Genomic DNA, 144,179 nt, shown 5'->3' with positions numbered 1-144,179 from the left:
CAGTTTGTATTAGGTTACTTTATGTCTTCTTTAATTATAATAATTGTATTATTATTGTATTATTGGGCACAGGGAGTTAATCCTAAAGTCATTAGATTTTATTCCAACATTTATGCACAAGGAATTAATATCAGTGTCATTAAACGTTATTCCTATATTTGATCACAAAGAGTTAATCCCGGTGACGTTCGATATTACTCCTGTATTTACGTACTAAGAGCCAGTCCCAGTGTTTTTGGATTTTAGTCCAGTATTTCTGCACAAGGAGTCAGTCCCAGTGTCCTTTTTTTATTCCTGTATTTATATACAAGCAGTCAATTCCAGTGTCATTAGATTTTATTCCAGTATTTGCGCACAGGGAGTTAATGCCAATGTCAGTAGATTGTACTGCATTAATTGCGCACAAGAATTTAACAAAAGACGCTGCTGGCCAGTCATTGCCATTGCTCTTATCGGCCGTTATTTCTCATTTATTTCTTAATAGTTTCTCGTTCTCGTTTTTTCTCAATGTTCTTGTTTTTCTCTCTTTTTTAGCAGCTATTAACGTGTAAGTATTGTGTTATATATTACATTTATTTAGCTCAGGTTGTGACCGGTAAAAATAAATGTAAGTCTGTGTGTTTATCTTTGTGTATTTAAACTTATGTATTTGTGTATAAATGTAAGGGGAATATCTGTGTGTGTGTGAATATATACATGTATTTGTGTGTGTGCATTTCGGACCGGGTGTGTTTATGCATTTGGGTCTCGGTGTGTTTATGTGTGTATTCGTTTATTTATGTTTGTGTGCATGTAATTGTATGTACAGATATATTTGCAAGTGTGTAAAATGTGTTTCCTTTGAGTGTATCCAGCTACAAGTGTATGTATATTTGCCTAATTCCGTGTGGGAATAATTGCGTGTGTGCGTACATTGCTATAATTCCTTGTGTGTTTGTGTATGTTACACTGAAGGCCACTAAATACATACAGTAACAGAACGATAAAATAATAAAAACACTAACAGAAGAAGGAAAAGGAATATAAATTGTGTAGGAGACATCGCTGGCGCTACACACTCTGACCTGCACAGGCGGTATTCCAAACTGACGCAAACATAGAAGCAAATATAAGATTAGTTGGGAAAAGCGCAAAGGAATAATAAGTTAGCAGAATGGCGGTATGGCAGCTCCTGACTTGTGACCAGGATAGATTTGTCTGTACTATGCCTTGTCTTCTTCCTATTGGTTTGTGGGTTGCACAGACAGAGCTACAAGCAGGAGTGGCCCCTCTAAGTCTCACAGTTACACAGTAACACAGTAACACACACACAAAGCCAGGGCAGCCTGCACCGGAGGACGGGGAACGCTCTCCTTATTATGGATACTGTATATACAAACTAAAGAAAAGTGATTGGGCAAATTTAGCCTCCTTTACTCTAGCACCACCTGCTGAACGTTCCCTGATAATGCAGGCTAGCCCCCCATCGGAACTGGAGGGGTGCTTGTACACTAACGAACTCTCACCCCACTTGTATACATTGGCCCTAATGTTAATTAACTGTAATAAAATGGGCTTGATATTAAAAAGCTATTGTGAGTGTGGGGGGGCTTGCTTGCCCAGCGCTGATTAACTGAAATAAGTGGGGCCCTGTATCAGTGGGTCTGCTTGCCCCAGTGCTGACTGGCTGTAACAGTGGGGGTCTGTTATCCCTAGCAGGCCTGGACTGGCAAACTATGGATTCTGGCAAATGCCAGAGGGGCTGTTGTAAGATGCTATAGACCTGTGCTGCCCAATGAATTACATATAGTGGCCCAATTATTTCTCTTATAGTATGTTTAAGGGTCTATGGAGCATTTGAGCAAACGAGGGGCAGTATAAATACTTTGGAGGGCCACATTAGGCTCACTGGCCTCCAGTTGGGCAGTCCTGCCATAGGCAGTCACTATTTAGCGGGCTGGCGGGGGGGCTGTTTGGACCTCTGAGTATTGAAATGCCAGGGCCTATTTTTATCCCATTCTGGACCTGATCCATGGGCAAATTGCCTCCATTAAGTGATCCAGAGACCATATTCAGACAAAGCAAGTTGCTGTGTTCCTTGCTAGGTGGAATTTACACATTCATGTAAACCTCCCAATAAATATTTGAAGTTCAAAGAGGAGCAAAGCTTCAGAGCCCCCTGTTATGTGTGCAGAAGCCAATGCAGAGGAGCCTGGGCCAGGACTGCAGCCAATCTTGCATGAAAGCTCAGGCTGCGCTACATACAAAGGCTCTGTTTGCTTTGGATTCCCTTTGCGCATCAACTACACTGAGTGAGAGGCAGAGAGGCAGCTCCATCTTTAAGAAAACAAGGAGTGAATCCTGACTAAGCAAGTTAAGGCAGATGCGGGGAGACAGAGGGGAAACAAAGCTGCTCCCTGATCGGTGCCTTTCCCTGTCTCCCAGCTGGGGCTCAGTGCTGGCCAGTGTGGGGTTAAACTGAGGGAGATCACTGGGAGAAGCAGCACAAGCTTTGCAACATGGGTGACTGGGACTTTGGCCCCCAGCTGTGCTCCATTGGCTACTAGGTGCAGTCTCCAAGCTGTCAGGTTGGATGTCTGTGAATTAAAGGTGAACCCTTCCCTCCCCAGGCTGTCTCTTGGCTAGAGGGGGAGCTGCTGACGGAAGCGGAACTTTGCTGAGTTCTAATACAATGAGAGGAGAGGAAGGATCCTCACAGGTCTCAGCCTCCTGCAGAGAGAGGGACAGCAGAGGGGAGTCTACACCCAACTCACTGTGCGGAGCCTACAGGAACCCAGGCTGCCCAGCTGTGCTCTGAGCTCAGGCGCCCCCAACTCAGCTCCAGGCACCCCCAAACCTGGCAACACAACTCCAGCTGGAATCTGAACTGCCCGGTTACCAGGGAAACTGCCCCAGTCTGGCAGATCTAACCTCAGGAGAACCTCAACGGCAGATGGAGCCATAGTGAGCCCAATTCCAGCAGGAACCGGTCCGACACCCACAGGGCAGCAGCTAGTGAATTTCACTCCCAGTATCCCCAGCTCCGGAGCCCAGCTGGCAGGGGCACCTCATGGACCATCCTCTGTCTATATGAGATCTAGCTGTGCCCCAACTCACTACTGCTCTCCCGGCTGTTACTGCTTGAACCAGGGCAGTGACAGAATGGCCTCCTTCCAGTCCCCTGAGCAGGGCACCGTGGCTTTAATGACTCACAACTCGAATGGAAATAAAGAAGCAGAGAGAAGCAAGGAGGACCTGCTGCCAGAGAAAGGGCAGGAGAAGCCGGACCCATCGCAGAAGCCGCCCTATTCCTATGTGGCATTAATAGCCATGGCCATCAGGGAGAGTGCGGAGAAGCGGCTGACCCTCTCGGCCATTTACCAGTACATTATCAGCAAATTCCCCTTTTACGAGAAGAACAAGAAGGGCTGGCAGAACAGTATCCGCCACAACCTCAGCCTCAACGAGTGTTTCATTAAAGTGCCCCGGGAGGGCGGCGGGGAGAGAAAGGGCAATTACTGGACCCTGGACCCGGCCTGCGAGGATATGTTCGAGAAGGGCAACTACAGGCGAAGAAGGAGAATGAAGCGACCCTTCCGACCGCCCCCGACCCACTTCCAAGCAGGAAAGAGCCTGTTTAGCAGCGACACCTACGGCTACCTGTCCCCACCCAAGTACCTGCAATCCACCTTTATGAACAACTCCTGGCCCCTGGCCCAGCCGCCTGCCCCCATGTCCTACACCTCCTGCCAGATGGCCGGGGGCAACGTCAGTCCGGTCAATGTCAAGGGCCTCTCCGCATCGTCCTCCTACAGCCCCTATTCCAGAGTGCAAAGCATGTCCCTGCCCAGCATGGTGAACTCCTACAACGGAATGAGCCACCATCACCACCCTCATGCCCACCATGCCCAGCAGCTGAGCCCAGCCAGCCCTGCCCCAGCGCCCCCAGCTCCCCCTAATGGGGTGCAATTCACCTGTGCCAGGCAGCCCTCTGACCTCTCCATGATGCACTGCTCCTATTGGGACCACGATGCCAAGCACAGCGCCCTGCACCCTAGGATAGACCTCTGAGGAGCCCCCCAAGGCCCTGGCAGGAACTACTGAGCGTTCCCAAGGAGAGGCCTCTGCTCCTACACATGGACCCCCAAAGCAAGGGCCAGAACTGCAGCTCCCAGCCCTTAGTAGCGCTCAGGATCTCTTGTAGACTCGGTGCCATTTATTCTTTGGGGATACTTTGTTGCAATGATCTGCTCCCCGTTTGATTGAAGGCAGTGTAAGTGTAACTGTGTGTATCAGTGTTACTGTGTATCGATCATTTCCTCTTCATGTTCCCACAGCTTGGCGGGCTCTGGGGGAATGGTACTTCTGTTGCACCAAAAACATTCACAGACATTGGCTATAGGCAAAACTCTTCGGAAAATATCCCAAAATCGAATTCTTAGCTGCAATATTTTGGGAAGAATTTGCAGAATTTTATATATATACTTGGTAAATGTTGCCCCATATAGTTCTGCTGAGATGACCCCATGTAGCACACAGCATAGACACACATACACAAGCACATGTACACAAGCACAGACACTGATGTACAGACACACACATAGATGTACAGACAAACACACACACATTCACGCACTTTCCCACAACCCCAGACTCTGTATAGGTTCCAGATTGTGAATGGAGTAATGAAATGGTTAATAAAATCTGATTGGTTCCTAAGTCCCTGTCAGTTGATCAGTGCTATTTCACCGGCTCAGGGGCAATAGTAGTGGGTTCCTACCCAATTCCCACATCTAACAGGCCCGCAGCAGAGTATTTCAGTGTTTAGAGTCACAGCCACATCCATTCTCTCAGACAGAATTTTCAGCCACATTAATCTTCTTTTTTAGTTCTCATGCCTGGGACAAACATATATTTGGGGCCCCATTGCTTGTACTGTATAAACCTGGGGACCGCCAGCTGCTGTTGATTTAGAACTCCCAGCCTTTGGCTAGTGACAGTTGTACCTAAACACCTGTAGGAACACAGGTTGGGCAGCCCTGCCATGAAAGTGACACTGGCCCTGTCAAGCTGCTTAATCTGCCAACCCACAGGCCCAATCCCGGGCTCCACAGTCGCCTCTAGTTGATTTAGCGACTCCAGTCAGTTTCTCCCTACAGGCCCCACTCCAACCAATGAGCCATGTACCGTTATGGACCCGAATGTGCTGATTTGTGTCCTCTCTGTCTGGTGTAAATGTTTTTATTTTTTATTTTTCGTTCTATTCCCCCCTTCATTCAATTTCCATGAACCCTGTCAGTTGCAGTTCAGAATCGCACAGCAATCAGTTCCTGGGCTCACTGGCAGCTAAACAGTTAATATTTGGGACCAATTTTCTTAGAAAAAAGTCCATTAGCACTTTCCGTTGTATTTTTGCAATTCTAGTCCTGTTAATTGCTAAATAAAATAACCTTGTTTCTTTTAATCCTGGGTCCTACATTTTGTAACAGTCACCAGTTTTGTGATGATGGTGTGTGTATACAGATACTTCTTCTGAGTGTAAGATAGATAGATAAATAGATAGATAGATAGATAGATAGATAGATAGATAGATAGATAGATAGATAGATAGATAGATGATAGATGATAGATAGATAGATAGATAGATAGATAGATGATACATAGATAGATAGATAGATAGATAGATAGATAGATAGATAGATTGATTGATTCTAATTTATATGTACGGGCATGATCCTGCAGGTTTGTAGAAAAGGTTATTTCCTTTTTATATGAATTATTGGATACAAAATATACTGATAGCGTCTAAAATTAGTGGGTTTATTTCTAGAAAAACCCGTGATTTGAGATTATTGTGTCTATAATTTAGGAATTAATTCCCTCAGATCATTAGGGGCACAAATCCCCTTGGACAGACCAAAAATAACTGCGTAATGAAGGAAATTGTCATTTTAAGCAGCTTTCCTATTTACATTTAATATACATTTTTAATTAGTCTGTTAATGTGGTGGTAGTCTGGTGGTTCTGACTTTTGAAACATGTTGTTTCAAGAGTTATAACCAGCAATGTAGAAAGGGGCAGAAACCCCCGATTTCACTTGCAATTACAAATGCAAATAACTTTAAATATTTTTAAGAATTTATTTGGGAATGTTGTTTAGAATTATCTGATCTTTCATAAGGTGAAAATTTAAAACAGGATCCGTAGATTATCAGATAGAATTTATTTGTACAATATCATAATAAACCGGTTTTGCCACCCTCCTAGGGAATATTTCGGTGATATTGTTTGGACCCAGGCAGTTTGGCAAATACAGAAATAATTCTGAGATTTCCTGGCAGAGTTGTGAATCCCAAGCCGCCTGGGTCATATACAGGAAATTTCCTAGGAGAATAGATTTTGAAAACTAGAAACGAAAATGTATTTCATATATATAGGATCATTTTTAATAATGATTTCCCTTTCTCTGTAATAATAAACCGGTACCATAATTAAGATGCATGATATTGGTGGCTTAACATCCCTATTGGATTTATGTTTTGTTTAAATGATTATTAGTAGATTTAAGGTATAGAGATTTAATGAAAGATCCCTTATCCGGAGGATATGTATAAGACATATATTTGGAATACAAATAAGTGCAAGTTCTAATGGAAGTACTGTAACATGGGCTATAACGGTGGCACCCAAACACACACACACACACACACACACATATATTTGTGTATCAGGAAAAATAGAGAAATAAGAAGGGACAGCAGCACCCACTCTGCCACCCTCCCTCCTTCTGCACTCTAAACCTGAGAAATTACACAAATAAGTGTCATAAATATCCATATTATTCTATTAATCAGTTATACATACAAATGCACAATGAAAATATACTGATGTATTTACAACTAAGTCCGAGACTGTCAGGCTTTGGTTTATGGACTATATATAATATATGTATGGATTAGTCTATAACATATACACACACCACTACAGGCAGATACAGTATCAGTTGATCAGATATAACATAATTTTCAGTGTATTTCGGTCCCTAATGCTGCGGCACATTTATTAAAGCTGGTGCAAATATGAAAGTGAAACGTGTCTTGTACACTGAGTCCTGTCCGTACTGTAGTCTGTACCGCTGTGTAGTTGGTTCCCAGCGTGTGAGTGGTTCCCCCAGGTCGGGGCTATGGGTCGGGGCTATGGGTCGGGGCTGTGAGCCCGATGGTTACTGATACAGGCCGGGCAGGGTATTACATGCACTACAACAGCCTGCCCGGGTGGTTAAGTAGGACATTCACCTAACGTTTAGTAGGTAGGATTTATTAAATTGATCTTCTAATGAATCTTTTTCTTTCTGTTCTGCCTGAGGTTTGAATATTCTATCTGGCTGCCTCTTTGTGATTGTCAGTCCAGATGTCATTTCTGTTTAATTATCTTTCTATTCACCCCTCTAATATTCATTTTTCCATTCAAGCCCCTGCCTAGTTGCCAGGGTAAGTGCGACCCTAGCAACCAAGAAATCTGTTTCAATGTCACAATATAAAATACAACATTAAATAGTCGTAGAATACTACACTCTGCATCATACTTATTAAGTGCCCAGCTTCCCAGCTGTGTAGTCCTAAAGGTGGGTAACTGGGTCTATTAATGTCATTTATGAAATACTACAGTAAGTTCCCCGGGTAATACTGTCTCTAATCCTGCCTCTTTGGTTCTGTTCCATCCTTTGTGTGTGTAACCCTGAGTGAGGTTAGAACTTCTACTTTTATTACTTTCTTTAATATGTATTTCATTGTTCCAGCTGTTGTGCACTATACAATTCACAGACCCTTGGAACTGCCAACATACAGTTTCACCCATGCAGTACAGCGACCATATGCCTAGTCGGACATTGCTACGCTATGTGTGTGTGGGTCAGGTTGCCCTGGGTGCCAGTCGGTGCCAGACTTACAGGACTGCCATCCACCGGGCTAAAGACAGATCCTTCCCAGCTTAACTGTGCCCATTATGAGTAGCTGTCAGGTTGGGGCAGTGCCAGGGGTTCCTCACCCACCCACAACATATACTGGAGCGAAACTTGCGCCCTGATAACCTCCGCTTAGCTGTTTGTATCTCTACTGATACATGTGGTGCAACATCTACAAAATTCCTATAATCAGGCGGAACAGACTGACTGGGAATTGGGATTTCGCAAATGTATAAAGCTTCAGTTAAATGTAAAGCAGCAGTTTATCTTTAGAGAAGGACTGGAGTACTATTCACAGAGAAACCTATACGAATATACTGTGCTTGTGTGTGTGTCACTGTGTGCAGTTTGTGTTTATTGCGGGGTTCAGTGCATCAGCTGTTCACTTAGTAAATCAGTAGCACGGTCAGTGCGCTATTAGCGCTACTATTCCTAATTCATGTTTATGCAGCACAAAACAAGACACATAAAAAAGGATAATGTATATAATATTTTAAAGCCAAGTAGAGGCTTTCAAGGTGGGAGCTGTCATGCTGCTGTATTGGTACAGATGCACAGTCAGGTCCCTCAGTAGTACATTCCTTACCTGTGTATGAGAAATAAAGCTCCCATGGAAGTGACTGTGATGGGGTGAGAGAATGTAACATTATATAACAGAATGTTCCGCTGGAATTAGAGGAGAGAGGAAAGAGAGCAGCTGCTAATAAGGCCATAATAATGCCAGTTATACCCACACCCGGGGCAGACTGAACCAAGGGTAAAAAGACAGTTTTCCAAATGTTTCTATAAAATTCTCATGAACCCAGGTGTCTTCTCAGCGTTTATAATGTTTTGAACGAAATTCTTTACGCCATTTCATAAATACCAATAAGATGCTAAGCAAAAGTTTGGTGAAAATAATGGTTGTTAATATATGAATAATAACAACAGAGTCAAAAATATTTACCGGTAGTGACAAAGGGGAGCAAAATACTTGTGATACAGACAGCAACAAATAGCCTGCTCCGAACATTAACTCGATCGCACAGGGCTGTATTTATTAAGGTTATACACACGCAATGTACATAGACCTAAACAGAAAGATAATGGAAGCAGAGGTTGATATAGATAGATAGATATAGACATACGACATTGCCTCACATAAATCCTGTGTAGGGTAACTGCACATTGTTGCCTGTGCGCAAACTTCATATACACATTTTGTAAATATATATTATACTATGGGGTGTGTATAGTATACCATGGGGCTGAATATATGGTAGGTATGCTATGGGGTGTATATGGTATAGTATGTGATTGAATGTAACGTATAGTATGGGATGTATGTATTATACATCTGGGTGTTGGGCCGAAAGAGAGGAAGACCAATGAGCACTCGTTAGCTCTGGTTTCTGATTCTTCATGGGACCTGAGGCAAAGTATCAGTGCAAGAAATTTGCGTGCAATTTTAATTTCCACTTAACTCACACTCAAATCAAATCAATTACATTTATTTGTCGGTCTATCTATCTATCATCTATCTATCTATCTATCTATCTATCTATCTATCTATCTATCTATCTATCATCTATCTATCTATCTATCTATCATCTATCTATCATCTATCTATCTATCTATCTATCTATCGATTTATCTATCTATCTATCATCTATCTATCTATCGATTTATCTATCTATCTATCTATCTATCTATCTATCTATCATCTATCTATCTATCTATCGATTTATCTATCTATCTATCTATATCTATTTATCTATCTATCTATCTATCTATCTATCTATCTATCTATCTATCATCTATCTATCTATCTATCTATCTATCTATCATCTATCTATCTATCTATCTATCTCCCTCTATCTATCATCTATCCCTCTATCTATCATATCTCTCTCTCTCTCTCTCTCTCTCTCTCTCTCTCTCTCTCTCTATCTATCTCTCTCCCTCTATCTATCATCTATCTCTCTCTCTCTCTCTCTCTCTCTCTCTATCATCTATCTAATCATTTCTCTGTATAGTGAATCCATTGCGTTGAGGTTGTCAAGGTTCCATTCGAGTTATTCCCTGCACCCCGCACAATATAAAGGGCAGATATAAAGGTATAAGGGAAGGCTCAATACAATGTCAGGGTTGCAGGCAGGGATGGGCGTAGGCAAAGATATGATATAAGTACAGTAGGTGTCATTAATATGAATAAAGGGTTCTTTTAGCAGCGTGCAGATTGGGCATCTTGTAGCCTACAGAACTAACATTTGAGGTGCACTTTTGATTTGCTAGTAAGTAGGGTGCTATAATAACTGGGGTGCTATAATAACTGGCCGCTGTGACTCCCCCAGTCACTGAGTGCAAACACTAGGACTGCAGGATGCGCTAAGAGGCACAAATCATCTTAATGTGACACGGAATAGAGAGGGAGCAGCAATCAGGAAACCGGCCATCCATCAGCGCCATAATTACTACTCGCTAATGCGCTGCTACTGCTTCTCTGGCTCAGCCCCGCCCCCACCTTTTTCTGTCGCTCAGTGAGCAAACGAGTGGGGTGTCTGGGGACTGGCAGTGCGGCCGCTGGAACCTACCTCTTTTAATTACATTGAAATTAACAGTACCTTGTTCTCTCTCCAATGGGGACATGCAGGAACACCCCCAAATATGGTATCTGTTTTCAGCATTAATAATATAATAAGCTTAACATTCCAGTAATGATGATAAAGTATATGGGCTGCTAATGAGTGTGTATACATGGGAGTGTAAGTGCGGGTATGAGACACAGGGTTCTCCCACCTAGAACCAAGCGCAACCCCCCCCCCCCCCCCAAAAAAAAAAATCTGCTTTACTTTCGACTCTACTTTTCCTTTTGGCCTGTGCCCAGTGCCAGTGTTTCTGCCCTGATGCCAGCTTTCATGCCCCTATATCCCTCTCTGTACTCCCCATTCTCCCCTCTCTTTGCGCATTTCTGTTTCTCAGTTCTTCGCTCTCCTCCTCACTTGGCATATTTATACGCAACCCAAGTGCCCATCTTTGCCCATTTGTCAGCCGCTTCTTAGCCTGGGCTTTCTATCATGCCAACCTTCTATAGAAGGGCATGCCAGGGACTCTGTACTATATACAAGGAAGACTTGGCAATGGTAAAGCGCACAATATTGCGTTCTAATTTACTTTTACATGTGATGAATCGCCAATTCTAAATTCCCAGGATCTTTGAAAATAGTTTGTTCGTTTAGGGCCAAATACTGACTAGTATTAATTATCTATAGACAAGCCGCAAAAGAGATGCGGGGATTTAAGCGAGAATAATTGATACACAAACAAAACATGGATGCGGTGAATTCGTATTTAGTATATAACAAGAAATATTAATAACTCAAGTGCGTCAAGACTTATAGCAACATATCTGTTATTTATACAATTTGATTTATTTATGTGTATAATATAGCTCTCTGGTGTCTCTATATGTTCAATACCTATCAATTAACTATCACTTAGCTAACTAGCTCTCATCTGTTTGTCTACCTGTAATTATTACATTTGTCCCTTTACTCTGCTTCTCCCTCCCCATATATTTTCTCATCCAGCAATTCAGATTTTAAGATTCTGGGATCCTTAAAGGTTATGGCCACCCCAAAACAGTTTTCTATGCGTATTGAAATAAAATCTAAACAACATTTCAGTATACATTAATTATAACATGGCAGTGATTGGCAATGTGTGAGGAGCGACTGTAGAGGACAGAAAGGAATAGAAACATTTTGTTTTCAGTTGTAATTACCTTTACAAATAAGTTTCACACCTCAGAGCACTAATTTATATTTTATTTTATGATCCATAAACGGTTTCGGGGTGTATATCACCTTTAATCAAAGAAACAAGCTTTGAAACAAGAAACACCACAACTGGCAGGCTGCCACCAAAGGGTTAACTAAAACCCAAACAAATACCTTGCTTTTTACGGATTTCCTCGGGAAAAGAGCAGGAGAAGAAATGTGCAGAGCCCTGTTTGTCTATCACATGTAAAACCTCATCTGCTTTGCTCCCCCAGCCCTAGGCAGGAAGCCAGCACTCATTGTCAGCCCTATGGAACTGCCTCTCAGCAACAGAACCAGTATGTCTAAACCAGGCCAGGGAAACAGAACCAACATATCTGAGCCATAACAGAGTACTGCACAGCTGCCTCAGCACCACCATGATGGTGAAATTGCTTCTCATCAACAGAACCAGCATGTAGGTTCTCCCACCCATCAGCAGCACAACTATGGTGGAACTGCAGCCCAGCAACATGCATGTCTCTCTCCAACAGAAACACTATGGAGGTTTGTTACAGCAGTGACACAATAAGGCTGAACTGCATCCAAAGAACAGCACTAGCACAAGGAGAACAGACCCATACCAATAGAACCAACATGGAAGATGTACCTTCCAGCACCAGAACCATTACTGTGGAACTGCTTTTTAAGAGAAGAACTTGCATGGAGCAATAGTCTTATTCCAACAGAAACAGCAAGCAGGATGTGCTTTTAGCAAAAAAAACCATTACAGCAGAACTGTATCCCAAGAAGAGCACTTTCATAGAGGAACAGCCCTACTCCATCAGAGCCAATGCTGGCAGTGTCGGACTGGCCCACCAGGATACCAGGAAAACTCCCAGTGGGCCCAGGTGTCAGTGGGCCCTCTTGCTTCTTACTATTTGCTGGAGTTGGACTGGTCCATTGGGATACCAGGAAAACTCCCGGTACTGTCATTCCCTATTCTTGTATGAGAACAAAGAGACTAGGGTAATAAAGAGATTAAATGAGCAAAGGGGAAATAATAGTTTAGAAAGTGGGCCCCTGGTCCATGGTTTTCTGGTGGGCCCCTGGCATCTCAGTCCGACAGTGAATGCTGGCATGGAGGGAAAGCACCACACCGACAAAATTGATATAGAGAATGAGAATGTGCCTCCGAGCTAATCTAGAGGAACAGCCTCATAAACACTACTACTGGGGAGTAATTAAAAAGCCTCACAGCAACAGACACCCCCCAGCATAACCATCATATAGCCATAGAACCAATGATGTGGGACTGTCATAAAACTAGCATGTCATAACTGGATGGCCTAGACTGGCAGTCCCTGGATATTGGCAACTACCAGAGGGGCTGCTGTAAGATGCCATGGACAGTCACTATTTATTGGGCTGGTGGGTGTTGATTGGGCCCCTGTATATTTGAAATACCAGGGCCTATTTTGAATTCCAGTCTAAGCCTGCATCTGTGGCAGATCCCTAGCAGAATAATAGAACCAGTAGGGCATATTATGAGCATAAGGAAACTGTCCCCAATACAGCTAGATGTGCCGTGCAGCCCCAGCATCAGAGTAGGACTGGGACCACAGGGGCCCACCAGAAAACCATAGGCCCACTCTCAGAATTATTTTCCTCCTTTCCAAACCCAACCTCTTTATTCTCTTAGTCTCTTTTATTTACATGCTAGCACCTATTCTTCCATCTATTTCTCCTCTTTGTTCCCATTCAGAAATAGGGAATGACCATGAAGAGGGCCCACTGACACGGGGGCCCAGCGGGAGTTTTCCTGGTATCCTGGTAGGCCAGTCCGACACTGCCCAGCATTGTGTGTTTGGGTGCAGGGTGTAACTGCCAACTGAACAAGCAAGTTCTCTGTAGGGGTGAAGTGAGAGTGTGACCAAATATTACAAGGCAACAGGCACATATCTTTCTCCCTATTGAGAATATTTTAAACAGCCAATGCAATAAAATACTAGCCAGTTGGCAATCCCACTGTGTGTGCCTGTATTTTCACAGACTCAGGCTGAAAGGATAGTTAGTTCACTGTTTCAATAAAACATGATGACTGGAAATGCGTCAGTCATTCTTAACATGAATCCCATAAACCTTTGAGACTGTGTAAGGACTGCACCAGGATCCCTATATGAGCTTTTAATGTCTGTGTGTGTTTGTATTCTTTAAATATACCTATATATATATATATATATCAGGAATCTCCAGCCCTGGGCCAGCTACTAACATGGAAGCATTTTCTCTGTCCAACACTGGCTGGGGATTAGTTAGGCTGGATCAACTTTATACCAGTGGCATCTGGTGGGGAGGAGGAGAGGCAGGGCTGCTGCTAAAACCTGTAACTGTATCTCCCCAGTTTACCTATAAACAGACCCTGTGTTGTTCCTGATTAATTGGCTGCTGTTTGACACAGCAGAGGAGACACGGGCAATGTTTTCACACCTTCCCAAGGAAGATTTGGGCAGCAGGTTTTGTTGTCATTGTCATTTACCCCCCACTAACTGCTCCTGAGTACCTTAAGCAAGGGTCCAGTGAATAGCTTTAAGATGGTATAATATTGCATTCTTCTACTACCAGACTGGCCCTGAAGGCAATGGGCTCACTAATGCTGGCCACACACAATACCTTTGGGACAAATGGGCCACACATGTGGATGGGATAATTGACCGATGCTGAATGGGTGGATTCTTGCAGCTGAAGACATGGAAATCTGGGTTAGCCAATGGTACCAGAGACAGAGGAAAATTTCACTCTCCAGTATTTGTGGATCTGCTACCATTATGCGCCTTAATATAGCTCTGTATGTTATTATTCTAATTTGATATACAGAGCCAACACGTTACATTCACATTAGTCTCTGCCTCAGAGAGCTTACAGTCTGCTTTGCCTACCCCACACACTAGTTAGTATTTTAAGACACCAGTTGACTTCCTGGACTTAGGGTAACACATGGAAATACAGTGAGAACATATAAACCCACATAGACAGTGCCATGTTCTGAACTGGTTTAAATTGAATACCAAAGGGTGCCTAAGCCAGTGTATTGGCCATTAGAAGCCATTAGAAGCCATGCCATGAGACACTGCCTCTAGAAAGTGTTCTACAGTTTTTGCCATACCTAGCCTGCCATAGAAAGCTTTATTATCTCAGCTTTTTTTGTCACATAACCCCTTTACTAGAAGCTAAAAGGCGGCATTGCCTAATGGCCTAGTGGCACAGAAGCACAGCATGGCATCACTGGAGATGTAAGCAGACAAAGCATAAATGGAGCTCTCTGACTTTATTGGTATTTTACCAGTATTTGCTGCTATTTGTCCTTAGGGCTATGGCACAAATGGAGGTTTCCCTGCCTGTCAGATCTATTTATATGATATCATTTAGAAGCAAGAAGACGTCATGTAATTCCTGCTTTCTAGGAGTTGCTGTCCCACGGTATCACGGTAACAAGGCAGACAGTTACCAAAGGAGACTGTTTACTATAAGCTGATGAACATCACAAAGCAACATAATAGAGAAAATAAGAAAAAATAAGCCCAGGTGCAGGACCCGACTGTCAGTCTGGAAGCTTGGCACGTGCCAGAACTGTCCAGATATTCAGTAACTGTGAGGTAGCCACCAACTAATGGATATTCCACAAACCATCTACAAGTTTTACAAAACATTACATGTATGGAATCCATTATCTGGAATTCTGTTATCCAGAAAACTCCAAAAGGTCATCTCTCACAGACTTCATTTTAAGAAAATCATTAAAAATTTGAAAAGATATTTCCTTTTTTCTCTGTAATAATAAAACAGTACCTTGTACTTGATCCCAACTAAGATATAATTACCCCTTATTGGGGGCAGAACAGCCCTATTGGGTTTATTTAATGGTTAAATGATTCCCTTTTCTCTGTAATAATAAAACAGTACCTGTACTTGATCCCAACTAAGATTAAATTAATCTCTAATCTAATTAATTAAAGTATAGAGATCCAAATTATGGAATGACCACTTATCTGGAAAACCTCAGGTCCCAAGCATTTGAAAACAGGTCCCATATATGTACCTGCCAGCAGGGATCATTTTTCCATATTCCAATCGCTGAATTGTTCATACATTTGCTATCCCAGCTTGGTCAACTGCCCATTAAACGCTGAATACATCCGAAACTGCAGCAATACAACTTTAAATCAAAACAAATTTATTTAAACGATGGTGAAACTCTGCTTCCACCTTTGTCATTACAATGTTTACCAGCAGCAAACCCTAAATGTTTACTTTGTAAATGTTGTCATTAGATGTTTAATTTCCCTTAATTCCATAATAACTAAAGGAAAAAAAAACACTAATTTGCTTATTTATTCAATGCAGCTTTTCCTGTTGGCTATAATTACCCTCCTAATATATCAGACTATAAACCAACACATCTTCAGCAATTCAGCTCAATGGAGTCTTCCCAATGCTATTTTTTAGTTTTCTGAAGAATGTAAATATGTAATATGTGTAATACAACTCTATATATATGAACAGAATAAATATTGTCTAGCTATGAATATAAACCTGCCCCTGTTTAACACAGAACAATTTACACACAGTCCCACATTATTCTTGGCTAGATCAATGGTGCTGTTTAGTGGCTTGAAAAAAAAACTTTATTTCCCAAAGATATTATTATTAGGTGTTACAGGTATGGGACCTGCTATCTAGAATGCTTGGGACCTGGGGTTGTTCAGATAGGTGGTCTTTCTGTAATTTGGATCTCCATACCTTAAATTTGCTAAAAATAATTTAAACGCTAAATAAACACAGGTTTTTTTTGCTTCTAATAAGGATTTATTATATTTTAGTTAAGATAAAATACAAGGTACTGTTTTATTATTACAGATAAAAAGTAAATCATATTGAAACATTTTAATTATTATAACATTATTATTAATTTTGGAGCTTTCTGGATAACAGATCCTATACCTGTACTTGTATCAAGAATGTGGAACACTCAGTTTGTCTGGGTTCCGGTAACTTATAAAAAGAAACGCTGAACCTATTTAGCCACCTACTACTGTAGACCTATACATTATGCTTATAGGAATACTATTCATTTATTTTTAACTGATAATTTGTCGTCATACATTTCATTACTGTTTTTTATTGTTTATATTTTTTAAGACATCTAACTGTCAAATATGAAGATTTTTTTTTATAAGACTCTGCAAGTACAAGAAGCAGGCGATGAACACTAATAGGACCTATTAAGACCCTTTCCAGCTTTTACATTTTCCCAGAATTTACGCTATTTTTGCCATCCCTGGGCAAACGTAAAATCATGGTTCTACTGTTTGTGAAATCTTTAGTGTCAGCCATTCAACAATAGATGCAAAATCTCACTAATCTCAACATACCTTAAAGCTAGGCTTCCAGGGATTTCTAGGTGAGCAAATAGGAATTCTCCCTGAATCTTAAGGTGGCCATACACAGGCCAATAAAAGCTGCTGACTCAATCCTTCCTGCTCTGGGCCCTTCTAGTGGGGGACTGTGCCACACTGGAGTTTTTAAGGTCAGAATCAGACCTTAAGGGGTCTTTGGTGGACAAATGCAGAAAGAGACCCCAATGCTCTGTCTAAGGACATATGTCTTCCCCCAAGAAATACAAATTTTAATTAGAATTGAAAAATGTAAAAAAAAAAAATGACACACAAACATATATATGTATATATACACATTTTGCTTGCGGTAAATTAAGGATAAAACTTTGAACTTTTTAATAGTTAGAGTCTATGAAATAATTCAAATCGTTTCATTACATTTAAAGCGCAAAGGCAATCACCCAGCCGAGTATTTACAGCAGATGATAACCATTAAATAAAATCGGTTCTTAATCTACAATAATTCTTTTAACAAGATAATGTAAAATAAATTCTCATTTTGGTGTAAAAAAAACACAGACAGGAACCACATACTAAGATGTGTATTTTACAAGGAATTAGATACAGGACTGATTTAGATCCCTCTTGATGTGCAAGAATTCCACTTTTCCTTTGATTCTGGAGAATTGTAGTTTCGAGTTAAATGGTGTGTGAATGCGGACAATGCGTCCTTAGAGATGTCCTTGCTTGCTTTGTGAGTCTGCTCATAGGGAATGGCTTTTACCTGCTCAGATATAAACACACACAGATGAACATTCAGAAAACACTTTGTACAGCATTGCTTTATGGTAATATCATCATTATTTTAATCAATATTAACAATGATAATCATTTTCATATAATTCATATTAATAATGATGATTTTTTAATAGGTATGGGATCCCTTATCCGGAAACCCATTATCCAGAAAGTTCCAAATTACAGAAAAGCCATCTCCCATAGACTCCATTATAAGCAAATAATTATAATTTTTATAAATGATTCCCTTTTCTCTGTAATAATAAAACAGTACCTTGTACTTGATCCCAACTAAGATATAATTACCCCTTATTGGGGCAGAACAGCCCTATTGGGTTTATTTCATGGTTAAATGATTCCCTTTTCTCTGTAATAATAAAACAGTACCTGTACTTGATCCAAACTAAGATAAAAATACTCCTTATTGGGGGCAAAACAAACCTATTGGGTTTATTCAATATTTGAATGTTTTTTATCAGACTTAAGTTATGGAGACCCAAATTACAGAAAGATCCCTTATCCGGAAAACCCCAGGTCCCGAGCATTCTGGATAACAGGTCCTATACCAGTATAACTAATATCAATATTGCTACTTATTTCCATATACTATGTGCTTTACAATGACATATGCCATCATGTATGCTTTTTATTTAGACCGGCATTGATTATAGCTAATTAACCCAATTAATATTGCCTTTAATTTTAGAATAAACATATATACAATTAAGCCAACGTCAAAGGCAATGTAAAATAATTTATTATAATTATGTTAAACATATAAAATGAAAATATATTTAGATATATATTTTATATTCCATTGTTGTCCAATTTGACTTAGGTTAGAAACTTGCCTTGGATTCAGTCATCCCCTCAAATTTGCTTAAAAAAATCTCAGTACAGGTATGGGATCCGTTATCTGGAAACCCAATATCCAGGAAGCTCCAAATTAGGAAGAGCCTGTCTCCCATAGACTCCATTTTAATCAAATAATTCAGATTTTTAAAATTGATTTTTCTCTGTAAAAATAAAACAGTGCTTTTATAAGGCAAATAAACTGCTTAAAGATATTTCCAGGGTTAATTTTTTCCCTGCGTTTAGGGAACTGAGGCTGCCGTTTCATTGCTTTCTGATTATTTGCACTGGCTGCTATAAACTTTGCCTTCTGTAAGGAAAATCAAAACATTATTTAGTTTATTCCGTACTAATACTTGCTTAATTTGAGCATATTTTATTGTTTTATTAGACAGAGTTATCGTGACTATATTATATTAACCACAGTACTGTGCCGTACATCGATACTGCTTCTGTAAATAGAATTCAGGAGCTACTCCACTAAACAGGATTTAACGTTACAAACGAGTGGATTCAACTTCCTTATAAAAAAGAAAATAAATATTTTGTGCACTGAGATCTATGAAAATATATTTGTGGGAAATTATTCACATAACTGAAAAAAAACTGAAAGTGTATCTTTTGGGAACTTTATGGAGAATATTCATGTCTACCTTTGATAAATATTCTGCCTGGTGGTAAGTTTTATAGTTTTTCCACTTCTGTGTACATAGAGATCATTATATAAATAAGTCACTCATCTACTCTGTTCTCTACTACAATCGGCAGCACAACTGTATGTTCAGGTGAAGCATTCTATTTTCTCTTTTCAGCTTACAGCTAGTACAGGCATAGGATCTATTATCCAGAATTCTTTTGACCAAGGTTTATTGCATAAGGGATCTTTCTGGAATTCGGATCTCCATACCTTACATCTTCTAAAAATCATTTCAACATGATATAAAGCCAATAGGACTGTTTTACCACCAATATGGATTCATGCCGCTTTGTTACCATCAAGTACAAGGTACTGTTTTATTATTACAGAGAAAAAGGGAAATCATTATTAAAATTAGACTTATTTATAAAGCAGTTTATGGGAGATGGCTTTCCTGTGACTCAGATATTTGTGCATAATGGGTTTCTGGTTAATGGATCCCATACCTGTAATTCTGGCAGCTACAGAGTCATTTCTAGGCTAATGTAAGACATTTCATAATCTCGGCAGTGTGAGCAACATATTGACATTTGAAGAGAATGTGTCCTTAGCTAAAGTTCAATACGCTATAGATCAGAACTAATTATAGATGTTACACGCACAGCCCCGTCACACTGAGAAATAGATGTACATACTGTCAGATAACACACTGTATTTTTCATACATTTAATAAAAATGTGTTTATTGTTACGAGTGACCAAAAGAATAATAAACCATTTTTCTGTTTATTAATAAAACGTGGGCACACTGAACAAATATATATGATTAAAAAAAATCCAGTTCTAATTTGTAAATATTAATTAAAAAAAAAAATACTCACTGATTTGCCATTTTTGAAAGAAACAGACAATTGCTAGCTGAATATTTTCCTTATTTGCAGCCAAAGAAGCAGAGTTTGAGGTCCCTACGTTGTGTTGCGTAGATATCAGCTCTTTTATCTGCTGATCTCCTGCCTCCAAGAGGAACATTTTTTTTTCAGTGTATTCCTCAAATTGGGAAATCATGTATTTGTTTATTGCTATATATTTACTTGGGAAAAAATAGGTTGAAAAACATGAATGAGTTAGAAGTGATGTTGAAATGACCCTCTCCCCTGCTGTTTCTGCCATACAGACATGGTCGTTGTGGGAGTCAGGGGTTAACAGAGACTGAATATTTTAGATGACAGGGAATGAAAAGCAGCTTTTTACCCAAATCCTGTTAATGGTTTGGCAGCAAGCGTGTGTGTTTGGATTAGGTGTTTACCTCCCTCTCTAACTGAACTTGTCAGAAACTCCCAGTCCCTTACCCCCTACGGAGCATGATGTGGACATTCAGTTCCCTCAGATTGCTGGGTTGTTGCTCGTACCCTTAATGGGGTGTCACAAAAATAGCCAAATTAAGATATCAATTTTTTGTATGTATTTTTCCGTGACATTAAATTAATGTAATTTACAGAAGATTTATTTTATATCATGTTTAAATTGATTTTTAAACACCGCTGTTTCTACTTGCATATTCCCTGGGTCCTACTGCCTGTTTCCATTCATTTAATTGCAGCTCAATTGCTTCTGCAGAAGAGTCTAAGGCCTAGGGCACACTTGGCAAAGGGACTGTCTTGGTGCTTTCAGGGAGAAGTGGTTTCTTGCATGTCACTGCTTTCCGTTCAGAAGAATGGGACATGCACTGCCTGAGGCAGTCACTGTCAGTTACCCTTCCCGTCGCCACCAGTGTCAGGCAAATATTTCCCCATGTTTATCAATAATAATGGTGATGGGCAGGGGAAGGGTGTTTTGACTGCTGCGGTTCTGCCTGACAGTACCGTGATAGTGAAATCACCAGATGTGCCATAGACCTAATAGTCAACGGTCCTCCTTACTTCTTTAACCCTTTACATGCTGTCAATTATAGAAACTAAGGTGCTGACACTCTAGTGAGCAAGTTCGAGTGCTGCGGATTTTATGCTTCCAGGATCCAGTTTATGCAAAAGTGCAATCACAAAGTTGGTATGGAAACGATTAATACCCCAGAAGAGCAGCCTGATGATTTGTTTACACAATATCCAAGGGGGTGATAAGAAAATAAACAAAAGCATATAATTATAGCATCCATTTACCTCTTCTTATCTTCCCTTTAAAGCAGTAATTTAGATAGCACCACTGATCATGCCTAATATGCTGCTGTACAGAGAGAGACTCATTTAACCAGAATTAAATACATTCCCTCCAGCTACAACAAAAAGAGGCTAATTGCATTTTTTAAATATAAATATTTTTTCCAGTGCTAAAACTGATTTCAGATGTAATTGTCTTTTTCTTAATTGATATTATACCTTTAAAGTAGAGTTTCCTGGAATTTTCAAGTTCAAGGCCCATCTTCCCATTGAGGTCCAACATTTAGACAGGACCCCGCTCATAATAAGATTCCAGAAATAGGCAGCAAGTTACGTTTCACCTGCGTTTGGGGATTCCATGCGGCGCAGTGGGTACAGCCACTATTGGAGCTGTGTTACACTACAGGAGCACGCATGATAAAACACTGCAGTCTCTTGTTCAAATGCCCTGAGGAGGCACAAACGTTGACCCTACAACTATTGTTGAGAAGAAGCTACCAACCTTCCATAATAGCCCTTGGCTACTGGAGACTGCTGGGATTTGTGCATAAGTTGGATATGGATGACATAGGTGCAATCCCACCCTCACAGCACCCTGTAGATCTATTGATTCTGATGGTCCTTGCAGTTATTTCTTGCAAGTATTCTGGCCAGGGCTGCAGTGTGCACACATGCAATTGTTTTGTTGCTGCAACTAAGGAGGGAACTCCATACCAGGACCAAAACACAACCTCTGAGATGGTGTAAAAGCATACCCTACATGTCCAGACTAGGATTTAAAATAGGCCCTGGCATTTCAAATACAAAGAGGCCCAACCAGCAGCCCCCGCACCAGCCCACTAAAGAGTGAGTGTCTATGGCATCTTACAGCAGCCCCTCTGGCATTTACCAGAAGCCACAGATTGCCAGTCTGGGCCTGCTACACTAGCTCTATGCAAAGAGCAAATTACATAAGCAACATAATGATCTGCGTTCCACTTGCCATTTAAAATGCATCCATTTGTTTACAATTCTAATTGTAGTATTTTGAAGGATAAGCTGGCCCAGTTCAACATATTACTAATAAGAAGATGTACCCATGCTTTTGTATGCAGCTGCTAAATTTATTTACTTGACCTTGGGAATTAATTCCCTGTTAGGGTTGCTGCCTTTTCTGGAAAAAAATACCTGCCTTCTATATATTTATCTTTTTTCCTTATTTCTAAAAATGTAAAATCAGGCATCATTTTTACTGTCCAAGGCTGGTAAAATACTGGCCAGGTATCAACCCTATTCCCTATGCCTTAGGTACTAAATAACAGAGTCACATGACACATGCCTTATGTACTTGATGTTGGGCATAAGGAGGCAAGTACAGCGCTGCTGATAGCCAGAAGCAATACAAATGCAGCAGGAATTGCACAATTTTTGAACAGAGAGTCATTCGGAGAAAGTCAAGAGGATCCAAGCAAAACCATGAACCAGTGCACATGAAAGCATTATGGCACTTATGTCAGGCACCCCAGCATTAGGGCAACTCCCAGACTCCTGTAGCAATTTAGATACTCTTTAGAGCACGGAGCAAAGGAAGGTTACACACTGAGCATTCCCTGATGTCCTGGCACAGCCCCCCAATTGCCCCCAGTGCTGACATTAGATGCAAAATTGCAAATGGGAACAGAACTTAAATGCTAGGATGCAGGGAATGTGATTGGGAGCATCAGCCTGCTGTATGTGGGCTGTGTACAGCTGTCCTGCGCAATAACCTTGGGAGTAAAGCTTTCATTAAAGATCAAATACTGATTTTTTAAATATTTCATTACAACTAAAATCCATAGACCTAGAAATAACAAGTCCACGTTCTTTGTATGTGATTATTTGCTTTATTTTGGGTCCATCTGAGGGACCTGTTTGTCCTTATTATGATTCTGCATAGCAGAGAAGTGACTATTTGGGCACTAAAAATAACTCCATTGCCTATTCTCTAATCCCCCCTTAACTCCCTCCTTGCTCTCTCCTGTGTTGCCTTTTGGGCCGTCCATCTCTGTGCCGTCTTTATTTCATTTCTGCCAGTGTCACTGTGTCAGGGGTTGAAGGTCAGACGGCAGTGTTTTCCTTGCACTGGGACCCTCTCTCTTATTTCTCCCCTAATTAGATCAGAGGTACAGTGTATAATAACAGGGCCGGCTCAAGATCTCATCTGATAACCTATTCCCTTATGATATGAATATCTCCCTACCAGGGGGCCAGGAAAACAATTCTCGGCATACTGTAGGTTCCCTGTGACTCATTCCTGGCTCCATGAACTCTCATCAGGGGGCACTTTCACTTTCAAACACACACATATACTGTATATATCTATATATATAGCTAAACTTGTCTGCAAAGGATACTGGGAGATGTAAGTTATCTCTGGGACAAACTGTATATGTGCTCTGGAAAAAGATCAGTTGTGTTAGTGTGTAAGTAATTCATACATTATTTAAGGGCAAGTTACTCCTTAAGGGAAATAAAAAGAATGAGATCAAGTCACAATATATAATATATATATTCAATATATATAATCAAATACAACTCTAAATCATTGCTTGACTGTTAAACTTCTCCATGATGTATCCCTACTAACTAGGGATAATTTTTTCTGCATTTATTTATTTCTCAGAATGTTTTACGGATAAGGGTTTTTTTTTCCATCATTTGGAGCACAAAGCCTCAAGCCTGATAAAGAATATTAAACACACACACATAGAGATAAAGCTAAGCATTCAATAATAAAGAATTGTTTGGGTAAATAAGACTCTACAGAAAGTGGCATTCCCATATACAGAATTCTCTGGATAATGGATTTCACATCTGTACAAATTTGACATTTACACAGTCCTTCAAATAACATTACATAAGAGAGGGGCTTACAGTATTAGGGATGCAAGGAATCCAGTATTCGGTTCAGGATTCAGCCAAGATTTGGGCATTTTCAGCAGGATTCAGATTCGGCCAAATCCATGGAATTCCGAGGTCATGGAATTCCGAGGTGACTTCTAATATCCTCATATTTTATAACAGGGGATTTATTTATTATAATACACAAGTATCAGTGAGTCATGTGACAGAAGTTACATCAATGAGCACCAATTATAACTGATGACATCACTAAGCACTGTTTTAGAATATAATTAACAGGATATGTATTGCTCTTGTGTATTATATATGTATATATTTGTAACTGTACATATCACATGTAAACTCACGCTTGGGTTCCTGAGGAGTTTCTGTCAAGGTGGCAGAACCCTCCCACGCATGGTGACTAAGGTACCTATTATATAACACTGTAATGCTGTTACTTAACAGGGGAATTCACTCCATGCAGTCACAAGTGAGCAGTTACATACTTACCAAATACTTTGTGTGCCCAGGGACATGTTTGGCCTGTTCAGACTCAGTAGTTTCCTGAATCAGCTCGGCCCAACTGACAGCAGGAGATCACTTGTGCATGTGGCTTTATTTTCCATGTGGCCAGGCATCATATGTATGTACCCATAATGTATAATGAATTAACCAGACTGTCCTGGCTGAATTGGCTTTATTCCACTGTTTCATTATGTACACATTGCTTTTTAATTTACAGTAAGACTCATAATTGATGCTGAGCACAACTCTCTGGGCAGATTCCAGCTTTGCTCACTTGTACCTGAACTTGCAGAAATACGGTGACCCGGCCATTCAAAAATTGGGTGCACTCAGATTTATCATAGCAGTGTGCACCCAGTTATTTTTGAGAAGGAATGCAGTGCGCACCCAGTTATTTTTTGAGAAGGAATGCAGTGCGCACCCAGTTATTTTTGAGAAGGAATGCAGTGCGCACCCAGTTATTTTTGAGAAGGAATGCAGTGTGCACCCAGTTATTTTTGAGAAGGAATGCAGTGTGCACCCCGTTATTTTTGAAAAAGGAATGCAGTGTGCACCCCGTTATTTTTGAGAAGGAATGCAGTGTGCACCCCGTTATTTTTGAGAAGGAATGCAGTGTGCACCCCATTATTTTTGAGAAGGAATGCAGTGTGCGCCCCGTTATTTTTGAGAAGGAATGCAGTGTGCACCCCGTTATTTTTTAGAAGGAATGCAGTGTGCACCCCGTTATTTTTTAGAAGGAATGCAGTGTGCACCCCGTTATTTTTTAGAAGGAATGCAGTGTGCACCCCGTTATTTTTGAGAAGGAATGCAGTGTGCACCCCGTTATTTTTGAGAAGGAATGCAGTGTGCACCCCACTATTTTTGAGAAGGAATGCAGTGTGCGCCCCTTTATTTTTGAGAAGGAATGCAGTGTGCACCCCGTTATTTTTGAGAAGGAATGCAGTGTGCACCCCGTTATTTTTGAGAAGGAATGCAGTGTGCACCCCGTTATTTTTTAGAAGGAATGCAGTGTGCACCCCGTTATTTTTTTCGAAGGAATGCAGTGTGCACCCCGTTATTTTTTAGAAGGAATGCAGTGTGCACCCTGTTATTTTTGAGAAGGAATGTAGTGTGTACCCAGTTATTTTTGAGAAGGAATGCAGTGTGCACCCAGTTATTTTTTTTAGAAGGAATGCAGTGTGCACCCCGTTATTTTTGAGAAGGAATGCAGTGTGCACCCCGTTATTTTTTAGAAGGAATGCAGTGTGTACCCAGTTATTTTTGAGAAGGAATGCAGTGTGTACCCAGTTATTTTTGAGAAGGAATGCAGTGTGCACCCCGTTATTTTTGAGAAGGAATGCAGTGTGCACCCAGTTATTTTTGAGAAGGAATGCAGTGTGCACCCAGTTATTTTTGAGAAGGGAATCAATGTGCAGTTATTTTTGAGAAAGAAAGCAACGTGCACCCAGATCTACTGCACAATAATATGTAGTCAATCTAATAATCACAACCGATATCGGAGAGAAGTTTATCAGAATTGCACATTACACTGGTGAATTTGTCCGGAGACCCAGATGGTCTGAGTTATGATAATAGGCACATTCCTAGGTTATTGCTGAATTCTGACGTTATCTTTCTGCACAACCAAATCAATAGCAGGAAAATAAACAGCAAACCCCCCCTTAATTTCCTAATGCTAAGTATGCAAATATTATGGCATATCAATAAACATATTTTGTGAAGAATGAAATTCATTTTAGGCATTTGAATAATTTTCGCAGTATCACAAATACGCTTAGCAGCCAATATACTCCAACATAATAGTCAATATACTCCAACATTATAGTCAATATACTCCAACATAATAGTCAATATACTCCAACATTATAGTCAATATACTCCAACATTATAGCTGGTGCTTCTGGCATTCATAGTTTAAAAATAGCTGGGGTTCTGCAGGTTGGACATCCCTGACTTACATTGATTTTTCCTATATTGGGGCTCCAGTCCTCAGCAATTCATGGGGAGCCCATTCTCTAACATTGGCCTTGTAAATACTATTCAGTATGTCCTGCACTACAACTCCCATCAGCCCTGCAAAGAGTGCTGAGAGCTGGAAGGCCACAGGTTATACATTCAAATTAACAGTGAATTGTAATGATCTTATTAACTTTATGTGGCCCCCCTGGCCCTTCTGGGGGTGTGTTGATTAGTGAGAATGGAGCTGACAGCTGGACGGCGTACTTTCCTAGTTTGCCCCAGGCAGCCCCAGAACTGGGATCATCTATGTCAGAAGTGTAACTAAAAATGATGGGCCTAAATCACTTAAAATAACATATGATTTCATTTGGTCTTTTCTTTTTGCAGGACTAAAATATTCCAAATTTTCGGAGTTAAGTAACCATCTTAGGGGAACGACGGAGAGGTATAAAATTAACCGCAGGCGAGCGGTCATCATAGAGACGTTAGTGCAGTGTAATGCATGCCAGCAGAAAGGTTTCATGCGGGGTTAAACGTACAGCCATACGATACCTGGTAATGTACACAAGTGGGAATAGGTGCTGATAAGTCATATTAGTGCAGTTAATAAATCACCTAAGGAGAGTGGACAGCCTGCCCCATGCTTGCCTCTTTATATAACTACTACTGAACTCGGGGTCTTTCTCATCTCACACCCTTACTGTCTTTTCACATATATATAGCACAGACAGAAGTATAAAGCAGCCAGACACACTGAGCACAAGGGATTCATTTATTGGGATGTTTTCTTTTAAATGACCACTAAATCCTTTCTTTGTATATTTGTATAAAGGGGTGCATTTCAGACTGCCTTCTTCCAGTCAAAGGATTCTTGCTTTCTGTATAGGCATGATCACTGAGGACTGGAACTAGGGGTAGGAAGATCGGGGACATTACTAGGGTGCAATTTGTGAGGGTGTGTGGGGGGGGGGAGTGGTGGGGGAGTGAGTAGCAGGGGGCCTATGTAGACTAAGTGGTGGGGGAGTGAGTAGCGGGGGGCCTATGTAGACTAAGTGGTGGGGGAGTGAGTAGCGGGGGCCTATGTGGAGTATGTGGTTGGGGAGTGAGTGGCAGGGGGCCTATGTAGACTAAGTGGTGGGGGAGTGAGTAGCAGGGGGCCTATGTAGACTAAGTGGTGGGGGAGTGAGTAGCGGGGGCCTATGTGGAGTATGTGGTTGGGGAGTGAGTGGCAGGGGGCCTATGTAGACTTAGTGGTGGGGGAGTGAGTAGCAGGGGCCTATGTGGACTAAGTGGTGGGGGAGTGAGTAGTGGGGGGGGGGTCTATGTGGACTAAATGGTGTGGTAGTGAGTAGCGGGGGGCCTATGTAGACTAAATGGTGGGGTAGTGAGTAGCGGGGTGCCTATGTAGACTAAGTGGCAGGGGAGTGAGTAGTGGGGGGGGTCTATGTGGACTAAATGGTGTGGTAGTGAGTAGCGGGGGGCCTATGTAGACTAAATGGTGTGGTAGTGAGTAGTGGGGGGCCTATGTAGACTTATTGGTGGGGGAGTGAGTAGCGGGGGCCTATGTAGACTAAGTGGCAGGGGAGTGAGTAGTAGGGGCCTATGTGGACTAAGCAGTGGGTGGGGGCATAAAACAGGTATGGCGTCGAACAGTGTTGGACTGGCCCACTAGGATACCAGGAAAACGTGCCTTTATCCTAGGAGAACAAAGGGGATTCAGACTGTGAGACTGAGCTGAGTAGCACAGCATTGGGGAATGGCAGGCAATTGTTAATGTATGAGGAAATATGCAAGAAAAAATATTAATAAACTGGGCCAAATTAACTAAAAATGATTCCAACAATGCTCTCATTTGCTAAACCATGTAGATTGTTTTTTTGTCACAAACTCTTTGGTAAGGTTGTCCAGTGCTATTAAAGGGGTTGTTTACAGAGTGATATTCTGAAATAATTTGCAGTTGGTCTTCATTTTATCTGTCATTTTTGAATTATTAAGCTTTTTATTCTGCAACTAAATAAAATTTTATTCAGAATTTTAGCAGCTATATGGTTGCTAGGGCCCAAATGACCATAGAAACCAAGCAGTGGTTTGAAAGAGAAACTGGAATATGAATATGGAATATGAACAACTCCTGTCCTAAGGTAATAAAGAGTAACAACAGCAATAAGATTGTAGCCTCACAGAGCAATAAAAATTGAAGACCAATTAAAAAGGTGCTAACTGGCCATTCTATAACATACTAAATGTTAACTTAAAGGTGAACCACGTCTTTAAATGAATCAGAGCAATGATGTCTGGAAACTGCAGCAAGCCCAGCCAATAACAACTGACCCCTACATCACTAAGGCAACATGGTGTTAGAGTGCTGCGTTAGAACTCCAGCACTTGGGTCCTGGGTTCACTTCCAGCCCTGGCACTAAATGCAAAGGGTTCGTATATTCCCCTTGCTTATATGGGTTTCCTCCCACACTTCAAAAACATTCAGACAGTTTAACTTGCTCCTTATAAAACTGACCATAGTATGTGTGTGTGAGATAGGGACCTTGGAGTTTAAGTTCTATTCATAATTCTCCCTTGATTGAGTGACGCAATATGGCGTATGGGTGGTCACTGGGGAGCAGCTTCAGTTTGTTCAAGGTCACCCCTTTGTTAGGGTTAGTTTTCCTTTATGTTAGGGAGTTGAACCAATGGAAGGCAGAATGAATGATAGGAAGTGGCATTGCAGAGCCGGCTGCCTTTGTCTCATTCTCCTACTCACATATATGAGCAGAGCAGGCTCGGCACATCCCCAGAGAGGGTGGCTAAGTGAGGCACTGAGTGACACAGGCACATACGCTGGTGCGGGGCCGGGGGGATAGCGCTGGGAGCACTCTTGCCTCTTTGGGTTCCTATGTTTGACGTACAGTCGCTGAGTGAAATCCCAGCTCCATCTGATGAACTTTCCAACTATCCTTTGTTCTTGGAGCTTTTTAAAGGTTCTTCAAAAGTGGCTTCCTGCTTCCTGGAGAATGGATTGAGAATGAGCAACGTGGAGAGGGAGGGAGGGAGGAAAAGGGCAGAAGATATAAAAGAACTTAAATAACAAACCAACAATTGTTTCTTAACTTCATTTTTATTCTCTCTACATGGCCACCCCTGTTCCACACATCTTAAAAATGTCAATTTCAAAAACTAAATTCTACACAACTTTTCAAAATTCACTTAATTCAGTAATTAACACTTCTTTGTGCGGCTGTTTTTGACTCCTGTAATTCAGCAGAAGCCATTATATTAGCAGACCTGGAAGTGAATTGATTTCTGCCATGTCATCTTCTGCCTATGGCCCTGCCATCAACAGAAAAATGTCCTTTCTGCTCTAACCCAAGACTATGCATGATCAAAAGTCTTTTTAGGACTAAGGTAACAGTAAATGTGTGCAAATAGATTACATTTAATTTGTGAAAAAAGGAGAACCCATTCTGTAGACTAATCTATAAATATAACTGTTCCCTAACTATGTGTATTCAATAAACTATAGACTGCTGTCAATAACACTGCCTTGAACTAAAATACATGACAGGACACTCTCAATGGCAACTTCATAATATCAGAAGGAAGCTTCACCTTTGCTTACATTCTGACTGGGGAATATTATAGAAAGGAGATGTAGGTTATATGTTATTCAATGCTTTACTACATGCCTTATAGCCTGAATAGACTACATAATAACTACTATGCACAAAGCATTGAATACCTTCTCATTAGTTATATGTCACATCCCAACTGAGTTAGCTGTTTATTGATAAATCTGCCTGACAGGCCTGGACTGGGATGCCACGGCATTTCAAGCACACAGAGGCCCTAACAGCCCCCAGCAGCCCAATAAATAGTGACTGGCTATGGCATCTTACAGCAGCCCCTCTGGCATTTGCCAGAATTCACAGGTTGCCAGTCTGGGCCTGATCTGGGGTTAGTTTTAGTAAATACATAAAATGGACTTAGTGGTTCGGTACAAATGTGCCAGTCCCATGTTATATACAGAAGTGCCACTGGAGGGCAGCAGATCCCATAGACATGAAAAATGGGTGAGGAAAGCTGGTTTAACATTCCATGAGACTTCCCCTGTGTGTTATTTGGGGGACACATCTACCAAATAATAAGATGACAGGAGGCGGCCTTTGGTCAACCAGTGGACAAAGCCAGCGCTGCTTTCAGAAACAGGGTCTGCTTAGTCTATAATTACTCCTCTTGTTCTTCTGCGGTAATTTATGTAGAACTCCCAGAAATCCAAATGTTTGCAGTTGTAGTTTAGCTGTAGGTTTGGCTGTAGGTGGTTGGACACTCCTATTATATACTGTTACTGGAATCATCTTGCCTTACTATGCACAGTATCTAAAAGCTGTTCTTCTGTCCCAATCAGAAGAAAGACAGTGGTGGGGATGCATTAGGCACATTTACCTTAGGCAGACTTTTTTTAGCATTTCTTAAATCATAGAGAAATTAATATACATTAGTTACTTCCAATACTTGTCCATTCAGCTTTAAGCTACAATTCCCTAAAGCTACTGGCACCCATTATGGAGAAGGTGGACCTAAAATGCATAGTTGATGTTGGTCATGGTGACCACAACATACAACACTCCAAATGCAGCCCCACACCACCAGCTGGCTCTTCTTTACTCTGAAGCAGACCAGCAACATTTTTATACCCCAAAACAGTATTTCTTTAACTGACAATATATATTATTTTATCCTATTAATGCAAAAATATTTGTTTTTGAGGAAAAAGAGACTAGTGTAAAAAAAAAGGCCAGAAATCCCTGCAGTCCCACATTAAGTACATGATATGGCTGAAGGGGGTTGTTAGATGGGTTAAGTGTAAATGTGAAGTTGTGTATGGTAGTGTAACTACTGTTGGGAATGAGACGTTGCTATGTCAACCAAGGTGGAATGCAAGAAGTTAATATAGTATATTAGTTGTTATTAATACTTCCAGTCACTAGATGGCGCTGGGCCCTAACCTCAACCCAACTAAATAAACTGGGGATGGAAGTGAACACTGTCTACGAACCAGCACATATTGCCCCCACACCCAACCTCACTAATGCCCTAATCCCCCACACTAGGGGGGTGCCGAACTAATTGGTCCCCTAGTGAATTTAACTTTCCTTGTCCTTTAGAAATATATATATTTGTAAAAAGTCTGAAAATTAGAACAACATGTAACACCGCACCCACAGGTCTTTAGTAAAAAATAAAATGAAAAAAAAAAAAATACATTTATTGAAGCAAAGTTTCGGTCTCAAGAGAGACCTCTATCAAAGTTCTCTGTTGAGACAGAAGCGTCAGCTCAATAAATTTTTTTTTTTTTTGCTTTTCACTAACAACCTGTGAGTGTGGTGTTACATGTTGTTCTATAGATTCCACACTCCTGCACCAAGGCACGTAACCTTATCCCATATATATGGGACCTGTTATCCAAAATGCTCGGGACCTGGGGCATTCCGGATAAGGGATCTTTCCGTAATTTGGATCTCCAAACGTCATTTAAACCCAATAGGATTGTTTTGCCTCCAATAAGGATGAATTATATCTTAGTTGGGATCAAGTACAAGGTACTGTTTTATTATTACAGAGAAAAAAATCAGAATTATTTGCTTATAATGGAGTCTATGGGAAATGGCCTTTCCGTAATTCGGAAACTTTCTGGATAATGGGTTTCCAGATAAGGGATCCTATACCTGTATATATCCAACAGGATTTTAAGCTCTATGTTATCAGTTCTGATCTGGTGTTGAATGGTTTTCTGGGCTTGCATAAACTGAACATCAGAATTTCCTGGTCATAGGGCAGCATGTGTGACCAGACGTATGGGTACAAGAGAGCTAAAAGGTGAATGAGACAATTCCTGGTCTGCTTTTTATGTGTCTTGGGTTTTGCTCTACATATAAAGGCCCCACTGCTCTGCTGTTCTGCAAAATGTGGCACAATCGGCCCTTGGGTGACACTGCTGTACAATGGGTGGCCCTATGTTGAATGGCTGATTGGTTAATGACTAATATATTGTGCATGAGAAAAAGGGGAAGGAGGAAGAAAGAAGCTCATACTTTAGTATGTAGTGTTATTCTTAAATTAGCTTTAGCTGCAGAATCTGCACACATTGCCCTCACACTTGTGCTGTGCCCAAACTGGCCTCACTATTAATTTACAGAGCTGCCGAATATGTCAGCACAATATAAATAAAAGGATAACGATAATCAGGGTTGGCTGGGGGGGAGGTAGTTTGATGTTGCAACTGGGGTAGGAGGGGGGGCCCCAGGCAGCAGCCCCAGTCCAACCCTGGCGATAATAACAATTGTTATAATTGCTTTTATTCTCCTTGTTTTATGCCTACGCTGCTAATTTGCTTTAATCAATAAATGCAGCAAACTGACTCATCTTGCTCCCTTATGAACAGATGTGGAGTTAAATGGGATTCCGTCACATAAAAATTGAGCATGTCTTTTACCCAGAATTCAGTGCTTTTCCCCATAATTCCAGCAGAGTTTTTGCATTAATATTGCATCATTACTGGCTGGAGCTGGAGTAGCTCTAAAGCTGGCCATACACGCACCGATAATATCGTACGAAACCTTGTTTCGTACGATATTCGGTGCGCGTATGGCAAGTCGGCGAGTCAACCGATATCGCAGGAAGCTGCTGATATCAGTCGACTCGCCGATCAGGCCAGTTAAAAGATTTTGATCGGGCGCCATAGAAGGCGCCTGAGCAAAATCTGCCTTCAGCGCTGAATCGGCAGAAGGAGGTAGAAATCCTATTGTTTCTACCTCCTTATTTGCCTGTTTCAGCCCTGACGGTTAGTGGCGGATCTGATGGTCGCACGAAAGATCGTCAGATCGCCACGTGTGTGGCCACCTTAAGATTCCCCAGTGTCAATATGAAATATGCACACTTGAGAACAATTCACAACAGGAGCACAACAGCGGCACTATGTGCAACTATGTGTATGTTCAAGGAGCAGATTTCGGAGCAAGTACCTGGTGAATGTGTTTGAGTTGCATGCACATCAACGTCCATATTTGTGCAACCACAACTATAGCTAGTAATAGCTAATACTAGCTACTAATGACTAATAGCTAATAGTAACTACTAATGACTAATAGCTAATAGTAACTACTAATGACTAATAGCTAATACTAGCTACTAATGACTAATAACTAATACTAACTACTAACGACTAATAGCTAATACTAACTACTAACGACTCATAGCTAATACTAACTACTAATGACTCATAGCTAATACAACCCAAGCTCTGTTTTTCAAGCATCAATTAAGTTGTGACAATATGAATATATTATAGAAAAAAACAGTAATATGACATTGAATTGTTTGTAAAACAAAGTAATTACACCAGGGGTCCCCAACCTATCAGCTTACAGGGGGCTTTATTTGGTAGGAAATCTTGTTTTTTTTCAGCCAAAACTTTCCACCAACTCAGGAATTCAAAAATAACTACCTGGTTTGGGGGCACCGAGAGCAACATCCAAGGGGTTGGTGAGTAACATGTTGCCCCGAGCCACTGGTTGGGGATCACTGAATTACACTAATCCCTGTTAATAACAGCCCAGTGTTTTCTATCTATAGTAAAGGGAAATAGGAGAGAGCAATAATTTTTTTTGGATGCAGGGGTTTATTAATAGCATTGGCTTTGACCAGCAACCCACCAACCACATCACTATGCAGGAGTGTTGGACATCAGCAGATTACATGTAGGCTTGTAATGCTTCCCAATGGGCCCATGGGTTGCATAGACTCTGTTGTATGGTGTCATCATTTTAATATAATCCAGGCCATGAACATTAGGTATATTATTACAGGAGATGCCCAGTTATGGCCAGATATACCCTAGATCCACTGACAACCACACCTATTTTTAGTGGGCCCCAACTCATTTCAGGAAAATGGGCATAATTAGGGGTTGTGTTGTAGCAATAGCAATACCACCCTAATAAAGTACATCATTTAATTTATCTCATCTGTAATTATTTCACTGCACATGGAATTGAAGTATGCAGCCAAGAACCAAAAGCCAACACAGCTGGTACCAGGGCTGGGCCACCCCCTAAATCTGCCATACTAAGCAAGGGCCCACAGGTTTCTATGTATAAATACTGCCTAAGAGCATGCATTACAGGTCATCTTCCTTTGCTTGGGTGTGTTGCTCACTTACAACAAACATTTGTACAAGTATATCTCATCACCAATCTACTTCTCTTTTTACAGATCAGCGGTACAGAAATTTCCCTGTGAGGAAGTCATTGCAAGCAATACTCTTATAACAGGACTTTGTCTGGTTGATTTGTGTTGTGATACAGTATAAAAGTTTTAAATACCAGCAACAAGGAAGCATAGCTATACCTGATTGGAGCAATTTGTGTACTGTATACTGATATTGGCATTTATATGTCTTGTATTTAATAGACACAATTGCCTACATATGTGGCTGGTATATTATAAGTCTTCATGTAGATAGCACTAAAGGTGGCCTTACATGTTCAGATTTTAATCATCTTCCGACAAATGTTCGGATATCAGTTGTACATTAAAATGCAACAATCTAAAACTAACATTAGACTGATATCGTAGGAAAAAGCCCTAAGAATAAAAAAAGTGAGGATGTTCTGAATATGAAATAGATTGCAGACAGGAATTTTACAAAAGTGACTTCCATTGTAGGTCCCCCAAGGATATCATCCGAGGGATCCCCAAACTTTCTTACTCGTGAGCCACAGTTAAATGTAAAAAGACTTGGAGAGCAACACAAGCACCATAAAAGTTCATGGAGGGCTAAGATTGCCTATTAGGCAGCCTCTATGCACACTATCAGCTTATAGGAGGCTTTATTTGGTAGGAAATCTTGTTTTTATTTAACCATAACTTGCCACCAAACCAGGAATTCAAAAATAACTCCCTGGTTTGGGGGCACTGAGAGCAACATCCGAAAGGTTGTGTAAGGAGTACCGGGAGACCGGCGCGCGTTCCTACCTTCAGGCGCGCCGGTCCCTGGCCTCCTACTGTACAGCGCGCTCCTGCGCGCACCTCTCTTTGGCGCGTCCCGATGCGTAATGGCAAGGGGCGCGCGCGCGCATGCGCAATAGCTTTACAATCTCCTGGCGCTGCGCGATGACGTCAGTGGACGCGCTGACGTCACTATGGCGCCAAATTCAAACCTTAAAAGCGTCCCCTTGCTTGTTTTCCTTGCCCAAGCTGGTCCTGATTTCCTGGTGCCTTGCTAAGCTGTATTATATCTGATTCTCTGGTTTTTGACTTCCTGCCTGACTTTTGACTACGATCCTTGCCGCCTGCCACCGACCTTTGCCTGACTTTCTACTACGATCCTTGCCGCCTGCCACTGACCCTTGCCTGACCACGACTCCGATTTCATCTTAACCCTTGGTACCGCGTTGAATAACCTTGGCCGTAAGTAGGATCCCTGCCTCTCCCGCCGCAGAAAGTCCGGGGCCCCAAAAGGGCGTCGGTGAACACCGGGGTCGGCAGGGCTCTCCTGCCTACCTAAGGGGTTATTCCGGGCAGTTACCGGGCTCCTAAGCATACAGACTGTAACAGGTTGGTGAGTAACATGTTGCCCCGGAGCCACTGTTTGGGGATCACTGTGATACACAATACATGCACAGATTTTTTCATTATCCAACAAAAATGATCTAACCTGGATGATCAACTAAACAAATAAAGTGAAAGGTACGTAGTGTGTGCGGAGGGGAAGGGGTGGCATCAGGTGTACACTGGCAAAGAGGGGCTTGCCATGGCAGTGGGGAGCCCCTGAGGAGGGAGTCCCGTTTGGTCCTGGACACCCCAGTCCGACACTGTACTAATAAGCTGTTATTATTAACAGGATCGGACTGGGACACCGCCTTCCTAGGCCCCGACAACCCAGACATGATCCCCACCGGTGCTCCTCTGCTGATCTCCCTTCCCCCGATCATGCTGAAACTATATTATAATGTATGTGCACTCAGGGGGGCTGGGAGGGTGGTGGGGACCCCTGGGGTGTTTGGAGGCTGCAGCGGATCCCCGGGGGGGTATGGGGGCCCCTCGGGAGGCAGCGCCAGTGGGCCATACACACCCCAGTTTGGCCCTGATTATTAAGTAACAACAATACAGCAATTATGAAATTTTCTAAATGCATTTGTGCAAAGTTTGCCCAGGGCTAGGGTAACCCGTGGCAAGCAAACAGATTTTTGATATTAAACGGCTGTCCAGTAATTTGTTTGGCATGTTTTTTGGGGCCAGGTTATGGATTTGTATTCATAAAGGCTAAACAGAACACAATGAACCAGGTTGGGATTGTTTAGCCCACAGACTATAGCAATTAAACCAGGAGTTCTTCAGGCAAAATGTGATTCTGTCGCACCTAGTTATTAAAAATATTATACATAGTTAATTGCCACCATACACGTTGAGATCTGCTCGCTTGGAGAGGTCGCCAAGCGAGCGGATCTTCACCCGATATCCCCACCTATGGGTGGGCGATATCGGGGAGCGTGTAGGTGAAAAAAAAAATAATTATATTGGCGTCAATAGGGCAGTCAGTTTGGGGACCACATCAACGAGCCGATGCGGTCCCCGATCCGAATTCGAATTTTCTAACCTGCCCGATCAATATCTGGGCAATTTCAGGCCAGATATCGGTCGGGCAGGCCCCTCGTTTCTGCCCCTACACGGGCCGATAAGCTGCTGAATCGGTCCAAGGGACCCATATCGGCAGCTACTATCGGCCCGTGTATGGGGGCCTTAAACCATTGTAATTTAGAGCAAATAGAACTAAACAAAACAACACCTTTTGTAGATTCTGTAGATACACAAAATGAGTATTTAGAGGATACAGGGACCCATTTAACTCTGCCTTAGGGCAAATGAAGGTATTAAAATCTGTTATGAGCAGAAATATAAGATGAGCTAGGAGGATGGAACTAGGGAAGGAGATTATAGAGCAACAGGGAAGTTTGAGTGTGTTTCTTATTCTTATTATATTCCAATTTCATCATGCAAATATAATTTATCCTTTAATCCCTAGACAGAGATATTATCCATTATTAGTGTTATATCATATTTTAAATTCTTGTTTTTTCACCTGGAAATGTATTTAAATGCACATTAACTGAGCAAATTTCCCCCTCTCATAGGACTTTATTGCTTCCGCTTCCCCTCCTGTCTGCCTGTAGCCGCTTCCTTGCCAAAGTTTGCTGTCAGTAGCAGCAGGTCTGGCACAAGCTGGGGCATGATCTCACATTCTTTCTGAGTCCCATGTCTTCTCCATGACATCAACCTGTGCTCACACAAGCACCATGATTCCCCCAAATGCTTACTGAAACTTTTTATGCAGATAGATATGCAAGGCATGCAAAGTATTTTATGAATGCTACATATCCCTTTGAATAATGGGGCAGCCACAGAATTAGCAGAGATCCTTGCAGGCGAACAGAGACGAGGCTGTTATCTCAGAATACCAGGCAACTTCAATTTAAATGACTTTTGAAAATGTGGCACATTTTTTAGGTGTGTGATGTTTTTATTTAAAATTACCTTAAGTTTCACTTTGTAGCCCCAAGTCAACCTACATTATCTGACCCTGCTTTGAAAATAACTGACCTAAATCTGAAGGTTGAGCGTTCACTTATACAACATACAAGTAATTGCTGCAGGCACAAATATACCTAACGTAAAGCACAATTCCACATGTACTGGGTAAAAAATAACATGCCAAATCAAATATTTTACAAATACTTCATAAACATGCAAAAAGAAGAAAAAGTGGCAGGCCAAGTTGTTTGTAGACAATGAACTATTCAAAGTTCATTGATCACCAGCAGAAGATCTAGCTTCTGGGAACCCTTGCTTACCCCACTGGAAGTGCCGATTAATAGAGCCCACACTCTGGATAGGGGAAACAATACAATTTTGTTCAAAAAATGCTCCTAATGGGCACTATGCCACCAGCAACAGGACGTAACTCCCAGGGAGGGCAGCCATGTTGTGACACTAACATGCAAATGATACTTAGTGCCCCAGTTTGCTCATTATGTGCATGCGTATGAGAAAGACACAGCTCTCCAGGGTTAGCACCTGCGATAATATGCAAAATTATCCTCCAATGAGAATAAAGCACAGTTTCAAGGACTAAACAAGTCTGTCCTATATCGCCATGTCTGATTCCAGTGTCATTTAATGAAGCCAAAATAGCACAGTAAGATAACAGCAAGATAGCTGTCAAAGTACTGGCAAATCAGCATTCACATTGGTCAGTTTTCTTGCATATGTAATTAAGATTTTGGTCAGTAGAATTCTCATTGCTGAATTGTGTAATTCAGTTTTTCAGCTGGCATTTTCATTGGAAGATTTTTTTGCATATTAATTGGCCCTGGAGGGCTGGGACTCTCTCACATGCATGTGCATAATGAGCAAACTGGGGCACTTAGTATCATCTGTATGTTAGTGTCACAACATGGCTGCCCGCACTGGGAGCTCCCTCTTGTTGCTTGTGGCATAGCACCCATTGGAGGCATTTTTTGCACAAAATGCCATTGTTTCCCCCAACCAGAGAGTGGGCTCTATTAACGCTTACTTCCAGTGGGGTAAACAATTTTCCACTGATAGGCAAAAATAATCTATATCAGTGGTTGTTAGATCTTTCTGGTTTATGCCCCACTATAAAGTAGAAGAAAAGTCTAAATCACTGGGAGGTGCAAAACATTAGGCACCTTCCAATAATTACTTACTTGATACCCCAGGCTGGTGCTCCTGTTAAGGGAAGAGAGCACAGTGCAAATCTACCTTTAATGAATAAATACTAAAGCTGGCCATACATGCACCGATAAAGGAGGTAGAAATCCTATTGTTTCTACCTCCTTATCTGCCGTTTCAGCCCTGAAGGCTAGTGGTGGATTTAACGATCTTTCGTGCGACCATCGGTCGCCACAAAATCGCCACGTGTGTCACCACCTTAATCGAAGAAGCATGAATATAACCCTGTTTACATCATCTGGTTTTCTTCATACTAATTCAGGAATGGAGCAACCCAAAGAATACATGAGCCGGTCACAAGTGGGAATAGTAACCCTTAGTGGCCTCTGCAAAAAGACAGGTTTTTCCTCATATCTAGGTATGGGTGACAAGAAAGTCTTCCAGGCAGGTTATGCTCTAGTATATTTAATTCCAGTGACATCCTGTGCATATTCATGTACTAAAACTGGACTTTCAAATGCCGCGCTGTGTGTACAGGATCTGTTCATTGCTGCTAGAAATTACTTATTGCCTTAGACAGTTATAAAGGACATTGTTCAGAGAAAGGAAATCAATGGCGGAAATCCAAAATGTTATCTTACCACACCTGGGTTGGAAATAAAGATTTTTAGGGAGTAAGTAGTAGTAGATCTATTAATACAGGATTTTCCCTCCTAGTCTTAGCATTATACCCACACAAACCAACCATGGCAAGAACCTTTACTTTGAAATGGAGAAAAACATTTCTCTTTCACTGAAGAACCATAGTGCTATCAAATTCATATGTTTAAATTTGTACTTATTTAAATAAACATATGTGCTAGTTTACATTGATAATGTAAATTAATGATTCCCTGTGCATATTACAGGTATGGGATCCCTTATTCAGAAACCCATTATCCAGAAAGTTGCGAATTATGAAAAGGCCATTTCCCATAGACTCCATTATAATTCTAATTTTTAAAAGTGATTTCCTTTTTCTTTGTAATAATAAAACAGTACCTTGTACCTGATTCCAACTAAGATATAATGAATCCTTATTGGAAGCAAAACAAGCCTATTGGGTTTATTCAATATTTAATTAATTTTTAGCAGACTTAAGTTATGGAGATCCAGATTACAGATCCCTTATCTGGAAAACCCCAGGTCCCAAGCATTCTGGACAACAGGTCCCCTACCTGTATTAGGATCATCATCAATAAATCAAATCAATTTATTCTTAATAAATGTGTGATTGGATAGCCTTTAAAATGGCTGAATGTGAATCACACTAGGGAATTATAGTACTTTTCCTCAACAATTCTAACTGGTTTTGAACACATTTGATTTATAATTAGCGTTATTAGTGGAAATGTGCAGAAAAGGTGTCTTCTTTCCTGTGGTGACTAATAAAAACCTCTGCTTCATCTAGTCTTTTCTGAATTACAGTCTTTATTATGCTGTCAAGCACAAATAAAATTAAGACTGAAAGCTTGAGCAAAGGCAAATATATCTGGTTTTAATTCTCTCCACATTTTCCTCTTTCTTGAGGAAAGACCTTATTGGTGCCACCACATATTAATGCTAGATACATTGTACATTATATGGACATTGCTCGCTCTAACACATGATTTGCTTTGAGACCCTCTGCAAAACGCACATTAAAACTCTGATTTATTTGAGGTCAGGCCATAGAAATAGGAATCTACACTGTCTTTATTGCCACCAGAATGCTTTAAATTGTTAAATATTTGTCAGAAAGGTGAATTTTGTAAACTGGAATAGTCACCAGTAGAAAATAACAGGCAGTACTCCAAAGGCCAGTCAAAGCTGACTATTGGTTTTATGCAGTATGGGCCATAGGATACCATCAGCAGCAAAGTTCAATGCTTGGTTTCTGCCATTCACACCATAGAACTTGCTTGCTGAAAACCTTGGGATACAGAAATGTGGTATCCAATTTGGTAGACCTACAGATTATGTGAACAGGACAAGGCAAGAGAAAAAGTGTATAAGTTAGGCAGTGCTACTATTAAACTACTAAGTAAAACCCCAGTTTAATGTTAGGATTGTACATAGTGAGCACAGGTGGCCCAATCTGACAGAAGGTGTGGGACAATAAAATGAGTGAACAAAGACATGCTAACCTTTTAATGTGATTTAATAATAAGGGGCCACTTGCAAAAAAAAAAAATAGCTTTATTACAGCATAAGCAGATAATAAGGCAGTTAGCTAGGCAGAGTAAATAAAGCAAACAAGGCAAAGGTAGAGTGTGCAATAAAGCACACAAGGAGTTAAGAAGTTCAGACTACAAAGTCCAGGCATGGTTAACCAGCAATGTATAGGGGATATTGTTGCACTTACTCTGAACTTGCAGGCCCACTAAAAGCCAGGGGGAGCAATGAGCAGAGCTAAAGGCAGGCACGGGACTCCAACTCCATAGGTAGAGAAAGCCCAATGCATGTACCCTGCTTCAATAGCATAAAGGAAATGTTAGGGAAACCCAAAGGATAAGGCCCTGGATTCAAAACCAACAGCTGCACATTAAAGTGCAGCACTGCCCTAAGTAAGCATGGTCCTAATGCTATTGACTTAGCAGGTGTCACTAATCATTAGCGCCCCCCCCCCCCCCAGGCACTACCAACAAGTAATTTAGGGCCCAAATGGAAAAAATATGCATATTACATGCTTGGTATACCTATTATCTGCCTCAGCCACCCCACATTTTTACCAAACTCTGCCCATAAATCACCCCGTTTATAACCCACAAATCCGACCTTTCCGTCTCTGGGCTCATGACCCAGCACCCTCCTAATAGGGCTTTTACCTATCCAGTAAAAGTACCCACCAATACTTTTTTTTTTTTAAGGCTACTGGTGCTCAACAAACCCCCTGATTAAACATTGGCACCATCCCAATGAACACTACGGGTTTAGATTTTCTAAAAATCTGATACATTTATTCTTGCAAGACTTTTAAGTCATTTGCATTTCTAATGTATTATATGTATAATTCAGGACAAAATATCTTTGATTATTTTTACTCATTTTACAAATTTTTAAAAATATTCCTCAGGTGGTGGTAACCATTTCATCCTCAAAGGGGATGTTCACCTTCCAAGACTTTTTTCTCAGTTCACTTGCTATCACAAACAATAACCAGAAACACTTTTTCCACTATTTTCTATTTTTAATTTTTGAAAAACGTTGCTGTTCCTTCTGGCATCTCAGTAATCCAGGGGAAGACACTGAACCGTTACTATTTGCTACATGAGCTGGTATATTTCCCACAAGCATCTGCTTGATGTTAGTAACCAGATTTGGCAGATTCCACGGTCCTGGTGGAACCGAATCCTAAAATTCTTGTGACTTTTTGTCACGTAAACTTGGAAGTTGAAAATGTAACCCTTACGAAACCTAATTAGCTAATTAGAATTCAGTTTGGTATTCAGCCAAATCATTTACGGAGGATTCGGACGAATCCGAAAAAGTGGATTCTGTAACTACCTACATTGTATTGATTCTACCAGCTGCCATTAAAGGAGAAGGAAAGGCTAAATCACTGGGGGGTGCCAAGTGTTAGGCATCCCCCAGTGATTGTAATGCTTACCTGATGCCCCTGGTCAGCGCTTTTGTTATTGGAAAACTGCATCGGCCTGGGGTTGTGCAAGTGGGTATATATGTTTCTCTTCCTCCTGTCTTCTTTCTTCAGGTATGGTAAAGCATTGTGCATAATAAATATAGTGTTCTAGCTTAAAACTATTGTCCATTGGCAATAAAATGCCAAAATGCCTCTCCTTCTCCTTTAATAAAGCTCATTGTATGCTCAGCAGGGTGTAAGGTAAGAAATTTATCAACTAATGTAGAACAGTTTGCAAAATCGGTGACCCCCTTCTCAGAGCTGCTACAGCGAGAAATATCAGCAAAACTATCACGAATAACTAATAGAAAGCAATTGAAAAAAAGGCTTTATGTGGTGCCTCCCCAACAGCTCGGCTGCCAGAGGCGGTGGAGTTTTTTTGGAAACTTATTTCTCATATAGGCACCCAAGTTACAGAAAATGTAAAACCCACGAAAGAAGATAACAGTGTTTGAAAAAGAAAAAAAAAACACGCTTGTTTGCGATTATGCGGCAAACCAGTAACAAATTCAAAAGAAAAAATATGCCATCTGAAACCTGTTTGGGCAGGGGTACAGGGGGAGATTAGTCGCGCTGCGACAATTGAGACTAATCTCCCCGCAATGCCATCCCACCGGCTAGAATGTAAATTGCCAGTGGGAGGGCATATGCAGCACCGCAATTTGCTGAAGTCGCCTTGAGAGGAAACTTCGGGTGACTTAGGTGACAACGGAGATTTGTCGTGGTGGGACTAATATCCCCGTGTGTCACAGCCCTTTAGATCATGTAGAAGTCAATGGCAGATGTCCCTTTTGCAATGAGATCTTTCTTTGCTTCATGGTTTTAAAGGTTTTCAGAGTTTTTTATGCTGCCATTTGTATGACAATATGAAAAAGTTGCAGTTTCTGCTTTTTTTTCTCTTCCATGCTTCTTTTTTACTTCAGATCTTTTGATAGATGACTAATATTTGTGGAAATTAGTTTAGTTGTGGTTTTAAACACCTGTAAAACCACGAAAATCCAAAAGTAGCAACATTTAGTAAATGCGATCTTGCAGACTCAGCCACCCACCTAGAGACCAATGCACTTAGTCACCACCTATTGGATAAGGATCCCTGAGCCCCCAAGGTGAATGATATCAGCCCAAGATTAAAGGGGAAAGTACTATTAAAAACACGAAAAGCAACAAGAACCGAACACTCCGAAGAGCGGCAGAATGACTGTGCGCAAGTGCGGCTGAGAATAACGCTAGCCCCAGGCGCTATGGAAATGTAGGCGAGAGGAATAAGCGCAGCGCCACAGGAGGGAAGGTAGGAGGGAAGGTAGCAGCGGGCGCGATAGTGAAATTCGGAAGTGTAGGCGGGAGCGCGCCAGGTGGGCGGGGTCAGAAAGCGGGAGCGCGCCCTGTGGGGAAGTGGGCGGGGGCGTGCATAGTCTGTCTCGCCGCTCCGGTACGAGCAGCTCCCGGTAAGTGCAGAAACCTGCTTTGCTATTCACAAACACCAACTGAACGTTCGTGTGGGGAACCGGGCAGCGCTGTAGTGCGGTGTGTCAGTGTGGGACCCAGGCTGCCTGCGTTGTTTCTCATGTATATGTGCGGGGATAGGAAGGCGTGATTGGTGCGTGTGTGTGCAACATCCCGGCAGTGGGACTCGGTGTGTGCTTAGGAACGTGTGGGCACCGGCTGCCGCTCGCCACTTTGGGCTGGCTCTCTGGCTCTCTCTCTGGCTGGCCGGCTATCTGTCAGGGCGCTTTGTGCTGCAGTTGCCGATACAAGTACGTGGGCTAGTGAGTTGTGAAGAAAACAGGAACTGGGCAGGCAAAGCCTGAGTGACCCGGCTCAGTATCCTCACTGTGTCTGTGTATCCACTGATCGCTCTCAGCATAGGCACAATGGCAAGGCAGGAGCTTGGCTGGTCAGTACCTGGCACCTTGGCATCCGCCTGACTGGGCCACTAAGGAGACAAGACTGCCCCTGGGGCCCCTGGCTAGTTGCTCCGCACAGAGCATCAGCTATAGGTGGGGACCTACATCAGTGAGGGTATTGGCCCCAGAGAAATGATTGTGGCTAGCAGGTATTGTAGCAGTGACTGGGCCCCAAAGCAAAATCATTTTAGGGCAATCCTACATTGGCAAGACATTTTTATTAAACGTATTGGAAGTGCTTATCATCCCCTCTGCCCCTATATCTCCTGATCACCTCCCAAGCAGACACAGGGTACGCTTCCTGAGCAATTATGCCCCTTTGTAGTAGAGTGAGATAAACATCTGTACTAATCGGGTTGATAGCAGTGTCTTCTGGAGACTTTGGTAGATATGGTAAGAAAAGATGGTGCCTATAGTAGCAGTGGGGGGATAATAGCCTCTGGGAAGGGACTGTGGCTGTGGGATAGCAGGTATAGTAGGGAGAGATGGTGCCTATAGTAGCAGTGGGATAATAGCCTCTGGGAAGGGACTGGGGCTGTGGGATAGCAGGTATAGTAGGGAGAGATGGTGCCTATAGTAGCAGTGGGGGGATAATAGCCTCTGGGAAGGGACTGGGGCTGTGGGATAGCAGGTATAGTAGGGAGAGATGGTGCCTATAGTAGCAGTGGGATAATAGCCTCTGGGAAGGGACTGTGGCTGTGGGATAGCAGGTATAGTAGGGAGAGATGGTGCCTATAGTAGCAGTGGGGGGATAATAGCCTCTGGGAAGGGACTGTGGCTGTGGGATAGCAGGTATAGTATGGAGAGATGGTGCCTATAGTAGCAGTGGGGGGATAATAGCCTCTGGGAAGGGACTGGGGCTGTGGGATAGCAGGTATAGTAGGGAGAGATGGTGCCTATAGTAGCAGTGGGATAATAGCCTCTGGGAAGGGACTGGGGCTGTGGGATAGCAGGTATAGTAGGGAGAGATGGTGCCTATAGTAGCAGTGGGGGGGATAATAGCCACTGGGAAGGGACTGGGGCTGTGGGATAGCAGGTATAGTAGGGAGAGATAGTGCCTATAGAAGCAGTGGGGATAAAAGCCTCTGGAAAGGAGCTGTGGGATAGTAAGTATTGGAACTTTATGTTTCGGGGGTCAGAAGCTGATCAGGTAACCTGGTAGGCCAACCCCTCCCTGTAAGTATATATGTGTAGGGCTCTAGAAAACAAATTACATAGAATAGGTATGTTAAAAGTGCACCCCCTCCAGTCCTTGTTTAACAACTGCTCTAATGCTAACACCTGACAGAAGATTTAAGTTGTGTTTCTGCTACAAATGCTACACAGTGTGGACATCCATGAGTGTTGTGTTCTGTATTCTGGAACTTGTGGCACCCTTGAGTTACAACTGTCAGAACTCAACAGTATTTTAATGGATTAAGGACCTCAAATGACTCTCTGGGAACAGACTTTAATTCTTTCCTCTGTGCAAAGTTTAGCTTTGGGCTCCCCCCCAACCTGTTACCTCAAAGCTGTTAGCTGTGTTAGTGTTTGTGGCTGCAACACCTAACACTTAACAGCTTTGAGGTAACAGGTTGGGGGGGAGCTCAAACCTAAACTTTGCACAGAAGAAAGCATTAAAGTCCCTTCCCAGAGGGTCATTTAAGGTTCCTAACCCATTAAAATGCTTTGAAGTTCATCCTTGCTCTACTGCACCTCTTCCCCTGTATTTTGTAAATAGAGGAAGTTGTAGAAGTTTACATGTGATTTTGTAGTTTACTTGAAATGGAGTGGTTTTATTTGTACATATATACCTGTGTCTCTCCTATTGTAAGATATAAGCAGATCAGAACTCGCTGTGGAGATGCTTGACCATATAACTACCATGCAAGGCTGAAGTCACGAGGCCCAAGTGACACTAAACATCCATGATAACTGAAGACATCACTTAATACCTTTTATAAGAATAGTCACTTCATGGCTGAAAGTGCCTGGACAACTGCTTGAATATCATCTCATTAGCAATCCTTGGGTAATATTGTTGTAGTATAAAGTTTGTATTGTCTTTGGAAATACCTCTCCTCTTAGCAGTAGAATGCTTGTTATTTTACATAAAGGGGATGCCCACCCAGAAAGAGGTTTTTAATTAAAGAAAATGTCCTTCTAAGCTTTTAACAACATACTTTTTTTTAATAATTTTAAAGTTATTTTGTAAATGTAGTTGCTGTTAAAAGTTTGCTTGTTTTTTACAATTGCCTGTTCCTGATTTCTCATACTATTGCATAATTGTATTCGCCTTAAGCACGTCCTCCCAAGAGATCATTACCCACAGTCTTGCATGATCTTTATTTACCAAAACTGGGAACAGTGACTCAAACAGAAGTGTGCAATAGACACTTGCCAAAATAGATCTGCATCTGACCCATGTCCACTTAACTAAAACTGACATTATGCATGGGATTCTTTGACCATCAAAACTAAACGTGGCCACAAGGTCAGCCATCAAGGGGTTTCTTCCTGAATCTTCACCACTTTGCAGGTACCCAATCGGTTGCAGTGTGCAGTAAATTGTGGCAGTTAAGAGTCTTGGCTGGAGGAGAGCTGACTTTTGCTACATTGCTTCTCTATTATGGCTTGCTGAGAAGGAAATAGTAAAAGACAAACTGTGTTGGTGTAATTTAATTTACGAATAACTAAATTAAAAATGTTAAATGTATATGGGAAAAATCACTTGGAAGCGGAGCCACCATTGGGGGGTCGTTAGGGGTTATAGTTGTGTATAAAGTTACTTAGAAACTTTTTTTACGTAACTTCTGTAAAAACAATGTAACTTGCCTAAAAACGTAAGTAACTTGTACATTAAGCAAAAGACAATGCAGAGAAACTTTGCAGGGACAAACTCTACTGACCACCAATGAATTAAAAAACATAAGGTAAATTCCGCTGCTGCCAAAGAACTGATTGACTTATTAGCACATTAGTTATTCATTTTAACTATTGATATGAACTGCTTGTTATATATATAACTGTCTAGCAGGGGAATGACCGGTTATTGGGCCCCACAGCAAAAGGTCGCCAAGTGAGTGGATCTTCTCCCGATATCCCCACCTATGGGTGAGTGACATCGGGAGAATTTAGGCTAATTTGGTTTTTGAATTATTACGACGGTAATGGGCGCAGTCGGTTCGGGGACCCCATCAACGAGCCGATGCGGTCCCTGATCCGACTGAATTTTTTAACCTGCCTATCGATATCTGGCCAATTTCAGGCCAGATGTCGGTCAGGCAGGCCCGTCATTGCTGCCCCTACACGGGCCGATAAGCTGCCAAATTGGTCTAAGGGACTCATATCGGCAGCTACAATCGGCCCGTGTATGGCCACCTTAGCATGACAGAGAAGTCTGTCTTATCATGTGAGAAAGCAGAGCTCTGACTACCTACATTTTACTGTGTGTCTGGGGAAGAGCCCTTTGGACATACCCACTTCATTTGTAATATAAACACAGACCAGAGAGCTCCAAATATAGGTGCTATTTTTAATATCTGTATTAGTCTTATTAGGTGCCATATATTACTACCTCCATGCAGTCATATAAAGTAACTATACCATAAAGCAAAGCTGTCAGACCACACTAAAATCTGTTTGCATAGCCCCTTGAGCAAAGTTTAGATGATGAGGGATAACTGGGAATGGACTACCACCACGGTCAGATTTAAACTCCAGCAACTTTGCACACAATTTGGAAGTGTGCAAAGTATATTTAGCTGTGAAAAATAGTAAAAGGTAATAAAACCCTTCTATAGGCTGGAGTACAAATGTAAATGCAAACACCAGCCTATAGGAGGATCATGCCTCCCCCAACCCAGTTCTCTGTATTGGATGTTGGAAGACATATTTACAAGTAAAAATACTATTTCTTTCTAAAAATTGTCTGTTTGCTTCAGAAGCTCCATTAAGATACTTTAAAAACTTGGTGGCTGCCATTTTAGTTCCAGATAGAAGTTATGTTCCTTAGGTATAGGGCTTAGTTTTTCAGACCAAATCTGTACCATCCCTATGATGGCTTGGATCCTTTTCACTTGGAGTTGCCCTCTCTAGTGCTGTTTGATGTTGCCAGCCATCTACCTTATCTCAGAAGATACCCTTAAGCTGGCCATACACGTGGCGATCTCACGATGTTTCGTACGACCGTCGGTCGCACGAAACATCGTCAGATCCGCCACACACCATTCAGGGCTGAATCGGCAGGTAAGGAGGTAGAAACAATAGGATTTCTACCTCCTTCTGCCGATTCAGCTCTGAAGGGAGAATTTTGGTCAGGCGCCTTCTATGGCGCCCGATCAAAATTTTCTAACCTGGCCGATCGGCGAGTCGACCGATATCAGCAGCTTCCTGCGATATCGGTCGGCTCGCTGACATGCCATACACGCACCGATTATCGTACGAAACGAGGTTTCGTACGATAATATCGGTGCGTGTATGGCCACCTTTAGGCTAATGTCCCACAGAGTGATTTATAGGCCACAATAGACCTTTGCTATCACTTGTGACTATGGTAATTGCTCTGAAATTTCTACCTTTCTACCTGCAGCAAAGGGAATCGCCAATGCATCGCTTGGGTTTTTAGAAGTTGTCTGAAGTTTCCTCCTGCAGGCAACTTTGTGTGACATTGGAAAACCAAAGCGATGCATATGTCTTTCCACCAGCGATTACCTTTGTTGCCGGTGGAAAGGCTTTTGGGAGCGATTAATCACCTGCTGTAAGAGAGCTCTTATCACAGACAACTAAATCACTCCGTGGTACATTAGCCTAAGGGTAAGAACCCATGGAGCTAGTTACTCGCCTGCGATAGACCTCTGCTATTGCGGGCGAGTATCCTCTCAAAAGCAACTTTCCTCCAGCAACAAAAGAAGTCGCCAGTGGAAAGCCCTTCACATCCCTTCGGTTTCCAAAGTCACGTGAAGTTGCCTGCAGAAGGAAACCAAAGCAATGCAAAGGGCTTTCCACTGGCAACCAGAAAACCTTTTTGGAACAGTAACTCACTCTGTGGATCCTTACCCTTAAGGTGGCCATACACGTGTAAATTTTTAAAAGATCTGTGTTATTGTACAACCAAGCTTATTTTTAAATGATTATTTAGAAGTACAATCAGTGAAAATGAACGTTTTCAATATCGTCTAGTTGAAGTTAGGAAAACTGTGGGTAGCTGCCTGCTTGGTTCTGCATACAATTGGACAATTGATAAATTTCATTGTTACCAATTAACATTTTCAAACCTGCCCGACTGATTTTCTGACCGAATTTTGATAAAAATCACTAGATATATATTCATCAGTGCCCACTCATCTTAAAATAATTTGAAGGATTTGTTGGATCACACTAAAATTAGTCGTTAAGACGAAAAAAATGGTTGCATGTATGGCCAGTTTTACTGGGTATTTAAAGTTCTCCCAAGGCCTGCCAATGCCCGCTGATCTCATGAGGACAGCATTGTAGATGTTTGTGAGATTTTTAGATCCAGGCATGGATGAGTGATTAGATATAATTTAGCAATTCAAATGCAAATTTTTTTCAAAAGCTCAACCATTCCTTGCACCTTGGGGTATATAAGATGGAGGCAGGAAAGTCTGTTATTGACTTTGTACAGTTATTTGCATGAATCATGTGCATGGCTTTACTGCATGCTTGTTTATTTCACTCAGCTAGCTCAGTTTTCCTCTAAATAAAACAAGTAAAGGCTAGTTTTGGTCAAGGTTGATTCCCTCTGAGCATTTCTATTAATTAAAATGTAAATTATTTGGGGATGTGACCCTTCCAAAATGAACACTAAAAAGTTGTTGTTCTGGTTTTATGTGCATTAGCTAACTTTTTCTAATCATGCACTCCAGTGTTAAGTATCATCGTATAGTTGAAAAACTGTCAGTGGCATTAAACAACTAGAGGAAACGACATTACTCATTAAGAAAGTAAAAGGTACTTCACCATGTTTACAATAAAAGCAGCATTTTTTTTATAGTTTTTTTTTCTGTAACCCATTATAGTGGAAAATTCCAGCCTTGCTAAAAAGAGCCACAGTTTTCACAGCTAAAGAAATATAAAAATAGGGCTGACCATAATAATTGCTCCTGTGATAAGTTAGGGACTTAGCTTTAAAGATAATATAATACACAACCAATAAATAAGCTGCTAAAACTATCTTTATATACCAGTGTGTTTAATCCCTTACTCAGCAGACCCAAATTTAATTGAAGAATCTGCTTATGACCCAAGAAACAGATATGCACCTTGTATCAATAACTATTCTATTTTATCGTAAGAGGAAATGTTCACACAAGAGGGATAATGGTGACCCACCTTAAACAGAGAGACCAATTTTTGGTCCCAACCCATTCAGCTAATTTAGGCAGTTCATAGGTCTCCCTGCTGGTACAATGGGATGCAATTATTTGGGAACCAATTATACACATAGCTCCAAATTACAGGAAGGCCATCATCTATAGCAGGGATCACCAACCTTTTTTTTTTACCTGTGAGCCACTTTCAAATGTAAAAAGAGTTGAAGAGCAATACAAGCATGAAAAATGTTCCTGGGGTTACAAATAGGAGCTCTGATTGGTGATTTGACAGCCCCAATGTGGACTGGCAGCCTACACAAGGCTCTGTTTGGTAGTACAGCTGGTTTTTACGCAGCCAAAACTTGCCCAAATGCCAGGAATTCAAAATTTTTTAAGTAGACGTAAGTATGGAGATTCAAATTAAGCTCGTATCCGGAAAGCCCCAGGTCCTGAGCATTCTGGATAGCAGGTCCCATACCTGTACCTGATAATGGTTTTACCAAAATGTATATTTAGTGGTATTAAATCTTATCAAAATGTTGAAGGCAATTATAAAGAGATGTTAGTAATGCTGTATCTTATTTTAAGTGGCAGAATTATTGGACATTAGTTCGGTATGTTGGTATGAATCTGTGGGGTTTCCTGATTATAAAGATTTACATTTTTCTAAGAAAAATAGCACTTTAATGATTTTATTGGCTGAACATTTGTTTACCTGAAAGCATCAGTCTTTTTGTGCTTATTACCAGCCTGTGGAATTCCATGCATACCTAACTTCTTATTCTGGCAAATTCAACCTGCAGAATATTTTTAAGGTTTAAGAAAATGAAATAGCTACAAATCTAACTTAACCATAAACACTGAGATCTGCTCATTTGTATCCATTTACTGCCCTCCTTAAATTGCATTTCCCGCTATTCTTTAAATGCACAGTATAAAACCATGACAGGTTAACTAGTCCTTATATTTCACTTGAACTGGCTGTTGCATAATACAGTTATTAGTGATGATAGAGTAATGTAATGCAGCCCCTTGTGCTGAGAATGAATCGATGAGCAGGCAGCGATGAGTGGGTTGGTGCTACAAAAAAACAATGAGCAAGAGGGATCATGTGAGATGTTGTAAAGAGATGAATGTTGCCTTATGGCTTTGCAGGATGAAAAGACATTTGTCCATTATTAAATCTTAAAAATAACACTTCCTGGAATTCTCATTTCCTACTTATCAGCTGTGTATTGCTCATATACTCTCTGCCAGTCAGAATGCACACAGTGCTACCTTTCCTCTTTTACCCTGTGCCAGGAATGGCTGCAGTGCTCTGTCTGGCATCAGTAAATAGCTATTCCTGGCACAGGTGAAAGAAAGGCTTAAAGGGGTAGTTTCCCTTTAGAATGTTGTACTTTTGGCAGCTTTTCAGTTATTTTTTTTTCAAGCATTGAAATGAGGAGGTCACTGACATCACCACAACAAAAACTATTGTTGTTTGAGACTATAATTTTATTATTGTAATTTTTTTTTTATAAATCTTTCTATTCAGCCCCACTCTTATTCATACCTTATTTAAACCATTAACTGGTTGCTAAGGTAAATTGGACCCTAGCAACAAGATAGCTACTGCATAAGAGCTGCCAGAATAAAAAAAGAAAAAAAATAAATAAAAAAAAACTTAAACAATGGAGACCAATTGCAAAATGTCTGAGAATGCCACTCTCCACTTGGGACAAATAGTTAATAAAACGGTGAACTACCCCTTTAACTCTGCATTTATAATGGAGTGACTGAGAAGTATATTTTTAGTTATACAATAGACGCTAGCAATATACAAATACTGTTGCTTCTTAGTACTATTGATCGGTTAGTGGCGTCTGAAAAAACAAATCAATGCTAGCAGTGTGCACAAATACTGAGCTTATCATCCATGTTAATTCAGCTCATCACCCTGATCCTATCCCATCACTAACTAGTTTCCCTGTACCACCTCCTGTTACGCTTTTGGCAGATGCCCTGCCCCCAGCCAGCCATAAGATTTGTTTGCACATGAATAGAGAGGAATGCGTTGGTCTCGGAGCAACCCGAATGCACTCTGTGTGATTTGTCTCCCACTGTCCAGCATCTGCTGCCTTTGAGGGCCAGGAAACTGTAAGCCATCAGGGGCTATGGGGTTGTTCTGCCAAGGTGTGCCAGGTATCCAGGCTCTTCACGAAAGCAGTGATCACCATAAAGTGACACAGCAGCAGCACTGAAACAAAGCAGCTCCTGTCCAGCCTGCCTAAGTGGGCCTGATGTTGGAGCTTCCCAGTTTTAAAAATGATTTCCTTTTCATTTGTAATAATAAGACAGTACCTTGTACTTGATCCTAACTAAGATATCATTCATCCTTATTGGAGGCAAAACTATCCTATTGGGTTTAATGTTTAAATTACTTTAAGGAGATTAAAGGTATTAAGATCCAAATTATAGAAAGATCCCTTATCCAGAAATGTCCATGTCCCATACCTGTATAATAGGTCCCATACCTGTATAAAGTTTGTCTCCCAGTGTCAACTGCGAGATGTTTTCTAAATACTGCTCATCCCTATAATCCCTGCCATAGTACTCTGAACCCTCTACCCTTAGTATGGCCTTGTTGTCATCTCATTTGCATCTTCTGTAATGTTAATATCCACTGATCATCTAAAAAGTGATCCACACAATACATCTAAGAGACTTCAATCCTAAAGTTATTTTCTGTATTTGCACTGACAGCAGTGTTGGAGCTATTAACTCTTTGCCTCCTTTCCTGTAAACTGCCATGGAGATCTCTGTTTTATTCTGGTGACTTTGTGTTTTGACATTGTTGGATCTGATAGTAATATCATACATAAGTTAAGATAAGAATTTCACTGGGATATATTGCATTAAGGTCCCCATACACGGTAAGATCCGCTCGGATTATGTAGGCGGCAATGAGGCAGTCGGTTCGGGGACCGCATCAACGAGCCGATGCGGCCCCGATCCGACTGAATCTTTTAACCTGGCCGATCGATATCTGGCCAATTTCAGGCCAGATATTGGTCGGCCAGCCTGCTTGTTTCTTCCCCTACACGGGCAGATAAGCTGCCGAGTTGGTCCAAGGGACCAATATCGGCAGCTTCTATCGGCCCGTGTATGGGGGCCTTAAATCTCAGGCCTGCTACTTTGTATATCAACTGAAACAGACACTGAATTTAACTGATAGCTAAAACTTAACAAAGAAGTATGAAAGAAATGCTGCGTGTTATGTTTCGGGGGTTCTGTGCCCCCACGAGCCTCTTCTTTTCTGTTGATTTACAGCACGTGGTCTGTTATGCTGTCACGTGAACTTAGGGACCAACAATACAAGGCTGGTTATTTAATTCAGATTCTCATTACATGGGAGCTCAGAAACCAGTGTAATTTGTATCTGAATGTAATAATCTGCCCTGTAGTCTTAGCTTCTATGATGATATACAATGATCCCTAAATTTAGCTTCTCAATAGCTGCTCAGAGCAGACTGAACATGTGCATTTCACTGACTCTTCTAACAAAATTTTGGATGGGGAGCTACTGCGCAACTTTTGAGGCCCTGAGGATTACTGGGTTAGAATTGCTGAACCTTTAGGCTGGTGCAGTTATCTCAGTATATACAATACACAATTTCTAGCAATATTCATATTTTAGGGGTTAGTTCCCCTTTAATAAGCAACATGTACTGTTAAAATCTGATAGGGCCACAGAATGGGAAACAAGGCTGGTGAAACCAGTGACTTCGTGACTAACATAAGTCCCCTGAGTGCTGGTTAGTTCAGTGACTATGGGTTTACTGGAAATCTGTCATTTGTCTAGCATGTTGACAGGTTATGGGGAGAAATTATTTACCAGATATGACTCAGTTTAGAAAACATATCATAAAATTATATTTACATCTGTTTGGAAATTTACATGTAGTTTCTTAAAATCATTGCTTTTGCAAAGCACCTAACATAAACACTCATAAATGTAAATGATTTGACTGTGTTCCTACTCTGCTCAAACTCATGCAGTGCTTTACAATAACGTTGTAACAAACTGTGGTCATAACAGTACATTATCACACACCAGAATGACGGTACTGTTTTAAAGAATTTACTGTCTAAAAGTGATGGGAAATGACTGACATATTGATATTGTTTGCCAGTGGATCTTAACATACAGACCCTCAGTTTGATTGTGGATAAAAGCTTTATGAAACCATTCTATTAATAATAAAACACTGGCGATGGCTTTCTGTTTCATTCACAAGTCTGAAGACCCTTTCTGGATGTGATAAAACATAGTTGTTTATGGCATTGTAGTGACTGCATTGGACATTGGTGACTATTTTGAACAAACTCAAATATATTCCATTATTTTATAGGTTTGAAAGTCATATGTTTTCCCCTTTTTTGTATCTTTATTTAGTAACAAAAAGTAGTAATTTTTTTTTTTATTGCTTTAAGGCAAATTGATACTGATTTGTTCCCTGCAGTGTGTTACATATTAGATTTTGCTTGTGCTTAATATCAGTCCTGCTAGAAGTTAAACTAATTATATATGGATTTCATGTGCCTTCTTTGGTTAGTAGCCTTTGTAGATTCATTGATTGAAAGCAGCATTTGTGTAAAAGCCTGAAAAGATGATCCAAGGTCTGACCTGTTGTTGAGCTGTAAATTCTGTTCTGTGGTTCTGACAGAAGTGCTAGTACCTGTGTATTGTACCAGGTTATGAAGGTAGATGATTGCATATTTCTTGGGGAAGTCTGAAGAATCTATTCATTATACGTAGTGCTGGCAAGTGCAATAACAATTAGGGAAAGCGATAATGCAGTAAAATATATTGTGCTATGATTCAATTCTATATATGCAGGCAGTCCGCTATTGTTGGATTGAATTGCCTGTTATTATGATTGGTATTATTATTAACCTATTCATAAAGTATATGCAATTAACAGCCTGATTACATACAAATAAAACAATACGTAAAAAGGACCATGCTTACAGCTTCAATCCTGAACATATATGGAAACCCCATTTTGTATATTGTAGTATTTTCAGTTGATGTGATTGTATCTAAAATCCTTGTAAGGAAATAGAGTCATGTGAGTACCAGGAAGCAGAGCATCCTTTATTATATAGTGCCAGCAAGTAACATCACTTTACAGTAATTTTAAGGGGTACAGCATAAAGTAGGGCATGTAGGTGTAAGGTGCAAAGGCCCCTGCTCTTTGGTTTGAAATAAAATGAAATGCCTTCATTTCTGAAGACAGTACAGGTATAATACCCATTATCCAGAATGCTCAGGACCTGGGGTTTTCTGGATAAGGGGTCTTTCCGTAATTCGGATCTCCTACCTTAAAAAAAAAATTATTAAAACAGTAATTAAACCCAATAGGATTGTTTTGTCTCCAATAAGGATTAATTATATCTTAGTTGGGGTCAAGTACAAGGTACTGTTTTATAATTATAGAGAGAAAGAAAACATTTTAAAAAATTTAAATTATTTGATTAAAATTAAGTCTATGTGAGATGGCCTTTCCATAATTCGGAACTTTCTGGATAATGGGTTTCTGGATAAGGGGTCCAAGAGCTTTATTTTAGGACCTTAAAGCCTGTATTTTAACATCCTTGAGGCAGGATATCCTACAGTGTGATTTTGAGTTAAAAGATCTTGGTTTGTATTTTACCCTGCCATTGTATGTATGCATGTATATCGCTTTATTGTTTACACAGCTCTGTACATTATTATGACAAATTAATAAGGAATCTTAGCTATGTGGTTGCCAGACTTCTTTCATTTACTTAATCATCCATTATTCTTTATTGTCTGGCCAAGAAATTTGTGCAATCCTCTAATGCAGTAGGGATGCACCAAATCTATAATGTTTGGATTCCCCCAAATCCTCCACAAAAGATTTGTTCAAATACTGAATCATAAGTTGCATATTTAGATTTGAGGAAAATTAAAAAAACAAAACATCAACTGTAGAACAAAAAATAATTTGTCATGAACTTTAAAATCACTGCTATAATTTGGTTAAATACCAACCAAAATCCTGGATTCAGTACATCCCGAATATTGAGGTATAAGATATAGGAAAACATTTTAAAGGGAATACTGTCCTGTTCCTATAACTGTAGTAAACGTGTAAGTATCACTAATAATGCTTTTGTGTTTGTTGATGATTTACCCTGTCTCCCCCAGCCCAGCTGCACATACCACCTTATTATTATAAACATGTATGTATAAAGCGCCAACATATACTGCAGTGCTGAACAATAAATGTACATGGGGAAGTGAGCAAATCTTCTGGAGGAAGAGAGGCTTCCTGCAGACTCGCTGGGCTGTGGGCAGTGAGATTGCTGGGGAACATATGTAAACTGTACTCCAGCCTATGGAAGGATTGCATGGCTACCAGCGCTGTGTAACTTTCTCAATGTCACAGTGTTGGAATGGGGTAGATTAGGGGTGGTATTTTACTAAATCAGTGGTGCGTTGCTACATTGTTAGAAATACTTACATATTCCCTAACAGTTACAGGAATGTGTCAGTATCCCTTTAAATGACAAAATTATAAGTTTGAGCCTGCATGGTTTAGACCGATTTTGCAGGTTATATGTCTGTGTATGGGCACCACCGATCGATATCTGGCCTAAGATTGGGCAGATCTTGATCAGACAGGTTTGATTTTACCGTCGGATTGGGGACTGCATCGCCTCGTTTATGCGGTGCCCCATCTGACGGTGCCTATGCCCACCCGTAGGTGGGCATGTAGGCAGAAGATCCACTCGATTGGCGACCTTGCCAAACGAGCAGATTTTACTGTATATGACCACGTCTAGACCTTGGGTTGCAGTGGATATAATCTGCTTAGACTGTGTAAAAAGTTACTGATTAAATTAAGGAATGTGGGCCTGGAACATTCTGTTTGTATTTTTTTAACTAACCCTAATTCAGGTCAGTGATACTGGGGGATTCAGAGGGGCGGAATTGACCATTAAAACCATTATCTAACTATGGTGCCACATAACTAGCCTATATATTGCTTGTGGACTTATTTGTTTCCCATGGGCTGGAAACCTGAAGAAATGAATGCTAGAAGGCTTCATGCTCTGACATGATCATGCATTCTAATTCATACTTAACATTCTTCTGTTTTTCTACGCTGGCAAATACCATTGTGCTTCAAGCCATGAACAAGTTGTTGATTAACAGGGATTTTACTGATGATTAGTGCTACTTCACCTTATTGCCTTATCATATTGTCTGTTTGAAAAAAAGTTAACGAACAAGAAAAGCCACATTCACTAGGGTCCCCCAGGAAAAAACATAGCCATTACATGGGGGTGCCTAACATATTTGTACCCCACAGTGAAGTGAGGAGAATTAAAAAAAAAAAAATGCCAACATGGCATTTTATATACAGGTATGGGACCTGGAATGGGATCCAGAATGCTCAGGATCTGGGTTTTTCTGCATAAGGGGTCTTTCCATAATTTTGATCACTATACATTTAGTCTACTAAAAAAACATTTAAACATTAAATAAACCAAATAGGATTGTTTTGCCTCCAGTAAGGATTAATTATAGCTTAGTTGGGATAAAGTACTTTTTATTATTACAGTTATTATTAAATGGGGTATATTAAAGGGCCACTTTAGGGGGTTATTAGATCAGCCCTGTCCTTTTTTGTTGTTGCGTGGTAAGGCCTCATTAAAATCAATCCTTTATGAATAACTGTTATACCAGAATAGGAGAAACTGTATAACTTTAGGAATTTGGTTGGTATAATATGCATTTGATATATTTTATACTTTAGCTCTAGTAATTGTGGCATCTCTGTGGTAATGCCACTTGTACTAAGGTCTCTGTGGTTCTCTGGGTAAAGTCTGAGACAGTTAACTGCATGCGAGAGGCATGTATACTAAAATTTCACCCTTCACTTTATGAATGGAGGCTGTGGATCTTTGGCAGTAGAACAGGGTGTTACGGAAATAGCAAAAAAATGTGATTTATCTGGCACCTGCCATTATGAAAAATGACTCTGTATTTAGACAATAAAGTAAAATTCAAGTAATTATCAGTCCAGCCAGGCTGGCAATAATTTATATTATGTTTGCATTTTATTGTTGGAAGAAAAGAATTGAATTATTTTCATGATTATTTTTTCCCAAAAAATCAAAAATTGTGTTTAGCAAACAAATCTTTCAAACAAATTTCCACATGTGCCAATGAAAATCAGGCAGACTTTTAGTATAGCGATGAAGCCAGCTGTGAATATTGTAGCTTTAAAATTCTGTTATCTAAAACCCTTATGTCCCTATGATAGTCATTCACGTGTATAGGGTATTCCTCATAACTGTCGGGCAGGTCAGAAGATTCCATTGAGCATTTATTGTACCAGTACATTGATGCATTCTTCTCATGACCGATCACCCTAGGCCACACTATGATGCAGTCTTTGGCTCAGGTGCCAAATGATTGGATTAGCCGGATTCAACCAGATTTGTAGGTGGCCAAGCGATCGGATCTTTTGTCAAATGTCTAGGTTTATTTCTCAAAAGAGAAGTCCACCAAAAAAAATGTAATTCTAGCAACTTTCCAAAATAAAAATAATTTATTTGTTTTATAAATCTGTCTGTTATCCGCTTTATCTTCACTGCACTGCTGGTTCACTGCACTGCCGCGACTAATCTCCCCGAAATGCATCTGGCATACGCGGCGGCGCGATTTCACTGAAATTGCGCCGCCGCGTATGCCGATATACACATAAAAACGCAAGACCTTGCATTATCTTGCATTTTCATACTTATATATCGGCTACATGTGCCTGCACCTGAGCGTATCTCATTCATTTGGGTGCAGGCACATGTAGGAGGCATAGGGCAGAATTTTCAGCAAGAGCTTTTCCGTTTGCCGAAAATATCCGCCCTACGCCTCGTCTGGCATTAGTCTTAGTCTGAGCTAATGTAAATACTAAGCTTCTGCTTCCAGGTGTGTCTGCAAGATGTTTCCAGTGTCACAACCAACCATTACTATTTTCTATTCTCCCTCAAAAACCAACTTAGTGAAGTGTAAGCTGCCCATATATGCCCAGATCTGGTTGGATAGTTTGGCCTATTAACAAGGTAGGGGGGCTATTTTGACAGAAAATTCTCTGATCCTGGTGGATTGAGGATAATCTGTTCTGATGAAATGTTTCTGTTTGAATTGAATGCACACAGCTCCTCTTTATTTTCTGCTGTTCCGATAGCTCTGGTGATTACTCTGAATGACTGGAACACTAGAAAGGTAACAATACTTGTGTATGACTGTTTGTATGGTATCTGTCCATTCCGCCCATGGGCTGATTGGTTGAAGTACAGAGTATGTTAGCCCGTGTATGAGACACCTTTATTCTCAGAATATTATTGCTTTTTCTGTTTTATTATTTACTGGAACTGGCACTTACACCACATACTTGCTTTTTATAAGATTGAATTGGCAGAGGACCATGTGATTGTTGTGGTCTGTTAGCTGCATAATTTTTTGTGTGGTTCTCTCCATTCTGTATGTATTGTATAATATGTTTACACTATACCATTATCTGTTAGCCACACAGTTTGCGTGTATGGTTTTAGCACTACATAAAATGTGCTCGTTTTAGTTAGGCAGTTTTTAGCTGTTCGCCAGTTAGGCAGTTAGGCAGTTTTTAGCCTTCAGTATTCCTGTAGAAAATGTATTGCCACCATCTTCTGCAGCTTCTTTCATCCTCACATAGTTCCGTCTGGGCAGGCGCATGCTCATTAGAGTAAAAGCTGAAAAAATCCAACTTTTTAACATTACTTCAAATGCGCCTGCCTAGGCCCAGAGGAAATAAGAACAAAGAGGACAAAGCTGCATATAAGATTCTACAGAAATGGAACTGGCCTGGGGTATCCGGTAACTGATTATATTGACTGGAGGGGGTGGGGTGCATAACATTTACCCCCAGTGTTTTACCTTTAGTTCTCCTATTATTATTGATTTATTTTTACACTGTTTGAGAGGAAACCATAATAGTCTTACACAAACCGTTTTCAAACCCACCATAGGCTAGCAGTATCCATAACTTTTATATGGCTCAATGTGAGGCTGGCATTGAATGTCTCTCCCAGCCTAAAGGGGTGGAGAAATGTTCTTTACAAGCCAGAGGCAGACTTAGATGATTTTGGAAGTTCCCATAGTAATGCAATCCTTTTTTTTTTTTTTTTTTTTAACTTAAAGGAACATTAACACTACTAAATAAAACAGTAATTAAAATATAATGTACTTTTACCCTGTGTTTGCTTCAGAAAGACTACTGTGATTTATGTAAATTCTCTGAAGAGTACAATGGTGTTTTGCAGAGCTTATGTTATCTGCTATGTAACCTGTGCCATTAAGCCCTATTTCAGTTTGAATAGCTACCCCCCATAGCTAAACGGCAGCTTTGTTTATAACTATAGTAGTGTATGTAAGGCAACCATTCAACTTTTAGCAGTGCAGACCAACAGTTAATATAAGTTACCTTGATACACTTTTATGGTGTTACTGTTACTTTAAACCCAACTGAATGATCTCATGTTAAAAACAAGGGGATTTTTTCCATTTAATAGGTGATGTCCTTTAGTTGTTTATTGTGATGTTATAGAAGACATTTGCCGAAGTGAGAAGGTTTCTGTTCAGCTGCTGAATGACATGTTTTTCTGACAGTTATACAGTAAATCTAAGTTACATTTTAATTATGTGAGAGAAACATCCCTTTCAATATGGAAATGTTTAGATATACACATGGAGTGTTTCTGCCCTATGTTTCTCTTCTTAGTAACAGTTGCTACGGTGCTTTCATCCTGCTCGGAGTAGTGCTGGGTGCTGGCTCATTCTCTGCCGGTGATTTCATTTTCTTAGAATGCCTTAATATGAAAAGCATTGGACCTCAGCAAGTTACTGCTAGCATGTTCAACAGAGGAATGCGGAAAGCTGCGCGCTGCAGAAAAAATTTCCTTTACTTTGTAGGTTTTAAGAAATATTATTTTTGTTTCTTATTGACAGTTGGCCTTATTCACTATAAGTTACTAGAGTTACTGTGTGTCTTATGAGTATTTCAGCTGTAGCCGCCTGCTAAGCAGCATGCACTGCAGCCTTCATGTGATATACCAGTGCACATTGCTTACTGCCTTCAAGTTGGATTTGAGCTCTGTTGGTGTCAAACTGAGTCATTTTTTTGGGTAGAGCCAGAACAGTATTAGCATAGGATTTATAAGGTACAAGTCAGTTGTATGTGTAAGAGGAAAAGGGAGCACAGAAAGTACTTGTTATGGCAGATCTTTGCACTGGCCACAGTTTGAGGCATAGATAAGTGAATTTGAGTATAAATGGCTGGGAAGAATGGTGAAAGTGTCTTAAAGGAATAGTGTCATAGGGAAAACATGTTTTTTTCAAAACGCATCTGTTAATAGAGCTTCTCCAGCAGAATCCTGCCTTAAAATCCATTTTTCAGAAACATAAACAGATTTTTTTAACTTAACTTAGCAATTTCACATGGGGCTAGCCCTATACTCTTAATTTCTTAGGCTGTGGCACCCTGGGAAATGAAGAATATGGCTAGCCCCATGTGAAATTTCAAAATGAAATATAAAGAAATCTGTTTGCCTTTTTGAAATATGGATTTCAATGCAGGATTCTACTGGAGAAGCTCTATTAACTGATGTGTTTTATAACAGTATTCCTTAAAGTTGTAGAACTGTCCTGTGCCTCACCTACTTGTGATTTTGGAACATAGGTATTTCAATGCTAGTATGCTGTATTGTAATGTTTATGAATTATATTAGTGCTGTTTCCTAAAGCTTTATTTGTAGCGGGCAGCTTATTTGCATAAGGGTAAGGGCACACGGGGCATTTTTACGTCATATTTTTAAAAATGCGGATTTGAGCCCAAGTATGCATAAAATGCAGCCCCATAGGCAATGATGATATGCGCCGAATTATAATCCCACAGGGTGCTTACAAGCTGACATCTGCCAGACTTTGCCATCATATGCATTTTCCTGCCAATACGCCTACAAAACTCCATTACATAGATCAGCATGGGATCTGCATGGTAGCAGATACACTAAACTGAAATATGCTGTGTATTTACAAAATGCAGATCTTACCTTAAGATTTTATCTTAAATTGGCATGTATTTTTAAGTTCCCCAAGTGACTTTCATTGTCCAGTGAGAAATCTCCTTTTCCATGGGCAATAATGCGCCCAATCCCTGGTAATCAGCTGAAAATGCAGAAAGAGACATTTTTGAGCCACTACCAAGGATTGCAGCATGTAATGTGTTTTACATGTGGCAGTTGAAAGGAAAGTGAAGGGGCAGGTATTGTTGGGCACTTTATTGCCCACGGTAGAGGAGATTTCCCTTTGATTGATGAAGTGCCCGTTGTGACATTGCCCTAGTGTATTTTCCTTGCGGAGATTCCAAGTAGTGTAAACGGGTGTTGTCGCCAGGCAATGAAGAGCCCTGGGTAATGGCTTTGAAAGGTTCTAATGTTCAGCACCTTGGACAGTAGCCATGCCCTACTCAACATATTCATGACGTAGTGCAGCCAGCAATGACCACAGTTGCTGTTTGTATAAACCAGAGGCAACATTCAGTTTTTGCTTTATGTAACAGGCCGAAAATGTCTTGTGTTATGACTTCCTGCTTGGTCCTGTTGGGTCTAAAGATCATAAACTGCAATGCTCTTTTTTTACATGCCTGCCCTATAAATGTTAGTTTACAAAGGTCACTTCTCTCCAGGAAATGATTCACAAATATATATTCTACTAATTTACTTTTTGTACATCAGTGCTGGTTTGACTTCCTACATATAAAGCATGACAGCGTCACACTCTTTGTAATGTTTATAGATGCATATTTATTGTAAAATAAAGAAACTTCAATGGTTTGGTGCTTTGTGATCTTCTGCAGGGTTAGTTAGCTCCTGATATACCTACCCCTGGTTAAAATCCTCAGTTAACTAAAATGAAATTTTCTTTAATAATCCACACATGAGTTTTTGGTTAGATATACTATTTAAGTGTCCACTTCATCATTTACTCCAATACATGCATATACATACTATGCCACCACAGATAAACACAACAAGGTTGCTAGTGGATAGGAATCCAGCTAATAATATGTATTTGCTATACACCCTTGATATAAGCAACATTCCATATGTGTATTCAGGCCTCCATTCACATTAATGTAGAGGGACTTCCATAATTTCCAGCTAAAAATGGATACGAAAACAAGAAATATTTTTGTACTGCTTCTATACTGCTATAATAGCATACATGCACACCAGCAGGTCCTTCAAACTCTGTTAAAGATTCTATCTGCAAACTGTTTTGTGTTCAGCTGTTTTTTGCATTTAACAGCCATTGTACTTTGTACTTATTGTATGTATAATGGAAATATGGAAGTAACAGATTCTAAAAATAACAGTATTGCTCTTTGCATTGCAGTTATCTGTGTTGACCGTAAAAAGATATAACACAAAGTGTGACTTAACCTAGTGTTTTAGCTATAACTTTCTTAGCAGACCAGCAAAATTGTAATGCCCCCTATCCCATAAAATATGGGGAAAATTATGATCCTTTCCTCCTGCATCAGTTAGGACCTTCACTGTGTTCTTTATAATCCTGTGTCCCCTAGAATTCCCTGGTATAAGCTATTTACTTTATTAGTGTATGCTTTAATATTATTGATACATGTCTAACATGAACTTGATGGGACTCTCTACTAGCCTACCTGTTATAGATCATATGACAAATGTCAAGCAGTTCATGATGCATAGTAAACTCTTGCATTACCATTATACAAGCTGTACCCATCCAGATGTCCCACGTGCCTGTAGTGCCAAAGGTTAACGGTGGCCCCATACTGGTTGCAAAGGGCTAGGCAGGAAAACACATTAACAAAGTGATACTTTGTTGGCCCTTGCTTAGACCAAAATGGTCACTTTGCCGGTTGAAGGACTGTGTCTCTGCAGTTGCCCCCCTCTATTTCTTGGGCGGAGACAGAAAAAATCAATTACTTTCACTTTCCATTTAGCACCCCTCTCATCCCCCCTCATCTCATCCCTCCTTACCACCTATAATTGTGTAGCATGGATATGGCATGGGTATCAGGTACCCCTTTCTGGCACATACACAAGATTTTGTGGTGCTACAAAACTTGCCTTAATAACAGTGCCCACAAATGGTGCTTTCTGTTCTGCTTGCTGTGTTTCTGAATTCCAAGACTTAAGGGTACAAATTGTAATACTTACATTTTATCTTTTAAATCCAATCACAGTACTCTGTATGGTTAAAAATCAGTTTAGAAATTTATTCAACCCATATTAAAAGATGAATACAGTTTTCGTCATCTGGGTTCCTCTTGTCTCGAGATTTTCAAATGCAGCAGAGTACTGACTTAATGGGAGTGGGTGACAAGATAGGTACCGTACCATACCTCTGGGATAGGCACTTGGGTCCATTCTTGTTCCCACACCTATAGTTGGTATCTCCAGATGTTTTTAGAACAAGGTTACTATCTTGATACTGACGCATATAATTGACGTTACCCCATCAGTGCATTAAATTAGTAAATATTTGTCAGGCTTACTGTTTTTTATTTCTGTAAAATAAAGTTCAGTAGAATAAAGTTCAAGAAGAATGGATTTTTCAGGCTGGGTATGTGTTTATGCTAAAAAAAAAAAACCCCATGGTGATACAGCGGTTAGCATTGCTGCATACGTTTGATACCAGCCAGGACACTATCTGTGGGGAGTTTTTCCCATGTTTGCTTGGATTCCACTCACACTCCAAAGCCTACAAACAGTTTGGGGTCAGTTTCATCAGGAGCCAATTAATGCGTGTGTGGCGTTTCTTTTATAGACATATAATAGCAACTCTGCTTTCCTCCTTGTTTATAAAGGAAAATGGTCAATCTGTGTAGTGTGCCCTTGCCCTTACTTTGTAAACTCCATAGGACAGGGTCTGATGTTTGTGTTCATGCTTTACAGGAGCCATTCTTATGCAGTATATATTAGCACAGTATAGGAGACTTGTTTTATCTGCTACAGCAGGTTAATTGGAAAATGCAGCTCATCAGTTTTTGTTTTCAATGTTTTGTCCAAAACCAAGAATTCAGGGTATCTAGTCAGCTGAATTCAGATGCGTGAGTCATAAATCATCTCAGTAATAAATGCTCTCAATAGGAATAGGAAAGCCTGGCTCTGTTGTCGGCAGCCAAGATGAGTCCTTACACATAAAGAGTGTGGGCTTCCTCCAGCTCATTCAGCTTAAATGTCAGCAAATAATCTCTAAAATACATTTTTGTTTCATAAACAGAACCAGCCTGAAGCAACTGAATGCATTCATTAAGCTGTTCCAAGTGTGCGGTTATAGAAATGAGTTCATATTTAGTACACAGTATTGTTGTTGAATAAAAACAACAAAAGAAAATAGTACTTAGTAACTGATAAATGTACAAGTGAATGGGCAATTTACCAAAAATTATGTGTGTAAAAGAGTCCGTTCCTCACAATTCCCATGCAGCCTGACAAAGCTTGACCGGGGAAACATTGCAGTGTCCAGATGTGCAAAGCTGAGACCTATCTACAGTGACTCAAGACCGCCAAACAAGCATCTACTAAATAGCGACTTGAAGGGGGGTTATACTTGCAGTTAATTTGTGTTTTTTTTCATTGTAATTAATTAAAAAACTTTTTCAGAGATCAGTTTTAACTTTGACTTGTTTGGAGAATGAGATGCTTATTTAAGTAGAATTCCCACTACTTCACTTCTACCCTACAGGTTTTCAAACATTCTCAAACTTCTTCCTTGGGTTCCAAAAATGCTAGGAAAGGAGCTGTAAGTGGATGGGTGAATCTGGCAGATCCACATGTGTAATTAGTGATAAGCTTTGCATCAAGAGAAAATATGCCCTAAAAAGGAGGGGCTATGTACCTATAGTGGCTTTAATTGCACTACTAATAAGTCTACTACTAAGTCTTACTACAGGTATAGGACCCATTATCCGGAATGCTTGGGACCAAGGGTATTCCGGATAAGGGGTCTTTCCATAATTTGGATCTCCATATTTTATGTCTACTAAAAAAATCAATAAAACATTAATTAAACCCAATAGGATTGAGTTTTGCATCCAATAAGGATTAATTATATTTTAGTTGGGATCAAATGCAAGCTACTGTTTTATTATCACAGAGAAAAAGGAAATCAATTTTAAAAGTCTAAATTATTTGATTAAAATGGAGTATATGGGAGACAGGCTTTCCCTAATTCGGAGCTTTTTGGATAACAGGTTTCTGGATAACGGATCCCATACCTGGTGGGAAAGCATGTGCCACCTTTGGTTATAGAATTGCCTTCATCTCTCCTGTCATCTTTTTGGCCTTATCCAAGATTCTTTACTGTTCACTAGTGCCAGATTTAGATTGTATCACAATATGGGAACCACTGATTTAAGCTGTATATGTATGTGTTCTGGCTGTTCATTCCCAGTGTCCCAAAATAGTCAGCTGCAGCTTAAAAACTGGCATAAAGACTTCCCTTAATGTTGTTGATACTGGCAGCATTGCAGCTATGTTGATGCCAACAATTGGTTTATTTATAATCTTGGTGGTAGCTCACATTTTAGTATTGCGAGAGGCCATGCTGAAAATATTAGAATGGATTTGTTGAAAACAAGTGGCTAATGGGAACAAGCCTTTCAGAAGAGAAGTGACAATTCTCAGAAAACGGAAGTGTCTCATTTGTAATTTGGAATTCCCCAAACTTAATAGAGAATTTATAAAATTAGACTGTTGTGCCAAAAGTGCATCAGTATAGCAAAGCAACCTACTTTTGGGCAGAATGAGGCAGTGGCAAGTATGGGAGCTATTGAAACATTGTTTCATATTTTCATTACAACATTTTTGTTCACCATTTTACAGGTTCAATACAGTGGCAATCTAATACTTTTTTTTAACATACTTCTTTTTCTAACAAATGTACTTAATTGCCGCTGTACTTTCTTTGGGTTTATTTTAAGAAGTGTTGAGCGTTGAGCCTTTCTTGGTTTTCTTTTGCATCAATGAAGGTGCTAATGACCCTTCCAGCTCTCTGTCGTTATAGTCCTAAATTTGACTTGTAATAGAATTGTAAAAATCATAGTTTCTTTAGAAATTCTCTAAATTAGCCCATTTCCTGAATATAGAAGGAGCCTATAAATAGTTGTTATAGTAATTTTGCAATGGCTGCTTAGTCTCTTAAGTGCTCAACCTTTATGTTTATATTGCTAATGACAAGGCAAAAAGTGCTTCTACTTCGCCATGCAAGACTGGCACCAAAATAATGCTAAGGAAAGCACAGATTTGGGAGACATATCTCATATATCCAACTTCTTTAGTAGTTTGATGAAAATTGTGTTTGGAAGTGAAAAATATTACTTATCATTCCCATTTGTTAAATGGGTCTTGCAGGCTATTGATTATTGCTGGCGAAAAAGGTTATTAGAATATTTATGAAAGGATACATCAGCTGTAGACCTAGAGATGAAGAAACTTTATACTATGCCTTAATGTAGCATTAACCGATCTCACAGTCATATTGTACTATATTCCCAATAGTGTAGAAAAGGTTGCCATGTAGTGTTTTACCTCGTGGATCTTGCTTGTTCTTTAACAGAATGCTTTTAAGTTTGGCCTGATCCAGCACATAGGTCAGGTCACGTGCCAGTGCCGAAATTCAACAGCCTGCTATTATATGGAGCAATTGGTGTTTTATTGAGTTGCATAAAGGTGATGTGTTTTTGCTAGTTCTAACGTGTGCAATCCAGGGCTATTTGCCACATACCGGTATGTCATCATGAGCCTCTGGCACTGTCATATTCATGAGGGGAAGAAGCACCATTAGCATGATCATTTATATAGTGCTAGCAAGATATGCAGCGTTTGCAATAAAAACAACACATTTTTTGTGTTTCCAGTCACAGCTATGGATAATCATTATTTAGTAGGGCTGGGCGATATACCGTTTAATACTGAATACCGGTGTTTTTTTTAAAAACTATATTCATTTTTCAGATACCGCAATACCAAGGTGTCAGGGTACTCGCCCATGCGGCCCGGTCTCGCGCGCCTCCTTGTGTGCGCGCGCGTCCCGTTTTCCGCGGGATGGTGCACGTGCGTCAAAGCACACGTACATGTCAAAGCGTGCACGTCCACGACGCGCTGACGGCGCCTGTTCTGCGCATGCGTGGGGGGTATTTAAAGCTATCAAACGCCTCCTCCTGTGCTATGTTGTCTGCGGCCTTGCCTGGGAAACTAAGCCTGCCTGATTTACCTTACGACTTTCTGTTGCCGATCCTTCGCTTGCCTGACTCTGATTTTCAATACTGCAGTAATTATTCTCTAATTTATTAGGAAATGGGGTTAACACCTAATCATGCATGGAAAAAAAAAATACCGCCAAATACCGTGACACCGATATAATTTTGAAAAATACCGTGATATAAATTTTTGGTCATACCGCCCAGCTCTAGTATTTAGTTCTATTTTTTGAGGCTAATCCAGGTTTCATTTGAGAAGCTTTATGGTGCATATTGCAAAAATATTTGCAATGTACAGGTTATGCCATTTGGTGCAGCTCTTTGAGCTACAGGTATAGAACCTGTTATCCAGAATGCTTGGAACCGGGGGGGGTTTTCCGGATAAGGGATCTTTCCGTCATTTGGATCTCCATAACTTAAGTCTGCTGAAAATCATTTAAATGTTGAATAAGCCCAATAGGATTGTTTTGCCTCCAATGAGAATTAATTACATCTTAGTTGGGATCAAGTACAAGTTCTATTTTATTATTACAGAGAAAAAGGAAATAATTTTTAAAAATTAGAACTATTTGCTTGTAATGGGGTCTATGGGAGATGGCCTTTCCGTAATGCGGAACTTTATGGATAATGGGTTTCTGAATAAGAGATCCCAGACCTGTACTAGAAGGGAGCATGAACAACTACATGTTACACCGAATGTGGAGCTGTTTTTGCTGTTTTTTGGGTTTTAGGTGAGCAGCATTTTAGGCGTCCCTTAGCTTAGCCACTTAGAGCACCAGCAGGCAAAGCCCTGTACTTTCCGTTTTGATACTGGGAGACAGTATGGATTTTCACTTTTACTCAGTGATGAGTGGCAGCTAATGCAATGGAGCTAAATTCAAAAGAATGATAGTGACTCTTAGTTATGTAATGTCAATTCAAATGGCTACTTTACTAATCCTTTAAAAATGCTCATCAGTCAGCTTAGCAGAGTATTTCTCACAAGTAGTCTATAAATCAGAGCCTTCCTTTTGTGTTTTCTGTTGGGCTTTTAGCTTAGGAATTGGAGAGTACTTAGTGGATTGATCACTTTATAGTTCTGCAGGGAGATGCAGAACAAAAAGAGATGCTGATCAATATTTTAAGTCCTAATAGCTAAGCACTTGGTTTCCTCATAAAGCATGTCTGAAGCTCTGATGTTGGTGTAATGGGTTATACGTTAATTTTATATTCTAATGTATTTCACATAACTGTTTATTTCTGGCTTGGGAAGGATGCATTTAGTAACATAATCCAGAGAAGTGTGGAGCTATCCCAGTTAGACAGTTCAGACACCACGCGGGGATTTTTTGCCTGCAGATAAATGCAGAATCCACCCCATGTGGCATTAGTCTTAGGGAGAAATTCACTCACCTCATCTGTGCATTGGGTTTATTTTCTGCAGATGTTTTGCAGCTGGTGCAGCTGGTATAAGAGAAGCCATTGTTTTTATGAACATTGTAGCTTTTAAGGGGGACTTCCTCTTTAATATTCAGCAAACACAATGAGTATTGCTCTGTGCTACACTAGGATGCTAGTAGCACACTATAATATTCTGTTTTGGTGGCATATGTATTCTTAAAATTCTGTGCACAATCCCATGAGCCAAAGTCACTCATGCAGGATGCAGGCTGGTCTTCCTTATTGCCTCTTTGCTGGCAGTAGGTCAATACAGCATTCTAATGAGTCTTCTGTGGATGTTTACAGTGGCATACTCTTAGGGTAGTGCCAAAAGAGGCTGATTCTCAGCCTGCGGATAAAGGCAGGCCAAGAATCAGCCCCTTTGCTGGCATCACCTTCTCCCTGAGCCTGCACCTGGAGCCACTGCAGCGACCCTGGTACAGGACCACAATGCACCAAAATGTGTGAGTTTGGGGTTCGGTGCCCAAATCCACTTCCCTGGCACAGGAAAAGCCAGTGTAGGGTCTGGTTCTTGGCTTGTGTTTATGCTTGTGGAATTAGCCTTACAGTTCCACTGTTTGCACTTTCCCAGCTACCTAAAACTGCCCATTCACTTTAAGATTCGCTCTTTTGATTGGATCACATTGAGGGGGCCTGCAGACCCATGGGACAAGGCCACATAAATGTGCTGATGCTTTTCTTTTTGGATGTTAAAATCGCCAGTCCCACCTGTGACCCCCATTTATATGCCAAAAAGTTGCCGACTTGGTCTGAAAGTATTTATTTTGGAAGCTTTTATAAGCCTGTGTATAGCCGCATTTAGTCTCCTCAAGTAACTGAACTATAGTACATAATTCATTTGGAAGGAACAATTTAGATTTTGGAAATATTGTATCTGTAGCTGTGAGTTAAAACAAGACCAGCACATGTTCAGAGAAACAATCTTACATGGCAAGGCTGGGTCAAACTTTAAAATCCTATTTCCTATTTCTTGGACTTTACCAATTTATATATGGGAGTACAGATCACCGAAATGCTACAAATGTTAATGGGTATACAAATCTAAACAAGGCATTTGTTTCCTTTAAACTTACCAATTAATTGATCGCTCTGTGAAAGCCTTGGAATTTAATGAATTAATCAAGTAGAAGGGGTCTGTCTTAAGCTGGCCATACACGCACCGATACTATCGTACGAAACCTCGTTTCGTACGATATTCGGTGCGTGTATGGCATGTCGGCGAGTCGACCAATATCGCAGGAAGCTGCTGATATCGGACGACTCGCCGATCGGCCAGGTTAGAAAATTTTGATCGGGCGCCATAGAAGGCGCCTGACCAAAATCTGCCGTCAGGGCTGAATCGGCAGAAGGAGGTAGAAATCCTATTGTTTCTACCTTCTTATCTGCTGTTTCAGCCCTGACGGTGTGTGGCGGATCTGACGATGTTTTGTGCGACCGATGGTCGGACAAAACATCGTCAGATCGCCACGTGTATGGCCAGCTTTAGCCAAAATGCCTCTGATGCCTTCTGACTACAGAGGAGAACTTACCAGCCTGTTGGTATCTGTCTTTTGTTTTGCAGTCATCTGACAGTCACAGATTAGAAAAAAAGGGCAAGGGCACACGGGCCGTTCTTATGTTGTTTTTAAACACACAGATTCAAGCTTAAATACGCTAATAAAACCACAGGTGGCTGATGTGTGTTTCCCAGCCAACTGTAGCAAGATAAGGTTGCCCGATGTTATTACGTAGTGTAATTATGACATGAAAGGTAAAGTTTTGCCGACATTTTGTAAATACTCAACATATTTCAGCTTAGTGTATCTGCTGTCCTATATTACTTTATGGCATTTTGGTGTTCTGGCAGAAAAACTAATTCGATGGCGTAACCTGGCGGATGTTGGCTTGTAAGTGCTCCATGTGTTTAATGAGAGACTAAAAGATGAATAGGCGCGTGCTTGAATAGAAAGACAAGTAATAAACAGTAACAATAATATTGTAGCCTTTCAGGGCAGTAATTTTTTTTTTTTTTGCTGCTGCCGGGGTCAGTGACTCCCATTTGAAAGCTGGAAAGAAGCAAAAAAAAAATAATAAAGATAATAAAGATTATAGGATTGTATAGAGGCTTTATTGTGTGGGCCAGTGCCTTAAGGTTCCCATACACACAATAATATTATCATATATGTGTGTATGGTGGGTTAACGAGGCAACCAATATTGCCAAAGGCCTTGGATATCAGTTGTCTTGTCCATTGGCCAGCTTGATAGGCTCCCGAACATTGGCAGTTGATTATTGTTGAATTGTCAGATAGGGGTAGACTTCTATTGTTTATTCCTGCATCTGACAATTCAGCTCTTGATGTTAGTGGATAACAATTTTCTCTGCAACCAGTGGTCGCAGGAAAGATCATTATAGTAACATGTATGGCCAACTTTAGGCCTGCTCCGGTTATGCATGTGATTTCACGCTCAATTTGCTGAGTGACTTCCTTTAGTGACTAGCTCGGCGCATTCTGATGTTTTGAAGCTAAAAAAACAGGAAGCTTGGAGGAAGTTGCTTGAGGTGGTAAGCCACAGAAATGCTGTTAACCGCAGGAAGCAGCTGAACAGCCAGGCAGATAACTGCTCATCTCACTATGTTTTTTGGAAAAGAGGGAACTGCAGGGATGAGCACTAACTTACTACAAATGGTAGTAACAATCCCACGTGACTGCAGTGTCCAATATCACAATGGCTAAATCCTCTGTAATATGTTTGGATCTCCATACATTTTCTACTAAAAACTCATTATACTGGGCACCCCCCCAATGCATTTTCCACAGAATTCCACTGCAGTGACAAGGTAATTGCGCTGCGCCTGATGCAATTGCACAGAAGTCCATCTGGTGTTATTTCTAATGTTTGGCATGCGAGTGACGTCTGCACCTGATTCTTTAGGCGCAAGTGTACTGTGCCTACTGACACTGGGTGGGAAGGGAACCCTGGAGCTGCCGCCTGGTTAGGAGGGGTTAGTAGCTCCGCAGTTATTCTGCATCAATGGGCATAACGGCACTCGATTCTGAAGGCAAAAAGGACTGAATGGCACTGAGTGCAGTTGTACGGAAGTGCATATTGATGCAGGTACCTTAATGAAAGGGGATAACATGGAACATACTACAGGGAGAAGTGCAGGAGCACATCAGCACTTGTGGATGTAAATGAGCCCTAATTGCTTTATTTCTGTATTAAAATATACTGGCATTTTCATTTGGAATGTCTTTTTAATGATATGCAATCTTGAAATAAAAGGGGTAGTTCACCTTTACAAACCAAAGTAGTATACCGCAAACAATGACCTTCTGTTATTTATTTTTTCTACTCTTTAGTGAACTTTAGGTTTAAAAAAAGGATATTTTGCTCCCTTTTAAACAAATACTGTAATTTAAAATATTAGTTGATACATTTACGTTTGATTTGTTAAAAGATAACAAAGAACTCCGTGAGAGTCCATCCTCCCCCACCCCACCAATTTGTCCCTCCTATAATCTGCCCTGGTTTTCTTACATGTTAATAAACAGCAGAATAGCACAGTTGGCGTGAGTAGTTCTAGTTTGCACCACCAGCAGCCCAATTTATTGCCACACACTTAATTTTTTAAATCTGTAGTAAAAAAATTAAACTTGGTGGGGGCTTAGGGGGATCAAAATAGTCTGTATAATACACAAGTAAAGGGCCCCCAAGGCAAGCCCCCTGCTATTATATGCCTACTTACTAAACATACAGTCCAGGTCCAGAAAAATCAGCACATGTATCCAGTGCCTTAGCATCTTCCCACACTTGCCCTCTAGACAGGTGCCTCTGCTGCCTACCGCTAATTTCTACCCTGGTGAGACCTGTGAACCCAATTATGCCTTCCAGGCAGGTTCTGTTTATTTTACTCCATTCTGTGATTTTGTAAATGTATCTGTTCATTTATTTTAATAATTGCTGTAACCATATCAAAATGGTTAGAACTTTTCCCGGAGTAAGATCAAAACTAATTGTGCCATTAGGATTAAATGGGTGTACCTTGACTTTAACTCCACAGTTATATCAGCAAGTAATGTGTTATAAGAGTGCTGTGCTAAATGAGTAGTCAAATTATTTGTCATTCTGTGTATATATTAAATCTGTGATTTTTTACAGAGAAGTGTAGGGAGCATGAACTGATTTAAAAGTCATCATTCTGATTTGTGGGATTGCAAAACTTAATTCCTATTTGCTTTTCTTCCTCAGGGAGCCCGGTTTGGTACATTTCTGGAGCAGCAGGTGCATTAACCAGACATGGTGGGAAGGACAGATTTCTCAAGAAACGTGGCCTGAAAACCGCCCATCAAATAAGATCTGTATGTTTATTTCAGTTAACCTTTTTTAAATGAATTAGCCCCTCTCTTTGAATTGAGCTGTTACTGCGTGTCTGGTGGAATAGAGCGTGGCAGACTAAGCGCAGGAAACTGATGTAGACAGTTATACACCGAATGTCATTGTGGTGTAGAGGGAGTCACACACAGAGGGGGTAAACAACATTAAAGCCACTGTGTGTGGCTATAAAGGATTCGGCTGTAATCATTTTCTAGGAAGTGTATAGCTGCTTCTATAGCGAACTCTGCGTGTAACAAAGGTTTAACATTTCTAGTTCATTGACGTTAACCTTTTTTCTGCAAAGGTCTTTGAATCGCCTGCTCTTTGTGCTTGTGTTTATACACATTTTACCTTTTGTTTTGTGAAGTACTTTCTACATATGATATTCAAAGAAAGTCAGCATAGGTACTGGCACACAAGGAGAATATTGCTGGTGGGAAAGCATTTCCACTCATCTGCGGTAGTGAAGATTTATTGTCATTGCCTAATGTCCTTGAAATGCTTTACCACCGGCAATAAAGTAAGTCGCCTGTGGGAAAACACATGCAGAGCTTCATTTTCTAAAGTTGCCTTGCAAAAAACATCAGGTGACTTCGGAAAAACGCCACACATATGTTTTTCTACCAGCAATTTACATTATTGTTGGTGGGAAAGCATTTGCAGATTGTACATAGTATCACAAGCTACTATTCGCCTGGTGCATGGACTACAGCAGACCTCTCCTAAGGGAGAAGACACACAGAGCAACTAGAAGCAGCTACTTGTCACGGCTACAGGTAATAGGCAATGCTGATGGTTTATTGATAATTGTCTCTATGTGTGTTTTAGCAATGCTGATGGTTTACTGATAATTGTCTCTATGTGTGTTTTAGCAGAGGGAATTATCAGTATTGTTAATGGCAGGGTATTTTCTGGCATTTAGTAGCTGTAGCAAGTAGCTTTGTTTGTCTTCACCCTAAGGGCTCTGGTACACGGGGAGATTAGTCGCCCGCGAGCAGGGAGTTTTGCCGCGGGCGACTAATCTCCCCGTGTGCCAGAGCCCTAAAACATTTGTGTTGTAGTTCAACCTCTAGTCAAAGCTTTCCTCTATTGTTGACTTCTGGTTGTATCAGGGATTGAGGTTGAATGAGAGATTACCCAAAATGCTCAAATCATTTTTATTTTTTGGTTATATGCAGAGCACACATTTCTTTGTGATGTGCATGGTATAAAAAGACTGTAAAAAATAAATAAATAAAAAAAACAGTGCTCCATTGTTAGTAGTTACATTGGAAAACAAAGGTGTATAGGCACACATCCACTTAAAACAAATGCAAATTATTTTTGGAAGCCAACTTGCATGTGCTATTAGGGGTATAAAAAAAATCAACAATAATTTGGAAACGTGTATTTTCACACATAATAAAGAAGCCAAACTTGCCAGTCAGGTTGTCCCACAATAGAGGATTGCATTGTATTTGCCATTTTTGGATTTCCTTTAATATTTGCCTACATGAACACACTGGGATGGCATGGATAATCCGGATAGACCAGAACGGCTCCTATATTCTGTGCTTGTATTGAGAAACCTTGGATACCTCCATGTGTTTTCAGCACAGCCATCCTGTCCTACCAAAACTGTGACGTTGTTTTGAATTGTAGAAAATGAACAGGCACGAGTTTCAATATAAAACCGACTTTCAATATATAATCTTTCTCTATCTGTGCTATTAATGTATTTTACATTTTGAGCCAGGCGCCCATTCTTGATCCATTAATACATGCTGTTAATTCATTTATATTCATATATTTGTCCTCAGTGGGTTCCAGACTGGAAACAAGAAAGGCTTGATAATTGCTTTCTATTATATTTGTAATTTGCCATCAGAAGGTGAAATGGGTCTTTAAAGGAGAATCAAACATAAAAACTCAGAGGGGGATAGTAATTTTATGGGACCCCACTGAATCAAAACGATAACCATCTGTCCTGCACCTTTTTATGAAAATACCCCAGCACAGGGTACTTACTCACTTGCAGATTGCTGTGCCACCAGTTTGCTGTTTGTGCCAGAGATTCTATTGTGCGCATGTGACCCACCCAAGGTAGATAAAGGGTTACCTGCTAAAATCATAATGGCAAAATATTTACAAACAAAGGAATGCCCACTTTGGAGTTAAGTATGCTAATTGTTGTATGTCACTTGTGGCAGATTGTTTAAACTTTTAACAAGTTCCTTTGTAGATTTGAATGTGATGCTATCTGTTATTGTGGAAGTGGTACTGTGCTAACCATGGCAGCCAGTGCGGCATCCTACACAATTAACATGCCAGCACTGTGAAAACTGTGACAACTTTGCATGTCAAGTGGGGATGAATTATTCACATTCACATTTGCATCATTACCTGAGCTTTGTAAGATCTGAATGGTGTCCTGCTCTATGTAATGTTTTAGTTTACACTGATTCTCATATAGTTTGCTTATTTGCAGGGCTGCTTTACAAATTGGCTTCCATTTTCCTTCAAAGGAAACATAAAACATAATTTAACACCACTCCCCAGTCTTGTAGGCAGTTATGAACAATGGTTCTGCTGGTTTCAGGTCAGGTTAAAAATGTTCATTATCTTTAAAAATGCCCCTTTCTTTGAGCTCCCTATAGATCTTCTCTGGCGACTGTTCCCAATAAAGGGTGAATCTGTCCCAATGTTCCTTGCCAGAAGCACAATAGGACGAGTATATTTAATGCACTGGCACATTCTTGTTTTTTGCAAAATATGTCCCCTTTAAACTGATGTCCTTGGCGTACATTTCCTGATTCATATATCTAATATCTAGCTGGAATAAGGCATATAGTAGACTGGAAGGCTTTTTTTTACAGGATACTAACACATGCACAAAAACAAACACACACGTAAAACATCCATAGGATCCCCATGACCAAAAAGTCTTTGAATGACACTTTTTTCCTTCAAAATATTTCTTGTGGCATTGACTGACTTGCTTTGGCGATATGCTTTCATGAACTTTCTTTTGTACTGTGACCATATTGCAGTAAAAGTGCAAGATCAAACACAGTGCAAGAAAAATAGAAGATTTCCTGATATTTATATTTATTTATCAGTGTGCTTTGTCATCCTAAAAATTGCTTTCAGCGTAGAAGTCTACATACTGTACCAGGAGTTAAGGTGGCCATACATGTGTAAATTTAAGCTGCTGATTCAGCCCAAATCAGCAGTTTATGTGCCTGTGTATGGGCACCCCCAACCGGCTAAAAATCATCCAAAAAAAGTAAATCCGGTAGATTTGATTTTCTGGCAGATTTGATGCGCTGACGGCCTGCATCCCCATTGATGTAATCTGATTATTTGGCCCTAGAGCACAAGGATAAATGTAAATCATACAAAACATATCAACATAGGCAAAGTTGCTTGTCAAAGTCATTTTTGTGTGATTATGAAATTCATTTACCCATTCTGATTTACATTTATTCCTGTATATAACAATTTTTTGGGTGCTTTGCCACCAGCAGGAGAGTGTGCCATCAACCTAAAATAAAGGAACTTGCAAAACATAGATCTGTTTATCACCACTATTTTTTTTTCTTTTTCTTCCTTATTCTAATTTTTGTTTGCCTTGTTAAGCTGGCACAGTGACTGGTGGGTGCCCTTCCCATCAGTGCTACAGACATTGGTGTTTATCGGTATCCTGGTTTTTCTCGGCAGAAAAAATGCTTAATGACCTTAGCCTTAATGATTGATAGTGGCAATGGCTGCAACATTTTTCCATTTTTCTGCCAATCAATGTCAGCATGACCTTCCGTTCTCTTTATGTTAAACATTCTATTTATTAAAAATAAAACACTTTATTTATAAGTTCAGATCTTCTTATGTAATTCCTAATTCATTTCTTGGTGATGCAGGGAAAGGAAAAATATTACCCTCACACTTCAAAAGTGAAGCTTGCTTATGGGCCCTGTACTGTTACTATTAGTCCTGTAACGTCTGATTTGCTAAAAACAAACCTTTTTTTAGACTGTTTATGGGATCTGCCAGTACAAATAGAACATTCCGCTACTTTGCTCTAAAAACCCATTTCTCAGCTATAAGTGAAACCACTTTTATTTTAAACTCATGTCCTTAGGGAAGATCCCTTGGTGAATAATCATCCAGAGAGTTTACTCAGTAACTCAGTTGCCGAGGTTGAAAAAATCACTACTGCAAAACTAGATTATCTATCAGCTTATTATAGTTCACTTGAGAGGAAGTCTGTGGCTCTCTATTCACTCATGTAGGATTTTAGTAAAACAGAACTCACCCTTTAATAAATATGATCCTAAGGGCTATGCCACACTGGGCAGATTCTTGGCCTGCGCATATCCAACTTCAGTGTGAAAGAACTGATAGATGGATTGATTGGGACAGGCATCTTTGAACCATGGATATCTTTTAGAATAATAGTGACAAAGGATGATGTTTCTAGATGGTATCTGATATCATGAATGATCACATTTTCAATGGCTTGACTGTTCATTGGTTATATATCTCTGCTGCCAGTTAAGTAAAATCCAAAGTTATCCTTCTGTCATTTTATAATGAAGATATTCTGTCATTTAGGGCCCAGTGTCTCAAATGTGTAGGAGCTTTTAGGATCATATTTATCAAAGGGCGAGTTCCATTGCTAAAATCTCACATAAGTGAATAAAGAGCTATGAAATTCCTCTCAGGTGAACTGTGGCAAACTGATAGATACTCTAGTTTTGCTGTTTAAATATTAAATTCCCTTATCTCTTTCAGTTCTTTCACACTAAAGTTGCTTTTTATATCACAGTTTGCAAAAAACATGCTGTCTTAAGGTGCCCATACAACGGCAGATTTAAGCTGCCGTTTTGAGTCCTTTAGACCGATTCGGCAGCTTATCTGCCTTTTTATGGGGACCCCCAGTGGCCCTATCCGACAGATATCAGGCTGAAAATCATCCAGGTGTCAGGTAGGTTTGATTTTTTTAGTTGGATCGGGTACCTTATCAGGTATTACCTTATTGATGTGGTCCTTGCTCCAACCGCTCCTATCTCCTTTGTTGAAATTCGATCTGTTGGCCCTAGGGCAAAACGATTAGCCTGATATTTCCCACCTTAGATTCACATATCAGGGAAAGATCTACTTGTTTGGTGATCTCGCCAAACAAGCAAATCAACCAAAAAAGCAAATGTATAGCCTTTACTCATTTGATCCACTTTATCCCTTCTCTGTCCCACTTCTATACTGAGCTCAGTCATGGTACCTTTAAATTCTCTTAATATTTTGCAGCTCTTTTCCTTGTGTTGGTCTTAACCTTATGGCTGCTACATGGCCCTCCTACTGTGACAGCAAGACTTTAATTTTCAGTTATACACTTGACATTGATTGCACAGTGCCTCTTTGTTTTACTTGGCACACTTGCAAATATTACATGATCCACAATATGATTTGTATAGTTACAGTTATCCATCCTTATGTGATTGCTAAACATTCCTTTTCCCCTACTGAATTTTTTTCTTGATTCTTTGTTCTACTTGGCACACTTGCAAATATTACATGATCCACAAAATGATTTTAAAAGTTACCATCATTATTTGATTGTTAAAAATTCAATGGGTGGAAAAAGAAAGTTTTTCTTGTTTCCCCTTTTGGCTTATATGGTTTAGAAAGACACTTTACCCTGGTTATAAACAGATTTTGCTAACTGTTTTGCTTGTTGCAATAGCACAAATATTATTTATGACTTGGTGCAGTGTAAGCAAGTTTGCAGGTTTTCCGCAGCTCTACAGTTCGTAATTTGAAGAGTGCTTTTAACCATAAAAGAAAACAGTTCACTTGCGCCCGTGTTTGCTTTGGCTTCCAGACTCCTGACTTATCACAATATTCTCTTGTCTCACTATATTTGCACAGAAATCATTTGCTTGGATACCCAGGGTATAAACCATGTGCCGCGGCAGAGCGCTGGAGTCACACAGAGCCTCTTCCCATTTTTATGGAGAACTTTACCACACATTTGCACCCGGGATCTATTATTCATGATATTAATAGTGACCTTTCCAGGGTGTAGCCTTTGAAGTATGGTGTATATGTAAGCACACATGGCCAAAGGATAAATAATGTGATCATGAGCACACAACTAAAAAAGTTATGGGAAAAGAATATAAATAGTAATTATAGGGCAGTCTATAATAATAATAATAATAAAAAAAAAAAACTCCGTAAGCGATTAAAAACTATATCCTAAAATTTCTTTGCCAAGAGGTGAAAGTTACTGCTACTTTGCTTTACTCACTTAAAAGTGAGTGCTTTAAATTAATGGTGTATTTATCATTCTGTAAAGGTGAGGAACACATATTCTGTTCTGGTTTTGTTCTGGTATCTTTCTTTCTCTTCCAGTATCTATCCTGTCTCTCTGATGTACATCTTGCATACAGTTAGGGGGAGATTTATCATTTATTTATTTTTTTTCATGATTCTAATTTTTTTTTAAAAAACTTAAATGTCTGGTATTTATTAAGTGCAGAAAACTTGAATGTAAGAATTTGCCCTCTAAAAGCTTGCGACTTTCTATAAAAGTCAATGTTAGTTGTACTGGTCAAGCCATATTTTCAAACTCAAAAAGTTTTTAAACTCGAAAAGTTAGAGGATTTTATTTGAATGAGTTTTCCTTATTAATAAATAAGCAAGCATTCGATATGTGAGTTTAATCGATTTAAATGAACAGTAACAAAAAAATGAAAGTGTATAAAAGTAACTCAAATATAATGTGCTGCTGCCCTGCACTGGTAAAAGTTGTGTGTTTACTTCTACTATAATCTATATAAATAAGCTGCTATGTAGCCATGGAGGCAGCCATTCAAAGGAGAAAAGGCGCAGGCACATAGCAGATAACAGATAAAACACTATTGTATTCTACAGAGCTTATCTGCTATGTAACCTGTGCCTTTTCTCCTTTTTTCCAGCTTGAATGGCTGCCCCCGTGGCTACACAGCAGCTTATTATATAAATTATAGTAGTGTTACTGTAGCAAACACACCAGTTTTACCAGTGCAGGGCAACAGTGCATTATATTTTTATTACTTTAAAGCTCTTTCATTTTTTAGTGTTACTGTTCCTTTAAAAACCAAACTCTAATTTACAGACTCAAAAATTGATAAATAAGCCCATTAGTATTGTGCATAGTGATGTGTGAGTGGTCTATTTTTTTACAGGTATAGCCTGACCTTTAACTCCCTATCTTTACTCACAATATATAGAGAGTAGGGATGCACCCAGCCAAGATTCTGCCTTTTTCACCAGGATTCAAATTTGGCCGAATCCATGGTCCTGGCCGATCTGAATCCCTAAAATCATGTGACTTTTTGGCACATAAACACGGAAGTTGAAAACCGATATCTCAATTCTTAAAATCTATTTATATTAACATGTCATTAGAATGATTTACTTTAAACAAAGCCCTTAACTATTTGTCAACCCCTGTTATTTTAGTGCTGAAAAAAAATAGATAGTGCTGAAAAATAGATTGTAGATTTTAAGAGTTATTGTGTGCAAACAACATTTATTTTCTTGTTATTTTAGCTATACTTTTTCGCAGGAGTTGTGATTCCCACTACTGGATTAGCACACCACTGGGCATACAAATATACTGTGCTTACATTTGCAGAATCATCTACTTATTAACAACTGCCATTCCTAGGTACAAAGGCAAATGAAGACAGTAGGAATACATATTCTGGGCACACAATAATGTATATAAAGGGATAATTATATATCAAGTGCTAGAGTCCCTCTTAAGGTCCCCATACACGGGCCAGTTCTCGTGTATGGGCACTACCGACAGGCCTGCCTGACTGATACCTGGCCTGAAATCGGCCAGATCTCAATCGGGCAGGTTAAAAATTCTAGTCGGATCGGGGGCCGCATCGGCTTGTTGATGTGGTCCCCGCACCGACTTTTCCTATACCCGTCGTTATAATTCGATCGTTTGGCCCCAGGGCCAAATGATCGAATTAGCCTGGATTCTCCCGATATCGCCCACACGTAGGTGGGTGTATCGGGAGAAGATCCGCTCTCTTGGCGACATCGCCAAGCGAGCAGATCTGAAGGTGTATGGCAGTGATCCCCAACTAGTGGCTCGGGGGCAACATGTTGCTCACCAACCCCATGGATGTTGCTCTCAGTGCCCCCAAACCAGGTAGTTATTTTTGAATTCCTGACTTGGTGGCAAGTTTTGGTTGAATAAAAACAAGATTTACTACTAAATAAAGCCCCCTGTAAGCTGATAGTGTGCATAGAGGCTCCCTAATAGCCAATCTTAGCCCTTAGGCTGATGCCAGACGTGGCGTAGGGCTGATATTTTCGGCAAGCGGAAAAACGCTTGGCGAAAATACAGCCCTATGCCTGCTACTTGTGCCTGCACCCAAATGAATGAGACTTTGCATTATCTCGCGTTTTTATACGTATATCGGCTACATGTGCCTGCACCCGAGAGTATCTCATTCATTCGGGTGCAGGCACAAGTAGCAGGCGTAGGGCTGTGTTTTCGCCAAGGGTTTACTGCTTGCCGAAAATATCAGCCCTACGCCATGTCTGGAATTAGCCTTGTTTGGCTCCTCCATGAACTTTTTAGGGTGCTTGTGTTGCTCTCCAAGTCTTTTTACATTTGACTGTGGCTCACGAGTAAGAAAGGTTGGGGACCCCTGGTGTAATGGGCACCTTTAGGCCATGGAAATTGCAGTAACTCTCAAGTACACTTATGTAACTGCACATGTGCCACATGATTTCAAGGGCTAAAATATTTGCATAGTTTAAATTGCTGAAAATATCATTTTAATCACCGTAAACATCATAAATAGCCAGCAACACCTCCAGAATGCATTCTCGTTGGAGCAAGGAAATATCAGTACAACTAGGGATGAAATTATTAAATTATAACTATATATAACAGTAAAGCTGCTTGTAAAACTAGGATGAACCTATAAACTGCATTCAAAGCAGTATCTGTCTGGGTGTTTATGTTCTCGACTCTTCTGACATTGTTTCTAGAGTCATAACTAGAGAACAGAAAATCATAAACAAATGCAACTTTCAATTGCAACCTTATTTACAAAATTACATTAAAATCATTTAATGAACTTATATTGGAAATCTGCTGTAAATTACATTTCAGTTCATTATGCAAAAAAACAGGATCTCCACCCAAAAACAGCTCAGTTCCTTGGGGGTCATGTGATCCTTGGTACTGCATCAAAGTGAGGTGAAAGAGAAGTCGGGCAGCAGCCGGCTGAACCTTACCCTTAAGGCATCTTTGTTAAAGATTAAGCTCTCTCCCTCAAGGAAGTGAGGACATAATTTGCCCCCCGCCCCCTTGCATTCAGGAAAGCAAAATATGTGGTCAGTCATTGGTAAAGATGAGAACCAGCAAAACAAAAAAAAACAAAAAACCCTTTTACTAGTGTGTGTACACATGTGCATATACTGTCCATTAGGCCTGGACAAGTGACTTGCTTTATTGAAATGAAGTTGTTTTGCGTCTTTTCACATTTCCCAGTTGTAGATCAGTGAGCCTTATTACTCAGCCACATTTTCACATGGGTTGTAAACCAATCACCAGTTTGCTTTGTTCAGCCAACTGCAAGTAGAGCAAGGAAAGTAAAAATGAAATTAGTAACCATTAACGAATTACTGCACTGGTGAGATTAAGTGTTAAAAGGAGGTTTCATCTTAAAATATTGTTGTCTACATCAAACTTACAATTTACCCTAGCAACAGTCTACTGGTTTGAATGAAAAACTTGGATCTTACAGGAGCCCTCCTCCCAAAGATGGACCTCATCTGGCCAGTTTTTTTCCCAAATCTCTAGACTTAGGCCCAGACCAAGTTGACAGCTTATCAGCCTGTGTATTGCCAGGTTAACAATAAAATTATAGCTTCACAGAGCAATAGGGTTTTTGCTGCAAAGGGGCAGTTACCCCCATGTGAAAGCTAGAAAAAGGCAAATATTTTAAAAACTATTAAAAAAACCAAAAAAAAACCCCCAAACATTTAAAACAGATATGTATGTTTATAATATCTATAACATATTAAAAGTGAACTTAAAGTAGAACTATTTTTAACACTTTGGATGCACTACACTGTTATACTTTGATACACTAGTTGCTGGCTTTTCTCAGTTGCAGCTTCATCGTCAACTTGAAGCCTTAGTAAAGTCTGCTACAGAGCAGTTTGATGCTAAGAAAAACCAGCAACAAATGTATGTAAAGATTTGGCAACAAGGCTTACTAATCTGCTAACTGCTAGATAGAGGGGAATTGATGAAAGTATCATACTGTCTTTGCTTTTAGTGTATAACCAGTTTAAAATACTGGAGACCAACCCAGATTTAATAAACCCCAAATCCATTTTCCTTCTCTTGCTGCTCACTATTAGCTGCATTGCCCTTGTTCTGGCCCACACCTCTGCATTCTAATAACAGGGCACTTTCTATTTCTGTCAGCAATGTATGTGCTATTAAAAGAGCTTGGTAGTCAGGCTGAGGTAGGACATCATCATAGGCTACAACAAGAAGCACTCTTCATAGCAGGGGTAACTACTTTGCAGAACGGTACAAATCCTGAGAAGAAAACCAATTTCCCTTCACCTTGTTCCAGTTTTTGGATTACCCTATAGCAATGATCCCCAACCAGTGGCTCACATGTTGCTCACCACCCCCTCTGATATTGCTCCCAGTGGTCTTAAAGCGGGTGCCCATTTTTAAATTTCTGGCTTAGAGACAAGTTTTAGAAGCACAGAGACTCAGTGTTCTCCAGGCAGAGCCTCCTGCACGCTAGAAGTTCACATAGGACTACTGAATAGCCAATAACAGTTTTTATTTGGCATCCTCAAGGAACTGTTTTCATGCTTGTGTGGCTCACCAGCGCTTCTTACATCTGAGTGTAGCTCATGAGTAAAAAAGGTTGGGGATCCCAAGCTCGCCCACTAGAAAATGGACTAGTTCTGGCACAATCAGATCGCCTCTTTTACAAAAACACTTATGAAGCTATGTCTGCAAGCACAGGCATTTCTAGTCCAGCTCACACAACAAATTGTGGTAAGAACAAAGAATTATTTGTGAAAACACAACGTTAGACTTATTCTGACCCACCCAATTCCCTGCGCACATAGTCTCCAGATAAGAATTTTTCGTTTTCAAAAATAAATGAGGGACCATTTCTGTAAAGGCTGATCAGCACCTCCCATGTCTGTGCTTTAAAGCCCAGTGGGTTAGCCATAAAATGGAAACATTTGGAGAGAAACTTCTTACTTTCCAGGAATCCTATTGTTTTTCATACACATGTGACTCTCAGTACAAATTAAATTTTTATGTGAAAAGCCTTTAGAGAAAGATCATAGACATCCAGGCTAGCAGAGGTATTTCCATTAGAAGCACAATTCTGCAGTGTTACAGTAAAGGCCCTGTGACATGTTTTCTTGCCAGCTCTTAAGCAATTGTGACTCCCACCGGTGATTTACCTTAAAGGAGAATGAAAGGCTAAGTCCCTTGGGGGTGCCAAAATGTTGGGCCCCCCAAGTGACTTAAATCGCTTACCTTGTACCCCGGGCTGGTGCCCCTGTTAGGAGAAAACAGCACCAGCCCGGGGTACCTGTAGGGGAGCGCTTCCTTCTTCTGCCTTCTTTTTGGAAGGACTAAACGACAGGCGCATGCGCAGTAGAGTGAAAAGCCGACTTCTCTGTTAAAGTTCGGCATTTCACTCTACTGCGCATGCGCGTGTGACCGAAGCGGAAGGAGGAAGCGCTGCAGGTACCCCGGGCTGGTGCTGTTCTCTCTGTACAGGGGCACCAGCCCGGGGTAGAAGGTAAGCGATTTAAGTCACTTGGGGGTGCCTAACATTTTGGCACCCCCAAGAGACTTTGCCTTTCCTTCTCCTTTAATGTTGTTGGGAAGGAAACTTTGGGAGTTTTGTTGCCCACACTAGAAGAGCAGGGTGGTAAAACATCTCGTGTCCCAGGTCCCTTAGTGTGTTTGTACCTGGGGGGCCATACACAGGCTGACTCTGCTGACTCTGTCCTGCCAGACCAGGTTGCCAGATTATATGCTTGTGTATTGTGCTTGATTGATAACTGCCCAACCATTACATTTCATTACTTATCTATTCAGACCTCTTCTATTCCTGTCTCTCATTCAAACACCTGCCTGGTTACTAGGGTCCTTTTTACTATAACATCTGGCCAATGGTGTTAAGCAGAGACTGAAAGATTGCTGTTAAAATTCCAAGATGGACACATGTATGGAATTTCTGGCCCCCTAAATTGGGACAGATTCCAACAAATATACTCCCCGCCCCCGGGAGAACTTTTCAGGTTCATTCAGGTGCAACATTACCTGAAATCCAAATTTAAAGGCACACAGGTACCACCTTCCACATACCTGGAAACCATATGTACAAAATATCCTTATTCAAAAGGAGTGCTTTCGAAGTTATACAGTCTCCTATCTGAGACCAGCCTCCCACCAACCTTGCCCTACGTAAAAGCCTGGGAAAGAGACCTTGGTCAAATGCTAGAGGAAAAAGACTGGTTCCTAATATGGGACCAAACCGCACATAACTCAATTAATACCTCTCTGCTTGAAGCAGGATACAAGGTTCTGTTACGCTGGTACCTGGTCCCATCCAGACTCCATAAAGTTAACAACCAATGTGACCCACAATGTTTTAGAAAATGTGGAAGTGAAGGCACGGTTTACCATACATGGTGGCAATGTCCCAGAGTGCAGAGATTCTGGACTAGAGTATACCAAATGATATATTCAGTTACAAGTATAAATTTACCCAAATCGCCAGAACACGCACTATTGGGAAAGAAAATCCCCAATATAAACAAAAACACAAGAACGTTAATAAATCAAATCTTTACAGCAGCTAAACTAACTATAGCCAAAGCATGGAAATCTCCACTTTTGCCCATACCACAATTAAAAAATAAGATTAACTGGATACTAGTTAATGAAAAATTAACTAGCATTCTCACAGATCGGCAAGAACGGTTTCAAAAAATTTGGGCCCCATGGCTACAATATTCTATCTTTCCTAGTTGAACCATGCCTTCACTCCCCACACAAGATAAAAGGAAATTTGTATGATGGGGGAAATGCGCTGAAAAGCCCCAAGGGACATATGAGTTAAGAAAACCTATAGGTAGAACCCGGATCTCGGAGAGAAGAATACAGAAGCATTCCAACAGGATCAACTGATATAATGTTTTGCAATAACACCAGTTTTTCCCCCACTGTTCCAAGTTTTGTTTTTCACCTTCCACCTCCTAGCAAGCCGGGACCCTGAAAAAAGCAAGATCCTGACTTGCTCACCCCCCTCCCTTAACTTTTCCCCTCCTCCCTACCCCCCACGCCCCTTTTCCCCATTTAAAGAATGAAACATAACAAATATGTATGATTAATAAATAAACAGTTTATTGATGTACTAAATGTAATACCACACAATGGTGATGACAATGTTATGCAAATATCATTCTCAATAAAAAAAGTAAAAAAAAAAAAAAAAATTCCAAGATGGACACCTGCTATTTTATTTTAATATTTCAAAAAACACCACAGATAAAAAATTAAATCATAATCTTTGTCATTCATCCTTTATACCTGAAGATAGTTTCTGCTATTTTGCAGGTCTTGCTGGTATAGAAACCATGCAATGAATAATGGGAATTTACTTGTTTTTATTATTATGGTTATGACTGAGCTCCTTGGTATTTCCTTGTGAATATGATGTATAACTTCCTGTTATTATGCAAAGTGCAAGTGCCCACACTTTATTATACACACACTGCTCAGCAGATCATGCCATACAGTACATCACATTAATTTGCTGCATCTTGAGTAGGAGGTAAGGGAGCAGTATGAACTTGTGTTCATATGGATTGGGTTGAATTGGTCATAGCTGGCTAATTCTATATTCTTTTTTTTTTTAATTGATTAAAATATATTTTTAGCACATCTCCTGTTTCTGTTGAACACAATAATATTGCACTCTAAATGGATTTGTGCTATACAGTCTGTGGAATTGCAGGGAAGCAGCTGTTATGACAGGGTTAAGCCACAGAACATCTCAAGCTAATATTCCTGGTTCAGCTTGAGAGACCTGTGCTCGCTCCTGTTTTCCTTCCTCCTGGTGACTCAGTTCCTCCGCAGGGGCTTGTGACCATTCCCTGGGCTATTTTAGGGCTTCGGCTGTACATTGTCACTGCTTGTGGCACTGACTAGACCATGTGCTTAATTCTTTCATCCTCAAAAAATGCCCATGAATCACATTTATTTCTAGCCCTATAACTTCTTATTCAGCAAGGAAAATGCTTTAACATCTGCAGATCTAAAGTAACTGATACAGTTACATAATTAAGTTGGGTTGAAAACCAAAGTCTATTAAGTTTAACCACTTAAAACGAACCCCAGTGCACATATATAAACACTCATACTGACTTATCTATTCACTCACAAATAAGAACTACTGGTATATACCAATAGCTATACTAACTGTAGATTTTAGTTTCACAATAGGCTTGGATATTATGCTTGTTTAAAGGAGAAGGAAAGGCTAAGTCACTTGGGGGTGCTAAAATGTTTGGCACCCCCAAGTGACTTTAATCGCTTACCTTGTTCCCGGGCTGGTGCCCCTGTACAGAGAGAACAGCACCAGCCCGGGGTAGCAGCGAGCGCTTCCTTCTTCCGCATTGGCACGCTTGCGCATTAGAGTGAAACGCCGAACGTTTAACAACAAAGTCAGCTTTTCACTCAAATGCGCATGCGCCGGCCCAAGGATTTCGCCGCGGAAGAAGGAAGCGCTCGCTGCTACCCCAGGCTGGTGCAGTTTTGTCCTGACAGGGGCACCAGCCCGGTGTATAAGGTAAGCGATTTAAGTCACTTGGGGGTGCCTAGCACCCCCAAGTGACTTAGCCTTTCCTTCTCCTTTAAGGACTCATCCAGGCTACTCTTAAAGGCATTAATAGAAACTGCCATCACAACATCACCCTGGAGTTCATTCCCCAACCTCACTGCCCTCACTGTGAAGAACCACCTGCACTCCATTTAGAAGTTGCTTCTGTGCCATTCACTCTACAGACATTGGGCACCTTGACGCTGGTTGGGTCCATCACTTAGTTATACCTGCCTCTTCACTGAATGCTGAACATCTGCTCTGCTGTTTGCACATTTTTAAAATGAGAGGTGATTTGGGTTTAGCACCAGATGATAACCTAGAATTAGACTGTGAGAGAATGTGAGAATCTTGCAGAAGTGTTATGCACCAAGATAAAAATTAAAGGACAACTAAGTCCTGATTAAACTTTTCTGAGTGCGCATACCCCGGAGAGGAAGGTGAAAATTGTACTTTCAGAGGCTACAATAGAAAGCTTTGCTGAAGAACTTAAAATTGTATATGTGTATATAGCAAGCAGGTTGTCTCTTTTTGTGCACTAACCATGGCAATTGTCATACATTAGTAATTGTGGCCAGCTTATGAGAATATTACTGACTCTTATATACTGATCTTGGTTATTTCTTCTTGAATGTCTTGTCACACATTGGGCCCCAAGTTGAGGGTCTTGGTATAGAAGCTGATTGTGAAATCTTGCGGTATTGCTGGGTTTCTTACATCAGTTCACTCTGGCATAACCTGGCAATGTAGACATTGTAACATTAACATCATAGCTACATTGCGCATGTTGGTGACATTAAGTGGCTGCATTGAACTTCAAAGACATTTTTCTTAGTGAGTATGAAATATTATTGCAAAATACACAGATAGTTTTTACAACTAGTTTGGATCTTTTCCAGAATTTTTTTTTTATAGAGTGTCTATTAAGTAGAATGCTTACTGACACAGGAGCTATAATCCGTTCTTTTAACTGGCAGAAAACGTAATTAGAATTGTGCAACATGTTTTTGAAGCATAAGAACATGTGGTAATTCTGGTAATGTTCTCAAAACTGTACTGAAACACTGACTTGTGCACAGAAAAATATGTTTTTAGCTTGTCGAACCACAAACAAGTTCCTAAATCTCGCATGTAAGTGGCAGAATAGCCTTATGTGTTAGAGCTAGCGTATGGTTACCCGCATCTCCCATGTTAAGGGTCAGGCCCGGGCTAAAATTTAAGTATGCAAATAACAATATACCTCCCCATCCTCTAGTTCTTTTTTTTTTTTTGTAACACATATTTTTATTGGTTTTTTTTCTTATTTTCTTTTGCAAGTAAACATCAATACAAAACATAAAAAGAAACATAGTAAGCATACTAAACATAGTGAACCTCAGTTCTGCTGGTTTTGGTTCTCTTGAAGCGGTAATAATTATTGTCCTTGTTATTGCTGTCTGTCTTCATTCTCCTTTCATAAGGGACTGAAGCTCCCATGTAGATCAGACTTTTAGGTATGCTGGGGTCTTGTTGTGAAGATAGGCAATCCTAGACTCAAAGTTTCTGTTCTTCCCAAGTTGGGAGAGTTGGGTGTTTTCCATTTGGATGCTATGGAGATGCAGACTGCGGTTAGTATGTGGTTGGCAAGTTTCTGTTGTGATCTAGTGAGTCCTGTTATGGGTCTGCCTAGTTGAAATGTTTTTTTGGATTGTTTGGTGCATAAGAGTTGACAAAAGATCTCGGGCTTTGTCCCAGAGAGATTGTAGGGGAGGGCAAGACCAGAATATATGTGGTACATCTCCTAAAGCTCCTCCACATCTCCAGCATGTCTGTGGGTATTCAGGGTAGATTCTGTTCAGCCTCACCGGGGTGAGGTACCAAAACATTAATATTTTATACTAATTCTTTTTTTGCTTAGTACATGTCAAACTTGTTTTTGCGTTTCCCCAAATGAGGTTCCAATCCTCCATTGTAATTTCTGATCCTATCACCTTTTCCCATTTCAGCATATAGGAATGTTTGTATCCTTGTTCGAGAAATGGGTCGTTAATCAAGGCATGTATTTAGATATCAAACCCTTTTGGGCAAGACCCTTGTATGCTAGAGATTCAAATTGAGTATGCAGATTATCTTTGAAATATTTAATAAATGGTTCTAGAAAATGCCTTAATTGGAAGTACTTATACCAATGGAGTTGGAAATTTGGGATCTTTTGCTGAAGAGTTTCAAGGGGTAAGATAGATGCTAAGTTAGGGTTGAGCAGGTCCTTAACCATGAATAAAGAGGTTCTCTCTCTCTGGGTTGGATGGGTAAGGCTGTGGCGGTCAAGGGGGAGTATGGGGAGCTAAGCTATTTCAGTTTAGCCTTTTTCCATACTTTAAGCGTAAATGCGGTTGTTTTTAGCATGTTAACATTAGGTAATATATGGGTTTAATTTGTCCAAAACCGTTAACTATTAGTCTAAGATAACATAATTAGTCTAAGATAACATAATTGAACACAAAATGCAGTTTTTTATGGATGGTATGGGTTAAATTGTGCATCTGTTTTCCATTTGTATTTATAGTTTGGAGGGTTTGGGCCATCAAGTCCAGCATATGATTGAGATATATATATATATATATATATATATATATATATATATATATATATATATACAGTGGTGTGAAAAACTATTTGCCCCCCTTCCTGATTTCTTATTCTTTTGCATGTTTGTCACACAAAATGTTTCTGATCATCAAACACATTTAACTATTAGTCAAAGATAACACAAGTAAACACAAAATGCAGTTTTTAAATGAGGGTTTTTATTATTTAGGGAGAAAAAAAATCCAAACCTACATGGCCCTGTGTGAAAAAGTAATTGCCCCCTGAACCTAATAACTGGTTGGGCCACCCTTAGCAGCAATAACTGCAATCAAGCGTTTGCGATAACTTGCAATGAGTCTTTTACAGCGCTCTGGAGGAATTTTGGCCCACTCATCTTTGCAGAATTGTTGTAATTCAGCTTTATTTGAGGGTTTTCTAGCATGAACCGCCTTTTTAAGGTCATGCCACAACATCTCAATAGGATTCAGGTCAGGACTTTGACTAGGCCACTCCAAAGTCTTCATTTTGTTTTTCTTCAGCCATTCAGAGGTGGATTTGCTGGTTTGTTTTGGGTCATTGTCCTGTTGCAGCACCCAAGATCGCTTCAGCTTGAGTTGACGAACAGATGGCCGGACATTCTCCTTCAGGATTTTTTGGTAGACAGTAGAATTCATGGTTCCATCTATCACAGCAAGCCTTCCAGGTCCTGAAGCAGCAAAACAACCCCAGACCATCACACTACCGCCACCATATTTTACTGTTGGTATGATGTTCTTTTTCTGAAATGCTGTGTTACTTTTACGCCATATGTAATGGGACACGCACCTTCCAAAAAGTTCAACTTTTGTCTCGTCTGTCCACAAGATATTGATCTTGGCAATCATTGAGATGTTTTTTAGCAAAATTGAGACGAGCCATAATGTTCTTTTTGCTTAAAAGTGGTTTGCGCCTTGGAAATCTGCCATGCAGGCCGTTTTTGCCCAGTCTCTTTCTTATGGTGGAGTCGTGAACACTGACCTTAATTGAGGCAAGTGAGGCCTGCAGTTCTTTAGATGTTGTCCTGGGGTTTTTTGGGGCCTCTCGGATGAGTTGTCTCTGCGCTCTTGGAGTAATTTTGGTCGGCCGGCCACTCCTGGGAAGGTTCCCCACTGTTCCATGTTTTTGCCATTTGTGGATAATGGCTCTCACTGTGGTTCGCTGGAGTCCCAAAGCTTTAGAAATGGCTTTATAACCTTTACCAGACTGATAGATCTCAATTACTTTTGTTCTCATTTGTTCCTGAATTTCTTTGGATCTTGGCATGATGTCTAGCTTTTGAGGTGCTTTTGGTCTACTTCTCTGTGTCAGGTAGCTCCTATTTAAGTGATTTCTTGATTGAAACAGGTGTGGCAGTAATCAGGCCTGGGGGTGACTACAGAAATTGATATTGAAATTGATAAACCACAGTTAAGTTATTTTTTAACAAGGGGGCAATCACTTTTTCACACAGGGCCATGTAGATTTGGAGTTTTTTTTCTCCCTTAATAACGTAAACCTTCATTTAAAAACTGCATTTTGTGCATAGACTCCATTATAAGCAAATAATTCTACTTTTTAAAAATAATTTCCTTTTTCTCTGTAATAATAAAATAGTACCTTGTACTTGATCCCAGCTAAGATATAATTAATCCTTATTGGAGGCAAAACAATCCTATTGGGTTAAATTAATATTGAAATGATTTTTAGTAGATTTAAGGTATGGAGATCCAAATTACGGAAAGACCCCTTATCTGGAAAACCCCAAGTCCCTAGCATTCTGGATAACAGGTCCCATACCTGTACAGTCTAATTTTTAAACTTGCCCAGTAGATATCTGCCAGACTCCCAACCATATCAGGTCAGTGACATAACTATATATTACTGGTCCCCACAACTAATTAATTTTATAGTGTCCTAAAAACATCAGTAAATTGCTATTTGTTTTATCAATATACAGTGGATATAAAAGACAGGTTCCTGTGCTGTACAAAAATGAGACAAAGATAAATAATTTCAGAACTTTTTCCACCTTTTAATGTGACCTATAAATTGTACCACTCAATTGAAAAACAAACTGAAATCTTTTAGGTGGAGGGAAAAAAACCAAAAAAAACTAAAATAATGTGGTTGCATAAGTGTGCACAGCCTCCACTGTATCCTCTGGGCAGTCTACACTTCTGGGCCATTCTGCTTCATCTGTAGTTAAGCACCTGGGACAGACAGGCTGTTATTTTAGCCACAGATTGGAGTTAGCAGCCTGAGTTAGCCATGATATGGCTTAAATCCCCTTAAAAAAGTAAATATAAAACTAAAAGGTTAGGTGTTTGGACAAAAACTATTCTATTCTTAAATGTACTTTTTTCCCCACTTCCACCTGTCTCTAATACAGTGCACTTGTTAAGTCTTTAGATAATCAAATCACTACCATAACTGGCTCTTTATTTGCTGTAAATAGCTGGGCTACAGTGCTTTGCAAATGATAAATACAATATTATATCTCCTCTAATCATCCTTTGGATTGTGGCTTTGATTCCCTGCAACCAATTAGCTTTGCTGACAAGCTGTGCCCAATCTGGGGAATCAGCATGCTGTTTGATCTTTTTGCTTTGATGTGATAACAAAAGGCCTGTATTTTGTCATGTGAGTGATTTCCCTATTTTGGCTGCATGCACATATGCAATGCTTGGCTGTTTTCATGATTTCACAGTGCCCCAGCAGACACACAGATTCAAGAAAAAATCTGGTGCATCTAAACTCTTTGCTCTCCACTGGCAAACATTCTCTGCTGCAGTTCCACAATAATGTTTCTGCTGAGTAACATTCAGCAGCTTTACCTTCACTGTCCTTTACAGACACACTGGGGGTCATTTATAAAGTTTGCGCGGCACATATTTTTTTCACCATATGGTTGGTTTTGCACAAGTTTTTCCCTAAATTTTGCACTGCTGTTGCCCTCTTTCTTTTTTTTTTTTTGCGAATCACTATGAAATGTGCATTGAACATATGACTTGTAAATACGATTGAGGTTTGTGGGAGCATGAACACTGTGCGTGTATGTTGTGTGCGAGTATAGTGTCAATGTTTACGTTGCGAATATAAAGTCTCAATTTGCAAAGTCTGTTTAGTGAATATTTTTTACACCACCATAATAAGTTGTGACATAATTCAGACACAGTGTGGGCATAAATATGAGCAAATTGGGATTATGTTATATTTAAAAACTCTTAAGAATATTCGCCCTGCAAATAAAAATTCACAATTATGTTTGCAAATTAAATGCACCAATCTTGTCCAGTTTTATAAATATAAACACGGGCAGGGCAAATATGTTCACTGTGTGAATAATTCTGCACTGTGCAAACTTTATAAATGAGCGCCACTGATTTTTGTGTATTGGGAAGTGAAGATTTTAGTGTTCTAGCAACCTCTGTATCAGTCCAGGACAGCTTCTGAACTATGGTTGATAATGGAAAGGGAGCATCCTATTAATAGGAAAATTACCTTGCCAAATTGTGGTATGTCAGCATGATTGGGCAATGTCGTTTGTGGGACCCTGCAGAGCAGCACTTGCATGTTGGGGGAAAGTAAAAAAAGCCCTTGCACCTCACAGATCACATTTATGGCTCGGGGCTGTGGGAAAGCATGTATATAATAAGGCAAGCTGGTGTCCGTATGGTTAGGCATTTACTTGATGAAGCTGGCAAATAAGCAGATTTTCAGTTTGGCCACCAATACACTAAGAAATATTAGGATAATACAATCGTTCGTGATCTGATGGGGTATAACTGGTACAGGGGATGCAAGATTTAAATTATGAGATTAGATTGTCAAGGTTGGGGTTGTTTTCTCTGAAAAAAAAGGCACTTGTGAGGGGAATGATTACTCTGTACAAATACATTAGAGGGGATTATAGCAGATAAGGGATGTTCTTTTTTCGATATAAAATGATCAGCGCACCAGAGGCCACCCCTTTAGATTAGGGGAACGGAGCTTCCATTTGAAGCAGCGTAGGGGGTTTCTCACGGTGAGGGCAGTGAGGTTGGGGAATGCCCTTCCTAGTGATGTTGTGATGGCAGATTCTTTTAATGCTTGGATGATTTTTGAACAAGCATAAGTATTGTGATACTGAAATCTACAATTTGTATTGATGTTGGTATATATGGTTTATGTATGTGAGTGTATAGATAGGTCGGTTTGGGTCTATGAGGGTTAAACTTGATGGACTTTGGTCTTTTTTCAACCCAACCTAACCAGTAACCTGCCAGTGGTCTGTAGGGACCCAGTTGGCACCTTTTAATGCTGTTGCAAGCTTCAAGGAGAGGCCTGATTGGCCCACAGTCCCTGTGTTTGTTTATTCATTTTATGAAATCAAGTCTATTTACAGCACACTAAAAAAAAAAAAAAAGTTATTATGAACCCATTTACACTGACAGCCTTAATTATTATGCTAATTCTCGCAGAATTATTTTTCACTGCTGTGCTCTTATTTTGATTTGCTTTTCTTCTTACTTTTTTCTTCGATTAAATGCTTCATTATCCCTTCCATTATATGCTGTATCTGGTGGCACTAATGCAATCAGTAAGCTGAGTGCTGTGAGAGAGCCAATGGGTCTATAGGGAAATTCCTACCATAATACTTTACCAGAATGCTTTGCTTTTTCTATACACCGTGCTATATCCGGAGTTCAGGCAGCAATAAAAAGCTTTTCCCTTTGTATTTTCTGCCCCATGAGAAAAGATTTGTTTTGGGAAGGCGAATGTTGTTCCCTGCCAAGCAAAGTAATGTTATATGAAACAACTTGAATTGTATCTGTGTGTGTGTAACCTCAATTCTCCTTGTTTCAGCTGATTGTTTGCCCCTTTTAGGCCTCATCCACACTAACTTTACTGTCTGTAGGAGAGAGTACACTAGATAATGTTCCATTTGCCTGGTAGGCACATACTTATGTTATTGTTTATTTATGCACTTTATTAGCATCTACTGGTTTCTCCCACTCCTATATTTAAAAGGTAATTATACCTGATTATATAATGCAAATTGATCAGTAGATGATAGTGTTGTGTCTCTGTTTTGCATGGCCTTTTTCACTCCTCAATATTACGTTATTAACATCAATATGTTGCATGTATTCTCTTATTCATAATAAAGTTTGGTAACTGTCAAATAAGACAAAAGGGCTGAGATGGACTGATAAATGAAATGATATATACATTGTGCATTCTGTAGGTTAATGTACCGTAAATATCTATGCCATAAACCTGGCAATTCAGCACTGGATTGGCTTACAACCTGACTTATCAGGCACATTACTTTGTGTGTCCTTTGACATTAAGTTTTGTACAAATTCTACTTTTGTTTTCATGTTATAAAATTAATATGTCTAAATTACATTTCCTTTAAGTAATACATGTTTTGCTTATTATTATGCTTAAATAATCTTTTTAGGTTTCTTCCCTAATAAATGGAGTAATGGCAGCCTATGCAAAGATCTATTTCTCTTTATGAAGAAATTATCCTGGATGCAGCTCCTATCTGGCATGAAAGGGAAGGACGTCTGTGCCAAGCGAGAAATGGCTTCCCCAGTTTGAAGACACTTATGGTACATTACTTATTTTTATTATTACAATTGGTCTGGAAATACATTCTTACACCATGGAGCCGCCCTCTAGTGGAAGCAAAAGTAGTGGATGGAGGGGATAGGGGATGATCCGGATTTCCTCACCTAGATAGTCTGTAACTAGTAGGGTGACTGTTCTGATAATGCTTTTTATATTTAGGGAAATTATACACAGGGAGATTAGTCGCCTATGTAAAAAACTCTCTATGGCAGGCGACCATGAAAGTGCCTTGCCCTTCAAGTTTTTTTACACGGCAACAAAGCTCACTGGGAATCATTGCCCTTACATTACACCTGTAAAACAGGGACATAAATGAACATATAAGACAAAGCAGGATTAGAAGATTGAATAAACTGTAAAATCTTTAAAAATAATCTTTAAAATCAAAATACATTACAACTTCTAAAGATTTTAGGATCTCTACGTTTTTAGATTTGGGCTAGATAAAAGGATTTCTTTTATGGCTATGGAGCATAGTGCAACCAAAATGTCATACACAATCTGTGTCTTCATTAGTTGGGATATGGCTCTTTAGGAGCTGCAGATATTAGCCAATGTATAGCAGATTCTGTAAGTGAAGTTCCTTTTATATAAAGCAGTAGAACATCACTGACCAGCTTTTATTTTATCAGCCCCATTGCCACCTTAGGTCCGCAGCTCGTTTGGGCTGGCTCACTGCTATATAATGCTCAAAAGATATTTGTAGCTGTCAGAGATGGATTAAGTCTTATGTACACATTTTAATGGGGTAATTTGCTTAAGTGTAATAATTATAGCACCTGCTCTTTTTCCTATGGACACCTTGCTCACACAAATATTCGTTTATTCTATAGTGTTTGTACTCAGAAGTGTTCCACTGATTTATTTAACATCACTTTCAGGAGGATTTAGTCAGCATTAGACAGAATTTCTATGTGGCTGTGGTGATTGCCGCTGTAGGCGCAGTTATTCCACATGCACTCGATTATGCCTCATCCTCTAAGCTTCCATTGCTGCTAATGTGCGCACATAGTCACTGTGGGATCTTGGCCTGGGCCCAGCATCACTCCCCTCTCTTCTACACTGGGACAATGCCTGTTCTGTTCAGCTGACATAATCTTGTTTGTTGTTGTTATACACAATTAAGGGAAGTGATATTATTGGTATTGCTTCATCACTGGATGACAAATTAACCTTGGCTCTTCCAAATTGCTTAGAAACCTAGGGTCTGTGCTTCACTGTATAAGAGAACAAGATAAGGGTGCATTTAGCTCAGGCAAGTAATCCAGTGATTCTACGGCTCTGCTGTGCTTGGCTTGCTGAAACTGATTATTAATAGACGGAATACAAAATGCAATGGAAAAATCTTTATAGTTAATGCCACTGCCCCAGCAACAAGGTTTATTCAGAGGCTAGATTTGTTTTTCTTAAGAATATTACTTATTTTCTTATCTAGACCCTCTCCTATTCCTCTTCCATTGTGCCATTTGAACCATAGCAATGAAACAATATTTAATTTTTAAATTGGACAGCTGCAGAATGAAATGAATTTGAAACAATTCAAATCCACAAGAAATAGAACGCAATACCAAAGGCAAACATTCTACTGAAAACTAAAAGTTAATTTCAAGGTGAACTACCTCTTTAAATACCGTACTTTAATCCTACCTTATTTGTCATGGGATTTAAAAATTTCCCCTCATATTTTGAAGGCTTAATGTAACTTCTAAATATGTCTATTTAAGATGCCATTGGTAGTTGCATTTTTTTAACTGTTATTATTTATGTAGTGCATCATATTCCATAGCACTTTACAAAGATATGAATCCTCCATATCAGTCCATGCCCCAGTAGAGCTTACAATCTAAGGTCCCTTTCACATACACTATGGTCAACCTACCTGTATGTTTTTGGAGTATGGGAGGAAACCCTGACAAGTTGAACATGTTCCCTGCTGACTGTACCCTGACTGGAATCAAACCTAAGAACCCAGCCCTGCATGCTAACCATTGCACCACCATGCTGTGTATGAATGGTATGGCATTACTTGGCAGTGTTTTACTCAAATGTAATTGCAATTGAAAGATTATATTGATTGCTTTGTTACTTCAGTGCCATTTCTACCTTGTTTGTTTGTTTTTGGGGAATGACTTCTTGACTGCTGTATGGAAGTTTATGTCCATATTGGCTGCATGGTTATTTGGTGTCCTGTAAGTCTATGCAGCATTGGTATCCCCCTGTATAAAACCCAATATGGAGAAGGCACAGGCAATCCTGAGGTTTATTTTCTGTTTACTTTTTTTTTTTTGTTAGCATTTATAGTGTTTTATAGAAATGCAGTCTCCTGCTTTCCATCTGCCAGTTTGTCATCTCAAACACAGATTTCAGATTGTTTGGTCCAGATTGTTTGACCTGCTTCTATGTTTGGAATTTCTTTATTTGAAATTTTATACTTGATTTTTAGAAGGAACTCGCTTTTCTGCATTTCATACAATGGTACCCAATTTGCATTTTAGAAGGAACACACTTTCTATTTCCTTATTCAGGTTCCATCATTTTGTTCTCCCCTTTTCCCTAGGTCAGTGCATCATTCTTCCTTGAACATGCTGTTCAGATAGTACTTACCCTTATAGAATGCCCCCTATAATGGACCACATGGACATCTGGACAGCAGATACACCGCTTCCTCCAGATATCTGTGTGGACGTCTTGCTTCCCACTGGTATATATGTGCAGATGGACGTCCCAAGGGATGCATCCATATCTCATATTAAACAGGTAAGAGAAATCCTCTTTAATGATGACACTGTATAAATAGCTACATTTGCACCCACGGTGTAACAAGATGTAAAAACCCCACTGGTTGCGGAGTGCTTCAGGTAATAGAGGAGGTCCCCTCCCAGTGCTAGCCTGGCAAAGGCTGTTTTTTGTTTGGCTACCACAACACATAAACTGAATCTTAGCATGTATAGCCAGTCATTTAGCCAGACTTAGAACCAAGTACATGCCAAAAACTACAGTTATGTTGACCCATTTCTGCTTGAACAAGTATATTTTTTGTGGGAACTGCTTTCCTCACCATTGCTTCCCACTTAAACTTAAGCTGTTGCTTTGGTTTAAAGCTATCAGGAAACACTGATAAAGAGTTGAAAGAAGGAAAGAGTGTGGATATATATTTTGACACTGTTACCTTTTTTTTAGTGCATTGGCACTGGCCTTTTTACTTTGTTTAGGGCACAGTACCCAATACCCACTGCTTCCCACTCATGGAATTCTAAACAGTGGCAGGTGGTATAGTTCAGGGCCCTGTGTGGAAATGACAATCAAACCCCTGAAATTTTTCAGGTACAGTAGGTAAGTGGGACAGAACAGTGTATTAGGTTTGCAAGCATCACTACCCTCATATACAACCCCTTTGTTTTTTTAACTGTTATAAAACCCCCATCACACTGAATGAGCAATTTTGTTGGTGTCTTTACGGGTCCGATAGCCTGCTCAGATATGTGGTCAAAAATTGGGCAGTTTAGACAATCCTATTGAATAAGGACCATGTCAGCTTGTTGATGTGATCCTCTCCAAAGGAGCAAATGATTACGTATATGCCCAGCTTTACGACTAATTGCAATTTATGGCATTTCAGTGTTGCACATAGCATTGTAAAGTCAAGTGTTTGAAGTTCTGTAATTCTGGCTCTGTTATTTTACAGCTCCTGTGGAAGCATGCACAGAGCTACCCTCTGTTTCACCTCCTTCTGGAGATTGACTCCTATATGTTCCAGTGCGTTAATCATAATGCTGTTCACGAAGAGCTAGAGGATGAGACTCAACGTTTGTGTGATGTTCGCCCCTTCCTGCCTGTCCTGAAATTGGTATCCCGAAGCTGCAATCCCGCAGAGAAGTTAGATTCCAAGATAGGGGTTCTGATAGGAAAAGGTAATTTAAAATATCTCCCACTTTACTTTGTGTGATTATACTGTGCAATGTGATGCAGGGCAGTTGAACTTTTTGACAGCAATATCTGTGTGAAATAGGTTACACAATTACCTTTAGCTCCTGACTTGTAGCAGCCTGATTAAAACTACTTGCTGGTTGGTTGCTGCAGTTTAGAACTCACGTCAGTAAATTATCTTATTGTCTCCCTTAAGGTCCCCATACACGGGCCGACTATAGCAGCCGATATCGGTCCCTTGGACCGATTTGGCAGCTAATCGGCCCGTGTATGGGGAGAGCAGAGCGGCCTGGCCGACCGATATCTGGCCTAAAATTGGCCAGATCTCGATCGGCCAGGTTAGAAAATCCGGTCGGATCGGGGACCGCATTGGCTCGTTGATGCGGTCCCCGATCCGACTGCCCCATTGTCGCCCACATAATCCGATCGTTTGGCCCCAGGGCCAAACGATCGGATTATTTTTTTTTTTACTTAAATGCTCCCCGATATCGCCCACCCGTAGGTGGGGATATCGGGGGAAGATCCGCTCGCTTGGCGACATCGCCAAGCGAGCGGATCTGCTCGTGTATGGCCACCTTTAGTCATTGCATTGTTGCAAATGTTTGGTGTATAAATTGGAGTAAGTTTAGGACTTATTCAAATGTATAATTCAAAAAGCAAATTGCCAGGCCTTTGCAACCATCCCACAAATCCAGAGTGCTATCATGACCCCAGATAAAATGAAAAAACAGCAGCACTCCGGAAATGTTGTAGAAAAAAGTGACTTTACTCAAGTGCACACAGCAACGTTTCGGGCATAAACCAGCCCGAAACGTTGCTGTGTGCACTTGAGTAAAGTCACTTTTTTCTACAACATTTCCGGAGTGCTGCTGTTTTTTCATTTTATCCTGGATATTGTTTTACCCTGGCTGAGGGTTCAGCTTGCACCTGGGGCTACAATTAGCTGGTTTGTCCATTGTGTAGCACACCTTAATCAATTTGTTGATAATCATGACCCCAGATAGTCTCTATTAATTATACAAATCTTTGTGTCTTGATTTACAGTTATCAGCACTGTGCACACACACTGTACAGACTTTACAGCATACATTAATTCTCAGGTCAGGTTTGACTTCTACATGGAGCTGTAGGGGGCTAGTCAGGCATTTTGTTTTTTTGGAAGGAAGTAGATTGGTCATGTAAAGTAATGCCTTTGTTGTTTAAATGTCCATTTATCCACGACTGACTCCAAACCTTCACTAAGAAAAGTAGATGGAAACTGACCAGAACCACAGTACTGTGCTTCAATGTTCACCTTTATTGGACAGTACAGGGTGTATTTATTATAGTATGGTGACATATTTATTTAGTGTTGGTTTTAGTCTGTAAGCCAATAACACCGGTGATGTTGCCCATAGCGACCAATCAGATCTTTGCTTTTGTTTTCTAACTTGTAGGAGACCGTCACAATCCAATTGCTGATTGGTTGCTGTGAAACATCATCGGTGATGTTTGTCTCCAATGTTAATAAATACTACCCTACATGTTTCAAGCAAAATTGCCCTTTATCAAGTGTCACTTTACTGTATGTAACGCTTGATAAAGAGCAATTCTGCTCAAAATATGCAGTGTCCAATAACATTGAAGCACAGTAATGTGGCTCCGGGTCTGTTTACAACTACTTTTCTATGAATCCAGGACTGGAAACCTATAACTTCAAACCTTTAACCCTGATCATACTAGAGAAGAAGCACTCTTTTTCATGATTCTTGCGATTGATGATGATAAAATTATGTACAATTAAAAGGGTAAATTGGACCCCAGCAACCGGATAGCTGCTTAAAAGTAATACTGCAGAGCGGCTGAACAAAAGCTAAATAATAAAAAAAAAAATAACTATGAAAAAAATTTGCAGATTATCTAAAAAAAAAAAAAGGCAGTTTAAAGGTGAACTACCGTAAATAACGCAAAATAGCATTTCAGATGCCAGATATACTTCCAAGCCATGCTTTTGCAGTAAATGTAAGTGTTCCCCAAACAGTTTCCTCCCCCCTATTTACTCAACACCCATTAATAATTCTTCCCCCACAGATTCTCACCTTCCCTAGCTTTGCCTTATATTTATATGTAACACTCCTCTGCAGTATAGATTATAAGATCTGCAGGGCAGGGACTTCCTTCCTTCTGCATCTCACACAAGGGTATGATACCTTTCAAAGATGTTTTTCAACTCCGCTGTTTTAAAATAATACACAAAAATTGAGTTTTTGCAATTTGATTTCATTATGATTTTTAAAGTGGTCCTCCACCCAAAAACTCTTTTGTGTAATGAAAGAGAATCTAATTCTAAGCAATATCTTCTTTCACTGTGCAAAAAAAGTAGTTGGGTGGAGGACTTATTTAAAGGGTAAGTATTACAGAAATGTATTTCCCTTATTGTAGGTGCAGGTTAAAAGAGCCTGCACTCTTGATGGTTTTCTGTTTTGAAAAAAGCCCCCACTTTGTATTGTGCACTGTAATTCACTCCTAGTGTGAGCAGCCATGCCCTGTCTCGTGTGTGCGTATGAAACAGAAATTGGGCAAAGCACACATGAATATTGAGTGAGCCGGGACATAGGTGTCCTATAAATTTAATGTTTCATTTTCTTCTCTATTTTCTCTCTCACTTTAGCTCAGAAAGGCAAGGAGGTACCACTGACACTCTAAACTCTTTAAGGGGTGGTTCTTGTTCAGGTTAACTTTTGTATGTATGTTCTAGAATGGCCTATTCTTAGTAACTTTTCTATTGGCCCTTTATTTTCATTTTTGTTTTTGAATTATTTGCCTTTCTCTTCTGGCTTTTTCCAGCTTTCGAATGAGGGCCCTTACTCCAGTATCCAAACACTAATGCTCTGTGAGGCTGCATTTTTATTGCTATTATTACTTTTTATTACTTATCTTCCTATTTAGGCCCTCCTTCAATCATATTCCTGTCACTCTGTCAACCCACAGCCTCATTGCAAGGTTAAATTGAACACTAGCAACTAGATAGCTTCCAAAATTACAAACTGGAGAGCTGCTGAATTAAAAAGCAAAATAATTCAAAAACCGAAAATATAACATGAAGACCAATTGCAAAAAGCACTTGCTACATCATAATCAATGTTAATTTTAAGGTGGAAAAACCCCTTTAACATTTAATAGATTTCTAAACAACAGCTCTATAGAGCGTGGTCCCTGAGCTGTACTAAAGTCAAGAGTTACCATTACTAGATTAGTTGTTGACATTCTTGTGATGCTGCCGACAGCAGCATTTCTGGGGCCTCTTCAGCATCATAGTGGGTCTCTGGGGGGGCCACATCACTAGTGCAGAGAGCTTCTGCACTCTTCACACTAGCAGAGCCAAATTTCCATTTGAAAAAAGTATAATTCAGTTCTAAAAGTTCTCACCTTGCTTCATGGCAGCAGCAGCCCTGGCTGCCATTACACTACCAACTAATGCAGTAAACAGCAAAAGCTTATGCCTGGCTTACTGCGCTGCTAATAGGGAACACCAGGGGGAGGAGAATAAATCAGAATAATAAAGTAGAACTGCAGTAAAAATTAAAACTAGCAGTAGTGTTTAGAAGATTAACTGCTGGTGATGACATAAATCAGTTCCCACATTCACATTCTGTGCCTCAAATAAATAGGTTAAGCACACTTTGCCTACTCAAGTGTTTGGCTCCTTATTCAGCATATTGCCACACGTGGCGGATCCTCGGCCTGCAGATTAACACAAAATGAACATTAATCAATTGAAATATATTTTTTAACCAACCTGTATATACTTAATATAATCCCACCTTCCAATCTATTCCCTTTTGCTAGTGATTATTCTTGCTTTCCTTGCTATGTCAATGAAACATATTAGGCAGTTCTCATGGCAGTGTCTGTTGGATCTGCTTAGCTTTTAAAGAGCATGGGAGGTAGGTTAGAAGGGGAGCGCTTGTGGGTTGTACTTCTGGCAAGCATAACTTGTATTTATTAACATTGGAGACAATCATCATCAGTGATGTTGCCCATAGCAGCCAATCAGATCTTTGCTTTTGTTTTCTAACTTGTAGATGACTGTTTTAATTTAATTGCTGATTGGTTGCTATGGGTAACATCACTAGTGATGTTTGTCTTTATTGTTAATAAATACACCCCATAGCTGCTGTTGTGGGCAGCATACTCTGGGGCAGTGCTGTCCAACTGGCGGGCCGCATGCGGCCCGCGACCCCCCTCTGTGTGGCCCCCCACCTGTCTGGCTGCTTTGATGGCTTAAGGTGGCCATACACGCACCGATATTATCGTACGAAACCTCGTTTCGTACGATAATCGGTGCGTGTATGGCATGTCGGCGAGTCGACCGATATCGCAGGAAGCTGCCGATATCGGACGACTCGCCGATCGGACAAGTTTGAAAATTTTGATCGGGCGCCATAGAAGGCGCCTGACCAAAATTCTCCCTTCAGAGCTGAATCGGCAGAAGGAGGTAGAAATCCTATTGTTTCTACCTCCTTACCTGCCGATTCAGCCCTGAATGGTGTGTGGCGGATCTTACGATGTTTCGTGCGACCGATGGTCGTACGAAACATCGTCGGATCGCCACGTGTATGGCCACCTTTACTCTTGTGTAAGCTTTAAATGGTATCAGTACTGTGATTAACTGCCCCCCCTGCATGGTTCTCACCTCAGATTCAGGCTGTAATCAGGCTGTATTGTTTAAATATGTAATTCCCTGTGTTGTTCACACCTTTTAATCTCTGCATTGTTCACCCCCTGCAGTGTTCACACCTCAGGCTCAGGCTGTAATCACCCATATTGTTCCCCTGTTCACACCTCAAGAGCAGTAGAAACCCACAAATAATCCCTGCACACTACAAAAAGAACATATACTGAGGTGGTACTGCAATTGAAAAGTTTTTTAATATATAGTTATTGTGCAGACTGTAGGAGCAGTGGCAGCTTTGTGTCACTGTAGGCTGCCTGTGTGTGCCATACACACAGGCATCATAGGGCAGGGAGAGTATGGCACACACAGGCAGGGTAGGGAAGGCAGAGTATGGCACACACAGGCAGAGTATGGCACACACAGGCCAAGTATGGCACAAACCAGCCAAGAATGGCAAACACAGTGAAAGTATGGCACACTCAGGCAGGGTAGGGAAGGCAGAGTATGGCACACACAGGCCAAGTATGGCACAAACCAGCCAAGAATGGCAAACACAGTGAAAGTATGGCACACACAGGCAGGGTAGGGCAGGCAGAGTATGGCACACACAGGCCAAGTATGGCACAAACCAGCCAAGTATGGCACACAGGCAGGGTAGGGAAGGCAGAGTATGGCACACACAGGCAGGGTAGGGAAGGCAGAGTATGGCACACACAGGCAGGGTAGGGAAGGCAGAGTTTGGCACACACAGGCAGGGTAGGGAAGGCAGAGTTTGGCACACACAGGCAGGGTAGGGAAGGCAGAGTTTGGCACACACAGGCAGGGTAGGGAAGGCAGAGTTTGGCACACACAGGCAGGGTAGGGAAGGCAGAGTTTGGCACACACAGGCAGGGTAGGGAAGGCAGAGTATGGCACACACAGGCAGGGTAGAGCAGGCAGAGTATGGAAGGTTTTGCTGTACTACAACCATTAATATGGGTATGGTCATGTGATAACATGGGTGTGGTTTCAAGTGGGTGCCGTTTCAAAAAGGGGAGTGGTCAAAACTGGCTTCCATTATCGGCCCTCCACCACGTAGTTCGGAAAAATTCCGGCCCTCGGTACAACAGAAGTTGGACAGCACTGCTCTGGGGTATCCTTGTGGCCATTGTGTGGTAGGGAGCCTTTGCACATACTGTGTGGTGCTTTAGTAGGCAGGCGCTGTTCATATTCTAAATGGCCTTCAGAATTGGTTCTGTATTACATATTTCTAAACTTTTTTGTGAGAGAAGGCTGCAAATACTTTCAAGACTCCAATGTCTTGCCATTGCTTCTATTACAAATTACTATTTTTTTGCATGGAGGGAACTCATAAGCTTGGGACGGACATAAAGGTATTCTGGTTAAGACCTTGGGAGAAAGTAAAGGTAAATCAGCAATAAAAATATTTTGCACTCCGTATAAAAATTGCAGAAACACGCTAGTGCCTTAGTTTGAATTTTTAGAGAGTAAAGAAACACACCTAATTAAACTGGCCAGGTAGCAATTTTCTTAGAAGTGTTTGTTTATCCATGATATTAATGATTAACCCCTAGCTAAGGCATAGGCTTATGTATAACTCTGGCAGCACATTCCTCGCAATTTACATGTGATCTGCTCTGCTCAAACTGACAAGCATTGACTCAGCATTGAAAAGAACAGAACGTTTGATGTGCCACTCCTCCCTTATGATACCCCAGCAAGGTTAGGTGCCCTTCAATAAAGAATAAGAAACCCTGTACAACTGATAAATATTTCATATTGCTTCCTAAATAGATATCACTTATTCACAATGGCTAGAAATAGGTAAATGAACTCTAGGTAGGAACCTATAAATGGATCGAGTCCAAACGTCTGTTTCTAGCACACAGAGAAATGTTCCTTATTTGGAGGCTCAGAACCCCGGCTCCCTCTGCTCAGCACGATCATTTGTTTTTAATAAACGTGTCTTTCCGCTGAGTGTTTTTTTTTTTTCTTTTTTACCTTCAGGGCACTGTCAGAAATTTGAAATCACTTAAAACGAGTTTTCATTGAAACGAGTTGTTCGATCTCACTGTGTGCCTTTGAGAGATATGGTGCTGGTTATCCAAAGCTCTGGCTTTGGTTTATTCCATAAGTTTGCCGCTGAGCTGTCAGGGCCCTGGGGAAAAAGGATATCAGGCTGGAATGCACGGAGTGGCTCACAGATGGGCGCAAACTTAATCAGTGCAAGAGACAACAAAATCTAGCAAACTATGGGGACCCGCAGTTTCACCTGTGTGCCTTGCTCAGAATCAGTCAGATTTTGATAGTACAGATACTTTGTGTGCTCCTTTTGCCTGTAAAATCAGAGATACTACTGGTAGCTGCTTTTCATAAAAACAGACTCTGGCCCAAAGCTGCTTGTAGAGAGAGACTGATTACTAATAGGGGGAGTGATAAGTATTTCTGAAACAGCACAGCATTTTTAACTAAGTATATTTAGGAAGTCTTTCTCTGTAATAATAAAACAGGTGGTAAAACAATCATATTTTTTTTAATGTTTAAATGATTTTTAGCAGGGTTAAGGTATGGAGACTCAAATTACAGAAAACCAGAAAAGCCCAGGTCCCGACCATTCTGCATAACAGATCCTATTATGTACTTTTTTTTTCATCTCTCATTTTAGGAGCCTTTGCTGGGAGAAACTTTTTGTTTACATATACATAGGAAATCTGTATATTTTTTGTGGGTGTAAAGGTGGCCATACACGTGGCGATCTGACGATGTTTCTTACGACCATCGGTCGCACGAAACATCGTAAGATCCGCCACACACCATTCAGGGCTGAATCGGCAGGTAAGGAGGTAGAAACAATAGGATTTCTACCTCCTTCTGCCGATTCAGCTCTGAAGGGAGAATTTTGGTCAGGCGCCTTCTATGGCGCCCGATCAAAATTTTCAAACTGGTCCGATCGGCAAGTCGTCCGATATCAGCAGCTTCCTGCGATATCGGTCGACTCGCCGACATGCCATACACGCACCGATTATCTTACGAAACGAGGTTTCGTACGATAATATCGGTGCATGTATGGCCACCTTTATTCCACTCAAAATCCCTTAAGAATAAAACTTATTTGTTTGACATACATTTTACTATATAAATGTGGAAATACATTGAATTTTACAGATCCATGCCCTCCCTAGGGCATCAATTTAAAATTTTGTTTTATAGCGATTTCTAATTTATGTAGTCCAACAACCCACAGCAGCCCAATTTTCAAAGTACTGCACAGGAAAATAGGATTCTAATAGATACTCCCCTAACTGTATGTTGGCTACAATAAACCATGTATTTTTAGAAAGCTGATTTTTTCAAAAAACATAAATGCTTTTCTGATGAAGACTGCAGAGCTTTGATAATGCAGTTTTAAAAAAAGTTCTAAAAATTTAAGAAAGAATGTGCATGCACTCTGACACTTTCTGACACATTAATATTTGCAAACTTCTTGCTAAAGTTGGCAGTTTTAGGAAATTTCTGAAAATCGTCTTAAGATGCTGCAAAATTCAGGCTTTTTCTCCTGCATATCCTTATCTGCAAAGAGAAAGCTCCATAAACAGGAAAGCCAACAGTCTGATGCCCAGGGTTCCCAATGGATGCAGCATACAGTGACCCTAAAATAGAAATGGAGCATACAAACATTTGTGGCTGACGCTTCAGCTGCTGCATGAAAAACATACTGTCTGCTTTTTTATGTGTGGAAGAAGCTTCCGTAAGAGGAAGTTAACAGCTGAAAAACATATATTTTTGAAAAGTACACAGTCATAATGAGAAAATATCTTTCAGCTTCAAGGTACCAAACTGCAAAGCATTTGCTAATGAAATGGATTTAACAACATTTCTGAAAATTATCAAAACTAGCCATTCATCTTTATATCATCTCAGAGATGTCCTTCGGTACTAAGAGAAAATATCACACATGTATGAACGCCAGGGTTTTGCGAACATTTTGTTGCCCAATATACACAGGTTTACAAAATTGTGGCATTGTAGAGACCCCAGTTCTAAAATAGTGCATATAAAATTTTATGGGGAAAAAGCAAAGAAGAACAATCCAGAGTGCAATAAAATCACTAATGCAAATGTAGAACAATATAAGGTATTCAGGTATTGAATCAATTACTATGTGGAATCCTGTTATCTAGTAAGCTCTAAATTAAGGGAAGTCCATCTCCCATAGCATCCCATGGATTCAGAGCTGCATGAATCCATAGATATGTATATATGTTTCACAATTATATAATTGGTGCTGAAAATCCTAGTTCCTGTAACTTTGGCCCCTGGGGTGCCAACATGCTGCAGGGGGTGCTCGTTGACTAAGGGTGATGATTGGAGAGTAAAAGAATGGCTTTGAAAGCCAGTGATCCACTTCTTGGCATGGTAGCAGTTTGAGCTATTTAATGGGGTAACCAGACCCTTAAAATTCACTGTTTAATATGCTAAACTGCAACCGTAGAACAGTAATAGTAGCTTCCCTTCTTCTCTACCTTGTTTGGCCATTTTTCAATGCCAGTGACCCTACATATGCTCAGTGTGCTCTGGGCTGCTGTTGAGAGGCTAAGGCGTTCATTGGAAATCATCAAAACACTGGCATACTTTATAGTAGCTAATGCTCAGGGCAAGCGATTGATTAATTGTGACGCAGCATGGCCTTCTTTCTCTGCATGCAGTGCTAGTGTTTGTTATTGTTGACAACAAGCAGTTTATATAGCAGAAGTAACGGCATCTTACTTGAGCTAATTATTTTGGGGGCATTAGGAGCAGTGTGTTTATGTGCCTATCTCCTGCTTCCTCTTTTTAATTGCTGTTATTGTACAAAACAGTCTACTGCCTATATATACACAATTATATGCTCTTAGGTGCCCATAGAATGCAGAAACTGAGTTGGGGTTGCTGGCTGTGCAAGTTTCTAAAATACAAATTCAGTAAACCTGCAATGTTTTTCAAGATCTGTTGTCCTGCTCATTCCTTATATAAAAATGATTATTATTATATTAGTCATAGTGAATGTCATATTAAAGTTATAGTCACTTCTCTAATATGCATCATAAAATGTCCAGCTGTAGTTTAGATACGCAATATTGCCAAGATACGCCCATTTCTGCTAAAACAATAATCCATGGCCTTATCATTTCCCACTTAGATTACTGCAATCTCCTACTAACTGGCCTCCCAGACTCCCACCTCTCTCCCCTGCAATTGATCTTAAACTTCTGCTAACATTCAAAGCCCTTGATTCCTTTGCTCCTCACTACATTTCTTCTCTGGTCTCCCTGCACGTTCCTGGTCGTCTCCTCCGATCCTCTCAGAGCCTCCACACCCACTTTGCTTGTCTTAAACCTTTCTGTCTCGCTGCTCCTTACCTCTGGAACTCTGTCCCTGAATCCCTCCGTAGGGAACATTCACCCACTCGTTTAAAAAAAAAAAAAAAAAAAAACTCAGAGGCTACCGGCTGGAGCACTAAAACATTATTTTATCTAGTCTTGTGCTTAAGGACAAATGCCCATACCTGGTGCACTCTTACCTTCCAATTTGTGCCTGTATGTTACCCAGCTACTTAGATTGTAAGCTCTATGGGCAGGGACCTTCTTCCTACTGTATCTCATACCACATGGCACTTATTCCCTGTGTATTTATACTTATTTTTTGTATTTGTCCTCCCTGTGTAAGATTGTACAGCGCTGCATACCCTTGTAGCGCTTTATAAATAGTTATACATACATACAATGTTCCTGCTGCAAGGCTCTTCTCTTTTCCTCACATTGGCTTTATGTAGTAGCTTTAGCTTATAGCATATTTTAATTTTTTCATTTCTAAAGGTCTTCAGGAATTTGATGCCCTAAAAGACAACGAGGTCATGGAATTCCGCAGCAAGATGAGAAGTATCAGTGAGGCGAAGATCCAATCCCTGCTTGGCCTAACATGGGTAGAGTGGCTAAAGCGTACATTCCCCCCAGAACTAGAACCATCCATACAGGATAACATCCAAGGCAAGCTCTATGGTGGCAACATTGTAGTGGCCATTCATTTTGAGAACTGCCAGGTAAGACTGCCTTCATATTTACATGTCAAGGTGTAAATTATGTGGGGGAAATTGTCTAATTAGAGATTAAAGCAAATTAAATATGTAGTTATCTAAGTTCAAAGGATGTATAAAGTTTAAAGTAGTTATTTTTTTGCTACTACTTAATTCTGCATGATTATACAGATTATACCTCTCTTTCCTGTGAATATAAACAAACCGCAACAATTACATTTTGTACTATAGTTTTGAAACCATTGCATTGTTGATAGTTTAGCTGTTATCTGCTATGTAGTTTTAGGGCTCTGGCACACGGGGAGATTTGTCGCCCGCGAACAGGGAGTTTTGCCGCGTGCCCATATCCTTAGATGGCCATACATTGGTAGATTTGGGCTGCTGAGTTGCAGCTTATTTGCCCACATATGGACCCTTTCCTACGGCCTATCAGCTATTATGGACCAACAGAAGGTGGCAAAGATCCAATCATTTGTCAGACTTAGCAAAATTGCCTTCAGGTGTATGACCAGCATTGTATTAAAGTGTCAAAATCAAACACAATTTTGAAATGTACAGGGTAACAGTATATTATTTAAATGTATAGGAATCCTGTACAGTTTCTAGTGTTACTGGCTCTTTAAGTTGTCAGTAATGGTACTATTGTTCCACTGCTAGGCAATAAATATATTCTTCAGTTTAAAGTTCTTTGTTCTTCTATGCTAGTCTTGAATGTGTGCAATAATCTCTGCTCACCTTTAGTAGTGATTCCATATGTTGCACTACCCTACCATGCAGCATTACTTGCATCATGGAGTGTTAGTTCCTTGATATTATGGTGCATCTCCCTATTTTATTCATGCCTATAATGCTAAAATAGCCCACCTTTTTTACTTCTCAGGATGTATTCAGTTTTCAAGTGTCTCCGAACATGGTCCCTGTGAAAGTAAATGAGCTTGCTATTCGAAAGCGCCTGACTATCCATGGCAGAGAAGCGGAAGAGGTAGATCCTGAGGATTTTGTGCTGCAGGTCAACGGAAGGCTGGAATTTGTTTTCGGGGATCACCCTTTAATTCAGTTTCAGGTTAGTATTAATACAAGGATTGTTTGAATTGGAATTCAGCAGGATATTCTAGTGTGTGCTATTTTGGAATGGGGATATTCTTACTGTATTGACACGATTGTTCCAAACCACATGCTGTTTTACTTTTGTTTTAAGGTGTTAGAGGGGTGGTGCACCTTTAGGTTAACTTTTAATATGTCAGAATGCCATATACCAACTTTGCAATTGGTTTTCATTATTTATTTATTTTTATAGTTTTTGCATTATTTGTCTTCCTCTTCTGACTCTTTCTAGCTTTTAAATGGGGGTCACTGACCCCAGCAGCCAATTACTATTGCTCTGCAAGTCTACAAATGTTTTCCTATTGTTACCTGTTATTACCATCTACTACTAGCTACTATTATTGCCTGGTGGCTAGGGTATATAATATCCTAGCAACCAGATAGCTGCTAAAATACTTGGAGAGCTGCTGAACACAAATCTTAATAAATCGCGCCGCCGCGTGTGCCATCCCGCCGGCGACTTACATGTTCGCCGGTGGGATGGTGGGTGATGGCAACTCGGGGAGATTAGTCGCCCGCGAACATGGAGTTTTGTTGCGGGCGACTAATTTCCCCGTGTGCCAGAGCCCTTAGATTTAACTGGCGAAATGTCCCCCCATTCTAGAACTACACTTGTGTAAAATGTAATGCTGAAACATGTGAATGTAGCTGATTCAGATACTAAACTTTGTGTCCCTATCACAGTACATCAGAAACTGTGTAATGAACAAGGCTTTGCCACATCTAACACTGGTTGAGTGTTGCAACATCAAAAAACTGTTTGACCAAGAGATGAGTGAGATTGAACATGCTGTGAGGAGAAAGTCATCCATGCACCCAGCGCTTCCAATGCCCTTGCCTCCAAAGAAACGGGGTGCATCAGTGAGTACCATCTAAACATTGTGTGTACCATTGCCATGTGGGATGAATTGCATATATGTACACATGTATTTTATAAACATTGCAAACAATAAAAATATATATACACAGTAAATAATATACAAAGTCACGTGTGTTAATGACAAAAGAGAACTTACAGTCTGAAAGGGTGGATCTCAACTAGAAAGTGCTGCTATTCACAATGATTTGCATTTAAAGGAACAGTAACACCAAAAAATGAAAGTGTTTAAAAGTAATGACAATATAATGTACTGTTGCCCTGCATTGCTACAACTGGTGTGTTTTCCTCAGAAAGACTACTATAGTTTATATAAGTAAGCTGCTGTGTAGCCATGGGGGCAGCCATTCAAAGGAGAAAAGGCACAGGTTACTTAGCAGATAAACTCCCATTATATGGGGCTTATCTACTAGTTATCTGCTATATAACCTGTGCCTTTTCTCCTTTTTTCCAGCTTGAATGGCTGCCCCCATGGCTACACAGCAGCTTATTTATATAGTAGCTTTTCTGTAGCAAAAACACCAGTTTTTTGCAGAGCAACAGCACATTATATTTTAATTACTTTAAAACACTTTAATTTTTTGATGTTACTGTTCCTTTAAAGGCTCTTTTGTAACTCAAAGCATACAGCAAAGCCAAGGCAGGATATGCTTTTTAAAATTCTGTAGCCCTTAAATATCCGATCACCTATCTGTTTGATTTGCCCTCTTGTTCTGTAAGTTTTCTCCACCATATAGTCTAGCGCTGTCCTATGTCATCTGGGTATTATATTTGATTTCTTGCAGATGAAGACTCTGAATATGCGGGATATTGTGTGGAATATTGTTCAGCCATACAAGATCATACTGTCCAAAGGGAGTAGACTGAACACAGAGGACAGTGTAAGAAATAATTTTACCACAAAAGTGTCTTTGTGTGCCTCATTGCTTGTTCATTACGGTATAATGTAAAACAAGAGGCACAAATAAGGTACATTCTCTACAATAAAACAATGTTGTAAAACTGTACCCTGTACTTCATGGTAACTAAGTTGCATAAAACCATATTAGTGGCAAAACCATCCTTTGGAGTTTATTCAGTTATTAGTAGACCACAGTGTGTTGGCTTCACTGCTCCCATACTGCATTTTTTCTGCAGGCTTTGAGAAGTGGAAAATACTCAGGAGGGTGGTATTTTGGGGTAGACCTCTGCTCCGCTGCATGTGCCTGCACGCAAGCAGAATTTGCAGTTTTAAGTGCAGATCAATGAAGCTGGGGTTGGGAGCAGATCCACTTATCTCTGCAGAAAAAACTCAGACTGAGAGCAGTGGAGTCAACTCTCTCTGTGATTAAAATTACTGGAAAAAACACTTACCTGTAAAAACTAATATAATGCTACATTTCTGTGGCTGCATACAGTGATGCATTGGTGTTTCCCAGCTTACTCTTGATGTTGCTGAATAGGTTTTGGTCCGGGCTGGCCTTTTTCATGGCACCGAACTATTGTGTAAACCCACAATGACTCCGGAAGTGCAAGGAAAGAATGATCATGTTTGGAACGAGACACTGGAATTTGAAATCAATGTCTGTGACCTTCCACGAATGGCACGTCTCTGTTTTGCTATATACGCTGTTCTGGACAAGCCTAGGAACAAGAACAAAACCAAATATCAGACAATCAAGAAGTCTGGCAAAATGGTAAGATGATTATTTTGCTTTGATTTTGTACAACTTTAAAGTAGCATCTTACATTGTCCCTATATATTTTTTTTATATCTGCCTGAATATTTGGCAATTCTGTTAAAAGCTTTGTGTTGTTCTGAAGTTCTGCTTTGTTTCACGCAGCACTTCCCTGTAGCCTGGGTGAACACCATGGTGTTTGACTACAAAGGGCAGCTGAGATCTGGGGACCATGTATTGCACTGCTGGTCGTCATTCCCTGGTAAGTGTGACATAGACTAAGTTACATAGTTACATAGGGTTGAAAAAAGACCAGTGTCCATCAAGTTCAACCCATCCAAGTAAACCCAGCACACCTAACCCACACCTACCAATCTATACACTCACATACATAAACTATAAATACAACCACTAGTACTAACTGTAGATATTAGTATCACAGTAGCCTTGGATATTCTGATTGATCAAGAACTCATCCAGGCCCCTCTTAAAGGCATTAACAGAATCTGCCATTACCACATCACTAGGAAGGGCATTCCACAGCCTCACTGCCCTCACCGTGAAAAACCACCTACGCTGCTTCAAATGGAAGCTCCTTTCCTCTAATCTAAAGGGGTGACCTCTGGTGCGTTGATTGTTTTTATGGGAAAAAAGAACATCCCCCATCTGCCTATAATCCCCTCTAATGTACTTGTACAGAGTAATCATGTCCCCTCGCAAGCGCCTCTTTTCCAGAGAAAACAACCCCAACCTCGACAGTCTCACCTCTGCACTTTCTCCAGCTCATTAATATCCTTCTTAAGGACTGGAGCCCAAAACTGCACTGCATACTCAAGGTGAGGCCTTACCAGGGACCTATAAAGTGGCAAAATTATGTTCTCATCCCTTGAGTCAACGCCCTTTTTTATACAAGACAGCACTTTATTTGCTTTAGTAGCCACAGAATGACACTGCCTGGCATTAGACAACTTGTTATCAACAAAAACCCCTAGATCCTTCTCCATTAAGGAAACCCCCAACACACTACCATTCAGTAGATAGTTTGCGTTTATATTATTTCTACCAAAGTGCATAACTTTGCACTTATCAACATTGAACCTCATTTTCCAGTTTGCTGCCCAGTTATCTAATTTTGTCAAATCGCTCTGCAAAGCGGCAGCATCCTGCATGGAACTTATAGTTTTGCACAATTTAGTGTCATCAGCAAAAATAGAAACAGTACTGTCTATGCCCACCTCCAGGTCATTAATAAACAAGTTAAAAAGCAAAGGCCCAAGGACTGACCCCTGCGGTACTCCACTAACCACACTGGTCCAATTAGAAAATGTTCCATTTACAACCATTCTTTGTACTCTATCCTTCAGCCAGTTCTCTATCCAATTACAAATATTATGTTCTAGGCCAATATTCCTTAATTTGATCATTAACCTTCTGTGAGGTACTGTATCAAACGCTTTAGCAAAGTCCAAGTAGATGACATCAACTGCCATTCCAGCATCGAGGTTCCTACTCACCTCCTCATAAAAGGCGACTAAATTAGTCTGGCAAGATCTGTTACGCATAAAACCATGCTGGCACAAACTAATAGTATTGTGAACTGCAATGTATTCAAGTACCCTATCCCTTATTACCCCTTCCAAAAGTTTTCCTACTACTGATGTCAGACTAACAGGCCTATAGTTTTCAGGCTGAGAACGGGATCCCTTTTTAAATAACGGCACCACATTAGCAATCCGCCAGTCTCTTGGCACCATGCCAGACCTCAATGAATCCTGAAAAATTAAGTGAAGAGGTTTGGCAATCACAGCGCTCAGCTCATTTAATACCCTGGGATGAATCCCATCCGGCCCTGGACCTTTGTTTACCTTTACATGTTCAAGTCTCTTTTGAATTTCCTCCCGAGTGACCCCAAGTTGACATTAGCATAATAAAATTTCTTCGTATTAGCCAGTGAGAAGGAAACAAGGGACGTTTAATTGCCCGCGGTATCAAGAATTTATCTCAGACAACATGATGCCCCGTACCCCTTTTTCTGTTCAGGAATTCCTTTAATCCAGGTCTTTAATGTGCACCCCAGTCTATAACTTTATTTCAAGATATGAAACAAGCCAAGTATAGTAATAGGGAACGAAGCATGCCAATTAAATCCTTAGTTTTATATCACATTAAACACAGGTAAGCATATCTTACAAAGCCAAATAAAAAATAGTATATCATAAAAGGACAGATATGCCTTTCCATGCCGATATGCACTTAGTGGGTCTGCACACAGGCCGGTGCTGTGCCAGTGTCGGTACAGAGGAACTGATGAGCAGATAGAACCAAATTGGTTTCTTTGCGCCTGTGAGGAAAACGCAAACAGAGAGAAGCTGAGCCTGTGCCTCATGTGCCTTAAGATTTTAGGACTCACCAGCAGTTAGAGGTTTTTAATATTTAACATATCTGCTACTTTCCAGATGAACTTGAAGAAATGCTAAATCCCATGGGAACAGTTCGAACCAATCCTTACACTGAGAATACCACAACTCTACACATAAAGTTTCACGACTACTCCAAAGAACCCATTTCTTATCCACCATTTGATAAGGTGAGTTCATTCAGGTTCTATAACCTTCTTATAACCAAACTACTCTTAGGGCTGTGACAGATGGGGCGACTAATCTCCCCGAAATGCCATCCCACTGGCGCAAATGTAAATCACCGGTGGGATGGCATACACTGAGCGGCAATATGCCGATTGAGAGGAAACTTTGGCGATTTTGGCGCATGTATGCCATCTCACCGGCGATTTACATTCTCGCCGGTGGGATGGCATTTCGGGGAGATTAAAATCTCCCTTGTCGGGGGCGACTAATCTCCCCGTCTGTCACAGCCCTTGTGAACTTCAGTTTGTGCCTCTTCTATGCAAGAGCATACAGCTACAAACTGAATGTTGAATATTCTTGACCTGGATCGTTTTTGACTTGTGACATCTTGCACAGTTACTGCTTTTAGGTCACAGTCGCTAAGATAAGCCAAACTTTTGGTTACCTGAATGCATCCTAAGTAGGGATGTACTGGGTCCAGAATTTTGTTAGATCTGTCCGGATCCCACCATTTCTTGCAGTACGGAGATTCCATCAAATCCTTTAAAACTCTGAAAGCTGAATATGCAAATTAGAGTTCTGATTTGACTTTATCCGGTTGACTGTTTTGTTTAAAAGTGTTTGGTCAGATATAAAAATAATAAAGGATTTGGTGCATCCCTAATGCCACTGGGTTGTTTATGTGCAGGCCAAGAAACAGCCCCTCCACTCATATCAGATGTCTTCTCTGTCTGCACCCTAAGCCATTGCGTCAGTGTGGATGCAGACACAGAGAGTGGATTTTGGTGCTGGAATGCATACTTATACATCCCAATGATGGAAATCCTCTATGTGTGTCTGCACCCAGGCCAACACAGAACACAGCAGATATCAGCAGAGGGGCTGTTTCTGCACTTATACGCAGGCTTTGAAATAGACTAGTATGGCATTAGCCTAAGAGAAGACGAGTACCAAGAGAGAACAGGGTTGTAAGGGCCCAAGGTCCCAAGCAAATAATAAATCCAATGGACAGTCTTTCTATTAAAATAGTGGTTAACAAGTACAGGGAAGAGGGTCTGAGCAGGTACTGAGTTAAAGAGATACTGACACCAGAAATTAAACCTTTTTTTACATCTATCATAACATTTTCTTTGCATGACCTTCATTTTTGCCATAAAAGTATTTGCCCAATGCTTTTATATTACCTGTCTGATCCCCCATGTTCCCCTATAAGGGGGCTGCCATATTTGTCCAGCAGGAGGCCGTTGGCATTAGAAGCTATAACTGACAGACTGAGAAGGGACAGTCAGGTTGGCAAAACAGTCAGGTTTAGGAACTTAAAGTAACAATTATTTACAAAAGCAAATCTCAGTGAAAATCAATCAACATGACCTATAGGCAACTTTTTATGTACATTCATATTTTGAGGAGTCATTTTTTAGTGTCAGTATCACTTTAATGCTTATTCTTTATAAAGTGATGTCACATATTGTGTCCAAACATAAGTGCACAGTGGCAACATTGCCAGCAGTGTTGGAAAAAGCAGTATATTACATAATTCAATAATAAATAATAATAATAATATGTGTTTCACACAGATACTTGAAAAAGCTGCTGAAATTGCACGGAACAGTGACAGCCTGTCTACGTCGGTAAGTTCCCTGGGGCTCTGCTTACCTATGTTGTGTCATTAAGGGATCAATGTGTAGTAAACCTACTCAGAGCTGGAAACATAAAAGCAATTTAGTCAATTTGGGCCAAACTTGCTGACCGCTGTTCCAGTGCAAAGTCTTTTTAAACAAGCAACATGCAGGTGCTTATAAAACCCTATTAGCTGTTCATCAGGCATATATAGGGAACGCTGCTCAAATCTATGCTTTTATTATAGTAACATGGCAGCTTATAGGGCAGAGTGTATCTACTGTTTTACTGAAAATACTTTTTCAGTTTAGCATTTATGTGCTTGTTTAATCCATGTTTTTTTCATAAGGGTGCCTATGTGAAAGGTGGAGAGGCTTCCTGTACATGGACGTCACTGTGTAAGTGCTTGGAGGCACCAGCGCAGTGTCAGAGCCAGGCAGGCTTTATTAGTTGGCTAAGAGTCATTGCAGCTTGAAAGTAGTGCTCTTTATTTTATCTAATGTGGCCTTTGTTGCAGCTTATTGGCAAGTGCCAGTCAAGGGATATCATGGAATGTTTTCTACATTTTACAGAACTGTGAGTCTTAATTTTTGACAAACTGACAACTGAATAGCTGCATGGATTCCTACTGTGTTATAAGGAAAACTGTGACAGCTATAAACTTGCATTCCTTTCAGACTGACTTAGCAGCTTATTGGCCCACAGACAAGCTAGGTATCTATTGGGATTGATGACAGCATTGGAGTTTTGGCTCAGTGTGTGAGTGGCCAAACCAGGCCCAGAACTGCTTGTTTGCCAGACGAGCAGATATTGCAGTGTGTGGGCGCTTAACTGCGCTATTGCTGCAGGTAAAGCAATCTGCTGTTTGGCAGTTGAGCATTTCAAATTGCCATGTTATGGAATCTGCTTTTGAGACTGCAATGTGGAATGTTATGGACGGAGTATTTGAAATAGATTAATTAACCTCACACTACAGTTTTGTGGACTTTTATTGGAATGACGGTCACCTTTAACAACCCTTTTCACCTGCCATGAAAGCATGCAGAGCAATAATGTGTGCTGCCTCTGCCTCTCAGGTTCTACTCTCAAAGAGTCCACTGTTTAATGGCACACCAAAAAGTTAATTATTAACTGCTGGCCTGGGGCTAGTTACTCCACAGAGGCTGCAAAGCATTCACTGACTACTGTGTTTCTGAGGCTTGGGTTACAGATTTCTCCTTTATAGGATACCGATAGCCGTGTAAAATGTGCTGTTGTTTTTACGAGTGTGTATGTAAAAGTCGCAAGTAATTAAGTGAAAGGATCCATCCATCAGTAGACATGTTTATAGCACACTGCATGTTCTGAATATACTGCCCTATCTAGTGGTGCTAGGCTGGTATAGCAATATAAAGTCATGAATATACTGATTTGCCTGAATACATGGTGACGTAAGTAGATAAATAATTCTGTACTTTTATTGCTTTGTCACACCCATGGGAAATGCAGTAAAGATACAGAATTATCTACAGATGTCAGTGTAATGTCGTTTTTGAAACTCTCTTCAGCAAATGCTTAGCAGCTAGCCAGAACACCACATACTAAGGCCAGGATCACCTCTCGGGTCTGGTTGTTTCATGATTGTCAGAAGGCAAATTACTTTGTTTGACTGTGTGCATGTGTGGCCAAACTCACACCTTGGATCTAGTCCTTAAACCAGTATGTCCATTAGACTGTGTGTGCCAAGGATTGGGTTTAAAGGGGCTCTGTTGAAGGTGGCAAGGATCTGACAGTGGAATTAAACTAGGCCTAGGCCAAACACTCTGTCCTTATATTATATTGTGTTTCTGATATGCTTGTTTATAGCTTGCAGCTTTGTTCAGTATCCTGGGCATGTAGGAAGAAGGGATGTGTTAAAGAACATGTAGACACAAAGATCTGCTGGTTAGGCATGGTGAATGTGGCCCATGCACTGATCTAATCATGTGGCCTCTAGAACAACAACCAGATCAAAATGCAGGCCTATGCAGACCCTTGGAAAGGACTACATCAATGGGATGATATGGTCCTTAGTGTCATTTTCTTACCTGGCCAATAGGCAACTGATTTTAGACCAGATTTTGGTCAGAAGCTTTTATTGGCCTATGCATATAGGCTTATATATATAGCAAGGAGTATGTAGAGCTATTACGTTCCTGACAGCTATTAGTGTTGCCTTTCTATTGAGAACAGTGCACAGTAGGGAAGCACCTAAGTGCACAGATGGGAGTGGGCGGCTACATCACACCCCTTTCCATGTCTGCAAGGCACGAAGTGCTGGGAAGTGTCACAGTTTCCCTTTATTCATTCACCAGTAATCCGCACCCTCTGTCATTTGTTTTATTGCTTAAAAGAAAAGAAAGATGCTATTAAAGCGGGTTAGGCAGATATGCCTTATGGCTAAATGGGCCAATCATTGATCAGTCTGCCATTGCACATGGTGGAACAGTCATGTTCCAGAAACAATTATAATTGTGCACCAAGGAATTTAGTGATTCAGAGATTCAAGCCTTGTGGGTAAATGGGATCCGTGAGAGAGTCACTGGATTATACTGGCCTTCAGGGTAAGGAAAAGCTGTATATTTAGCCAGTGGTGAACACACTCCTTTTCATTTATTCATGTAACAACACGCCTAGCCTTCAGAGAGTTGCATGAACTTATACATGCTATACAGCAACACTCCATAGACACGGGCAGTTCAGTGGTACCTGTGCATTGGGCTACTTTACATCTTATTATACCCATAGTGCCTTCTGCTCTTCTACCCTATTTTTCCATACTTGTTAAGACATTATGTTGCCAATTTTATTCAGTCTACAATTTCCCTGGTACACACGATCTGTAGGTCATTAAGAGTCCCTCCAGAGTCAACATTTCATATTTTGCTGATGCAGAGGAAACAGTGCCCTTTCCTAAAGTTATTTCAGACTTTGCCTATAAGTGCAGGAAGAGAGATCTGTCTTCATTCCTTCTGTTTTCTGAAACTTCCTGACCTAATGGAGATTGTATCTAATGGGGTAACACTGCCTCCTAGTGTTAATTCTAGGGAACAGCTTTTAAATAGGAATATGTAACACAAAGGACAAGGCCAAGATGATTTGCGTTTACATAATTATTTTTCATTATTGGGCATAGAATATATATAAGGCTTAAACTGTATTTTCAAAACCATGTCATCCCATATTGTTGTTGGGCCTAGCCAGGTTCTTAGCTACTTCAGAAGCATTCTAACCATAATATAATAAGTACAGCAAAGAAGAAGCTTATCCATGCATTATGTACAGAAAATGCAAACACAAGCAGGTTCTGGCCAAAATAAGCTTTATATTTAAGTGACATAGACAGTTGACATTATTGTCACTTGGCATAGAGCGAACTGTGTGACACTACCCTAATCAATAGTAGCTTATTGGGATAGTAAAAGCAGGGAGAGTTTTACCTAATTCTTTAGACCCCGAAATCCCCAGATGGATCAATGCTGATACATTTTGGTTGGAAATTACCCAATTCTTTAGTTTTTTTTTTTTTAAAACAGCATGTCTTTTTTTTTTTTCCCCAGGGTCGAGGTGGGAAAAAGCTTAATATTGAGCTCAAGGAGATCATGGAACGGGACCCTTTGTGCCAGTTATGTGAGAATGAGAAGGATCTGATCTGGACCTTGCGGTACGACTGTAGAGAGAACTTTCCTGGCTCTCTGCCCAAGCTTCTCTTGTCTGTCAAGTGGAACAAGCTGGAGGATGTGGCACAGGTACAGAAATTAAAGGGCTTGTTGCTGCTCAAATACACATTCAAAGTAGTTCTGCTTTATGTAAAATGATTTCAGGAAATATATCTGATCTAGAGCCTGAGCTGCAGCATCACCAAGTTGTTTCTTTCAGAACTTCATAGAGGGGAATCATATTTATTATATTTCCCTTAATTTTATGATTTAGTTGTGGAAACATTGTATAAACCAGGGATGCTCCACCTGTGACCCTCCATGTACAGCTTGCCAATTGCCCTATGTGCTATACCCATGGCATAAATAAAGACCATCTACATGTAGGCACTTGTTTATTCACACAGATCCACTGCTGAGTATTTCTCTCTTATCAAGGAACACTCTGACTAGAATGTTAAGCACCTAGCAGTTATGACAAGGAAGTGCCAGTTTTGGATGCCCAATCTGTAGCTGAAGTATAGCTCATGTAAGCAAAAATTCCTAATCCTGCAGTGTCATTTCCGAACTCTTGTTTGTTCATTTATTGCAAGCCTCCTTTTGGCCAAACTAGTAGCGTAAAGCATTGCATGACTTGTTGGCACTATAACCACATTAGTGATAGTAATGATGATGATGATGAAGTGAGTAAATATGGTTCCTAAAGCTGGCCATGAGAATGAAATGGTGCAGCTGGCTCGGCCATTAAAGGGTTTCCTGTCTGTGCTCGCTGATTGCAGGTCGTGTGGGTGCAGAGCTGTTTTTAGACATCCTTTGGTCTCTGGGCGTCCTCCCGTCCTTACATTCTGAATGCTGATTATCTCTCCTGGTCACAGAGCCCCTCTAAAGCCCTCACTTCCCTTCCAGATTTGCAGCAGCGGAATGTAAACACGCAGAGAGAACTGTATTTTTGGAATTTCCTCACTCATCTCGGGTCACTTAGACCTCTGCTTCCTTCCAAGCTTTGGCTCAGGGACTTCCAAAAGCCTGAAAGCCCGTCAGATAAACGCCATTCTGTTTCTAGTCCCTGTGCAGATCCGCACACCCAAGCACTTTATAAATTGCAGGACCCATCATTACCCTGCTTATGACAATTTTTATTGGATTTGATAGCAGTTTTCTTTTTTGCTCAGTGGTAGCTGCAAGTATACTTCTTATATTCCCTTGGACAAATCGGACCTTTACAAATAGATTTTATCAACCTTTTGGGCTGGTGTACTATTGATAGCTTTACATTTTTTTAATGAAACAACACCTTCTGCTAAATAAATTGTTGGCATTGTCCAGCCCCTTTGCCATGTATTTTTTCCTCTGGAGGAGTTAGTTCACTGCTAAGAATTATGGGAGTTGTAGTTTAGCCCGAAGACTACAAGCCAGCAGTCATTGCTGTGCAAGTTCAAAAGTCTAATACATGTTAGCCTTATCTTAACCTCATTTTTCTTCTGTATGTTGTGTCCTGCCTTTTGGGTGGAAACATAATAATTAGTCCTTGTTTGGAAGTTCCTCGTTCTAAATGTAGAAGTCCAGGTGCAAAGAAAGCAAAACAGGGTTAGGTTTTCATACACAACAACTTCCTGCCCTGTCTGCCATGAGACATGCACACAATAGTGGGATAAATAGGGAAGCAGAGACACACTCCGCAGGGTTAACAAGCAGTGCGTCTGGAAAATTCCTCCAGCTTCTCTATACCCACAGGGACCAGTCAGAATACACTGCTTTTCACAGCACAAATATGTTTTCCTTTCTATGTTTCACTTATCCTCTGAACATCTAGATAGACAGGCAAATAGATGGATAGATATATATAGATATCTATAGATATATCTATTGGTGTGTATATACACACACACATGAAACAAAAAACACACACATGAAACAAAAATGTATTTTATTTTCTCATGTATTTATTGAAAAAAATTAGCCAATAACATATCTGCGTGTGGCAAAAGTAAGTGAATCCTTAGAATTATCATATAATTTGAAGGCGATATCAGAGTCTTTCTGTGCTTTCCGTCAATGGGATGACAATCAGGTGTGAGTGAGAGACCCTGTTTTATTTCAAGAACAAGGATCCAGCAACGCCTGATCACACAACACATTTGTGGATATGTATCATGGCTGGAACAAAGGTGTCTGAGGACCTCAGAAAAAGAGTTGTTGATGCATAGAGCTGAAAAAGATCTCTAAAGAGTTTGGACTCCTCCAATCAACAGTCAGACATACTGTGTACAAATGAGGAGATTCAAGACCTCAGAAGTGGTCGACCATCAAAGATAACGCCAACTGCAAGGTGTCTAATAGTCTGAGAGGCTACAAAGAAACCCAGGGTAACCCAGAGTCCGCCATCAGGAGAACACTGAACAGCAATGGTGTGTATGGCAGGGTAGCTTTCTATGACAAAACCTAGAACTAATGCCAAGATCCCGGTCAGATCTTATGTTATATGCCTATAACAACCGCCTTTCACTTTGGGAGGAGCCCTCCATTACTCGGATGCTGCCAGGTCTTAAAGTGGGAGAACCAAGGCTGAAGTTTTGGGCAGTCGAGGGAACCAGTGGGTGTTGCAGGTGTAAGGTGGTCAATAAATAGGCGATGGTCAATAAATAGGTGAGGGTCGGGAAGATCAGACAGGAAGCGAACCAAGGAACTATACAGGATAGACCACGTTGGGCAATTGTAAACAGATCATGGCACCTTTAAGTATTTGAATTTTGTGCAAGCTCAATGACCTCATGACGCAGCTCATCAAAACTAGAAAAATCAGAAATAAAAAGATGCACATATCCAACACAAGCAACGAAAAGACTTAAGTGAGCGGCGAGCATCCCCGATGCCTCACTGTAATACCACTGCACTCCCCCAGAAATATTGCTGACCCTCTACAAGTTGCTAATGATCATGTGGACAAACCAAAAGGATCCTTGAAAAATGTTTTGTGGATGGATGAAGCCAAAATAGAACTTGGAACATTTGGAGAAAGAAAACATTGCATTCCATCATAAGAACCTTATCCCATCTGTGAAACATGGTGGTGGGAGTGTTCTGGTTTGGGCCTGTTTTGCTGCATCTCGGCCTGGATGGCTTTTCATCATTGATGAAGTCCTGACCTTAATCAAATTGAAATGTTGTGGAAAGACCTAAAGTGAGCGGTTCATGTGAGGAAACCCACCAACACCCAAGATCTGAAGCTGTTCTGTATGGAGGAATGGGCTCAAATTCCTTGAACAGGACTGAACAGTTACCACACTTACTTTTGCCACACGCAGATATGTTATTGGATAATTTTTTTCATTAAATACATGACCAAATATAATCATTTTTGGTTCATTTGTTTAACTAGGGTTCTTCATCTAATTTTAGGACGTTTGAAAATCAGATGATGTTTTGGGTCACATTCATATAAAAATATAGAAAATTTGAAAGAGTTCACAAACTTTCAAGCACCAATATGTATGTATATATATTTAGGATGTTTACTTCCCAGATAGACTGTAACCTTATATCATTTCATGGTCTGGTCCTTTTTTAGGGACAGTAGGGGAATTTGTTCCAGCCCTGGTCATAATGCCTAGAAATATTATCTATTTCAGAACTGGGCAAAAACAAGGCCATGGGAAACAATTTATCTTTCAATTTGCATATCTTAAAAAGAAGCCTCTTAGTTAGCAATTGCTCTGTGCTTTGTCTTTTGCAGGGACATAGGTTTCAGATGTAATTAGCAACACAAATTTCAAACTTATTTCCTTTAATTTCATTTGTGTTTAAGCTTCAAGCCCTACTCCAAATCTGGTCCAAACTTCCCCCAAGGGATGCCCTGGAATTGCTTGACTTTAACTATCCTGACCAGTATGTGAGAGAATATGCAGTCAACTGTCTTAAACCAATGAGGTAAGTGGAACTATTTTACCCTCAAAGAATGTAGTGTTTTTTGATCAAGATGTATGAATAGCTTATATATTATGCCTGTATTAGTTACCTGGGTAACTCACAGAGCAGCAATAACAATAATAAAGCTCCAGAGAACCAACACAAAGGTATAAAAGTACTTGGGTACTAATGATTTATACCAATACCAGTCTACGGGCACTGGGCATATCACTGTGGGATGTGTAAGATGTGTTCTCTGTTGTGACGTAGCCTAGCAAGCACTTCTCTCTGTGTCCGTAGTCTCAGCACAGTGGCACCGTGGGTGACATCTAATTACAGTTGATCTGGTAACTGTTTGGAGTGTATATAGGGTCTTCAGCAGAGCTGGAGCTGCATGGACCTGTGCCGCTGCTTAGTGATGGGACCAAATGGTTCACGGATGAATGCACAGATATCCTGCTAGCCTGCTTATTTATGTCCAACAAAAACCGTACAAACATAAACCTAACTCCTCCCTTGTATGTGGCTTTAGTGATGAGGAGCTCTCCCAGTACCTTCTGCAGCTTGTGCAGGTTCTGAAGTATGAGCCGTTTCTGGACTGTGCCCTGTCACGCTTCCTCCTACAGAGAGCCCTGGATAACCGCAGGATAGGACAGTTCCTCTTCTGGCACCTGAGGTTAGTAAGACCACCACTGATACTGTCACCAAACATGGGTGCTGGCTGTATCTTCACTTGCCTTGGTTCTAGGCTATGGCAGATGCAATTGCTGGCTTCCTATTATGTCAGGAAATAGTATTGTCAGTGAAATACACGTTCCTTCTTCTCCTGATGACTCTACTTTCCCTTATGAGTCTTGCATTTTCTGTCTTTTGTTACGTATCCAAGCATAACATTTATTTCATATATACCAAAAGCAGGTGTGTAGAACCTTCTACTTGCTTGTCTCCCTATATTTTTTGTGTTTGTTCCAGACTTTCTAAGCTGTGTGTCAAGCCTATTTAATCAATCCCACCTGCACTCACCACTTAGTGCATTCCCTCTCAACAAGCCCTTTGCAACTCCATTTGTGTGTGTGTATATTAACAACAACTCTAAATACATTCTCAAAACTATCAAAGTGAAAATGTGCCAAATCCCCATCGTGGCGTGAACACTGTTGTTTTATCCTTGAGAAAGGTCCTATTGGGGACCAAAACGTCTGATTCTTTAAACAATATGTTTTAAATAAACTTATGACTATTTTAAAAGGGTGTGCTGGTCACGGAATAATTTTTGTTTTATATAAATATATATATACAGTGGTGTGAAAAACTATTTGCCCCCTTCCTGATTTCTTATTCTTTTGCATGTTTGTCACACTTAAATGTTTCTGCTCATCAAAAACCGTTAACTATTAGTCAAAGATAACATAATTGAACACAAAATGCAGTTTTTAAATGAAGGTTTACGTTATTAAGGGAGAAAAAAAACTCCAAATCTACATGGCCCTGTGTGAAAAAGTGATTGCCCCCCTTGTTAAAAAATAACTTAACTGTGGTTTATCACACCTGAGTTCAATTTCTGTAGTCACCCCCAGGCCTGATTACTGCCACACCTGTTTCAATCAAGAAATCACTTAAATAGGAGCTACCTGACACAGAGAAGTAGACCAAAAGCACCTCAAAAGCTAGACATCATGCCAAGATCCAAAGAAATTCAGGAACAAATGAGAACAAAAGTAATTGAGATCTATCAGTCTGGTAAAGGTTATAAAGCCATTTCTAAAGCTTTGGGACTCCAGCGGACCACAGTGAGAGCCATTATCCACAAATGGCAAAAACATGGAACAGTGGTGAACCTTCCCAGGAGTGGCCGGCTGACCAAAATTACCTCAAGACCCAAGGACAACATCTAAAGAACTGCAGGCCTCACTTGCCTCAATTAAGGTCAGTGTTCACGACTCCACCATAAGAAAGAGACTGGGCAAAAACGGCCTGCATGGCAGATTTCCAAGGCGCAAACCACTTTTAAGCAAAAAGAACATTATGGCTCGTCTCAATTTTGCTAAAAAACATCTCAATGATTGCCAAGACTTTTGGGAAAATACCTTGTGGACCGACGAGACAAAAGTTGAACTTTTTGGAAGGTGCGTGTCCCGTTACATCTGGTGTAAAAGTAACATAGCATTTCAGAAAAAGAACATCATACCAACAGTAAAATATGGTGGTGGTAGTGTGATGGTCTGGGGTTGTTTTGCTGCTTCAGGACCTGGAAGGCTTGCTGTGATAGATGGAACCATGAATTCTACTGTCTACCAAAAAATCCTGAAGGAGAATGTCCGTCCATCTGTTCGTCAACTCAAGCTGAAGCGATCTTGGGTGCTGCAGCAGGACAATGACCCAAAACCCACCAGCAAATCCACCTCTGAATGGCTGAAGAAAAACAAAATGAAGACTTTGGAGTGGCCTAGTCAAAGTCCTGACCTGAATCCTATTGAGATGTTGTGGCATGACCTTAAAAAGGCGGTTCATGCTAGAAAACCCTCAAATAAAGCTGAATTACAACAATTCTGCAAAGATGAGTGGGCCAAAATTCCTCCAGAGCGCTGTAAAAGACTCGTTGCAAGTTATCGCAAACGCTTGATTGCAGTTATTGCTGCTAAGGGTGGCCCAACCAGTTATTAGGTTCAGGGGGCAATTACTTTTTCACACCGGGCCATGTAGGTTTGGATATTTTTTCTCCCTAAATAATAAAAACCCTCATTTAAAAACTGCATTTTGTGTTTACTTGTGTTATCTTTGACTAATAGTTAAATGTGTTTGATGATCAGAAACATTTTGTGTGACAAACATGCAAAAGAATAAGAAATCAGGAAGGGGGCAAATAGTTTTTCACACCACTGTGTATATATATATATAAATATATATAGATTGTCGTTTTCCCTGAGCAAGATTACGATGATGTGATCAAAAGGGTGCACAGCCAAATATTTCACGACCGGCACACCCTGTAAAATTATCACAAATTTATTGCGAACATATTGTAGAAAGAATCCATGTACCCAATACTGTCATTTATAAGGTCATATAAAAATCTCACAGAACTCTGAAATGATGATGGTAGCTGTTTACATTGTAATAGGGCATTGTACAGGCACTGTACAGTCACATACAGTATTGTTAGCACTAATGTGGGTTTGCTGCCAGCTAAGAGCAACTTGCATATTACCTTTATAGCCTCTTATGCAAAGGGCACACAGAGCATTGGCTCTACTGCTGTTAGCCTGCTTTTTTTCTGAAGGCTAAGAGATGCAGAATCACTCCCTTCCAGAGCTTTGTTTATCTGCACTGAAAAGAACAGCTTCCGCATAAGTGTCAGTACACAGTGAAGTGGAGAATAGACCGAAAAACACAAAAGCGGGCATTTCAGGGCCAACCTTCGCTCTGCTCCATGTACCCGCACTTAAGCAGATGTTGTTCTTTTTAGTGCAGATAAACAGAAATTCAGAAGGAGCAGATCTTTCTTGTCAGTATGTTAAGTCAAGAAACTATTGTTATTGCTACATACCTTCTTATGGGATATGACCGTCCCAGTGTGCTAGTAAACCTCTACCCTCATTCTTTTCCTAACTGCAGGTCTGAGGTCCATAACCCTGCTGTCTCTGTGCAATTTGGCCTGCTGCTGGAAGCATACTGCCGAGGGAGCGTGGCCCACATGAAAGTGCTGTCTAGACAGGTAACAGTTTGTGCTTTCAAGAAAAATTGCAGGCTGGGGCATGAATATTAACATGTGGCCCTTGCATTTCCTTTTGAAATCAGGGCATGGAAAAGAGTTGGATAACTGTGTGATTGCTAAAGCCTGTTTTATTCATCTCATCTCAAATCCTGCTGGGGAACAGATGAATTAATATTAAATGGTGGCTTTTAGGGGTGCCTGCTGTTTAAAATGTAGAATAAATGCCTGTTTCAAATGATTGCTAAATTAAACAATGATGAGTTCATTTATAATTTTTTCCTTAGCTCAGGCTGTGATGATGGGGACACCCTTCTGTGGTGTTGAAACTTGATATGATTAAGAAACTGTTTTTTTTAATTTTGATACAAAAAATCCGGAGTGCATCAGAATATTTTTTGGACAACAGTAATGGAAGGGGAGTACTGAGATTCCCCATCTGATTTGCACCTAGTGAAACACAGGCCTGTTCTTCAAAAGTGCATGTAATATGACTTCCTATTTCCAGGTGGAGGCTCTGAATAAACTGCGCACGTTAAATGGACTAATCAAACTGAATGCTGTGAAGCTGAGCAAGGTCAAAAACAAAGACAATATGCATACATGCCTGAGGGAGAACGCCTACAAGGAGGCACTGATGCACATTCAGTCGCCCCTCAACCCCAGCATCACCCTTTCTGAACTTGTGTGAGTGCCCCTCACTTGTTTTCTTTGCTACTTATTTCAGCCTGTGGCTGCCACAGGCCATTCCCCTTTGGCTTGATTTGGAGGCCTAATGGGGGTGCCTGTAGTGGTACTTATCACCTCAAAACGTATATTATGTAAACATATGTAAATTTTCTTATCGGATAATTGCCAGGGGGACATAAGGTGGCCATACATGTTAAAATTACTACCTTTTTCACGACCATTGGTTGCAGGAAAGATCGTTCATCCACTCCACTAACGTTAAGTGCTGTATTGTCAGTTATACAGGTGAACAAAAAAGGGCAGTGGCACAAGCGGAGATTAGTCGCCCTGTGATAAATCTTCGTAACTGCGGGATGCCATCCCACTCACAAGAATGTAAATTGCCGGTGAGATGGCATACATGTTGCTTCGGTTTCCCGAAGTCACCCGAAGTTTCCTTGAGAAGCAACTTCGTGGAAACCCAAGCGACGCATATGCCATCCCGCCGGGAGATTAGTCGCCCGGTAACGAAGATTTATCTGTGTGTCACTGCCCTTAACTTTTTGGACTAACTGACTGCTCTCTTATTTCTGTCTTCTACCTGCATACAGTGTAGAGAAGTGCAAGTACATGGATTCTAAGATGAAGCCCCTCTGGATTGTGTACAACAACCGTGGATTTGGCAGCGACTCTCTTGGAATCATCTTTAAAAATGGGGATGGTAAGACTTGGGGTATAACGATGATCAGGGAAACTGGGGTAATGAGAAACAAGTGCTACATACTGACACCTATTTCACCTGCAGTGGAGAATAGATGGGCAGAACATGTGTAGCAGAAAAATATTTTATATTAGTATATTTTTTCCCATACTTCAGAACTGCAACATCTAATAAATCCCTCCTTCCATTTCTTGGTTCTTTATTAGAGAGACCCTGATGCTCATCTGGCACAGTAAATTCCTTAAATATTATCATTTTACCACAAGAAGACCTTAATTTGTCACAATTTACACAATCTAATATTTATATCATAATGAATATCAGTACTAATTCATGTAATGTTGCTGGGTAACTGTAAGGTATGGGCCGTTTGTATTGAGTTGTACTGATCCTCTGAGCTTTGGCTCCAAGTGTATATCTAGAAAACCATGACAATAATATATTGTAACATTCCATGTGGCATTTACCTGCCACACACTGAAAAGTTTTTCTTACTAATAATGTGTATGTTGCTGCACACAGACCTACGTCAGGACATGCTAGCACTTCAGCTGCTGCGGCTTATGGACATGTTGTGGAAGGAGGCTGGGTTGGACCTGAGGTAAGTGATACACATACAGCCATTCTTACATATTTTCATTTCTCTGGGGCTTATTTAGTAAAGATCATATACAGTTGAGCTCCAAACATCTCCGGACACGACATGCTGCTAAAACCAGGTCTTTATTGTTCCATCTAAAAACTAGACGCCTGGGGCTTATTTAGTAAAGAGTTATAATTTTGATATATCCATATAAGAAATTACATTCATTAAGCCAGTGATTCAGCCTGTGCCTCACCAGTTGTACCTACAGCTCACAGCATATTTTCAGTTAACATGTCAATAAAATGGGCTTTATTTGTTGGTTTAATATCCCTGTATAATTTTACAGTGCTTTAAGTTCACATTGGAAGAAAAGTGCTTCATAAATACTCATTATTATTATTATTATTATTATTATTGAATATCTTATGACAATACAATAAACCCTTACCAGCGACAGGTGAGGAGAAGTTAACCAAGTCTGTGAATATTCCCATCACCCCCCTCCAAAAGCTGCCCTTCATGTGACTCCTGTCAGAGACTCTCTGACAAGGATGTTTTTACTCTCTCCTCCTGCGGGGGATTGTAGCTGTCATCGCTGGGCCTCTGGCAAGGAAGTAACTGGCCTATTGCCCATTAACGTTGCAGCGTGGGTGGGAGAGACAGCTATAGAGTACAGCCAAATGACCCCGCGACTCTGCCAAAGGTTTGCGTCGACTCGTCACCTGCACAGTGTTGTCAGCGGAGCACGCTCCTCTTAGGCAGCTCTTCTCATCCTTGAGATTTACAAGAGACCTTTTTGGCACTGTAAGGACGAACTAAACAGCATGCATGGCCTTAATTGGCCTCAACAAAAACTGAATACATATATATATATATATCCGCAAACCAGTTAATTGCTGATTAATCTATATACCTCATGCATGTATTGCATGAATTGATATGCAAGTTGTAACGTTGTTATTCGTATATTTTGTGTGTTTTTTAAATTAGTTATGTTTAGTTCTGCATCTCTCCGGTGTGGAATTTCACTTACCTATGTGCTAGAGTTCCACTCATTCTAGTTACCTGATATTTTAGTACAGGGACAAGCAAGGGAATATCAGGGAAAGATCATTTGGAAAGATTGCCAGCAAGCAGTTGTTTCAGTGTATAGACAGTTAAAGTGACACACTCACCCAGGGGTCCTTAGAGCAGGGATCCCCAACCAGTGGCTTGTGAGCAGCATGCTGCTCCCAGTGGCCTCAAAACCGGTTTTTATTTTTGAATTCCTGACTTTTGGGCAAGTTTTGGTTGCATAAAAACCAGGTGTACTGCCAAACAGAGCCTCCTGCCATTTACAGTCTGTATTTGGCACCCCCAGAAAGTTTTTTTATGCTTGTGTTGCTTCCCAACTCTTTTTACACTTGAATGTGGCTCACAGATAAATAAGGTTGGGGATCTCTGCCTTAGAGCGTTCTTAGCTGGAGGTCCAGAACCAGTGACTGAACAGGTAATATAACCTTGTAGGTTTTGTTGTGTCGGTATGGTAGTACAAGGCAGGAATGACAATTCAGAGAGGCTGTGGCTCTGCATTATGAGAAGAGCACTGAATGCCCAGATGAAGATTACATTTTTTTCCATCATGTAAAATTCATTCTTTGTTGTGATGAGAAGAAATTCTTACAAAAAAAAAATATACAGTAAATAAACTCTGGCTTTATCAAGAGAAAAGGCAAGCTGCCAGTGGTTATTGCCATTACTGGAGGTTCATGCGTTGTCTGTGCCTGCTTTATACTATGCAAACATAAGCACTGCTAAACTTATAAACACCGAAATGTAACTGTATTTCATTACTGATTTTTTTTTTTTTAAATTGTGTCTTACAGGATAGTGCCTTATGGCTGCCTAGCAACTGGAGATCGCTGCGGTTTTATAGAGGTGGTGTCCGCTGCAGAGACTATTGCAGACATCCAGCTGGACAGCAGCAACCTTGCGGCTGCAGCCGCTTTCAACAAAGATGCTCTGTTAAATTGGATCAAGGAATGTCATTCTGGGTAAGTTTGAACCCTGAACTGGACACAAGTGCCATTTATATCATCAGCCCTTAACTTGCACCCCTTTCCAATAACCAGTCTTGTTGGCCAGTGGTCAGATTTCTAACATCCGTGCTCTTCAAAGACTGACGGAGAGAGGCAAAGTGAAACAAACCTTTTTTTTTTTTTGTTTCTAGTGATGACCTAGAGCGAGCTATTGAGGAATTCACCTTGTCCTGTGCTGGCTACTGTGTAGCTACTTACGTTCTTGGAATTGGTGACCGCCACAATGACAACATCATGGTTAGGAAGACCGGGCAGGTAAGATCTGTAAAGATTAGAAAAAAGAGTGGTACTACTAAATTTTCAAAATGTTTTAATTGTCCATGTGAAAACAACCCTTTTCTACGTGTTTTTGCCTATATCACTAGAGAGCACGCTGCCTTTGCTTCCACACTGAGTCATGGGTTGTTATTACTCACAGTTCACTAAGGCCCATGGTGTACAGGACATATTGTCTGCCACAGCCCTCAGGTGTAGAACAGATGAAGAACAAATGCACCCCTCGAACTGTCATTACTTCAAATACTTCAGAATGGAAAGCGCCACATATGACATTAATGAAGCTTTTTGGCAAGGAAGTCTGTTAGCGATCCATATGTGTCTATGTTTGCCATCTAGTAGTGTCTGGAGAAATGGCAGGATAAGAAAATTCACTTTTTGCATTTACACATGGACCATATTTGCAAAAAAGCGGCACAAAAATGCCATTTTACCCAAAAAACAAACTGGCAGTAGTCTAGTAAACATGTAAAAACCCAAAAAGCTAATAACATTGTAAGCACTTTTTGACAGGGCCCTCTGTTTACCTCTTGCACTTAGCGATGGCTTTTTATCCAAATCTGTATGTTAAAAATGCACCCATTTATGGTACAGCACTGCTTAATATGTGGGTTCTTTATAAACATGTGCTAAAAATAAGTTATATTATTATTAGCACATATTGTTATATTAAGTAACTGTATAACTTACTAACTTATAACTATACCCCTGTTTATGTTCACACCTTGTAAGGCACTGCGTACAGTTGTGGTACTATATAAATACATACATATATACAGGTATAGGACCCATTATCCAGAATGCTCGGGACCAAGGGTATTCTGGATAAGGGGTCTTTCCGTAATTTGGATCTCAATACCTTAAGTCTACTAAAAAATCAATAAAACATTAATTAAACCCAATAGGATTGTTTTGCATCCAATAAGGGGTAATTATATCTTAGTTGGAATCAATTACAAGGTTCTGTTTTATTTTTACATAGAAAAAGGAAATCAGTTTTAAAATTCTGAATTATTTGATTCAAATGGAGTCTATGGGAGATGGGCATTCCGTAATTCGGAGCTTTCTGGATAACGGGTTTCCGGATAAGGGGTCCGATACCTGTAATAGTACTGGAACATACACCATTTATTTTTACACAATTTTACTTACTATGCCATTCAATACACATCTGTACTACAGACATTCTTACCTTACACATAAATGGACTTCACTAGGACTACGCAAGTGGACCAATGGAGTGGAGTTTTGGCTTATACTATTTTATAAACATAAATGCACAATTAAATTACAGTTTTATAAATGGGGCCTTTAATATATGCTTTGGGCATGATTATAAGGGTGTTAGCATTAGAACAAATAACAGCACCTTAGTGCCATGGTGAGAGGGATAACAATGCATATTTATAAACCCATGCAACTTTGGTATATGTAAAAAAAAAAAAAAAAAAGTGGTAGTTTGAAAAAAGGCATGTAAAAACTGCAATTGAATGTTGGCTCTTTTTTCATCAGTTTTCTTGGCATAAATAATGTAATTTGTTCTTTGTAATATATTATTATTACAAGCTATTTATAAAGTACCAGCATATTCTGCACAGCAAAACGTGTCACTGAGTATATGATTCTGCTCTTGTAGTGCATGCAGTGAATCCATGGCTAAGGGCTTCAGCACTTCACCACTTTTTTTTTTTTACAACATGGTATTGGTACGGCAGCCCCTTACCAATATAGACCCTAGTCTGCATTTTAGTAAATGGAATAAAATTTGGTTCAAATAAAATACTTGTGCACATTCTACACAGAAGGAACTACTCTGTCAAATGATTCATTTACTGTTTTTTTGGTGTTGGCAGCTCTTTAAAGAGTCACTATATGCTAGAATGTTCCTGATATATCATTGCATATTATAATACAAAGTTTACAAGTTAGAATACATTCAAGCAATGACAGCAAATTAAGCAAAAGGCATAGGGCAAGATTGGGAATTAGGCCCTTGTTCTTTAAAGCTCCCATTCTAAACAGAAAGGGGTAATGAGACATAAGAGGTGGATGACCTGCAGGGTAAACAAAGTCCCTGTTTTATGGGAATAATATACTTTGCACTTCACATTGCTGATTATAGAATCAGCCACAATTATTGCTGTAATTAAAAGTTACATTCAGACTGTTACTACTGTTTTCAGAGGTGGCTATGAGGTCTGTGCAATGAGGCCTGTTTAATGTTTAATAAAGAGTATTAATGAGCAAAATCACTGGTTCTGTTAAAATGAATACTCCATTGTGTTGCTTCTTCTATTTTAGCTTTTTCACATTGATTTTGGACACATTCTGGGGAACTTCAAGTCCAAGTTTAAAATTAAGAGGGAGCGTGGGCCCTTTATTCTTACGTACGACTTCATTCACGTGATCCAACAGGGAAAACCAGGGAACACAGAGAAATTTGGCAGGTGAGTCTGTTCCCCGTTGCTACAATTTGGTGTGCCATCAGTTCTATGGGATACCGAGTGTGGCACATGTACACCTGCTTCTGCCAGCAATAGAAAAACAATATTATGCACAAAGCTGAACCACAATATTCACTTTATAGTGAAGGCCTTTTTACAGAAGGATGCCTAGGTTGCGTAACTGCTTGTTCAATTGTATATATCAGGTTCTTTTGTACCAACCCCTGATTTTTGCTTTGCAGGTTTCGGCAGTGCTGCGAGGATGCCTACTTGATCCTACGCAGAAATGGGAACCTCATCATTACTCTGTTTGCACTAATGCTGACAGCTGGACTCCCTGAGCTGAGTTCTGTTAAAGATATCCAGTATGTCAAGGTATTGGGAGTCCCATCTTCTCTCTAAGCTGCCCCCTTCTGTCAAATATAGTGCAATGCACCCGCACCCTTAAATACACAGTGCAGCTGCATGGTACATTCCAAGCAGCTGGGTAAATTAGTTACAGAGGTACACAGAGCTGTGCGCCTTAAAGGAATACTGTCATGGGAAAGTATGTTTTTTTTTCACAACACATCAGTTAATAGAGCTTCTCCAGTAGAACCCTGTATTGAAATCCGTTTTTCAAAAACACAAACAGATTTTTTTTTATAGTAAATTATGAAATTTTACTTGAGGCTAGCCATATTCTTCATTTCCCAGGGTGCCACAACCAGGTGACATGTGCTGATAAACTTCAGTCACACTTTACTGCTGAGCTGCAAGTTGGAGTGATATCCCCCCCCTCCCAGCAGCCAATCAGCAGAACAATGGGAAGGGAGCAAGATAGCAGCTCCCAGTAGGTATCAGAATAGCACTAGTAAGAAACCCAAGTCCGGCTTTGGACTCCTCCAGTTACATGGTAGTAGGAGAAAACAATAGGTTACCTGAAAGCAGTTCTAATGTGTAGCGCTGGCTCCTTCTGAAAGCTCAGACTCAGGCACAATGCACTGAGATGGCGCCTACACACCAATATTACAGCTAAAAAAAATACATTTGTTGGTTCAAGAATAACATTTTAAATTGTAGAGTGAATTATTTGCTATGTAAACAGTGTAATTTAGAAATAAAAAGTACATCATAAAAATCATGACAGAATCCCTTTAACAACTATAAGGTAAATTTTATTCCCCCATATATTCTTATCTGGGATCAAACAGGCCTGCTTTTGCGTTAAATTGTCTGTTTGGGAAATACTGTACAGTGAAATAAATGCAATGACTATTTTTATGGCCTCACTGTGGGATTTGCAGTGCAAGAAGTGTCCTTGGGTTCCATGACCACCTCAGATTTTCTCTTGACTGTGCCATGAGGGAATCAGAGAGTTTCTGCCCATTATATTTGCAGTTTTTCTATCAGAACATTTGTAGTTATCACAAGTTGTCTGCCATTGCCCCTTTGCATTACCTGTAATGCTTCCTGTAATCTTCTTTATATCTTAAAGCAAAGCTGACCATGCACAGGCTTCTTAAAGCTGCTGACTTGGACCTTCCAGACGGAGGCAGCAGCTTTTTGGCGCTTACATGGGGTGGGGTGCCTGCTTGAGTGATACCCCTTTTGCTCTAACAAAGAAAGATTTACCTTATATGGCATAGACTGATCTTTTACTCTTGTTCATTATCCTTTTTTTGAACTTGTTTGTCGTTAACACCATAATATCCTTTCCTGACATTCATTCACTCCATTTATTTATTCATTTTTCACATACAACCTTGATGGAACCTTGCTTCCCTTTTCCTTCTTTTTAGGACTCCCTTGCCCTGGGCAAGAAAGAGGAGGACGCACTTAAGCAATTCCGCCAGAAGTTTGATGAGGCCCTAAAAGAAAGCTGGACAACCAAAGTTAACTGGATGGCCCACACAATGCGCAAGGATTACAAGGCTTAGAGATCCAGTCACTGTCTAAGCCTTCTACATAGAACCTTCTGTGAGGATGTATTCTGTCTAAAATACATGAATGCACTGGCTGATAAGCACTGAGTGCCGCCCTGCTTATCTCCATTTGTGCCACAAACGGATCTCTAGCTGCCACTTTAATGTTACTTGTATCATTGGCATTCCAGTTGAAGACCAATGTCTGTTATGGACCAGGCAGAGAGGAACCCACACACAATAGCCACTGCTATTCTGTTGCCTCTTGTGTGTTTCCAATGCTGTATATCACTGCAATGTTTGAAATCAATGGAATGCACCTATGTTCAGGCTGGTGCCTCTCAAAAGGCTCCAGTGTTGCACACTTTCTACTGTGATACTTGACTTGGGCCTTCTCATGATATTTATTTTTTTCTATCTATTTTTGTGCTTATGCAGCAGAGCTCATCGGGCGGCTCTAAGCTCGGAAGTGCCGGGAAGCAGGTTCATCAAAGGATTTTTTTGTTCTATTTGCTGTCTTCCTGCGTACTCGATAGCCTTTTTAGCATTGCACTGCCCTATTCATGCCGGGATGCCACTTGATACCATCTGTCATTGTCTCGCTGTGTCTTCCAGTTGCCACTTCAGTACCGGAGAGGAACTTTGCACTCTGTGGGACCTTGCTACTGTATTGAGCTTAGAAGCACAGCACTTTGAATGACAGTGAGTTGCTGTGTTGTATAGAGAATGTATTCTTCAAGTCTATCGGTACTTGTCCTGAATCTAAGTATGATGCCACCCACCTGGCAGCAGGCCTTCTTCTCTTGCTGTAGGCAGTGGGGCCTATTGTGTAGCAGCGACTATTTCACACCCTACAGTGGTTGTTTGTAAACAGTCATTTGCCTTTTCCCAATATTTGTGTCACTTTGTATATTCCTGAGTAACAGGGACTGAAACCGAGCCCTCATGGGGCATGAATTCGCAGAGACGGGTTTACATTCCATTTTGCTTCCTACACCAGACTGTAAAAGATCTATCGATACTTGATAGCAGCAGACTGACCACGCTCAGCTGCAACCGGACGGATGGATGCGTACGCCTGTTTGTCTCTATGGGATGCTTGAGTGCAGTGTGACTGATCAGAAAATAGAGTTTCCACATGAATAAAAAAGCAAGGGATGACTGAGAGAAAAGTGGTATTTATTCAACTTTTTTTTTTTTAAGGAAAAGGGTAAATTAATTTTTTAAGTACTGCCACTGGAGCTGCAACATTTCCTGTATTTATTAACATTGTTGGCTAATCCGACTTAAAAAAAAAAGGGGTTTTCTTGGGACATGAGCAAATGATGTGCCCTTTTCTGCAGGTGTATGTTCCCACGTTCTGCCCCATATTCTGTTGCACACACGTCTTACACTGGATCTTATCAGTATGTATAGGAGAACTGACTGAGCAGCTGTTTTAACAAGACTGTAGCTGAACTATTTTACACTGTAAAGAGGAGTAATGGGGCCTTTCCTATCAGACTCTGAATAAACAGATTCTGTGCAACTGCTGGTGTGAGATTTCTTTCAGACCATGTTGACAGCACCATCTAGTGGACTAAGGTTCCATTTTGTATTTCAGTTTCCCTTGGAAATCACATTCATTCCCACAGCCTAGCATGCTGTTATGTCTTGCAAATGTGCAACTTGGGGGCTGTAAAGAGGAGGGTCTATAGTAATTAACCCTGTCTTATTTAACTCAAGCAACAGTTTTTATATTTTTCCAATAAAAGGCAATGGCATACAGGGCAAAATAATCCCAAGCACTGGCATAGGGTTCTTTCCTTCCAAATGCCATGCTGCCATGTCTCCCTTTCATATGGATCCTTTGTGCGGGTGTATGCCCAGTCAGAAATGTCTATATTCTGTGCATGCACTGGTCCTGGACTTGTGCAAGGGGTCATGGGAAAATCATCTGCTACTAGGTATCCCATGGAAAATAAATAAAGATGCTGGCACATTGCTGAAATGGAAAGGACCCCAGGCTGAGGTTAGGCTTCCCACCAAGCTAGTAAAATACCAGCCAAGGCCAGTACTGCTACTACAAATTACTGGCAATGTACTTATAAATATACAATAACTAGTCCTCCGCCCTGGCCACAACTGTATTCCACCCCCAATCCCCTCTCCCAGCTCTCGGACACCTGCCCTACTCATGAAAGTCTTCTGCACTCCAGCTGGTAATGCAATGATCTGACCCATTTGCATTATAAACCCACCCTCTATGATTCTAGTTGCCAATATCAGTCCCTTCACTTCTCTTGGGACACAAGTGGCAGAAGTACAGGAGGGCAGGGTTAGTGCAAGGAAGCAGGTTAACACTTTTTCAAACTAAAAGTAAATTGTGTGCCCTTTCTCTGTTCTTTGTGTAGCAAAAATATTAGGGCCCTGGCATGTTGCTTATTTGGCTATTCTATGCTCTTCCAGAACTTCTAACTATAGAATATGTGGAACCATGGCCCTACCTATCGACAGTATTTGCTGCCAAACAAGAAATGTCTTGTGTCTGAACAGTAATGGTTCCACATTGCCGACATGCTAATGAGCAAAGGATCAGTGGATAATTAGAATTGTAGCTAAAAATAGCACATAAAATGGAATAATCTGCAGAAACATTGCGCCTTATCACTTCATTTGCACCCTCGTTTCCCTCTTTGTTTCTGTAACCTTCATTTTCATAGCTTTGCATAATAACTAACCGTTCAACTAAGCCTGTGGCTGTCTCTTCACAAGGGATTGAAAGGGGCTCTGCCGTGCACGGATGGAGTATAATCGGTTTGTACAACGTCACAGTTTAAATGTATTTTAATAGAATTAAAAAGTTAATTCATTTTAATTTAAAAAAAAAAAAAAAAACCTGAACAATTTCCAAAAAATGCGCTTGCATGTGTAACTCC

The 144,179-nt window shown here is 40.4% G+C and overlaps 2 protein-coding genes across 2 annotated transcripts; both read left to right on the top strand.

The window, feature by feature from the left end:
• The first annotated feature begins 2,204 nt into the window (after nucleotides 1-2,204).
• foxl2 (forkhead box L2) lies at nucleotides 2,205-5,443 on the top strand. The gene has a single exon (XM_004917811.4). It carries the CDS (start codon nucleotides 3,070-3,072, stop codon nucleotides 4,048-4,050), a length of 981 nt encoding a protein of 326 aa, XP_004917868.1. The 5' UTR covers nucleotides 2,205-3,069; the 3' UTR covers nucleotides 4,051-5,443.
• A 39,213-nt stretch (nucleotides 5,444-44,656) lies between these two features.
• Nucleotides 44,657-142,559, top strand: pik3cb (phosphatidylinositol-4,5-bisphosphate 3-kinase catalytic subunit beta). Its single transcript, NM_001079460.1, is given in 25 exon segments — nucleotides 44,657-44,707; nucleotides 75,518-75,627; nucleotides 98,615-98,768; nucleotides 101,345-101,544; nucleotides 102,473-102,698; nucleotides 113,227-113,450; nucleotides 114,325-114,507; nucleotides 115,233-115,409; nucleotides 116,211-116,306; nucleotides 116,868-117,101; nucleotides 117,249-117,345; nucleotides 119,540-119,670; nucleotides 121,246-121,299; nucleotides 124,867-125,055; nucleotides 128,771-128,892; nucleotides 129,404-129,547; nucleotides 132,487-132,586; nucleotides 133,092-133,270; nucleotides 133,864-133,973; nucleotides 134,496-134,574; nucleotides 136,425-136,592; nucleotides 136,769-136,892; nucleotides 139,215-139,360; nucleotides 139,600-139,732; nucleotides 141,139-142,559. Coding segments are annotated over 22 exon segments (3,198 nt in total). The 5' UTR covers nucleotides 44,657-44,707; nucleotides 75,518-75,627; nucleotides 98,615-98,768; nucleotides 101,345-101,400; the 3' UTR covers nucleotides 141,277-142,559.
• Nucleotides 142,560-144,179: the final 1,620 nt, after the last annotated feature.

The sequence above is a fragment of the Xenopus tropicalis genome, chromosome 5, assembly GCF_000004195.4.
Source record: "Xenopus tropicalis strain Nigerian chromosome 5, UCB_Xtro_10.0, whole genome shotgun sequence".
In the NCBI taxonomy this organism is placed as follows: domain Eukaryota; kingdom Metazoa; phylum Chordata; class Amphibia; order Anura; family Pipidae; genus Xenopus; species Xenopus tropicalis.
The sequence above is the reverse complement of the archived record's forward strand: the minus strand, read 5'-3'. Positions and strand labels throughout refer to the sequence as shown.

Coding starts and splice junctions, on each gene's coding strand:
- foxl2 (XM_004917811.4), top strand. CDS start 3,070: ATGAGATCTAGCTGTGCCCCAACTCACTACTGCTCTCCCGGCTGTTAC.